Genomic DNA, 138,316 nt, shown 5'->3' with positions numbered 1-138,316 from the left:
CGTTTGCTTCACGGCCTGCCTGACGTCCCTCCTTTTAATCGTCATTAGGATTCTATTGGGTGTTTTATTAACAATTTTTATATCTCGTATCAACCGCCACCACTTTACTCCTTTATAGGCATGTTGCTTAATTTATCTCGTCATGTGTTTTAGATGGTATTTTCTTTCAATAATCTTTATTTTTATCACAAAATTTAGTTATTTATAAATTGTATTCCTAATTGAAATCTTATTTTTCTTTTTCTAATTTCAGATTTTTTTAAAAAAAATTTAGTTAATATCGTATTGTGTTATTTTAATTTCAGTTGTTTCAAAATTGTATTCCTACTTGAACACTCTTTTAGTTTTTCTAATTTTAGATATTATTTTATTTTTATTCTAAATTTTAATTAATCTCGCATTGGGTTCTTATAAGGATTCTTCTTTCAATATTGCTTATTTTTAATTCCAAATTTTAGCTAATTTTAAATTGTATTCCTACTTGAACTTTTATTTTATTTTCTTTTGCTAATTTCGGATTTATTTATTTTTATTCCGAATTTTAATTAATCTCGTATTGGGTTCTTATATGGACTCTTCTTTTAATATTCCTTATTTTTAATTCCTAATTTTAGCTATTTTTAAATTGTATTCCTACTTGGACTCTCATTTCCTTTTCTAATTTTGGATTTTATTTTATTTTTATTTCAATTTTTGATTAATCTCGTATTTGGTTCTTATATGGAAACTTATTTCAATATTCCTTATTTTTAATTCCGAATTTCAAATATTTTTAAATTATATTTCTACTTGGACTCTCCTTTCCTTTTCTAATTTTGGATTTTATTTTATTTTTATTTCGAATTTTAATTAATCTCGTATTGGGTTCTTATATGGAAATTTCTTTTAATATTGCTTATTTTTAATTCCGAATTTCAGCTATTTTTAAATTGTACTTCTACTTGGACTCTCCATTTTCTTTTTTTTCTTTTTCTCGGATTAATGTGGGAATTTCTAGCCCCCACAGCGAACGTGGTGACTCCTTTCAAAGCTGTTTTAATAATATAACTAGCTGGGTGACCCGCGCAATTGCACTGCTAGCACCAATATAAAATTATATATATTTTAATATGATTTTATTTCAAATTTATTAAATAGTTATCTCGTTGTCTTAAGATTTTGAAAAACCAAATCTTATCATCCTCCTATTTCTAATTTTATAGTTTTTAAAAGACACATTAGTTGCTACCCCCTACTTCTGTTATATTATTTTTTATTAGCTTTGTTCATTTTCCTTGGAACCTTTAAAAATTGGATCTAAAAACTTATAGAGTTTATTGTCCTGTTGGGTTTCTTTTTTATAATTTTTAGAAGTCCCGTCAAATGCTGCCATTATACTCCTCTACAACCGTCCACTGCATCTTCTTTTTATTGTCAATGCTATTTTAAAAATCGAACATAATTATCGTTTAGGTTCATTTTTTTTACTTTCTAGAAGTTTCATTTTTTTTACTTTCTTGAAGTTCCGCCAAAAAGTCGGCGACTTTGTCACTATACTCCTCTACGGCTCACCCGTTGCCACCATTCTTTATTGTCATTGAGATTTTAAAATCAAACATGATTATTATTGGGGTTTATTTTTTTTACTTTTAGAAGCCCGAACCTTTAAAAATTGAACCTTATTGTTTTTAGAGTTTTATTGTGAGTTTTATTGTCTCGTTGGGTTTCATGTTTTTTATAATTTTTAGAAATTCCGTCAAATGTTGCCACTATACTTCTCTACGACCTGTCCATCGCATAATCTTTATTATCATTGGGACTGTAAAAGTCGAACATAACTATTGTTAGAATTTATTTTTTACTTTCTAGAAAACCCACCAATCATCGGCGGCTCTACCATTGTACTCCTACACGACCCGCCCGCTGCCTCTCATTTTTATTGTAATTGAGATTTTAAAAATCAAATATGATTATCATTGGGGTTTATTTTTTTACTTTCTAGAAGTTCATCAACCGCCACCACTTTGCTCCTCTATAGGATTGTTACTTAATTAATCTCGTCATATGTTTTAGATGGTCTTTTCTTTCAATAGTCTTATTTTTTATCACCTATTTTAGTTATTTATAAATTGTACTCCTAGTTGAATTTTTTTTTCTTTTTCTAATTTCAGAATTTATTTTATTTATTATTATGTTCTTTTGATATTTTTATTTTTTTTATTTTCAATCTCTGTTGTTTCAAAATTGTATTCCTACTTTAACTCTCTCTTTTAATTTGCCTAATTTCAGATTATTTATTTATTTATTATTATAAATTTTAATTAATCTGCTATTGGGTTCTTATATGTACTCTTATTTCAATATTGTTTATATTTAATTCTGAATTTAAGTTAATTTTAAATTGTATTACTACTTAAACTCTTATTTTCTTTTCTTTTTTCTAATTTTGATTTTTTTTATCTTTTATTCCGAATTTTAATTAATCTCGTATTAGATTCTTGTATGGACTCTTCTTTCAATATTTCTTATTTTTAATTCTGAATTTCAGTTATTTATAAATTGTATTCCTACTCAAACTCTTCTTTTTTCTTTTTCTAATTTTGATATTTATTTTATTATTATCCCGAATTTTAATTAATCACGTATTGGGTTCCTATATGGACTTCTCTTTTCATATTGTATATTTTAATTCCGAATTTCAGCTATTTTTAGATTGTATTTCTACTTGGACTCTTCTTTTCTTTTTCTTCCATTAACGTGGGAATTTCTAGCCTCCCCAGTAAACGTGGTGACTTATTTTCGAGCTGACTTAATAATATAATAGAATAGATTGATTGATTGATAGATGTTCATACTCCATACGTGTCAACCGTGGAATGCAACCGGTGGTTGGAATACGTAGTTCGAGAAAAACCCAACACGAACCAAATAGCAGCAGGCACTGTACGTACTTGTCCTCGGCTCATATCTATCCACTTGGCCTCCGCCTGCTAGATCCGGTGAATCTGCCGCCATTGACGCACCTCAGAAAAATTAAAGATGCTTTCCAGCTCGTTGCTGTTGCTGCCCAGATTCCGCAAAAGCTCATCCAAACGGAGTCGAGTAGAGTAGTGTGAAACCATGTGGTGGCTGTCGGGGACGAACGACGCGCTTTGCGTATATCGATCACCACGTACGAGCGCGTAGAACGCCCGTTCACCAGTATCAAAAATCAAAAGGCCACACCTGATATGACGGATACCGTTAAGAGTCAAGCACAAACCGGGGAAAAACCTATTGTTTTCGCTGCAAAAACCTCACGCGCGGCTGCCGGGTGGACGACGATGAGGGAGCGTACGTCACGCCGCTCACGCTGCCTGTGCTGACGTCCAGGGCCTGACGCAGAGAGGTGGTGGAAATGGAAAGCACCTGATGTATTCTTCTATGTTTTAGTGTATAGGGCTAGGTTTTTTTTTTTTGGAGAACGTGGATAGGGCTAGGTGGTCTGGATAAGTACACCGGCCGGCCCAATATATTGTTAATGTTGAGAAGAAAGAGATGATTGTCTCTGGAATCTGGATGGCTGGATGGTGACGATAGTCACTTGGGGGATGGCATGCATGGCACATCATCGGTTCAAATTATGATGTTCACTTAATTGGGGGATGGTATGCTATGAGGCTCGTGCTCACCATGGTGTTACACACAAGCTAAATCCATCCGTCTCAAAATAAATTGATTTTTAGAGTTTATTTTCTTCTCTCCAGCAAATAAGTTCATTTTTAGCCTTTTATATATCCATGATCTACAAATTAAGTATCTTTTGCACTAAAGACAACGATGACAATAATAGCTAGCTCGAACGTGAGGTTGAAATCAGGTACATACGACATGGGATCCATACTTTATATAGTTTAAGCCAACTAGGAAAAACTGGAGTAAAATCTTGTGAGCCCACCGAAATTGTGATGTATTCCCTCCGTCCAAAACTCTAAGGCATAGTTCTTTTGTCATCAAAACCAATAAATCAAATTATTTGCATGTAACAAAGATAAAAAAAAATGAACACATGCAACCAACGAGTATTAAGATGGTTGATTAGATTCTTGTTAGCAATTTAATCTAGCACGGCGAAACAAAGAGACAATATCTTCATTTAAGTCTTGGATGCATGACGACTACCAATATGAACATCTCCTTTAGAAAAAAAATGGAAAATAAAATTTTAGATAGAGGGAGTATGTACTTAAATGTACTCCCTCTTTCCCACAATAAATGAAATGGAGAAAAAAATTTCAAAGTTTCTCTTATTAATAGAAAAACAGTAGTAGTATTGATGGGTGGGTAGGGAAGGGATACTTTAAAATAATGTATTGTTTTCCTCTTCTTTTATTTTTGGACCACTATGTACAAATTTGTTTTCTTTTCACCAACATTGACATATGATTTTGTTAAATTCATCTTCCACCAAAAGACAACTTGTTAGTAATGTGCTTTCTTGAGGTAAGATGGATGTTTTTTTTTATATAATGGAGGTAAGATGGATGTTGATAGCATTGCTCAATATATTCCTATAGGTGCCATCTTTGAATCTAAGTTCGATCTTGCATTGACTTTGTTCAATGGGAAATAACGTTTTGTCCGCAATGAAGAATTTTTGTAGCTTTGACATTTTTTTAAAATTTTGATTTCAAGGAAAACGACCTCATGATACCTATGGAGATGTATAGTGTATGACAATGTAGTATTTTCTTACAGCAACATTGAATTTATAGCATGATTAAAAAAGACGGAAGACGTTGTATGAACCCGTGTTTATTGTCCATGCCTCAGCTTTATAAATTAATAGTTACTACTTAATACAAAGTATATCATATGTCTGGTGCCTCTTCGAGAAAAAAAATCCCTCTCTTTTAATGCGCACACCCGCACCCATACATGTAGAGGCATGGCCGAGCTAACCTCACATAAAACTTTGAAAGAATAAAGTAGTAATAATTAGTGGGTGCAGAAGAATAAACTAGTGGAGTACAAAAGATAATGGGTAGGTGAATAAGGGGATGTTTGGGAGAGAGGGACTAAACCTCTCTCCAAAACTTTAGTCCGAGAGGACTAAAGTTTAGTCCCTCTCTTCCAAACACCCCCCTAAACTAGTATAAAAGATGATAGACGAAGAATAAAGTATTATCTCGGGATTACAAAATCCCTTATATTTTACAGCAAGTTCAAATGACATATAATCTCTTATATTATGGGACGAAAAGAGTACATTTTTGAAGTGTTGCTGTCTTTGTGTGTGCTACTCCCTCCGTCCCATAATATAAGGGATTTTGAGTTTTTACTTGCAACGTTTGACCACTCGTCTTATTCAATTTTTTTTGAAATTATTATTCATTTTATTTGTGACTTACTTTATTATCTATAGTACTTTAAGCACAACTTTTCGTTTTTTATATTTGCAAAAAAAATTGAATAAGACGAGTGGTCAAACGTTGCAAGAAAAAACTCAAAATCCCTTATATTGTGGAACGGAGGGAGTATTAGCTTAAAAAGGTTAAACTCCTTACACACATCTCATCGAATATTTACCTGGTCAATGGTTGAACAACTTGAATTGAACCCAAGATCAGAGCCTCTATAGATAGCTGCTTCTACTAAGCCAGTACACAAGTATCCAGAAAAGGACACCCCTAGTCCAAACCAAAGTTCACATCGTCTCCACCTACTGAAGGGGTACACCTCAGCCAGCTAGCTGCGCTGCCCAATCTATCGATCCCCAATGGCGAGGCGCCTGCCAAAGTCCGAGAGGTCGCCGTCGCCGCCGCCGCCGCCGCCCGGCGACCAAAGGGACGCTGCCATCCAGGAGCTCAGCAAGGGCAGCGAGCTGGCGACGCAGCTCATGGCGCAGCTGGAGCTCATCCCGGAGCGGGAGCTCGACGGCCGCCGCGACGACGCGCTGGCCAACGTGAGGAGCCTCTCCATGTCCCTCAGCTCCTCGCTCTACGCCCTCCGGTCCGAGAGGAGGGAGCACTACTACTGCGGCTCCTCCTCCTCATCCGGCGGCGCTGGGCCAGCTGCTGTCACCTCCGTCTCCGGCGCCGGCGGCGAAAGAAAGACGAAGCGCCGGCGAGGCAAGCATGGCGAGGAGCTCATGTGAGTGCCGAAAACTACTTATGTGTGTTCGATTTCTTCTCTTCTGCATGCTACCACTGGCAATACATATATATGGGACTAATTAATGGACTAGATAATTAAGATTTAAGAACCCCATCAACCGGCAACCGGCCGGCAGATCTGTGTGTGTGTGTGTGTTCCATTTGAGCTTGAGTGACTGATTAATCAGCTTAATTTCCTTGTTGTCTCTAATTATTAGCTTGCTTTGAGGGGGAAAAGAAATGGAGCTGTTAATAGTCTATGCCGAAAGAAGCCTAGATCTATTATACTTAGAGGACACTAAAAGGTTTTTAGCAAGCTGGATATTGTTCTGCCCCATTCGGATTATTTGGGAGCCTCGTATGCTTGCTTTTCTCGAGTAGCACTGGCTGGATCTATATTTCATGGTTAGGAAACTTGTTAACAAGTTAAGTGCATGATTTATTTTGTCTTCCTTTTTTGTTTCAGCGAGACGGTATTCATTACTACGACACCAGAAAATGATGGGTTTCACTGGAGGAAATATGGCGAGAAGAATATCCTCAACAGTGAATTTCGAAAGTAACCATCAATTCATGAAGTTCTGATGGACTTTTCTTTGATTCAATTTCTGAAGATTTAGCATTACCTTAATCAAAATTCAAACATGGGTTGATAATTCCCTTTTATTCAAAAAAAAGAATTAATACTGCAGGAATTAATTCTAGCTAGCTCTCTGTAGCACCTTATAATAAAGGAGTATTACCTAGGTAATTAGTAGCATACATATAGAGTGCCAGCAGACGTGTCACAACAAGAACACTAAGGTGTGTCCTCGGAGAAATATCAGGATGTATTTTAGATGTGTGTGCGTGTGTCATAGCTAGCTCTAATTTAAGGATTGTGTGCATATATCTCATATTGGGTGAGCAGAAATGAACCTACCTTTCCTTTGAAATGGTCGGTTTATATATAATTGCAAATAGCAAAATATATGTAGTATGATACTCATGTTTTTATTACATTAATACTTTTGTCGGAATAATGGTATATATGCTTCTAATTATTGGGAAATGGTTCTACTTGTTTTTCGAGGTGTAAATGGGCCAAAAATATAGAAAATCTGGGTAAGTGACCTTTGCAAATACACTTATAGAACAATTATATTATTTGAAGTAGAGTGATAATTATGAAAAGTAGAGTGAGATACCAACTCTTTCCTTAAATTCCTGTAGTGCTATGATCATATGATTTGTGTGCAGTTGTAATTGACTAAGTTCATTAAGAACTTTTATTATCTTAAAAAAAGTGCAGTTCTTTTTTTTTAGGGAAAATAAGTGCAGTTCTTAGTAACTGAATAGGACAAGGAAATTTTAGTGAGCAAAGATTGTAGACATCTTTTTTTAACTAAAATTAATATTGTTCATTAGTATGTTTTGAAGGTATTTCATTTAAATAAAAGGATTATACTGAAAAATCACATGCATGGAGACATGTACCGTTAAGTGCGGTGCATGCATAGACGTATGAAAGTTTGGCTGAAGTCCAATTAGTCACACAAAAATCAATCAACTAGTTCTCACAACTGTAAATGTTCAGAGTTTAGACTACGACGAGAATGTGCCGAAAGAATGGTGTGCTAGTTCAATTCGTTCACTGCATTTTTCGTGCACATGTACATGAAGTCTCACAATTAATTGGTTTTTACTTATTGAATGGGCATTCATTCCGTTTGTGCTTTCTTGGAAATAAATGTGTATCAACTATATATAAAACTGATGATATAGTCTGACATGCATAATTATATGTTTATATCAATTCATGCACTACACAATTTGCAGGTTATACTACAGATGTGGTTACAGTGATGAGCGAAAGTGTCAAGCAAAGAAATATGTGCAGCAAGAAAACAACAAACATCCCCCAGAGTTCAGGGTCACCCTCACCAACGAGCATACATGCAATACAGTGTTCCAAGATCAGCCCAGTTCAAGCAGTACTAATTCCCAAGTGCTCGACTTCACAAAAGCATCCATTTCCTCATCATTAATGGATTCTCATGTCGGCGCGCCGATCTTGAAGGAAGAGGAAGAAGAAGAAGTTCCCTCCATTGATGAGAGCACAAGAATCATGTCCACAATTATGCGTAACTATGGATCCTATGGCGACTATGATGAGTCGTCTCCGCAGCCATGGAATGGTGCCGGCTGGAAGTGATAGAGATCAACTGATCAGTTTTTCCCCACTGCTCTTCAGGTAGTACGTACGAACGTAATTTGCCAGTGATGAACTCATGGTGATCTAGATCTACCTAGTTTGGTACACATGCAAGCAGCTTCCCTTGCAATTGCCAAATCACAATAATCATCTTTTTAAAGTTGTCGCGTAGTATTAGTGAATTATTAGCTAGCTCTTGTTGTATTGTACCCAAAAACTTGGATTTTAATTTGCAAGTGATTACTATATATAAGCTCCCGGCATGGCACCTAAATGTGTTCTATGGTTTATCACTTTATCTTACCTATACAATTTACATTCAAGGGAGAATACACAGCCAATTTTTTTTCTCTCGAGTTTCATCCCTGATTCACCGTGGCTCCTCATGTTTCACTTTGTGCAAACCAGCTAGCTAGTATCTAAGTTTGCTATTCCCTCCATCCCAATTTTTTTTAGAGGAACCGACGACAGGAGTTTCTCCTGCCGGAATTTATAGAAGAAGAGAATTGGCCCAGTTAATAAGGGAAACCGGGCCCGAAAACCAAACAAGCACGGTTAATTAAACGGACAACCGACAAAAACCTATACAAAAAAGGAAAAGAAACAACTAAAGAGACCTCACAAAAGTCGTCGTTACCAAGCTTACCAAAAGGCAAGCAGCTTGAACAACATAATGCAAACGAGGTCTCCAGAACCACCAAACATCCTCTAGTGGAGCATAAACCTTCTGAGCGAAGCCTTCAACAAGGGAGCAACATCAAGGATGCTGTCAACGCCCGTTCCGAAAGGAACCCGGTTTTCACCTGAAGGAAGAGAGAGCCAGCATGACAATACCTCCAAGGAGAAAACGGCGCCCGCAAGCGTCGATATCATCAACCTAGGATAGCACTAGGCAAGGTTTTCACCCGAGGCTCTCTCAAAAGGCTCCACTTCCAAACCCTCGCCGCATTGCCGGGACGTTCACTGAGGGTCATCGTTGCCAAGCTTGCAAGACAAGCAGCTCCAACTCCGCCTCAACAACCAATCACCTGCAGCTCGACCAGAGACCACCTCACACCCAGGAACCCAGCTGGAGCAAACTAACAGCGCGGCCGATGACCAGCGAACAGGACGCCGAAAATCCGCACGCCACCCCTACCAAGAAGCTCCCCGGCATCGACTGGAAGCAGCCTAGCCTAAGAAGGGAGGAGCACCTGAGAAGAATGGAGCGGGTGCCACACCGCTAGAGAGCACCGGAAGAACAACCACTGAAGAAGGGGAGAACCGGATCTAGAGGAACAAGAGGATGGATGCGCCGTCCCCGCAGCCGGCAAAAGCCGCAGCAGGCCTGCTGCCCCCGGCCAGGACCACGCGGCAGTCGGCGCCGGGGCGCGCTCCGCCGGCCAACCGGACGAGCCGCCGCCGACCCGATGCCGTCATCGCCGACGAAACCGCGCGGGAGCTGCAGGCCACCTGCCAACGCCCGAAGGCGCCGGCATCGACCGAGCCTGTCGCCGGCCGCACAGAGCCCCACCGCCGCGCCGCCGTCGTCACCCCGGCCAGATCTGGCGGGGCGATCGGAGCTGGCGACGCCATCGCCGGAGCCGCGCGGAGCCCTTCCGCAGCGCTGCCGACGCCGCAGAGAGCCCCACCACCACGCCGTCAACGCGACCTCACCATCCCGCCGCCGCGACCTCGCCGCCCAGCCGCCATTGTCGCCATGCCTACGCCGGGGCGAGATGGAGCCAAGAGAGATGGCCCCGCCGCCGCCATCCCAGCGCGTCGCCCGGAATTGCCGGCGGCGAAGCAGGGAGGAGGGGAGAGGGGCGGCGACGGCTAGGGTTTCGCCCCTGAGCCGCCGCGTGAGGGCGGCGCGAGGGCACCAGAGAGTTTTCTCCATCCCAAATTAAAATAGAAGCACTTCTCCACTCTCAAGTTTTTCACATATATTAAGGAGAGGTAGAATTAAATAAAATGTGGTTGTTATTGGTTGAGACGGAAACGAGATTGGTGAAGAAGCAGTTATATCTTGAGATAGAGAAGCATGGCGCTATTTGGTTGAGAGCCACACACTGTGACATTTGTGGCAAGCCACACACTGTGAAATTTATGGCATCCACAACTATAGTATGCCACACCTTTTTAAAAAATCAAACCTCACTTATCATAGTCTCGTTTTCTCGCCACAAATGAGACCAACAAAATGTTGGCCATACAATATGTGGCTTGCCACAGTTTGCAGAACTTTTATGACAAAGTATGGGAGGGGTGTCATTCAAACAGCCCTATACATGTGGGTTAATATAGTTCTTAAGCCCACTTAATATATCCCCTCTATCTATCCTCCACCATGGTGTCCCTATAACTTTGCATTCCTAAATGCCTAAAAATACTCAACCCTCATCATTTCCATGCTCCTCTATCATCCACCAGACCACCATATATATATCTCTTAGGGCTGAGACGGCACATCACCATTATTGCCCCAGCCATCCATTTAGCCCGATGGAACTATCTTCTTACCTCTTATGTTTCCCTTCCAGGCCCACCTTGTTTTCTAATTTAGCGTAACCACGGCCGTTGAAGAGAATGAATTCCCACTAATCTCCACACCAATCTCATGCACAACCCCAGTAAATTTCGTTGAACTTTAAGTCCAATACTGAATGTTTTTAGGAAGCTATGCATGTGTACGAATTTTTTTTGCCAAAACATTTACAAACTCTAATATGGAACATTGTCATTGAATAATCTTGATTCTCTGTAACTCCTAATTCATTAAATCAAATGGCTAAAAAAATTGTCTGCAAAGAGTTTTGTAAGAAAATTAATTTTACTATGAGCACACTGTTCAATGTTTTTATTCTCTTTTGGAATCTCACCAACATGATCATGTGCAGCGAGCTAGCTACGCCAGGAGAGTTCACAGCAGCTGGAAGCTTCTAGATCAAGAGATTCAATATTCAGGAGTACAGCTTAGAGAACTAATTTTCAGCTATTCATGTACGTAAAACACGTTTTTCTACACAGATAATGAGATTGGACAGCTTTCCCCAGGGTCATGTGTGTACAAATATATATTTGTCATCTTGGAGAACAACATTACCATGTGACAGTTCAGATCTATCATGGATAATAGTACTTGGATAATCCAACTCTATTTTTCATGGTACCATCTCGAACAATAACATATTGTTAGATTGTGTCAGCCGCAAAAGGGAAACTAGTTAAGATGAATTCGAATTACGGTCTGCTTGTAATTCTATACTGTACTGCAAGTTCTCTCCAATTCCCATTCGTTTCTTCTATGCTTAGCTATAATTTTTACCCTGATATAATTACTCCCTCCGTCCCATAATATAACGGATTTTGGAGGGATGCGACACATCTTAGGACCATGTATCTGGACATGGTCCTAACTAGGATGTGTCATGTCCCTCCAAAATCCCTTATATTATGGGACGGAGGGAGTATATTTTAGTCGAGACCATTCGTAGTCTTTAATATGCGTTTTGTTTTAGAAAAAGGTGCTAATTAAATTATCAAAAGGGGAAGGGGTAATTAAAGTAAGGTTACAGTAACCAAAGGCTCTGTTTGTTTCAGATGGTAGATTATTGTGATATATTATTATTGACATTATGGAATTAATTAAGGACACAAATGAATTAATTAAATAATGAAAAAGTTAAAATGGATCTAGAAAGAAAATCTAGCATGCTTAGCGACTAAATTGCATGATAAATGGTAGGTGTAATATTGTAGGTTGTGTTTCTGTAGGTATTATTGTTGCAACTGTTAGGTGATCATGAGTGAGATTTTCGGAATAAGTTTGTTTTTGAACCTTCAGAAAGATTGAGGGGAATTTAAGGGGGCAAGAATTGGGATTTGAAACTTCAAATTTTGAATTCCAGGAATTATTGCGGGGAGGGGATCGATAGAGAGAAATAGGGTTTGAGTTGGGATCGGGATTCGAAATTTACATTTTAACTTAGCGAAATACAAAGGATCAAGGAGAGGGCATCAACTCGAGAACTTGATATTTTGGGGATGGGTGTATATTTGGGGACTCAAAAGATTATTTGAGAGGGATTCAAAAGAGAGGGGCCAGGAAAGTATTCTACTAAATCTTTGTATAGGGCGATAATGTTTGGTGAGGTCAAGTACTCAAGAATGCAGGAGATTTGGAGGACACCTGTGCCGCTGAAGGTTAGGATCTTTGTTTGGTTAACAATGAAAGGGAGGATTCACGCTGCCAGCCAATTAAAAAAAGATGAAATGGCAAGGTGATCCTGACTGTAAACTTTGTGGAGAATTGGAAGACACTGATCACTTGATGTTCAAATGTGCCCGGCTAGATTTCTTTGGTGTTGTTTTAGAGATGTTCTTAATTGGAACAGGATCCCTCAATCGACAGCGAGATGACTATATTGATGTGGGAAGCAGAGAGGTCCAAAAATATAGTTATGTGGTATCTTTTTGTTGAAGGTTTTTGGGCGATTTGGCTAATTAGGAATGATTGGGGTGTTTAACAACAAACTTCTAACAAATTAATATCCTTCATCTTCCTTATAGAGTTGTTTCTTTTATGCAACAGTGGAAGCGTTTGGTGCCGTCGACGCTGATAGGAGAGATGGAGACTTTAGGGGACTCACTACTTGCCAATATCCATGGAATGTGATAGTTGCAAATGCTGCCGCAGTGAAGACGCTCAAGGACATGGAAGCCAACCGCTGCATCAAGCCCTAGGCTCCCTCAGGGGGACTACCATTCTCTTGCTTTTAGTGCTTGCTAGACCTCTTTATCTTTGTTCCGCCTGTGTGTGTGTGCGCGCCCTTCTTTGCTTTTGTTTATCTGGTCCTTGTTGGAAGCTGCAATCCCTAGCGAAACGCTTGTAAGATACTCTTATGCTTTCAGTAAAGCTGGGCGAAATGCCTTTTCTCTAAAAAGAGAGAGGGTAAAGAGGTAGAAAAGTGGTATTTTGATTTGTTTCTTAGAGTTAGATCGATTATTTAGGAAGGGATTCGAAGGGGGATAGAGACAGACAGAGAGATGAAACAATCGATAATTGATTTCAAGAGACCAAGGGAGAAGTTTAGAGGTGAAACATTGGAGTGAGTTTGAATTCGAGGATTTGACGAAAATTGCATTTACGGTTTTTAGAAGAGAAATCTGAATAGAAGGGTTCGAACTTCGAGATTATTTTCGAGTGGAGATTTTGAGAAGTTGGATTAGAGATTTGAACTTGTCAAATTGGTGATTTGAAATAATGGGAATTCGCAACGAGAAATCAGAAATGGTTTGAGCGCCGACTCAAATCTTTAAAAGAATTATTGAACTGGAATCAATCAAGGAAATTGGTTGATAGGGATTTAGGAGAGGGGTTTGATTTTCGACACCGAGCAAAGGAATCAACGGGGGATTTACATTAGGATCTACCACACAACTTAGACTCTACACTCAAAAAAGAACAAAATTATCGCATATAGGATTTTAGTAAATTAGCTTTTTACACGAGGTTTGCACCGGTAGAGCAAAGGCCATGTATCAGTCCTTGTTAGTATAACCCATCGGTGCACCCACACGCTTTCAACAACTCATAAACAAGTACAAGTAGCACCAAATTTAACCTAGATTTGAACAACATAGTACATGTGACCTGATGACATGAACAACATTAACACACGATGCCATATTGCCATCCATATGCATGGCGCGTAGTAACTAAGTTAGTGACTGACGCGAGCAACTAGACACGCTTCCCGATCGAATTAATCATTTTAATCCACTTTTTTTTCCTTTAACTTCGTCTCTGCTTCCTCTCGAGCTAATCAGCTAAGCTATATCCGATCCAGACCCGCCGCTATAAAAATCCACCACCTTTCCGAGGTTGCGCAAATGGCGCTGATTGCCACTGGTGCTACCGCTACTGCTACTGCGGCGCCGGTGGCTAGCCCGGCTGCTTCTTCCATGGCGTCCGAGCTGATGGCGCAGGGGCGGGAGTCCGCCGCCGTCCTGGAAGCCCTGCTCCATGGCGCGTCGCTCCCGCCGGCGCACGGCGGTGCCCACGCCCTCGCCGCCGAGATCCTTCGCTGCTGCGACCGCGCGCTCGCCGCGTTGCGCGCCGGCGGCGATGCCGAATCGTCGTCAGCCGACACGAAGCGCAAGCCGGCAACCGCCCAGCCGTCGACGCGCCGGAGGAGAAGGTATATATATATGTATGTCTCCTCCCGTTCTTGCGATGGCGCGCGCGATCGAGCAGCGACTCAGCAAGAGATCTTTTGCAGAGCGACGGCGAGCGGCGGCGGAGCGGCGGCGGCGGCGGAGCCGGCGAGGGTGGAGAAGGCGCGGACGTCGGAGGACGGATTCCTGTGGAGGAAGTACGGGCAGAAGGAGATCAAGAACAGCAAGCACCCGAGGCTCTACTACCGGTGCAGCTACAAGGACGACCATGGCTGCACGGCGACGAAGCAGGTCCAGCAGTCGGAGGAAGACCCTTCCCTCTACGTCATCACCTACTTCGGCGACCACACCTGCAGCTGCCAGACGGCCGCCGCCGCCGCCATGGACGACGACGACGACGATGAAAACTCGCAGCATTTCGTCATCAACTTCGGGCCGGCCACCGCGAGCCGCAGCGGTTCGCCGCCTCTGCTCTACGACGACGGCGACGACGGCGATGTCTGGAGGGAGACGGCGGCCACCCCACCGTCGTCGAGGCAGTCCAGGTGCTCGCCGGAGGGAGACGGGGAGGAATCCGGGGTGAAGATGAGCAAGGAAGAGCCAGTGGACTCGTGTCCGGGGCCGTCAGCGGTGAGTTCGCCGGCCGACGTCGTTTCTTGTTCGTCTCCGGCAATGGAGCCCGATCTGCTGGGCTGCTTGAACTGGGATGATGACTTTGGAGACAGCTCGTTCGTCGACGCCGATGAGTTCATGAATTTCGATGAGATTGATCTGTTTCAAATCTACTCCTAGCTAGCATTGTTATGCGACTAAATTGCGTGATAAATGGTACTAATAGGTGTGTAGTATTGTAGGATGTGTTTCTGGCTTTCTGCAAGTATTATTGTTGCAACTATGAGGTGATCATGAATGAGATTTTTCTTCTTTGTGGGTGTGAGAGAGAGGTTCAGTACTTCGGAATCCAAAAAGGAATTCCGGGGAAGAAATACCCAAAAAAAATCAAAAATAATTCGAATTTTTGTAAGTTTTTTGAAATTCTAATCTAGATTTAAACATTTTGTTTCGTAAATTTGAAGTTTTAGGATGGAGACACATATTACTGCGGCGATCTACTGATAGACACCAAATTGTAATCTCATTAGTTGAAACACAACTTAGAGACCGAAAAAGTAACCGACCCAATGAAAAATGATTTTGGGCAAGACTTTCATACTTCCACTCTGGCACGGATATGTTTCTATTATGAAATAAAGTTAGAGAGTCTAAAAAAGGTGATTCAAAAATTAAGGATGAAAATTAATTTTTCAATTTTCAATTTAGGTGTGTCTTATCATCAGCTGAAAGTCTATCAATAGACTTACGTCATCAATTGTGTGGATGAACAATGACCCAGGTTATGATAGATGATAATACATGTTGATCCTAACTTCAGGCATCAAATATGTTTCAGTAGTGACAAGTTGGCATGTGAAGGAGTTGACCAGGATCCGAACTTCTTGCCTATTCGAGGGTTCATATTCTTAGTAATATTGGTCTGAATATATAGTAACAATGTGTCATAAACTCAAGACTGATACTCCATATATGTCATTATGGCGGTAATGCAGATTATATATGTTACTCCAATGATATCAGGGTCAGATAAACCCTCCCTCCATGCAGGCGTCTTCGGCCTATGAGAAACTAGCTACTTAACCTATACTTGAACGATGAACCATGTGGATGCTTAATTAATGATATGTAAGCATCAAACATTAGGTGGACAGGGGCCAAATTAATTAATCCAAATCCACCCAAGAGTAGTCAATGGGCGATGTGAACATCATTAAATTATATACTCTGTTGCACGTTGATCACGAAGGGAGTATAAGACAAGCGTGCACCAGCGTATTCTAGTACTAATTGTCAACTTGTCATTAACATAGAGTAGCTATCCGGCATGGTCAACTCTGTCATTAATATAGTTGTCATTAACATGCAGGCTCTGTTGCATCTGCCTTTTTTTCTGTTGACGAACAGATTAGGCTAAAATACTGGGACATGGAATTGGCTTTGCTATACGGGGATAAACAAAATCTAGTCCACTGCATGCATGTGCGGTGTGATTGTTACATTGCAACTGAAACTGCAAGAGCATTTTCGCTAGATAAGCTTGCTTTGATGACAGTTTGATGATTAGATCAAGGGAGCTCTCTGCTAATTAAAGAAACACGCAGGGGTCTTTCGACTAACTCCACGAGGTGGTGGGCTGGACGACCTGAGTTCGAAGTCTTACCCTTTCTAATTATTTGATATTAGGTTGATGTTCGTGTTTTTTTCTGAGCTCTCTGCTAATTAAATTGCTACTAGTATTCAGGAGGCTCCGCGTACGAGGCCCAAACTACTGACACTGCATTTGGGCCAAATTTCTTGGGCTATGGGAATAGGCCGGAACCCAGTTTCCGTGGGCCGATTCCGTTCGCAGATCCGAATTTATGTGGGCCGAATTGGATATTAGTATCGATCCAAACTCGAGTAGGCCTGAATGAGCACATGATCATTCGAGTAGGGCCGTATGGGCTGTGTCACCTGTACGACAACTTGGCCCAGGAAGCCTTTAACTTCGGCTTGCTTTCTGGGAGAAGTTGTGGTCTCAAGGCGAAGACAGCAACAAAGTAACAGAACTTCAATTCTTCAAAAGACCCAAGTATTAGCCAAACTTAACTGACAACAAAAACATGAATGGAACCGGGTTGCTATTATGCTATCAGCCTCATTTCGAATTGACACTCATGTGATGATTCTAGAAAAGGGACCAAGAACTGATCCGAAGCAACGGCTTCACATCCCTGAAAAATTGCAAGCAGGCTAAATCACTAGCCATCTCCTCACATTCTTTGGTCTTTGCAATCATCCCATCTATCAAAGACAAAAAAAGGAACTAATAAAGGGAAAGAGAAATGGAACCAAAAAATAGATTTCAAACCAGATCATCCTCTGGGGTACCCTGAGAACTCCTCACCATCTCAAGCATGCTGACTACCTCACCCATGTCCGGCCGGTGGGAGGGCACCTGAGACGTGCAAACAAGGCCCAGCTTGATGATCAGCATAGCCTCTTCCATGGAGAACTCACCTGATAGCCGTGGATCCATGCAGTCCTCCACCCTGCCATCGTCGAGTGCAGCTCTCACCACATCGCAGAGCACGACGACATCGTCTTCTAGGTACTCGACTGGTCTCCTGCCTGTCAAGATCTCAAGAACTATCACCCCGAAACCATAGACGTCGCACTTCTCTGTGACATTGACTGTCCTGCATGTGAACTCCGGCGCCATGTACCCTAGCGCGCTCTGAATCTTGCTGCTCAGCACGTAGCGATCCAGCATAGGCAGCAGCTTCACAAGGCCATAGTCACCAACCCTTGGCTCGCCGTTGCTATCTAGCAAGACATTGCTTGACTTCAGATTATAGTGGATTATCCCATGGCGGTGCAAGTGCGCAAGGGCTCGGGCTACGCCGATTATTATGTCAAACCTTTCCATCCATGAAACCGATCTCTCTGCTGAGGACTCATGCAGGTGCTGATATAAGTTACCGCCAGGCACAAAGTCATAGATGAGGAGCTGCAGTGATGAAGTCCAGTAGAAGCCTCTGAGGGTAACAACATTATGGTGCCGCACCTTTCCAAGAAGCTTAACCTGCCGTTTGAACTCGTCCTCTGACTTGACCAAGCTTGACACTGTCAGCTTCTTGATGGCCACAGGCTGGCCATCTCTTAAAACTGCCTTGTAGACTGTGCCAAAGCCTCCTCGCCCAAGTTCGCAATCCTTATTCAGCAAAGCATGCCCACCTGCACTGAAATCTGGGCTGCCCCTGCCAAACATGACAAGCTTGCCAGGGTTGGCTTCATTCTCTGGGGATTGGCTATCATAATCATCTGATAGTGCAGTGGGAACTGCAGAGTGGGAGGCCGCAGAGCGGACACGACGGTTGAGCACTGTGATAGTTACCACGCCAACAATAATCAACGCTCCACCCACAATGGCAATCAGTGTTGAGATGCTCAATATGATCTTCTTGTGGTGCTGGCTGCTGGGGGCACCTGGGGAAGCCTCTGAGAGGGGATCTGATGAGGCATTAGGGTTAAATACAATTGGCTTTGGCATGACGCCGCTGCAGGAATTATCTCTCTGTGAGCTGCAAAGTCCAGCATTGTCCAAGATGAAAGAATCAGGGATAGTATCAAAAAAGTGACTGATGGGGAGGTTTCCTGATAGTAGATTGTGGGAGACATTGAAGACTCGAAGGTTTGCGAGTTTAGAGAGCTCCACTGGCAGGGTTCCATTCAGCTTGTTCTCCGAGAAATCGACCATTTGGAGACCGGTGAGGTTGCCTATGGTCGCAGGAATAGGCCCTGTAAGCTTGTTATGTGATAGATCCCTGCAATGCCACAAAAGAGCCATACACACATCAGCTGAAATAGTGCCAAGATTTTGATAGTAATGATGCAACATGATTTGCCTTGTTCATTGTAATTTATATGTTCTTTAAGAAGCATTCAAATTTCTTATGTAATTTGACTTGTGTTTTTTTAGTGTATCCAAGAAAAAGCAAGGACACAGACACTAGGATACGACCAAAGCAACAGGACAGGCATGGTTCCGACATTGCTGGCTTAGTGCTTCCAAACAGAAAATAAGACATAGACATCACTTTCTCCATGGCATCTGAAACTAGGAACCAGAGAGCAGGCAAGTGCTAGCTGCTAACACAAGAAAAAACAAAGTAGAAGCTACTGCTAGTGTAACAGCAAGCCACCAAGTTATGTTGGAAAAAAAAAAAAGAGATCACTTACAATGCAATCAGGTTTCTGCAATTCCCAATCTGCGGCGGAATGATTCCGGTGAGTGAATTACTCCCCATCAGCAACTTCCGGAGCGCCGCCGCACCGCCGATCTCCGGTGGGACGCCCCCGCTCAGCTGGTTTCTGCTAACATCCATCACCTCCAACAATGCCATCCGTCCAATGCTCACCGGAAGCTTCCCCGACATGGTGTTTGAGGACAGGTTCAGATGCTGCAACCTTGAAAGGCTCGCGATCTCGCGCGGGATCACGCCGGAGAAGGCATTGCCCGACAGGTCCAGTTCTTGCAGCGCTGAGGCATTGTCACCGGGAGCTTTGATCCAGCCGGAAAGCGCGTTGCCGGCGAGGGAGACGCGCTGCAGCGCTGCCAGGCCGAACACCCACCACGGGAGCTCCCCGGTGAGCGCGTTGCCGCTGAGGTCGACCTCGACCAGGTTCTTGCAGCCCGAAATGCCGTCTGGGATGGCGCCGACGAAGCGGTTGCCGGACAAATCTAGCGTCTCCAGCGCCGCCATCTCACCAATCCACCCCGGGAGCTCGCCGGCGAGCGCATTCCCGCCCGCTCCAAGAGAGCTCAGCCCGGTGAGCCCACGCAGCGACTCCGGCAGCTCGCCGGTGAACAAGTTGTGCCCGACATCCAACGATTTGAGCAGCCCGGCCTCTCCGACGTCCGCCGGAATCTCCCCTTCGAGAAGGTTGCGACTCAAATCCAGCACGCGCAACGAGCTGCTCCGTGGGAATCCCCCGGGCACGCTTCCGGCGAGCTGGTTGCCGGAGAGGTCCAGCGACCGGAGCGACGGGAGAGACCAGATGCCATCGGGGACGGGGCCCGAGAGGAGGTTCCCGGAGAGGTTGAGCGACACGAGGGAGCCGCAGGAGGCGAGCGCGGCGGGGAGGTAGCCTGAGAGCGAGTTGGCGGAGAGGTCGAGCGCGCGGGCGCGCGGGGGCAGCGCGTCGGGGAGCGGGCCGGAGAGGTTGTTCCCGGGGAGCGCGAGGGAGAGGAGCGCGTCGAGGCGGAGCAGCGCGGACCGCGGGAGGCGGCCGGAGAGCCCCGCGGACGGGAGCGCGACGGCGTCGACGCGCCCCGCCCGCGCGTCGCACGACACCCCGGGCCAGGCGCAGGCGCGGTCGGCGTCCTCCGACCACGCCGCCAGGACGCCCCCCGGGTCGGACACCCCGGACTTGAAGACCACCAGCGCGAGCACGTCGTCGTTCACGGCGCCCGCCGCGGCGAGGATGGCGGCGAGCGTGAGGAGGAGGAGGGCGGCGGTGGCGGTGGCCATTGGGGAGGAGGAGGAGGGGATCAAGCGGCGGCGAGGTGTTCGTCCATTGGATTCTAGCGTGGGCGCGCGTGGCGGCGTGGAGATGCACTGTGTGTGTAGTGTGCGAGGTGGTTGCTTTGTTTGGTTTTGTGGGGTGCCATTAATGCCACCCGGTCCCAGAGCAGAGAGCACCGAGCATGAATTTTGGAAGATGGCCATTTTGAATTCTTCTTTTTTTAGGCATTTCCTTACTGCGGAATATTGGTTTGTTCGTTTGTTTGTTCGAATTTTTAAGCAAGTGGTATGACTGTTTGTGGTGCTTGTGGGGATAATTGTGGATCTCAGCTTCTTCTGAAACTGGCCAACAACATATAGTTTCTTTTTTTTTCATCTTGTTATTATAGTATTGCCTAGCAAAAACCAAAGGATGAGAAATGTTACTCAACGTTGTACTCTTAAGGGGAAGGTATGAATGTTTGTTTGAGAGGAAGGGAGAGGATGAGAAGATACACAAAACGATGAGATTCATTAGCATATGATTAATTAAATACTAATTATATTAAACTTGAAAAATGGGTTAATACGACTTTAAAAGCAACTTTTTAATAGATTTTTTAGAAATAAGTCTATATAACCCCTTGAGTGTTGGTTTGGTCTATTTAACCCCTGAAATATGAAACTGAGTATTCTACTCCTAAAAATATGAAAGTGGCTCAAATAACCCCTTTGAATAGTTTTGTAGGTAGTTTTTTCATGGGGATAATGACAGTATTGCTTACATGCATAAAGATTAATCTACTAAACCCAAGTCAATCCAATAGTTTCTTTTCACTCACTAATTACCACATACGCACTACTGTACATCATTCTCGAGCCTTTCCACTTCTTGAAAGAATATTCATTCCCCTATTATCATGTCATTATCTCCTCTATAGTCCACGTGGCAAAAACCACAGCTATATCATTAGTATAGGATTATTTAACTCGGTTTCTATTCTTCGGAAATAGAATACCCAATTTCATACTTCAGGGGTTAAATAGACTAATCTTCGTGCTTAAAGTGTGAAGTGGTCCTCTTTCTATAGTTTAATTGTATATGTTACAGTAGGGGTGGGCAGAAAAAAATCGAACCGAAAGACAGAACCGAAAAGACCGAGACCGAAAAATTCGGTCCTACGTAGTGAAAGACTGAATTTTGTTCGATCAATTCGATTAGTCTCCTCGGGTAACCGAATAGACCGAAAAGGCCGAATTATCAAAAAATGTCTAAATACAACCTACAGTCCATTATGTTTAATAGGATTAAACTTTAATTTTCACATGCCTACTTATTCTAGGCATGCAACCTAATAAGAGTCTTTACTCATAAGTGCTTACGAATTTTTTTTGTGATTTTTGTGTTGAAAATTTTCATTATTTCTTTGCATATATGAAAATGTCGTTGAATTTCGGTCATGACCGAGACCGAAAAGACCAAGACCGAATTTGTCGATCCTAACATTTTTGCGCTGAAATTCGGTCTTCACTTTTCAAAGACAAAAAAACCGAAAGACCGAAGACCGAGACCGAAATTTTCGGTTAGACCGAATGCCCACCCATTGTTACTCTTATTTTATATCACTACAAAGCACGGCTTATTTCACACTGCTAACCTATGGGCAGAGACGGGGAGGGTAGCTAGGGCGCTTGCCCCAAAAAAGCAAGTTTAAATCCCTTTAAGTTACCATGTAAATTTTACACAAAATCAATAATCCATTAATTAGCACTGGTCCTTGGTAGTACTAATTTCTAACTCGGCCAGTGCTCTGCTCTAGTCTACCTTTGCCACGCAGAGGCAATGTGGCACATTCACACCGTATGAGAGCAATGAAGAACGGAATCTTTCACAGTGGCATGCATGCTCTGCTTGGCAAATGGGCAAACAGAGCCCCGCATTGTTTTGTCCGAACATACAGTGTTTCTGTTCAGTTTCAGAACAACTTCTGATTTGAAATCGTCTCCGGCGATAAGATCAAACTTGTGCCGGTGAAGCACTGTAGGACAAGCGGTACACAAGGTTGTTGAGCTGTCTGGAGTCTGGTACACCACGAAATATGAGAATGAAAACTGAGGAAAAAAAAAGAGTTCTGCCAACATTTTTGGACGAACAACATGCCTAGATGCAGAAACTTTGAAAAAAAAAGGATTTATGTAAGTCTGCAGATATGCCGACTAGTCGATGCAGGCTAAATATCCGAGCATTTCCAAGTTCTTTTTCACGCCACATAAAGTAAAACAGTACTAGAACATGTTACATGAATTACAGCAAAAAAAAAACTGCAAAATCAGTTCTAAAAGTAAGTTTAAAATTTTTAAATTTTTACTGTAGCTGACGATGGAGCATACCCGCCTCATGACATGACGCTGCAATCCTAATCAACTATCGTAATAATATTCAGTAAACAAACTTAGCGGCAATCAAATCAAGCAGCAACACAACAGGGGGCTAAGCTATAAACAAATGGCATCTACTGTGCTTAGCAGCAGCGATTTTCCTGTGACGCCAACGGCGCGCATGTGCATCCCTCGATCGAGCGAGCGGAGGAGAAACGCAGAGAAAAAGACGGTGAAACACAGCGAAGAGAGGGGGAGCAAAGCTGGCCGTGGTTGGTAGACGAAAGAAAGAAGCATCAGTGACAGCTCGGTTGACGTTGTACATCAGTACATGGATTGACTGATCACTGATGGTGTGTGTGTTGTGTCCCCCAGTTCATCAGGCTGTGTTTCATTTTCACAATGCAATCCCAGTTGGTCCCCTTGCCTTTCACCTGTTAGCTTGCCATAGCTTTGCTCAGGAACACTTGGACAAGAATGGCAGGAAGTCTGATTTGTGATAAGCTGGTTAGGTAAGATGTTCAGAGGAAAAAAGAAAAGGTTTGTTCAGTGATGGTAACAACTAGTACAACTGCTTGCATGGAGACGAGATGGTAATAAAAGGGTTGGTCTCTCTCCTGCCATTCTTGTCATCTTGGAACAGATCAGAGAAGAGCAGTTTATATGATAAAAGCCATTTTAGTCTTGAGCAGGTAAGCTGCACCTGCAGCTGTACCTGCACCTCTGGTTAGTACTCCCTCCGTTCCAAATTGATATACATATAATTTTTTTAAGATTATTCATAAATGATCTATATATTTGTGTTCATTCATTAGGTCTATTCGTTATTTGTGCGTTGGAGTAAATGGACATTGATGCATGCATCTATGCACATAAGCATTTATAATCTAAATGCAATATCTTAATTTGCTATTGGCTAGAAAATAGTGGGGATGGTGCATGCATTGAGTTTGTTGCTATAGTAAATATAGTATGAGAGAGTTATTAGCTACCTATGAAATATATATATATATATCAATTTGGAATGGAGGGAGTACTGATCACTGAACCGCTCGAGTGGAAAAATGCCAAGGAGAACATAATACCAGAAGCCGCAGTATTACTGCTTTATGCCTGCTACAGGAAACTCTAAACAGAAACGAAGGAGTACATGTGAACTGTTGCAGATCAATAATCTGAAGCGAGGCTGATGATGGCAACTGATTACTGAACTATAGGTAGTAGCATAATTGTATCAATGATTGCCACTCAAGAGTCAAAAGTCACTCATGCTGCTTGGTACAGCGACAATAGCATGACATGTACAACTCACAAGATTAAAGTGCTACCCTTAATTGTGAGATCTCAGAACCAATATATGTACGCTAATTGTTAAAAGGAAAACATCCATTGCAGTTGGTAATGAGGAGACATGTGAGAAAAGGAAATGAGTATAGCCAATAGTTACATTGACACCTTGAGATCATTGTTACAACCAGATAGCGACAAGGAAATCAAAAGGTTATGCAAAAACACGAAACAACGGGATTCAGAAAAGCGTCAAAATAGATGATATTCATCTTTATTCACGCAAGGTCAATACAGCCTGAACTGAATATTAAATGGAAGCCAACAGGCAAAAGCTGAAGAATTGTACAGAGCAAAAGAAACGGACAAAGAGACAAAAAAAAGGTGAAGAATGCTAGTGCTGGAAAGGGCGAGAGCAATGCTTCTGCACAGCTCTAAAGACTAAAGCGAAGTGACAGTAGCATACTAATGCAAGAGTTTTTCAATCTGATTTTTTTACGAATGGAAAACAATGATAGTTACCTCTGTCAAAAAAATTACAGTTCGTGTTTTGGTCATGTAACTAAGAAACCGTGCTGTTGTGTTACTACCGAAATTACAATTTGTACCCACTAACAGTTTGTGTATCAGCCTAGAAACAAAAAGTAGTAGTGGAACAATATGGTACAAACCGTATGAAGACAGACAAACCTATCTTCCAGAATGCGAGTGACCTTGTCAATCACAGATGCTATCAGTTTGTCTGTGCTTTTTCTGCAGCTCGTCCAGATCACATTTCTCAACATTCTATGCAGCTTAGTCATCCCAATCTACATCCCAGCCATCTTTGCTATTGGTCTGAGGTCTCAAAGAAAGGCCATTTGCAGAGATACTTCCAGATGGTTTCTTATCTGAAGGTTTTGCTGCCGCTTCTTCATCATCCCAGTCATCATCCCAGCCATCTTCCCAACCATCCACAGTGCTTGTAGTGTTTTCCACGCCTGATGAGTTGGGGGCTTGGTCTCCCATCTCAAGTTGCTGATATGGGACTCCACTAGCACGCCTTCTTGCAAACTTGCAACAAGCACAGACCACTCCCACCAAGACAACAGTGAAAACAAGGAAGGAGGCTCCGTAGATTGGATTCGCGCGTGTTGCATAAGCTGCAAACTGCTGAAACTGTTGTTGCCAATCAAAAACTGTTTGCTTGGTGTGTAAGGAACACTGCCCCTTCCCAGATTTTACTGTAATTTCTACACCATTTGGATTGCTATAGGTTATGTTTACCTGGTAACACAAATGGAGCAATTGATTTTAGCAAGATCATACAAATCAAGAACAGGATCTTTAACATATTAAAATCGCATGGAAAAAGGGTTACAAAAACAGTGAAATAAATTAAGTTAAACATGAATGTCAATATTTTATAATATTATAATAAGATAAGCTTCACCTCTACTTCTCTAGCCTACCCCAACTTGCTTGGAACTGAAGACTGGTGTTGTAGAAGTAGAAGAATAAGATGAGCATTCATTCATCAAAATTTAAATATTCATAAGGAATGCCAGAAATATTGCCATGCTCCGGGACTTAGGCGTACTGGTCTGTTACGGAGGTCAAGTATCAAAATATTCAAGCATTCATACACATCTTTATGCTTTTATTCCTAGTTTCTTGCCCGTGTCACTTAGAATGAATGTAAACAGTTATAAAATTACTGTAATCCCTCTTAACAGTAATAAGAGGATGGTCCTCCACTCTTTTCTGGGAAAAACAGTTGCAACCAATAGCTATTATGCAGCTTGGAGTCCTGGGACTAGTCTGCACAGACAATCTAGCTGATCGCCTAATCCAAACCGCAAACACATATTAATAACCGAGAAGCATATATATGCAACGCCCTAAAGTGATCAACCATAAAATATATGGCACACCAGGGCTCAGGTAACTATCACCTTCTATTTCAAGTTTGAGAATGTACTACCAGCATATTCAAGAAACTTGATGGAAATGTTAGAACAAACTAACTTGGATACCTGTCTGGAGAAGCCCTTGGCCAGCTGTAATGGCAGCATTTTACCATCAATAACAACATCGACCTTAACATCATTCTGCCCTTCATTCTGGACTACAACAAATGGCCTAATTGAACCTGTAAAAATAAACACAGCTTTTTTAGATCGATAAAGGTGAAGTTCATGCATAGAGTAGAAATCTATATTATGATTCCCATCCTGTATCCCTGTCTACCCTGAAACAAATGCTATAAGAACACAAGAAATTATTTATCACAAAATATCTGTACAGCACCCAAAAATTGAAATTCTTTTAATTACAAATACAGTTCACAATCTTCTTAGGTTTGTCGACGTCCCTAGAGACCTTGTTTTCACAAGCAATTATTCGCACGGGAATCAGTTCGATTCCTGCAGGAATCGGGAAATTTCCTATGTGCCAAAGGAGGCCTTCAATTTGCAGTATTTACTTGGTTCGCTCTGAGGAAACTAAATTGTGTATCTTCAACAACATCATACCATATCCCCTTCTAGCATTCCCCCTTGTGTCCAATGTTGACCTTAAATATTACCAAGAAAAGCAACACTAACCAGCATACGCCAACTAATATTTCTAAATTATAACAGGATAATACACTTCGATGGTAAACCAAAATATAAGTTATGGTACTGTAGATAGCCATTTTATTGATCTATGGTGACATTCAGTTCTTTGCAGAAAGGTACTTGTATTTGAAACTGGCATACCTCCAAAGACTTTTAACAAACTAAGTCTAAGCTTACAGATCTCTTAGACCTGAAAACCATATTATGACATCTCATAGGTTCTTCATCCGAGAGATCCTTGACTGATTTTAGCTATGAGAATAATATGAGGTACATTTGTGTCAAACACCAAAATAAATTTCTCCTCAGTTCCATTCACATAACCAATGTTCGCCTAAACGGCCGCCTAGCCCATCTAGACGGTGATTAATCGCTAGTCGGCGACAATTTGTCCAGTTTACACCCTAGGCAGTGAATTAGTCGATTTACCGCCTAGACGGTCCTAGTCGGTCCTAGGCGGCCTGGACAGGACGGTGCCTAGGCGCAATTAGACAACGGGACAGTGTGTCTAGGCGGCGACTAGGCGATAGAAATCAAAATTTGGGCGTGATAAAATTTAGAAGCGCCACGCGGGACCGACTTGGTATAGAAGGGGATTTAGGTTGCCTTATTTGAGAGCATGGAGAGAGAGCGCAATCCCTGCCTACCCCCTTTTTCACACCGCCACGAGCAACGGCTCCGTCGCCGCGCCCATCGATCTTCCACCGCACCGCTACGTTCTTCCCTCTCCTCCTCTGCTGCTCCACGTTCTTCCCCCTCCTCTGCTGCTCCTGCTCTCCATCTCATCCTTCATCCTTGCCGTCAATGGGAGGTGGCAAACACACCGATTGAAGCAGTCAAGCACGGAACCACTCAAGCAGCCTACGCCAACCCTAGATCAGGCCAACAGGGGATCAGGCTCCCCTCCACCACCTCACCTCCTCTGTTCTTCCAGTTCTAGTTAATTTTTTCTTCCTCTCTCCTAGCTCCAGACCGTCAGATCTATAAAGTTATGATTTATGAATTATGATGTGCATGTACAGTGGCTATACTGATGTGTTCGCTATCCCTATAGATTTGTACTAAACCCAATGCTTCGTGTGCAGTGTCAGTGCGTTGTATGGACTTGATGATTTCTGAACTTAACTATGATTTATGCTATTTGCCTAAATGCCTATATTTACCGAGTACCGAATGTCTAGAATCAGTATTTTTGTGTGAAAGAAATAGAAAAAACGTCTAATTCGCCTAATCCGTCTAGTCGCCGCCTAATCAGCCTAGTCGTTAGTCAGTAGGTGGCCGTCCGACTAGCGTTTAGCGACTAGGTGAACACTGCACATAACATTAGTCCAAGTGATACAATACGACTCATAGGATCTTTGGTAATCCATAGGCATGCATACAATTTGTTTCCTACTGTTCCATCATATACATTTTGTTTTGTATAAATCTCACCATCTATTCATGTTCACGTTACCTCCTGCAGTTTTCGATCGCGATTAATTCAACACTGCACTGTTCTGTTCTTATAAATTTGACGTTACTGAGTACATCATCAATAATATTCAACACACAATGCTCTACAGAATAGGCTAGTTTAAACACTGCAGCTTATAAACAAGACACGTGAAATGAACCCATTATTTTTGTCCTTGGCTGGATCCTTGCAATAAAACTGGCTCAAATTGAATGCAACTATGCAAGCATGGCTCAAATGGACTTGCAAAAGGTACTAATTCAGAAGAACATTTTTTTTACTCAACAGATACAGTTGATAAAAATATGTCTACCCTTATAAATTTTAGCAAACAGAAACTCAATTAATTGAACATAGTGAAGTTTCCAAGGTAATTAGTGGCTTTACCATCCTTAAAAACCTGAAGGCAAGCGGTAATTTCTCCTGGAACAGAACATTTCTCCGCTGCATCCTCACAACTCAACACCTTCTTAATTTCTTCTGTCGGATTCTTCTTCTCCCCACCCGCTCCTCCTTCCTGCTCCTTCCCACCAGTTGGCCCGGGACCTTCAGGCGGGGGACTCGTCTTATGCGCATCCGTCGGTGGCACCGGGTGCCCAGAGTTATTACCGGCATCCCCCTTCTGCCCCTTGCTCTCCGACACAGCTGGTGGCGGCGGTGGTGTTTGATCCTTCGGCGGCTTTGCCGGCGGTGGCGTTTGGTGGTGCGTCTCCTTGGTCACAGGATTCTGGCCATTTGACGATTTCGCCGATTCTTTATGTGATCCACCTGCAGCGACGGTAGGTGCAGGAGCTGCCTGGAGAGATCCAAACAACACAAACTAAGTGAGCTCGTCCTCCCTATGGCTTATGCCAATCCATTGCGCTAAGTAATCTAGACCAATTAACGGGAAGACCTCGAAATCGAATCCTCACCTCGCTGGGGCGGGCCTTCTCGCCCTGCAGGGCCCTACCCGCCGCCGCCGCGGGGCCGGGAATCAGGGCCAAAGCCAGGAGGAGCACGACGACAACCGCGGCGAACCTGCGGGAGCCCATCGAACCGGCGGCGCGCGGGGCAGAATCGGAAGCAGGGAATGGCGGCGGCGTCAGCCGACTCGTCGTCGGCTCCGGCGGCGGGGGCGCGGCGTGGATCGCATCTGCCCGCGAAAAAGGGCGCGCGCGCGCTCCGGGCCCGGCCTCCGGCGAGAGATCCGAGGCTCCCCGGTGGATCGGGATCTGGAGAGGGGATGGAGAGGAGAGGCGATCCGATCGGCGCGCCTCGGGGTCGAGATTTTCGCGAGGGTTTTATCGCTTTCGATGCGAGCGAGGAGGGATTGGATGCGCCGCCGCGCGACGACGAGGACGAGACGAGGAGCTTGGGAGATGTGAAGCGGGTGGGTCGTTTTGCCTCCTTTTTCTTTTTCTTTTTCTTTTTTTTTTTGAGCGTTCTTGGTGATTTGGTCTTTGGGTTTGGTGGTTTGGTGAAATTTCGTTCAAACTCCTCTTCGTACTTGAGAGATACGGCAATTTTGGTGGGCCAGGTTGGGCGTTGAATTCAATCCGTCCAACTCCCGTCCGGACGTATAAGGCTGCGTTCGTTTGGGTGATAGGGAGTGAGAATGCACGTCGTTTTCGGCGTGCATGCTTTTCAAACTACTAAACGGTGTGTTTTTTAAAAAAAAATTCTATATGAAAGTTGCTTTAAAAAATCATATTAATCTATTTTTGAAATTTAAAATAATTAATACTCAATTAATCATGAGTTAATGTCTCACCTCGTTTTACGTATCTTCCCGATCTCCTCAATCCCCTTCTCCACAAACACACCCTAAAATGTTAGTACTCCTCCCGTGGACTCATCTTGTTACCATTAACTTCTTAAAAAAAAGGGCTGAACGTGTAATGTATATAGTACTTTCTTTCTAAAATAAATCAAGTTAGTAGTTAGTATAGGATGTGATATGAATTTAGATGGACCATAAAGGGCCACATTCTTTGCAACTGCAAATTAAGAATAACAAAAGCATCTTTTCATACTTTGATACCTAAGGATGCAGTTCATAATTACGAGTTATGATCCATCTTATACCATTTGGCAACAAGGCCCCAAAGCCCTATGAGTAGACATATACATTTTTTTTGAGAAATTATAATGAATCATTGAGTGAAAAGAGAGCAAAGAATGACAAAAGACGGCTCTTGTGTTTTTCTTGATTTCTATTTTTCTTTTCATAATTCTCATATACTCCATCCGTTTCATAATGTAAGTCATTCTAGCATTTCTCACATTCATATTGATGATAATGAATCTAGACATATATATCTATCTAGATTCATTAACATTAATATGAATGTAGGAAATGCTAGAATGACTTACATTGTGAAACAGAGGAAGTAGTATATAACTCGTGATTTTCACGAAGGAACCACCTCGAGTCTCGTAGATTCAAAGCTCGAGATATAATTGTGGTCTCAATTACTTTTCTCTTAGCCTCTTCATCTCTTCATGTTTATAACTTGTTAGGCCATTTTACAGTCCACCTTATGTGGTATTGAGTTTCAACTTGTCACCTAGAAGATTCCCCTCCATATAGGCAACTGGTGCATCCCTGCGAAAAATGTGTCTCCCTACAAGGAGTGAGAGGCATTGTCAAAGAAAGCTGGAGAGGAAGCAGAAATCAGGGGGGAGAGAGAGAGAGAGGAAGGGAGGAAAAATGACTTGATGAATTGCCGTGGACGACGAGGCCATCGCCATCGAGCTCCATGTCCGTCGCCACTGAGTGCTAGGTCCGTTTGTCGCCGAGCTCCATGTCTGTGCCGCTAAGCTCTAGTGTTGCCACCTCGATCTGCACTGGCTCTCGATGGGATGGCCCGATCTACCCCACCCGTGCTCGTGCCACATCAACGATGAGGAGCGGGACGGTGACAGAGCCGGGGAGTGGGAAGGCTTCATCGTCTTGAAGAGCCGATAGGCGGTGGCGGCGGCGGTTGGAGTTTGAGGCGGTGGGGAGAGGGAGGTGTCGGTAAGAGAAGGGAGGAGTGAGGTGGCGCTTGTGTCGAGCTGTTGCCATCCTTGCGTCGCGCCCGACGAGCTACCTCCATTGCCCAAGGTTAGATCCGACAAGCCCCGGGCTGGATCTAGCGAGCTTGGTGGCGCTATCATTTGTGTCTTATCCCGCGACTTCCGCCCTTAACAAGGAGATGTGGCAATGTGTCGCCGCGCTCTGCTTGGCACTTCCTGCTCGAGGATCCATTCATCAATTGGGCCGTCTTGCCGCCGTTCCGTCCGGTGCCCCGGCACCTCAGCTTCCTCCATCGGTGGGAAAAGGCAGAGAGGGGAGATACTTGTGGGACCTATTAAAAATAGCCTGCAATGTGGAGCATCTATCCTTCTGGAGCGTTTGGGCTTGGCAACTGAGATACCTTCTGCACAACTATCATTTGTATGTTATTCTGAAATCGTCGTATAAGGTTACCTCGCTGATTTTTCTTTTTTTTAAAAAAATAGTAAACGGCAAATGCAGTAGCAAGTATAGCAAGTGGTAGTGGTAGTGGTACTACTACTTCAGGAATAAAAAGTTGTGCTCAGCTCAAAATTCAGCAGGTTGCTTGCAGAATGCACCTGCAGTGTGCAACTTTACATTATGCCTTTGCTAAAGAGTAAAGAGCATGGAATTTTCTCTCCAAGGGAATAAAAGCGACAGAGGTGGAATCTCGTACATGACAGTTATGGTGCAAGTTTTTTGTTGGTTCCTTGCGTATATGTCCCTCACTGAATATTTACAACATCGAACATTCGAGCTCAGCGAAGAATCATCCATCAATTTGGCAACAAATCTCTCTATCCACTATGCTACTGGCTAACCAAAATTGCCTAGCTAGACGAGATAAGATCGCCGTCTCATTTTCATCGGAATCTACGGCTACAACCATGCATGCGATGCATCATGCATGTATGCGTGCTTCGTTGACAAGAATCCGTACGAAACAAGCTCATCCGGTAGTAGTAGTACCGATCCTTGCCGTCCTTGCGACGTCAAGCTCGCACAAGCTTTCGCTCCAAAAAAATGGTGTAGCCGCCGCGGCATGGACCACCACGCTGCCTAAATACCACTCGCAATGTGGTGGTATGGTACACGCGCGTGTACTCGCAGTTGGCAACGGCTACTGTACACATGGAGAGAGCAAGGGAGGAAGACGAAGTCAGCGGCGGCGGTGGCGGCGTGGTGGCGCGGTACAGCCTCGACGTGAGCGACGGCTGCGGCGGGCGGCACAGCGCGCTGCTGGACGAGTACGAGAGGATGGCGTTCGAGGCGCAGCTCAACCGCGCCATCGTCCTGCGGCGGTGCTACTCCGAGCCGAGCCCGGCAAGGTTCCCCGTCGCGCCGCCGCAGCGTGGCGGCGCCGAGGGAGACGGCTGCACGGCGCCGTGGAGGTCCTGCCGGCTCCACGTCGTCGAGGCGGTGTTCCTCCGGTGGCTCGAGGCGGTGAAGCCGGTGCTTTGCTGGCTCAGGAGCGCGTGGGAGCAGCGCCGCCGACGGATGGAGCGCGCCGCCGCCGCGCCGCGAGGCCCGCCGGCCACGGTGCCGCGGGTGCAGCTCATGGACTACTTCTGTTAACTTGTCCTGTATAAAGCCGGTAATTGTAAAGTACTCCTACTAATGCTACTGCTGCGTCATTCTTCATCCATCCACATGCCATGCAAAAAACAAGAAAAGGAAAAGTAAAAGACAAAACGGTGGCGAGGCTGATTGATCCTGACTGTTCTGTTCCTTTTTGTTCTCTGGGCTTTGCGTTGTACGCTGCACGTGACTACATCCTGTTTAACTTTAACCGGGGACTTGATCAGGATCGAGCCGCTCGTTAATCCGGCACGACGCTGTCTACGTACTGTATATGTGATGGTTGGATAATTTGACGGCGATATGCTGATATTTATGTTACTAGTAGGTTCCACTGGCAAAATAAAGGCAGACATGAACATGACAGGACGAACTCGAGCGTACGTGCTCTTGCAGGTAGGCGAGAGCAGATAGCCGTGGCAATCGCGGGGTTGGCGACACGGCGTAATCTCGACGGTTGCCGCAACGCGATCCACGTCGCGTGCGGATTAAGGCATGCCGTTGGCCTTGGCCCCGCGCGCGCGCGCAGCTAGCTGTTCCGTCGGTTGGCTCGCTCGCACGCGGCGCGGCCGCTCGATCTTCCCCAACTCCGGCGATCGAAAATCCCCCCCGCCGATCGAGCTGCGGCGACGGCGACGGGCACCCGCGTGGCCACGGAGAAAATCCAGTGCGTGCACACGCGAGTACGCAAATGTAACAGTGTTTCTTAGAAGGGCGCCGTACGAAAATGTTAGTGGTACAGTACATTTCGGGACGGCGATGTTGAACGTGTATATACAGTGACCAATTTGGGCCAATTGGGCACCCGTCAATACATTCGCCACAACAAGCTGATGAGTCACTAGTCACTAGCCGTTCGCCGGAAAATATCCGGAGAGATCAGATCGATCAGCGAGATATTTTTTAGAAGGGATTGGCGCCAAAGAGGCCAGGCAGGAGCCCAGCTAGCTACGAAGACTACTGGAGTAGTATATCTTTTGTCTCTCACATCATGCTACGACCACGGCGATGGTGTCGCTGTCCGGCGGCGGCGTGCTCCCGCCGCCGCCGATCACCTGGCGGCGGCACGTCGGGCAGGAGCCGTGCGAGACCAGCCAGGCGTCGACGCACCGGACGTGGAACCCGTGCCGGCACCGCGGCAGCACGCGCACCTTCTCGCCGTCCGCGAACTCGCCGAGGCAGATGGCGCACACGTCGGTCTCCGCCGTCTCCTCCCCGCCGCAGTACACCTCCACCGGGATGCTCCTCAGCGCGCGCTTCTTGATGCCGCCGCACCCCACCCCGGCCGCCGCCGCTCCTCCTCCTCCTCCGCCGCCGCCGCCGCCTGCGGCGGCCGCGCCCCGGCCCCCGCACCGGAGCGCGCACCGCGCCAGCGAGTTGAGCCCGATGGCGAACAGCAGCGCGAAGAAGAGCGCCGCCAGGATGATCACCATGTTGGTGTCGAAGCTCGCGTCCGCCCTCCCCGGCGGCGGCGCGCCTCCACCGCCGCCACCGCTCTCCAACGCCGGCCGCGCCGCCTCGAACACGCTCGGCGCCGGCGCCGCAACACCACTCGCCATGATCGACCTAACCTCTCACCTACACTAACTCCAGGTAGATAGATGGAGGTAGCTAGCCTAGCCCCTGGCGCGCGCGGCCATGCCAGATATATACGAAGACGCAGCCGCGCGCGCGCGGCGAACGAGCGATCGCGACGCGCATCTTTGGCGATGGATGCCGCGGGGCGCGCGAGCGTACTTGTAAAAGGGCATCTCATCACCCCCCCCCCCTCCCCCCCAAGTTGAATTGCGCCATTGCGCATGGCGCGAAGTTGTTACAGGGATAGGGACGCGCGCCACGCCATGGCGCTAGTGCCCATGCGACTTTTTTTTTTTTTTGGGGGGGGGGGGGGGGGGTTGTTTGCTTGCTTTGTAGGCAAAGCCAAGCATCAGCCATAGCTAGCTTAGCTTAGCCGAGCTTTTGCTGCGTGCTCGGTTCTGATGGCGACTACCGTCCGTCGTGTTAGAAGTATGAATGTGTTTGTTAGAGATAAGAGTCAAATACAAATTATAGAGATAAAATATATTCTAGAGATAGAATCCTAGAGAGATAAGATAGAGTCCTAGAGATAAAATTCTAGAGATAAATCAACTCTTACCTATATTGTACTCCAAGTCTTTATCCCATATGTACTCCTATATATACCACATGAGAGGGTTGATGTAATAGATCAGAAAACCACATAATATAACATATTAGATTTTTCCACACGTCGTACGTGCCGGAGTTCGTCTGGATCACCGCGGTAATTAGCTTGGTTGGTCCGTCGTCACTTCGACGGCCGTGAGCCGCCCCTGTGCAGAACAGCAAAAGCGCAGGCCTCCTTTCACGAGAAAGAAGTGCAAAAAAAAAAAAAAAAACGTGTCGGTGTCTCTGCAATCTACTCCAATTGCCACGAACAGCCTTGCGTTAGCTGCTGAATACGCCGACCGGGGCTCCTGAAATGCTCTTTTGGAGAGTTTGTGTGTTTTGCGGTCGAGCTTATGCTCTCTCTTTTTTGTAGTGCATGTGTGCTAAGGAGGATAGGAGCAGTGCTGCGTTCGATCCTGTGTCTTCTGCTTTGCCCATTATTTCCTTCGTTTGTGCGTCACTTCCTGACGCTAAAGGCATCGAAGATGAGAGGATTCAGAACATACAGCGTGATCATGTCATTGTCACGGTCACTGCACCTCGCCACGTGCCTTACGCGACTAACTACGAAACTGCATGAGTTGAGTTGAGTGGTCGCTAGCACGATGCACAATTGCGCACAGTCATAAGAGTCCTTTAATTTGGTGATTGATCGGACAAGCACACTTGTGAACTGCTGAGTACACGACATGGTACATACAAGCACGTTGATTATTCATTCACGGCCCACGGGCCATGGCTCCCCTGAGCCCACATGCATGCGGGCCGAAAGTGCTGCTTCCACCTCAGTTTACCCTGCACCAGAAGTCCAGAACCAACACGTTAAAACCGTTCCAAAAACACCAACAAATTTCACGCAAAAAACGAAGGGGAAAAAAAAGTAAGTACTCCCTCCGTCCTAAAATAAGTGTAGTTTTACACTATTCACGTTTAACGTTTGACCGTTCGTCTCATTTAAAAAATTTTTATGATTAGTATTTTTATTGCTATTAGATAATAAAACTTGAATAGTTCTTTACGTGTGACTAAATATTTTTAAATTTTTCACAAAATTTTCAAATAAGACGGACGGTCAAACGTTGGACACGAATATCCACGGCTACACTTATTTTGGGACGGAGGTAGTACTACTAGTAGAGGTTAATTTGATTTTTGGTTTTCACGTACGCGTTGCAGTTGACGTTGGGGCTGATCTTGAAGGGCACCGAGACGCCGCACCTGCCGGGCAGGCCGGCGGCGCGGCTGATGTATGGCCCGCCCGCGGCGCCGGCGGCGACGTTCTTGAGGCAGGTGCAGGCGGCGCGGCGGTCGGCCGTGGTGCGCGCCGCCGCCACGACGCTCCGGATCCCCCCGCAGCACGCCGCCGGCACCGCCCCTCCCGACTGCACGTACGGCAGGCACGGCAGCAGCGTGTTGTACACCGTCGAGCACGACAGCGCCGCCCTCGCCACCACCACCGTGCTAGTCCCCGGCGGCGAGGACAGCACCAGCACCACCACCAGGACCGCCGCCGCCGCCGGCCACCCGCTCCTCGCCGCGGGCACCATCTCGATCTCCTCCTCAACCTCAAACTCCTGTGTGCAACGTGTGCCCACACTGATCACACTAGCAGATGTATGACGACGAGAGCTGAAGTGTGCGTGTATATGTAGGGGTTGAGGCGAGATCAGGTTGGGTAGCACTAGCAGCTGGGAATGATGCTCGGTGCGGTGCGTTTTACGGGTGACGTGCAAGCGAGGGCAAGTAGTAGAGTTTTTTTGGATATTTCCCATGGCGTTTCGCTTGTCAATTGTCGTGTGTTATGGCGAAGCATACAGGTTTGGACACACACACGCATCTATTCTTGATGTGAAGTCTGAAGCGGTCGAGAGAGTCTCGCGCCGTGGAAGACGGAGGGATGGAGCGAGCCGAGCACTGGCTGTTACCAGCGACCTTAATTGACTCTGGGACGTCACGTCGCTGCCAGGGACAGATCAATGGACAGCTGGCGAGGTCAAAAAACTTCTGGAACATGTTGTGCCGAACTTTAGCCGGAAGACAGGAGTGGACCACTAGTCGACTCCAGTCCGAACTTCCTTTCTGAACCACAATACCAGTCATATAGTTATGTATGAAGTGTCCCTTAATTTTAAAAGCGAATAGTAATAAAGTCCCAATATAGTTATTCTTGTGTGATACATGGTGTCTATGTGGCATTATGTGGCATGATACGTTGCGAGGGTTTTCTTGCTAGATTTGTGTCATCTGTGGTTCTGTTCCGTGAACACGGAGCGGTGTGGGAATGGGACAAAGGTGAAAAATCGGAGGGAGCGCGCATCAAGCCGGCGACGTCAGATTCAAGGACCATGCGTGACCTTGAGGCTCTCCTCCAATGGATCTTCTTCTGCTTGAACTCGGCCCTAAACCTCATCCTTGTGGCATGGGCGTGCAAGCTCCTGGCGTTCTCATGCTAGCGACATGACGATGGGTCGGAGGCTGGGAGCTACTATAAATCGCGTCGGTTTGCCGAGATCATGCACGCACAACATGCCGACCGAAAATGGCGACGATGGGTTCTCCTCCCTCTCCTGCAACTGTGTCAGCGGCATTCTTACAGGCGGCTGTGTCAGGCAAGTGGTCACACGTTGACTTAGCTTGCCACGTTAGCTAAAATCGGGTATAATACTGCCTAGAACATCGTGTGATCCGGTTTATAAAATTGATGGACACATTATATCGGTATTTGGTTTAGGGACAAATTTTAGACTCGGCGACCAATTTATTCCTTCTACGAGCTTTGAGAACTGTTGCATACGACCCACCATCTACTATCAAGACGGCCTTGTTTTGCCCACGCAGGGGGGTCTTATGGGCCGGTTAATTTTACTCCAAGGAAAAAGTCTACTTTGACACCCTTAAAAAGTAGGCCGACTCAACCAAAGAACCAGATAGGACGACTCTATCCAGTTTTTTGGTGGAAAAAGTGCACCGAAGGTCCCTCAACTTGCCATCGAATTACAAAATTATCCCCCAACCGCAAAACCAGATATCCGGCGTCTCTTAACTAATCAAAACCGGTCACAATAGATCTCTCGGCGGTTTTGACTCCGGTTTTGTCCGACGTGGCAGCTGACTTAGCGTGGGCCACACGTGAGCCCTACATGTTAGGGTGCCACGCTAACGTATACTCTATTTCCCCTCTTCTCTTTCTCTGTTTCTCTTCTTCCTTCCTCCCCCTCGCTCTCTACTCTCGCACGGGCGGCGGCACGCGTGGCCGGCGACGGTGATGCGACTTGTTTAGCGCGCGGGCTCGCCGGCTTCCCCATCTCCCTAGTGCGGTCGGCGATGCGGACGAGAAGCCGGCGGTGACTGCGGCCGCCATCGCCTATCAGAGGGAGGGCGTCGGCTGGTGCTGCCGCTGCTGCTGCCACCGCTGACGCCGCCGCCGCCGAAGAAAGCAATACCCAACGCCACCGCCGTCAACTGCAACTACTAGCTGCTCAAGACGGAACCGGGGGAGTGGTCGTGGTCTGATCCCACTGGCGGCGCCAAGGATAGCAACCTTGTAGTTGCCGGCCTGCGCGACGACCCGGTTTCCGGCGCGCTGCCATGGCCGCCGCCTCGGTCTCAGCTTGACCGCTCGCTAGTGAGAGCTGGACCAACATAGCAATGGAGCTGGCCTTGCAGAGCTGAATCCACTGACGTGTTCTGCAATGAGTGTGTTGGCTCCAAATCGGAGCTGTTGCTTGGTCAGAGGAGATGAACTCAGGTTCAGAGTAGACATTGCTGCTGATGTCATCTCCTTGAATCTGAACAGATAATACAGATCGCGCCGTGTGACGGCGTCTGCAACCGCCAGGCCATCAACAGCCTCCGTGCCATGCGCCGGGGCGACTGCTGCCTGTTCTACCACTCCGGCGCCGGCGCCGCCTCCCGTCACATCGTCGGCGTCGTGGAGGTCGCCAGGGAGTGGTACGAGGGGGAGGGGGAGGCGGCGAGCGGTGGGGGAATTTCGGCGGCTGGTGGCGCTCGGGAAGATGAAGATAGGCGATGGCGTCCGCACGGTGGGGGAATTTCGGCGTACGGTGGTGCGGTGACCGCGGCCGCCAACGCCCTCCCCTCCGCCGCGCCACCGTGCGTCGCCGCCTCACCCCGACGATGACGCGCGGCCACGGCAATGGCGTCGCGCGGCACGCGGAGGAGGAGGAGGGAAGGCAGACGACCACCGCGCTCCTCCCCGCGTGACGGCAACCATCGGAAAAAGAGAGAGAGGAAGGGAGAGAAGAGGGGAAAAAGAGAGAGGGTGGTGACGTGGTCTCCCTGACATGTGGGACCCACGTGGGTCCCACGCTGAGTCAGCTGCCACGTCGGATAAAACCGGAGTCAAAACCGCCGAGGGACCTATTGTGACCGGTTTTGATTAGTTAAGGGATACCGGATATCCGGTTTTGCGGTTGGGGGATGATTTTGTAATTCAATGACAAGTTGAGGGACCTTCGGTGCACTTTTTCCTTTTCTGGTTGAGGGGTACGAATTAGATTCGGCCTACTTTTTAAAGGAGTTAAAGTGGACTTTTTCCTTACTCCAATGGCCTAGTTTTTGGGCGGAAAAAGTACAACAAAGGTCCCTCAACTTGTCATCGAATTACAAAATCGTCCCTCAACCGCAAAACCAGATATATGACATCCCACAACTTACAAAACCGTTCACTTTACATCTTTTGGTGGTTTTGATCCCGGTTTGATCTAATGTGGCGGCTGAGTCAGCGTGGGACACGCATGGGCCCTACATGTCAGGTGACCACGTCACCACTCTCTCTCTCTCTCTCTCCCCCCTCTTCTCTCCCTTCCTCTCTCATGTTCCCCTGGGCGTGGATGGCAGTAGCATCTTCGACGCGGCAGTATGGAGGGCCAGCGCGGCCGGCGGCTGGCGGGGGAGGAGCGTGGCGAAGCAGACAGGCGGAGCAGCGGCGGCTGGCGAGCTCCGGGAGGTCGCCGGTTGCAGAGGGGAAAGCAACGGCGGGTGAGCGGCAGTGGGCTGTGGCGAGCGGCTGGAGAAAGAAGGCGGAGCGGCAGAGAGCGGAGCCGGCCGAGCAGAGCGGGGGCGGCGACGAGCGAGCTCTCGCACGAGGATGCCGAGGTCGATGTCGTCCTCGGCCGGCCGCAGCGGCGCCGGGACGGGGCGTAGGATGGCCCGAGGAGGTGGGTGAGCGCTCGCCGGCCGACGGAGTGGAGCGAAGCGGCAGCAGGCGCGCACACGCAGCGGGAGAACACTGCAGCGAGCGGGCGGCCGGCGGAGCGGAGGGCCGATGGTGGCAAGCAAGCGCGTGGCCGGCGGAGCGGCGGGCGAGCGAGCGGCCGCGAGCCAGCCGCCGGACCTTCTCTCTCTCTCGTCGCCCCGCTGACCTCCTCTCGACCCGCCGGCCTCCTCCCTTGTCCAGCGTCGCCGCCGTCACACCGCGTCGCCTGTCACCGACCGCCGTCGCACGTTCGTCTCCACGTTCGTCGTTGGGGCCACTGCAGGGCCAGGTTGAACCAGCAGCCGGCGGCGACGCGGCCGTTCAGCGTGGCGGTGCGGGCGGGGCTGAAGGACACGCTCTTCCCCGATGACCCGTTCCGCGGCTCGGCGGGATGCCGCCCGCGCAGCGCGCGTGGTGGGTGGCGAGGTACTTCGTGCCGGCGCTGGACTGAGGTGCGGGGTACTCCGCGGCAAGCTTCTGGTACGACCTCCTCGCCGGTGTCACCATCGCCAACCTCTCCATCCCGTAGGGCATCAGCTACGCCACCCTCGCCGGCATCCCTCCGGTCATCAGCCTCTGTTAGATCACGCCAAATTAACCGTTCATGTCGCGGACGAACACCTTTGATGGATGCGTTTGTCGATTGATTGTTGCGAACACAGATTTGTGCTTCGTGCCGCCGCTGGTGTACGCGGTGATGGGGAGCTCGAGGAACCTCGGGGTGGGGCCGGTGGCCACGTCGTCGCTGCTGGTGGCGTCCATCGTCGGCGGCAAGGTGAGGGCGTCCGACGACCCGCGGCTGTACACGCAGCTCGTCTTCGTGTCGGCCTTGTTCACCGGCGTCATGTAGGCTACTCTTGGATTCCTCAGGTAACGCGAGATCGATATGACCGATCTCTCCGATCTTTATGTGTGTTCCTGAGATTTCCTGACTGATATATCGATCCGTGTTTGCTGCAAGGCTGAGGATCCTGATGGATTTCATGTCGCGGTCAGCAATCACCGGGTTCATGGGTGGCACGGCGGTCGTGATCGTGCTGCAGCAGCTCAAGGGCTTCCTCGGCATGACGCACTTCACCACCAGGAAGTCTCCACGTTCGTCTCCGCGTTCGTCGTCGGGGCCGTCGCGCTCATCGCCGCGGCGTTCGCCATCCCTCCTGCAACGTCGGGCACGCCATTGCCGAGCGCGCGGAGCGTGACGGCGGCCATAGACGGGGAGAGGCGGAGGCGGCCCGCGAGGCGGGAAATCGCTGGGGGAGAAGTGGGACCCGCGGCGGCGGCTAGGACGCGGAAGTGGAGGAGGAGCGCGAGCACCGGGAGGGAGGCGCGGCGCAGCGTGGAGAGAGGAGAAAAGCGTGCGAGAGAGAGGGGAGGGGAAAGAGAGGATGATGATGTGGCCACGCTAACATGTGGGGCCCACGTGGGTCTCACGTTGACTCAGCTGACACGTAGGATAAAACCGGGGTCAAAACCACCAAAGAACCTAAATTGAACGGTTTTTGCAAGTTGTGAACGGTTTTTGCGGTTGGGGGACGATTTTGTAACTGGATGACAAGTTGAGGGACCTTCGGTGTACTTTTTCCTTTTTGGGCTGGAATGATAGGCTTTGTCTGACCAGGCCCGTCTATTGTGTATTTGGAGCGGCCCGACTAACTTAAATTCTGGGCTGGAATGGTTGGCAACTCATGTAAGAAACACTGCGTGTATTTTCCCATTGGGACCACCTATACATTTGTCGACAAATTTTCTCCTAAAAATTTGACAGATGTAATTATAATACAATCGTAGTATAATTACACTGTAACTTATATGTAATTACATTCTAACTTGCATGTAACTACATTGTAACTTGTATATAAGTTTCACGTAATTTTGAATCGTTAAATCTATTACAAGATTTGTTTTGGTGAGGAAGAAAAAAAATCACAGCACAAACATGTGTAAGGATTTGTTCCCACAACCTCCATTTTACCGAAATAACATATTACAAAGAGATTTTTGAAAGTTACATACAAGTTACACTATAGTTACAGTGTGATTACATGCAAGTTACAGTGTAATTACACTACGATTGTACTGTAATTACATCTGTCAAATTTTTAAAAGAAAATTTGTCGACAAATATATAGCAAAATCGTTTCCCATTAAACTACTTTTTTTTTGCGGGGATGCTTTGTCTATCTCTTTAACAAGATAAACAAAGTAGTTTAATATTATATACTGCCATGTAAAGAATTATACGCATATGAGTCTTCCATATATAAAAAGAGAACAATCTTGAAGAATATTTTTCGTTTTCGTTTTCATGAATAAAGTGCATCATTTTTATATCATTTTCTTAAACTATGAGATGGGCGCTAGACAAGCTGTCGGAGTGTCGGTGTCTTGTTAATAATGTGCTTATGTTCATTATCTAGGTAGCCAAAGGCTACAGGAGCCTTATATAATATAGTTTTTTTAGGGGGGGATCAGCAAGGATGATAGAGTAAATAAAAAAACTTACACGGCTACGGTGGTGTTTGAATCTCCTGAAGATGAAGATGAAGATTAAGTGTTTCACGCAAAACGAGGTAGTAATAACATATGATTAATTAAGTTTTAATTATTACAAACTTCAAAATAGATTAATCTGATATTTTAGAACAACTTTTATATAGAAAGTTTTCGCACGAAACGCATCGTTTAGCAGCCATGATAATACAAAATTTAATCTCTCCTAGTTGGAGAAACGAACAGGGCCTGTATTGCGATTTTTTTTTTCAGGCTTAGGCCTAGATAATGTTGAGATGCATCAAGTAGGAGCCCTTCCATACTTCTGGAAAGGACTACGGTTTCAGAAATGCTGTTGTTTCGGCAGAAAGCTTCTTGCATGCTCAATCCTTTTCTATTACCCAATATTTCCATTGGTCCCGGACTCAAATACAATCTTCTCATACATCAGAACCAGCACATATACGTCGAGTTAGTTGGACATCTTAACGAACCCATGTTACCGGATAACACCAGTGATGCCGATTTTGCTGAAAGCAAAAGCTTGAGAAAAACAACACCGGAAAACACAGCCCAAAAGGGTATCACATGAACGTGCCTTTCATCATGATGCGCAAAGATCTGAGGTGGATAACGCAAAAAAGAAGGGTAGCTTGGGCTTCAGATTATTCCACAGCTTTTGGGCGATCGGTGACGCGGCGTGCTCAGTTCCAGCTAGCTTAGTTCCAGCTAGCTTAGCTAGCACACACTACTACTACTACACTAGTAAATATAAGATATTTTAATTTTTTTTTTACAACGTTTAACCACTCGTCTTATTCAAAAAAATTTAAAATTATTATTTATTTTATTTGTGACTTACTTTATTATCCACAGTACTTTAAGCACAACTTTTCGATTTCTATATTGCAAAAAAAAATAAATAATACGAGTGGTTAAACGTTGGAAGCAAAAATTCAAAACTATTACACGGCGTGCAATGGTTCATGCAGGCCAGTGATATGATCCATCACCCGGATGAGAGAGTACGTACACTTGCTCAGGACCATTCATGCAGATGGGAGTATTCCAACTCCCCTGTACACATCATGCGCCGTCCTGATTGCCATAAAGAAATTAATGGATCGGAGACAGCGACGCACGATCCTTCCATTGAAGACAATGATCAAATGCAAGCCCAGAGTTATACGTGATCGGCTAATGAAGTTTTCAGACACTCAACGTTGGTGATTGCATCTCATGAGAGAGGTTCAGCTGTAATTCACCAAAAGTTTTGGAGTTCTTGGGAGTTAGGACAGTGTTGCTTCCTCTGTCAACCATGTCGATCTTCATGAAGAGAATTGAACATCTGTATCTACAAATGCTGGGTCAGAAAAATTCAGAATAGCCAATTACTAGCTAGCCATTAATTCTTGCTTGTCCAAGCAAAGAATATTCTTGGCAATCATGCGAGAACCTTCACCAGGTAGGCAGTACCCTCTGTAAAAAGCTAAACTGTGCAACGAATCAACGCATGATTGTGTGTCTGACGATCAGCGAGACGAGTAGATTAACCAGGGAAGTATGGTAGCGTATACACCTCGGGAGATGATTGATCAGATCATCACAGGCGATCGGGCACAAGATTCCCCTTCCCGGACAGAGAGGACGTTTCATTCCTGCGTGATTTTGCAGAGAAATCGGCCCCGTTTTGGAGGGGCCCGAGCTTGCGGCCGAGGGTTCCCCCAAGCTTACGAGTCCCGTCAGAGCAAGATCGTGTGATCTACTACGTATTTCTGTGTGTCCCCCCCACATGGCTCTCCCCAGAGGCGTCCTTGTCACTTGTTCATGCGGTCTGCATTCACCGGGGAACAGGAGCGAGCAGATCCACGACACTGTTACGTGCTCTGTTCCTACTCGCCGTGGCAAATTATCACATGACAACCTGCAACCTTTCTGAACTTTCACAAAACTGCTCCACTAGTAGTACTACTATACCAATGCTAACTGAAAGTTACTGCAGTTTTGTTTTTTTACATTGAGTCGTTTTGGCTGTAAAGTACTCCCTCCGCTCTTAATTCTAACGGATTCTTCTGAACATGTCAAGTGGTAACATATGATCAATAATGAGAGAGATGGTATACTAATCTGAACCAATAATTCTGTAGCAGTGATGGTGCTAGGCAACAAGTTGGGGTGTGTAGGGATTGCAGGAGCACCACAATTCAGCATGGATCAAACTCAGAGCTGTTCAGAGCACTCAGGACGGGTCCAAGAGGGAGGTGATCAGGTTAGTGACAGGAGATTAACCGTAATGGCAGGGGGGGTGGCCACGCCATGTGCGGCTAACATGGCATGGGGGCCATCACCAAATGCTGAGTCCGGAGAAGTGTTGCTTTCGCTGAAACCGAAGAGGAGGGAGCAGCTCAGGTACGTAGCTAGTATTACCAGCTTGACACAAAGCATAAGGCCTTTTGCAAGGGAAAAATCAAAACTTCCCGATTGCACAAAAAAAGGTCAACAAAACGCACGGCCTCTACGTGATCGGTAAAGATGAGGTTTTTTTGAAGTTTACAAACTTGGACTTGTGCATGGATATGCATAAGCTAGGGAGCAGCTTTGTTTGAATGCTGTTGGATTTATATACAGCCTACACGGTCGTAGCCATGTTCCACGCATGTGAGCGTGTGTGTCCATGTGCGGCGTCTCCGTCCATCCAATCTTTCTCCTAGTTGCATATGCTTCAGAGGGACATGAGCCCACAGGGCAAGGTTTTGCCCATTTCACACCCTATCCACCTTAAAACTTGCGCCTGATAATCATTGAACGCCTGAAGAAGCCAGTAATCTAAAGTTTATATAATACTAGCCTCCTTAGTACTAATTGCTTTACCTGTCCATCTGACCATCTCCCCTTAGCTTGAGAAGGATTATTCCTTCCGTGTGTGGGGTTAGCTTAACCTTCATCTGGCGATCTGATGTAGTGATGTGCGTTTGTGCCCCGACAATAACACGCTTTAATCTGTTATGTGTATTATTCGACGGCCCAGTGTGCTCTTTGTAGGGCTAATCGACTCATCCGATCTGAATTAACGGTTGTTGACACTGGCAGAGCATTCAGGGCTTCAGGCCGTCCAGTGTCCGCTCCATCCAAGGGACCGAGAGCTTCTGTCATCAGCTAACGCTAAATTTAGTTTCAGAAGTTGAGTTTGGAGTAGAATTCTGGCGCTGCCTAAACCTAGTTTTACCTCTCTAGTTTATTTTGTGAGAGCGTTTCACCTTTGCTTCGCTCTCATTTCACATAGAGTTGGAGTTGTGCCAAACAGACCCTAAACCCACCTCACGCGACCATATTCGAAAAAATATACTCCCTCCGTCTCATAATATAAGAAATTTTGAGTTTTTGCTTGCACTGTTTGACCACTCGTTTTATTCAAAAAATTTTGAAATTATTATTATTATTTGTGACTTACTTTATTATCTAAAGTACTATAAACATAACTTTTTTAAAATTTTTTTTAAATAAGACGAGTGATCAAACAAAGAAAAAAAATCAAAATCTAGCAAGTAGAAACGGCAACCAGATTATCAGAGATGGCCGGGTCACCCACAGCCACATATGGGCACCAGTAACACTACAACACAAGCAGTTAGCATTAAACGATGCCACCGAGTTGGAATCGACATGCACGTGCACGCGCCCCCAGCGGATGCCGATCACATCGTTATCAGGCAAGGCAACAGCATATCACGTCGCGTGGGCGTGGTGGTAGCAGCAGCAGTACTCGCCCACCGGACACCACCCCATGCCGCGCGGCCGTGCGGCGCCCCGCGCGCGCGCGACACCACCCGAGCCGATCGATCGTTCGAGCCGCGCGCCCAAGCGCACCGCGCACCGCGCAGCGGCGCGGGCGCCCATCTGCTTATGGTCCACACGCGCCGCGGCGCCAGTTGCAGGCTTGCAGCGCATGGTTCCCGTCTGCGGCTAGCGAGAGCCATGTGGGCGGGGCCCCCGCACGCGCGCCACTTCACCAAGCAGTTGGTGGCTCTGTTACGTACTACATGCGCGCGCGCGCGCGCGCGCCCGCGGCCGCGCCGGTGCGGGGAGGACACTCGCATGTGCGCCTGATTTGTATGTATTAACTGCCGGTGGCCACCGTGGCCGGCCGTGGTCACTCGCAACAGAGCTGGCTGGCTACTACTCCTACCAGTTATACGAGTAGCTTTTTTACTTTCTCTCACCAAATCGGGGGGAAGGAAAAGATGTGCACGGCTCCGAGACGAGAGTATCCAACCGCCACCGGCACTAGCTTGGCTTTTGGCTTGCTGGCTATAAATACCTTAGGCCTGGAGGGCCAACCTCTTCACACTGCCAAGCTCCGCTTCAAGTGAGCTAGTCTAGCCAGCGTTTAGACACCATCACCAGCAATGGCGATCGCTGGCGTTCTCTTCCTCCTCTTCTTGGCACGGCAAGCCTCCGCCGCCGGGTACGGCGGGTGGCAGAGCGCCCACGCCACGTTCTACGGCGGCGGCGATGCTTCCGGCACCATGGGTGAGTAGTAGAATCTCATGCGCAGCCGGCGAATGCAGCGTGTTGCTGTAGCTCAACGGCGAGAATGACGATCGAAATGGTCTTTAATTTGCAGGCGGGGCTTGCGGTTACGGCAACCTGTACAGCCAAGGGTATGGCACGAACACCGCGGCGCTGAGCACGGCGCTGTTCAACGACGGCGCGGCGTGCGGGTCGTGCTACGAGCTGCGGTGCGACAACGCCGGGAGTTCGTGCCTGCCGGGCTCCATCACCGTGACGGCCACCAACTTCTGCCCGCCCAACTACGGCCTCCCCAGCGACGACGGCGGCTGGTGCAACCCGCCCCGCCCTCACTTCGACATGGCCGAGCCGGCATTCCTCCACATCGCCCAGTACCGCGCCGGCATCGTCCCCGTCTCCTTCCGCAGGTCACATTCTCTTCGCCTTCACAGACTCTCAGCTGGTTTCTACCGTAGTAGTAGAATCGAACAAGTTTAAACAACCTTGAGAAAAAAAAACACGTTAAAACTTAAAACGTACCAATAGTGGTCAGTTATGACTTGCGACTTTAGTCCTGTACTACCGCCACGTCCTGGCACGATCGGCCGGATCAATTAAACACGCGACGTCGGTCGGTTTCAACTTTACGCCGGGCCCCACATTAGGCTCGGCCGCGTGCCATGAGTGACCATTAGTTTCCGCTGGGACCAGCCTGCGGATTTGATACGTTGCATGCAGATAGGCCGCTGCTGCTGCTGCAGCAGCAACTGCGCCACGTACAGTGGCTACGCATGTGCATGCTGCGTCGTGCCATTGTCACGTACTGCCTCACACCGATTCGGTCGCGGGATTCACCTCACCGCGAGATCGAGCAAGAAAGAAAAAAAACATATGTACTCCAGTATTAACCGCGCGGTCTCGTGTGATTTTCCTTTTTGCTGCAGGGTGCCGTGCGTGAAGAAGGGTGGGGTCAGGTTCACCGTGAACGGGCACTCCTACTTCAACCTGGTGCTGGTGACCAACGTGGCCGGCGCCGGCGACGTCCGCTCCGTCTCCATCAAGGGGTCGCGCACCGGGTGGCAGCCCATGTCGCGGAACTGGGGCCAGAACTGGCAGAGCAACGCGTTCCTCGACGGCCAGAGCCTCTCCTTCCAGGTCACCGCCAGCGACGGCCGCACCGTCACCAGCAACAACGTCGCCCACCCCGGCTGGCAGTTCGGCCAGACCTTCGAGGGTGGCCAGTTCTAGCCGCCACCGACATCGCCGTCTCCGACACCCACATATAATAGCACGGTGTCCTTCTTCGTCTTCGTTCTCGTCGTCGTCTTTCTTCCTTGAGAGATTATTTATTTTGAGCAAGAGAGAAAGAAAAGCCTCTTCGTTATAGTGGAGAAGAGGTTTTGGGCTATGCTGAGGCTGCTAATTAGCACCCGCTTAGACGTTTTCCTTCTCTGGACTTCGTCCAATAATGACTGGACCGGTCCACCATCATCAAGTGTAGTGGTAGTAGTAAAGGGGAGTACTAAGCTTAGTACTACTTGAAGAAAAAATCAATAATAATTGTATTGATTAAATTTCTACTTTTGAGCGTTTTCTTGTACCGGAGTGATGGCCTTGCAACGGAATTAAAAACCGCGAGGCCGTGTTTTATTTATCAAGGGGACTATTGATGTTGTACTTTGTCGTAGCTAGCGGCTGTAGCTTCTCTGTTCCTGTATTGTTTGGGTGTAATGGAGGAGTAATCAATTAAGGTGTACTTATTCCTTTGTGAGGGATTTAATTGATGCGTACTTAATCCCCCCGGCCGTACGTATCTTCTCGTCACATGGGATGGATGGGCACCGGGCCGGCGATGTTCGTGGGGGCATGCTTGTCGTGCCTTTCTGCAGCCACGAGCATTGTCGGTTTTGCCGTGTGTGAAGCTGTGGACGATAAGCTTGTGAGTATCCTTTGCTTGCGTCCACACGCTTGACCCCGTTCTTCGATAGTATTTTTAGCAGTGTGATGAACAGCTAGCTAATTAAACGGCTATTGCTTTGCTTTGCTCCCGTGCAAACTTTTTGAAGCTTCGGGGCGTCGTGGCTGCGTGCAGTGAAGCGTGGCGGTGGAGACTGGAGTGTGCTGTGCTGCTGTTGTTTTAGTCGGTGCCGTGCAGTGCTCGGACTCCGGCGCTTTACCGCTTTTGTCATCCTGTCGGGCATACGTACGTTCGCCGCGGCGACCGCTCTCAGCTTGAGCTCTCGCGTGCGCGCGGCGGAGCGTAGCGGTTGGCGAGCGCGCGACGGCGACGCGGATCGGGGCTCGTCACCAGCTTAGGAAGAAGCATCAACAGCATCACGTACGACACGGCACACACACCTCGTCACTTCGTCAGCTCGATCGCTCGCCGCCGCTACGGACGACGACCGGGAGGGCAGGGTGCGGGGGCGGTTTCTAGCGTGGTTCACCGGCCAGTGTCCAGCGGGTTCACCGGCCAGTGTCCAGCGGCAACGTTTGGTCTGGTCCTGACCCGAGAGGCGAGCGTGACACATCGTTGACAGCGACACGGAACCGTTCCCTAACTCATCGTTTTTTTTTTTTTTGGAAGCGGTTCTCTAACTCATCGTTGGATTCGCTAGAAAGGGGAGTAACGTCTTTGCGTGCACCTTGCATGCAGGGTTTGGTGGGTTGGTGAGTGGTGACTGGACGTTGGAAAAGCTCTCAGGCCCAGCATCTGGTTTTGATAAGGCCGATATCCTCGAGTGGGCTCGTCATTAATTGGAGGCCCATTACAGGGGAAAAAATCTAATGAAATAAGTTCACTCTAGGTTCCTCATTTTTACCTCGAGTTTGAAACTTGGAATGACGTCCTTAAACCGCAATATCGGATATAACACGTATGTGGACTTGTAAAACCAGTGTAAATATAGTCCCAAAAGCAGTATATTGAATGTGGTTTAGCTGACGTGGCACCAGAAGAAAAATAAAAAAACAGAAAACATGTGTGGGACCCACATGTTAGTCAAAGCATCAATAACCTGTGTAGATGGTTCAGCTCAGGCAGCAGCGTGCGAAGGCCGTCAAGCCTCGCTAGCGCCGGGAGCGGGGCGTCGCCCAACATGCCAAAACCCTCGAGCCCTACTTCATGATCTGCCCTCACGCGCGCATGTGACACCCCGCCGCGTCCCGTTGGCCTTCCCACCACCTCCCTCTCTATGCTGGTGTCAGCATTGAGACGCCTGTACATCGATGTACTAGGGGGTGTTTGGGAGAGAGGGACTAAACTCTCCCAAACACCCGAGTCAATATTGGAGACGAACCAAAGCCTATCTGGCATCTTCGCCCTGCAGACGCGACAACCCGTTGCTCCGATGGAGACGAGGTCGCCATCACGATGTTCCCCCTTTCCGCCGCCTTGGAGACCATCACCTGCCGGAATCGACCCATGAAGGTCAACGAGTTAGAGTTGTTCAGCCTTCGGTCTGGGCACGAGGCATTCAAATACGTTGCTCCGCCTCAGCTTGAAATTCGGGTCGAAAGTTTTAAAATCGGGTCAAAAGTTTTTAAATTTGAGTGGAAAGTTTTTAAAACTCGAGATGAAAGTTTTCAAAATTCACTTAAAAGTTTAAATTTTGAGTTGAAAGTTTTCAAAATTTGAATTGTAAGTTCAAATTTTGAGTTGTTTTTAATTATGGTTGTGACTTTTAATTTTTCTTCTATAGAAAGTTTCAAATTTCACGTAAAGATTTTTAAATCTTTAGTTAAAAAAAAGAAAACAACCTCATGAAAAAAAAGAAAGATTAATTAAAAACTTAATTGTCGGATACTAATTACGTCAACTAATATAATCTTTTTATTTTCTACGAATCTGGCGCGATGGCACACGTGCGCACGCTTCCTCAGTGTTTCTTTGCGCAAAAAATAGAAGTGGGCTGGAGGAGGAATCGCGCATAAGGACATGGGCCGAAAACGCGTGCTAGATTGCTAGCTAGCGCGTCTGTGCTAATTAGAAAAGAAATAAATTCACGTGAGGTCCCTTGTCAATGAATCCGATTTTTGTCCTTCAATCTGATACTCGGTTGAGGTCTTGTATCAGAAGGTTCGGCCAGGTCCGTTGGAGACTTGATTTTTTTTATTTTTTTATTTTAGTTATTAAAATATTTATAGAAATAATTTTCGATTTGAAAATTTTAAGTCGTCCATCGCTCTCTGTCGCCCTTCCAGAGGGCGTTTTTTCCGACATGGCAGACGACTGTTGGCTCTGCCATAACGGCCGGCCACCGAGGGCGCTGAAATTTTGCAGGCGGCCACCTTGCTGCCCTCCAGAGGGCGATTTTTGGCTCTAGGGGGCGCCTGCAAAATGGCTGGGAGGGCTGCTTGCCATTTTTGCAAGCGGCCCCCTTATAGCCCTCTGGAGGGCTATTTTCTACTAGTGTTGTGGATGACGGAATACGGATGTCGGACGGAGAGGGTACCGCTAAACGATTAGTCAGAGTACGGATGAATAATCAGAATTTGATGGAAATTTAATGTTTTGGACAAATATATGTACATAACTCATAATAGCTTATTATTTCTGACAGATAAATGCATATAACTACATATATACCTATAAATAAAAATAAGGATAACATGACATTAACTCGACATATAGTAAAATATAGGTATGAACACTCATAGTTGTGTATAAAATAATGATAGGTTTGGTTCGTAATATATAAAGGAAATACTAAAAGCAGGTAACACTATATTAGTGACACTAAAACAAGTTCCGAACTGAGAGCATTAGATGAAAAGAACTAGACCTAAACTTGCACGTTGTAGCGGCAGGAATGAGCTGCGAAGGTTTTGGGACTGCAAACGACGTTCTGTTAGCTATATGGTGCTAGGTTACACAACTAATGGGCCAGAATAGTTATCATGGGCTGGCTGGACAGGGCCTTGTCACGTGATTAGGCCCGTTTATTCGGCCGATTAGTCGGATACGGCCGATTAATCGCTAATAACGGTGATTATACGTCCGGAAACGACTAATGTGCACCGTATGGTTGAAACGTGACGGAGAGGTCAGCGCCACCGTTTTGACGTCCGAATATACGGCCGTATCAACCGTTATCCACAACACTGTTTTCTACAATATGAGGGTGGTATTTTTGCAGGCGGCCCTCTTTAGCCCTATGGGAGGACGATTTTCTACTGTGTAGGGGAACCCTTTTGCAGGCGGTTGTCTGCAAATTTTCCCTCCCTCGGTGGCCGACCGTTAGGGAGGGCAAACAGCTGTATGCCATGTCAGTAAAATCACTCTTTGGGAAGGCGATTTTTAAATATGGCCGACTAGTTTTGTAAATTTTTCAAATGAAAAAATATTTTTAAATATTTTAATAAATCTCTACTATTATAAAAATTGAAGATGTTTTTGCCGGTATTTTGGTACATCATCTGTGTCTGAGTCGGTTTTTAAGTTTGTTTGCTTTTGGAAATACATATCCGTATTTAAGTCGATTTTTAAGATCGTTCACTTTTGGTAACACAGAAGGAATCATATAAGAAATCTGTTTAAAAAAACTCGCATGCTAACATGAGACGACCGGACTCCGAACTGCAGCTCATGATTTTCTAAAATAAATTTATATCCAAGTGAACTCCCACAGTGAGTTTCATCTTAACTAAACCATATAACAATAATAAGATTAAAATAGATTTCACCCGTTACAACGCATGGAGACTTTTTCAAAGAAAATTAAAAATTAAAAACAATTCTTGGAGACTTGAACCTGACTCGGAACCCGGCCTGCCCCTGGACCTACTTTTTCCCCAGCCTCCTCCGATCTCACGACCACCACCAACCCACGCAACCTACGCTAGGGTTGAGCCCGCGGCGGCGAACGGCTATCTCGCCACGGCGGTGGTGTCCAGGATCGCGGAGGCGCAGCACCTGCCCTATGCGTACGGCGCGCCGCCGCGTGTTGGAGAACTTGGGGGTGGATCGTGCCCTCACTCGCCATCCTCTTTCGTGGTGATAAGCGGCTCGGAGTTGGAATCCCCCGGAAGGATCATGGGCGGATTCCAATTCCTTGAGGCGCCCTCCGACCGCTCCGACTCAAGCGTGTCCTCGCTTGTTCCAACATCGCCTGCGCCTGCTCGGTAAGAAAAGCAAATTTAATGGTTAATTTACTATTTTATTTTGTTTCTCCTCGTCCCTCCAATTCAGACACTTTGCATGCCAAGCAGACCTTGTTGGACACTGAAATTAAATTAATTATTCCAGAGCTCGTGTAAGCATTTTATAGTGTGCAGCAATTATGTTGGTGAATTGTCAAATTTCCCTCCTTTCCGTGCTCATGGCTACTTATTTTTATCGCAAATTCGCAAGACTGCTCAGAGTGCTTCATGTTATCGCGACTGTCTTTTATAAAGCAACAGGCATAGTATGAGATAATAGTAGCAATGTAGCATGAAGCACCTTTTTGCAAACTGGCGCAACTGTTGGTTCTGTGCATAATCACAGCCGTGAGAACAGTTGCACATTGTTAGCAGCATTTGAAATTTTCTTAGTGCTGTGCAGTGTTGAGAGAGGTTGATTTATGTATTGGTTTGAGGTCATAGTTGTTACTTGTTAAATGTTGTAAAGTAAAATTAGTTGTTGTTATATATTTATATCTCATCATGTACTTGTAATTAGGGCATTTGATCATATTGCAGCATGCTGTATAGTCAAGAAAACATTTGCCGTAATTTTGTAATCTGATCCCTCTTTTATTCACTTGCAAACCCCCTAGCCCAATTCGCATCTGGCATGTATTTATGCATGGATAACTGACACCCACGTCAGGGCAAATGTGCATCCCTTGTCAGTATTGTCTAGTCTGTTGCTAAGTGTAAACTAGTGTAGACTTGACTGCTTTCTCCAAATAAGTGGTGCACACTATCAGTTTTGCTTAAAGGTCCTAGAGGTACTGAGTTTTACACTTGAAAAATGTGGTACCTCCTCCTCACGGATGGTAGAGCTACCCTTGCACCATCGATGTCATATATTTGTGTTGCATAAGATTTCTGTTTAATCTATTTGAATGGGAAATTACATGATTTTTATTATTCTTATAACGGTGTATTATTGCATGTTTATAGTTTATACTTGTAGTTATTGATTTTGTTGACTTCATTTTGATATATGTTCTATCTTTGTGTTGTTGGGGGCAGGTTAATGGCTCGTGACACAACAAAATCACGTGAACCTCGGGTCAATCCACAAGTTCGTCTTGCACAGGCCAAAAGGTTTGCAGAGGGTGCCTTGGAGCACTACAACAGAAGGAAGAAGGTGCGCTATGCAATTTATTCACTTGATCTAGAAAATAACATATATATTGCTTTATGTATCTTGGATTGGTAATAACTTGTGTTGTCACGACCTTTCTTAATTTCTTGTGTCTAGGACAAGTTTGAGCTCGTGGATGCCGTGCCTTGTATTGGTATACCTGAGCCACACTGTATTTACACCCACATCAACTTCACTGCCAGGTCCAGCAAGAAGGGTTCGCAGGAACTACTTTTCTTCGCAGAGCTTTACCACTGTCAGAGAAGGCAGGAAGTCTTCACCGCAAGGTTGAGCAAGAAAGGTTCACGGGGAGAACCTTCCAACGCTGGCAGAAGTCTGGTTCAGAGAGGCTTCGTTGTGACTTGTTGTGAGCCATTGGGTCCCGATTCTATGGGTGAGTTTTTCTGCTTATCAGATGAAGATTAACCGTCTGTAAAAATAGATCTAATATGAACATAAATAAAACCCTAAGTTTTGTATGTGAGATTAATGTGGTTGATTTTTAGCAGTTAGCATATTTTTCCTTTTTAGGTGGATCTGTTTATGATTTCTGGTTTTGGAGGCCAAATAATTTGGATTTTTATCCTAGAAGATCTTAAGAAAACATGATATATAGTTGAGTGTATTATTTTGGCAATTTGGAAATCTCAGTTGACATGTCAAACACACCTTAATTTATACCTGCCTTGTTTGAATTTGTTCCTCCTTTAGTTTTATCTCGTTTATCCCCTTACTGTAATATGAATTATGTTACACATATTATGCTGAGCACTTACATCCACACATGTAAACTAATTATTTTCTCGAACGTGCAAAAAGATTGCACGTCAATATATTAGAAGAAAAAGATATTCGTTACACAACGCATTAAGCCAGACCGACTTATGTCAAGAGAGGAGGGAAATAAAAGACCAAAGGAAAAAAACCCGGAAAGTACGACTCCAACCAGCTCGAAGGGGGCAGAGCCCACTACTCTCCCAATAAAACCCCAAAATTAGCAATGCCAGCTAACGACCAAAGATGGCCCTCTGAGCGGTATATAGGAGCAATGATTTTTTTTCTTTTATTTTCTTTGTTGTTTATCCTCTTTGAAACAATTTGTCATGTTTTAATGTTGCATGTTTGTCAAGTATTTGATAGTATTGCGTCTTGGCAGCTTGCTTGTTGTAGGAAGTTATGAAAAAAGTTCACGCATATACGCATAATCTGAATGTTAAATGCCAAACCTAAAACTATTATGCTTCTCTGAGATTAACGTCCTTCTCCTATGTGGTGTTTGGTGCAGTTGGGCGTAAGCTTCTCGAGCGTGATGATACTAAGGTGGTGAGGAAGAACACCGATTTCACCTACTGCTACGGCTGTCCGCAGATGATATCCCATCCCAAGGGTGAAATGTATATCGCTGGACACTGTAACATTCCGCACGTTTATGAGGGTGTGCGTTAGTATCGCTGCAATGCTAATATGCTCGAGGACTAATCACTGCAACACTATCTGTGCCACTCAATTATAAGTAGACCATCTTCGAGTGCTAAAGTCTCGTGGAGTCAGGAGAGAGTTGGACTACAAGAAGGTAAATTAATTCTTGCTAACTTGAGTTTGCGTATTCGATTTAACTTGTGGGCAGTGGCTTCATGTATTTGTTTCAGAATTATATATATTGTTCGTTTTGTTTCACAACTTCTGTTTGGTTTGACATCATGTTCACAGGGGAACATTACTGCCAAACGATTCAAGATATCACGATTTTATGAATTTTGCAATGTGAACCAAATCAATGATGATGGCGTTCCGTGTGGCTTGGATCAACATAATGTCAAAGGAACAATAAACAACTTTCTAAGCAAAACAATGATGATTGCCTCATTTCCGGTAAGCTACAACTGCTATGATTTTGAAGATAGATTTGAACACGTCTACCAGTATGATATAAATGATCCAGTATGTGAAAATGATGGAACAGATCGGATCATTACACAAGCTGCTGTCATTTACTGGCTTCGGGTTTGAGGAAAATACTCCTTATTGTTACTTTTTAGATTGTAACGGTGAAAGGTTTGGTAAGAAGAGATATGGCAGAATATCACCTAGCAGCATAATTAGACTCTTATGGTTTTGACGTTGTTGTTGATTAGGTGTACTACTTATGAAGATTCAACGTATTTTGCCAACTATGTAAATAAATGTGTATTTTGCCAACTAAATCTGTGTAAATAAATAAATATGGGATGAATATGAACACTTCAGTTGACGGTCTACGAATTCCAGTGTCGCTGTGAACTTGGTTTGTATGTCAAATTGAATTGCACTCATGCGTGAGATTGTATCTCCATGACATATTCCCGTCTTGATAGATATATGCACGGCATGGGAGCTATTTGTGTTATTTCTATTTTACTTGTGACTTGAAACTTTTATTCAGAAGCATCTATGCATGATGTTCAGGTTCACTTTTGTCTCAAATTTCCAGAGATGTCCACAGTTTGGTTAGATGTTTTCTTCTGCTGTTCTCTTTGGACCTGGTACTAGCTAGCGCAATGTATAGCATCCATCGATGACATGCTTAAGAAATACAGGTGATGATTTTCTCTATGTTCTAGCTTCATTTATACGTATCTTTTTTTAAGAAGGGTACAACTCAGGACGCACACTTACACACACCACACTCACACACGCGTGCGCGTCTCTAACACACGCTAGGAATTTGATTGAAGATACTAGGCCTCAATGCACGGAGAACGTGCAGTGTCACTGAACACGCACGCGTGAGTACCCTATTACATAGTCGGGACCAACCGAAGTCCTTCCGGAGGAAAGAGGGGAAAAATCCGAGCAAGCGAGCAAGCTCAGGTTGCCACCGGTGACACTTCACCTGAGCAAGCTCGCTCGGTCTCTACAGGTTGCTTTATCTGAACGCAAAAGCGATATTCCATGGAAAAGCTCTCAGGCCCACGGCCTCATTAGACAAGGCCCAACGCTCAAGTTTCTTTGAGGCGGCACATTTAGATAAGGAAATGTCTGAGGGAATAAGATCACGGAGGTCCCTCAACCTAACAGCGAGATGAGATTTTTGAGATCCCTTACCCTTAAACTCACATAAACCATGCAATCAAAGTCCTATGATAGTATATATGAGCGGTTTTGCTGACGTGGCATCCTAGTCAGTCAAATAAAAAACAAAAAAGTTATGGGGCCTAAAAGTAAGTGAGAAGGAAAAAATATGAGACCCACATATCTTCCTTTTCTCTTTCTTCTCCTCTCTTCTCTTTGCCACTGAGGGGGAGCGGCAGCAGGCGGTGACAAGGAACCGGAGCAGGCAGGCGAGTGCTCGGCGGCTGACGGAGTGGAGCGGGGTGGTGGCAGCAGGCGAGCGCACGTCTGGAGCAGCGTGGCTGTGAGCGCGCGACCGACACAGTGGAGCGGCGGTGGCAAGCAAGTGATGTTGCGAGTGCGACTAGTGGAGCGGAGCGGGCAGTGGTGGCGCGGGTGCTCGGCGACGCCGACGCCGTCGCGCTTGGCCACGGCCACGCCACCAACCACCTCCCCCTCATCTCCTCCTCCTCTTCTTCCTCTTCCCCAAACTGCGACATCTGCCAGGAGACCCACGCCTACTTCTTTTGCGTCGCGGATCACGCCCTGCTCTGTCGGACCTGCGACAGCGTCGTCCACATCGCCAATGCCTTCATCTCCGCCCATTGCAGGTTCCTTCTCACCGGCGTCCACGTCGCCCCTTGACACCACCCCTCTGCTCCTTCGCACCTGGAGCCACTGTTCGCTCGCCGCGTCCCAAGCCCCTCTGCACCTCCTGAGCCCGGAGCCGCCGCTCGCCCGCCGACGTCGCCGCTCCGCCTGCCTCCGGCCGCACGCCGCCGCTGCTCCCCTTCTACGGCAAATATAAAAATGAAGAGAAGAAGAGAAAAAGTAAAAGAGCGGCAAAGATAAAAATGAAGAGAAGAAGAGAAAAAGGAAAAGAGAAGGAGATTGGTGACTAGATCGTTGACCACATATTTTTTTTCTCACTTACATGTGGATCCCACATTTTTATTTATTTTATTTTATGCTGATTAGGATGTCATGTCAGCAAAATCGGGCAAAAATTGAGTCGATACTGCCATGGGACCTCCTTTGAACGGTTTGAGTGAGTTTAGGGGTACAAATTTCTGGTTCTGTGGTTAAGGGACCTAAAAAATTCTCGCTGTTAAGTTGAGGGATCTCCGGTGAACTTATTGCAATGTCTGAGAGACAACGAAGTGATAGATTGGGCCTCCAGCCCACGAGAGTAGAAGTCCCAGTCGCACGTTTCGTCGCCTATAAATACTCTCCCCCTTGGGCAGCCACAAACCCTAGTCGAGGAGAGCACCCAACCCCTGCGCCGCCACCTCCGATCGTCAGCCATGGTAAGGAGCTCGCCGCTTCCGGATCCACCCTAGCCGCCGCGGCGGCGGCGGCCGCTTCGGCGTCTTCTTCTTCTCCGCTCAATCTCCCGGTTAGTCCCTTCTGATTGGTTTCCTCCTTTCCCTCGCAGACCTTCAAGCGCAGGAACGGCGGCCGCAACAAGCATGGCCGCGGCCATGTGAAGTACATCCGCTGCTCCAACTGCGCCAAGTGCTGCCCCAAGGTTCGCGGATTCAGATTCTCTTGCAGATTTGTTATTATCATTCAGCGTGTTATTACTGTTACGCGAAATCTGCGGTTTCGGCTTGGCTGATTCGTTGGTTCTTGGGTCGTCGCCTTGTCGCAGGACAAGGCCATCAAGAGGTTCCAGGTGAGGAACATCGTCGAGCAGGCGGCCATCAGGGATGTCCAGGAGGCGTGCGTCCATGACGGTAACCAATCTTGCTAAGAGCTGTCTCGTTGTCCGAAATCTGTGTATGGATTGAACTTTTCGTTGAGCCAAAAAGAACATGTTGTTTTTGTTCAGGATACGTCCTCCCGAAGCTGTACGCCAAGGTCCATCACTGCGTCTCCTGCGCCATCCACGCCCACATCGTCCGTGTCCGCTCCCGCGAGAACCGCAGGGACCGCAGGCCGCCGGAGAGGTTCAGGCGCAGGGTATGCCCTTTTAATCCTTTGCTCCTATTTTGGCAAATCTATTTTTCGTGAAGAAGCAAATTGCTTAAGAAATTCTACTTATCAATATACTCATTATGCTTGCTAATACTGATTTGGGCGTCTTGATGGGTATTGTTTAGCACCTGTGTTGATGGGTATTGTTTAGCACATGTGGGATGGGTGACTTTAGCCTTTCGTTGATTTAATTCGTCACATTATAATAATCTCATTTAGTGGTAATGAGAGATGATCTAGTTTTAGATGTAATGTGCTGTGCTGACCCCGTTTATTCTCTTAGATGCAATGTATTTTTGTACTAGTAGTTCTGTTTTCTCCGCACTAGGTTTAGCGGAGCATTGGATTTTCACCTGGGACTTTTACGTTGCCCCGATGGCAATTACAGTGCCTGTGGGATGAACAGGTCCCAATATTTACACCATTTTATTCACTTTGTCAGCTAATGGTCATATTTTTAGCTGATCATTGAGAATGGGAAATACTACATAATAGAGCAACATATCTTGTCTCAATTCATCTTTACAGCTGGTATCGGAGTACATTTAACTGATAATCATGATTGGGAGTGTAATGAACAGAATATGGTTTACTGATCTGAGTTATTTCTTAACATAGCTTTTGTATGCTTTATTATGCTGTTCAATACATAACTATATCCAGTCTTGTAGCAAGGGTGTTAATTATTGGATTATGGAATTTTGTCTTTTGACTTTTATGTTGTCCCGATGGCAATTATACAGTGTCTGTGGGATGAACAGGTCACAGTAGTTAGCACCATTTAGTTCACTTTGTCAGCTTATAGTCTTTTGTCTTAAGCTGATCGTTGAGAATGGGAAACGATTTACATTGCTCTTGAACAATATTAAATTTTACTGATCAATGAGGTACTTCTATATAGTTTCTGTTTCACCATTGATTAGTTTCACTACCTTTAATTGCATTTACATGCTTTATACGTCTTTTGTTGGACCTGTTTCTATGCACGTCATGTTAAAACTCGGGACTTTGTCTGCCCCGATGGCTATTGCATTGTGCCTAAGGGATGAACAGGTCCCCATAGTTACATCCATTTCGTTCACTTTGTTGGCTAATAACACTAATTTTTAGCTGATCATTAAGGATGGGAAATCTGAATATGATTGAGCCTTTCATCCCTTATAGCAACATTGATGGTTTATGAGAATTTTACTCTTTTCATCAAGTGCCCATCTCGACTTCATGTAGTAACCCAGTCCGTGAGTGTTGCATGCAGTCTTGCTCAATTTTCTCCTAACTGATCTTCCTGCTAGACTGCTATTACCTACTTGTTGTCTGCGCAAGACCTGTTTTTAGTAAGACATGATAATTGGTTGCTGATCTGTGATTGCTGCTCTTTGTTCAGGAGGATAGGCCTACTGGACCTCGCCCTGGTGGTGCTGGTGGACCTGGTGCCCCTGCTGCTGCTGGACCTGGTGGCCCCCCTAATGTTGCTCGCACCTAAACAGCCGTAGTCGCTCCTTTGTTACTCTATATCATATCCTGTTAATGGCGCCATGGATATCATCGTTATGGTCTTTCATGAGGTCAAAGTCTTTCTTGGAACTAGCTTGTACTTTGCGATTGGCAGTGTGACAATGGAAGTCTGAATTTTTGCCTGAGTTGTTTATCTATTTTAGACCGCTATCGTTGCTTTTTTGCTAGTTATGCTTTTTTTTTCAAAATCTGAAGCTATTAATATGCTCATTTCTTGGGCTTTCATTATTACTATTCGAGTTGAAAACCTGTGATATGCAAGGTGCCTGGCCACTGTGCAGTGAAAGCTGAATTGATTTTGAAATCTTGGCCAGTGCGACATTGTTTCAATTGGCAGTTGCTCGGTTCGTATCTGTTATTCTGTTGTTTTCTACACAACCCCTTAGCATGATCAACTCAGGCTTGTAAACCGGACAAGTTCGAAACTTTTCAATCTTATTCAATTTTGGGCGAAGTTTGTTTGAGTTTCTTTAGGTTTGCGTCAACAGTTGAGCGCTAATAGTTGTCATCGACGCAACACTGGCAGCATGGCAAGAGGCAAATACTGAAGGTAAACAGGGTCAGGACTCGGGAGCGATCAAGTCAGTCCATCCGTAGAAAATGCGGCGCCTAATCTGCGCGACATGGCGACGCGCCGTCGTCCTCACCCCCACAGTCGCGCGAGCAGTAGCGGCTTGTAGCGTTGCGCCGTCTTGCACTATCGCCGCAAAGACAAAACGGGATATCGCGCTGCTGTCGTCCTCGTCACATCTACTCGGACAAGTAATTAACCTTGCGCCGTGTTTAGTTCTAAAATATTTCTTTAAACTTTTAACTTTTTCATCACATCAAAACTTTTCTACATATACAAATTTTAAACTTTTCCGTCATATCGTTTTAATTCCAACCAAACTTTCAATTCTGGTGTGAACTAAACACAGCCTTACCTGGGTGGTTAGCCACCTCGCCGTCACCGGGCGGGCGTCGCGTGCTCCGCCGTGCTCGTGTCGTGCACGGTAAACGCGGTTGGGACCGAGGACCAGCGGTGGGCCGGGCGAAAAGGCTGAGAACAGCGAGGCAATTCTTGCAGGATCTAAACTGATGCAATTATGCAAAACAGCCGGACGGCCACAGAACAGCGGACGGCCTCGTGTGGCTTCTCTGCTCCTAATCATCGGAATCACTCGAGAGGCCATCTTTGCTTTCGTTCCGGTCTTTGTTTTCCTTCTGTCGTCACCTTTCTTTATTTCGTTTCCTTTTTGCAGCGTCCAAGCAAAGAACCCCCTTAAATTTTAATTTCAAAACTAAACCGTGACGTTGAGCTCCAACATCTCAGCAACGTGGCACCGCCGGGTTCAGGTGGTCAATGCCAAATGTTCAGGTGCACTGAACTCCCAAATTCGTGGTGATTCATCGACGAGACATTGGCGAACTCACAAAGACTGCTTATTGGCGATGAGTTTGGGAGTTCAGCACCGGTGCATTTAGCGTTGACCACCTGTAAAGTCGGTCGGCCAGCTCAAATTCAATGCCACTACTACTCCGTTCTAGAAAAAAACAAATCCTAGCTACGAACATAGATACGTATATATTCAGATTCACAGCTAGGATTAGTTTTTTTTTTAAGACAGAGGAGATATGCCAGTGCCAATCATACCGATATTTGGATTTTGGGACACAGTGTCATCAAGCTTGACGCTAGCATGGTGGTTTATTTTTAAAACAAGTTTTTGGCGCATCCCATTCTTGAAACAAGGTTTTCAAAAGGGTCCAATCGTCAAATTTTCAGCAAAGAACCGGATGTTGCCATGTTGGTGAAGATTCTTGTTTCGCTACCTTTCTCTCTCTCTACACCTAGGGGTGTAAGTGGCTAACCCGCGAAACCCACTTATAGACTAAAATAAGCCGTGAGCCCGTTTATTTTGACCTATAAGTGGGTTCGCGGCTGACCCACTTACACCCCTATCTACACCTGCTCCGGTGTCTTCTTCCACATCACCGGTTCTACTTCTCTGCTCATCGACATGATATCCCAGCGTTAGGTTTGGCTCGTCTAGTCACTGCTAGCCGAGCAGCACTGCACTTACAGAAGACATCCCGGAAAGCACAGTGAACTCGTGATACAAGTATATCACACACACCTTTGCTCTCTTGTCACGATACACGCACAGCACAAGGAGCCGATTCCTGAATCATACTTCAGGGACAACGATAGGAACGCTAGATACAAGCAGTGATTGACATTGTGCTGCACCAACCGCCTGCAAAAATTGCAAAATCCCAAAACAAAAGCGAAGAAACAATCAAATTTGACCGTGTATGTATGACCACGTACACATTCTGGGACAGTCAGGCAGGACACTTTTCTGAACTTTTTCTGCATGTTTTTTTTGCCGTGTTTAGTTTTCCCCCTATTCCCAACTTTCCATCACATCATATCACATCAAAAAACTTTCTTACACACATGAACTTCCAACTTTTTTTCCAAACTCCCAACTTTCTTCAAACTTCTAACTTTTTTCAGAAACTAAACACATCCAAATGTTTTTGTTTTTGTTTTGTTTTGGCCGAAGCTGCAATGGCCGGGAGACAGATCGCTGCACGGCTGTCACCGCCGAATCGACCCGCGATCCTTTCGCTCTCTGTGACCTCTCCATGGAAGCTTCGGCCAACAGTGACCTGCATTGCATGAGCAGCTGATGCCTTTGCTGTCTTGCACTCTGGGCGAGAAAGACACAGGCACAGGGCAGTATCTGAAGATCACAGGAGGCTATAGCTTCTCCTGTGCACGTACATGTGTGTTGACCTGGGAGCCCAGCCAAGAGCACGGGACAAAAGATGGAGCAGTGTGAGGTGACGGGGTGATTTGGCTAGGGGACACGAGGGGCAAGAGATCTTTGAGAGTTGAGACATGCAGCTTGCAGAAATGTTTAGATACAACAAAATTTACATCCAGCCTCTGCATTGTGGATACGTTAATACAGTAGCAGTATGTCTGAAGTGAAAAAAAGAAAACATGTAGTAATTGACTTGCAGAAATGAAGAGGTTCTTTGATTCCTTCTTGGACTTTAGCACGATCTCTGAATCTATTTTTTCCTAGTGCAGTCAATGTTTTTTTTTTTCTGAATCAATTTAGCAGCAAATATCATATACTGTATTCTCCAAGAGAAATTTTATTGTACTACGTACTTGGTGTTTTTTTTTTGTGTGTGTGTAAAATTTCAGAGTATTCCCTAGTATGTTCTTATTAATGAATGTAAAATCATTCCTCCTCCAACGGTCAATTGTGGTAGTATGAATGAATTGGATTGGGTAATTTCAGCCTGAAACCTTCAGAGTATGTCCTACCAATTATGTGAGGCAGTTGCACAAATCTTGAGTTAGTTACTGACTTACCGTTCTTATGCTGCAGCCAGCATTGCCAGTGGATCAGCAACCGCTGGGCTTCCAAAATCGGCCTCGTCTTGCTTACTCCAGTGTCTCGACAAGGGGCTACTCCTTGGACCATTCAAGGAGTATCACCCCATGTTTCTGACCACACAAAAGAAAAGAATCTTTCAATTTCAGGTTTTTCACCACTGCTCCTTTGTTGCCTTGGGTCCCTATGTTTTGATCAATATGTAATGGCATCTCGATCATTTCATATATATACTAACCATGAGGACAATCACAGATATGATCTTCTCAAATGATTTGAGCTGAATTGCTCCTACTTGGCCTGCATTAGCTAAGCAAATTACTACTCCTAGTCAGTAGTGGCATCTCCATTTGCTACACAGGTTACTCCCTGTACGAGTTGAAACGCATATGAGGCATGATTGCTCGATACTTGTCTTGCTACATGCTAGGCTTTTCTTGTCAGGAGCTAGCTGCTGCAGCTGCATCCCTGTCGTCCTACTACCACTACATCTCCCAGCTTGTAGCAACAGTTGGTGACTTGTAACTGGTCACCAAGATCCCTGCTACGGCGTTCAACATCCACAAGAACACAAGGATTTCGAGACGTGGTTACACTACCCTCGATCGCCGACATATTACTATCTGACGCCGTACAAATCACTTGGATATTATCATGTCAGAAGTAACAGCGACACGTCGGTTAATCATGTCAAAACGTGTGCTACGGCGGATTGGATCCAGACATTCAGTTGCTTGCTTGACTTTCAGCACCTGTACCTAGCATGCTTTACTTCAGCCTACTGTCCTGAGCACCTGATCGTACAAGGCTTAAGGCTTTGTTCGGAACAGAGGTTGGGCTAAGATTGTCGGCAACACTAAAAACAAGTCAAACCACTAATACTCCCACCATCCCAAAATATTTGACGCCGTTGACTTTTTTAAAAATGTTTGACCGTTCCTCTTATTCAAAAAATTTAAGTAATTATTAATTATTTTCGTATCATTTGATTTATGTATACATATAGTTTTACACATTTAACAAAAGTTTTTGAATAAGACGAACGGTCAAATATGTTTAAAAAAGTTAACGGCGTCAAACATTTAGGGAAGGAGGGAGTACATGATTAATTGAGTATTAAATGTTACAAACTTAAAAAATGCATTTATATTTGATTTTTTAAGAAAATTCTATATAAAAAACTTTTGCACAAAATATACCAAATTGATGTTTAGAACGTACGCTAAGACAATGTATTTTTCGTTTTCTTTTTCAGAAAATGGACAGCCTTGGAAGATTTGCAGTAGCTGAAAATGTACTGGTGATTCATCATTAGCTGTATTAATCAACTAGCGGTGATGCAGTGCAGTGCAGCTCATAACTACAGTCAGTGTGACACTGAGGAAAGCAAACTGACAGGCGAGGAGAATCAGGCAAATCACCTAGCAAGAAAAGAACCAAACTTTTCGATCGATTTTATTTCTATTGCTTTATGGCTAATTTCTTGCTGCTAATTAACCATCATCTACTAGAAATCAAAGAACTAAACTACTCTACTATAATAATTCATGGCAAGATTCAGCGATTCACCAAGCAGCAATCAATGAGCATGGAGGCTTTGGTGAGCGATGAACTCTTGGCGTTTTCTCATGGCATGACGCCACAGGCAGCGGCGAGGCCGGTCCAGACCTGCTCGAACACCTCGACGATGAGGTCATGGTACTCGCCGGAGTTGAGGGAGAGGTAGCAGGCGAGGAGGTCCTCCAGGTCGCCGGCGTCGCGGATGCCGTTCTCGGCGATCATCTCCTCCATGGACTCGAGGAAGTCCCTCCTCGGGTCCGACGACGTCTTCACCACCGCGAAGCTGTGCGCGAGCGGCGGCTGCGTCGGCGTCGTCGTCGTTGCCCGCGCCGTCGGCTTGCCTTTCCTGCACGCGGCGAGGCGCGGGCTGTTGGTGCGCGTCTTGAGGCGGCGTCGAGACGACACGGACGAACGCCTCGGCTTGCCCGTGCTGATGCTCTTCTCCGAGGAGGCAGAGGCAGAGCTCGCTCTCGGTGTCATCAGCTCGGCGAGGTCGACGTGCTTCACCTCCGCCGGCTCGCACCAGTCGAGCTCCCTCCTCGCGGGCCTGGTCACGACAGGCCGGAGCACCCTCTCCGGCGTGTCGTCGTCGTCGTCAGCGCCGAGGTCGATGATTATGTCCGCGTCCGACGTGATCACCTTGACATCGACGGCGGCGTCCTCCTCAGGACCATCCACCGTCGTCGCCCGGCGCCGGAACTCCACGCCCCGGCCGCCATCTCTCCCGATGAACATGTCGCGACGGCACCGGGAGCTCCCGGACGCATCGGCCACTGGCGGCTCCTGGTGGCTGCAGCCGTCGTGGTCGTCGGACGGCGCTAGTACGAGCTCGCCGCCATCCATCTCCGTCGAACCAAATCTCCCAACCCTGTGCCGCCTCCTGCTGTTCCTCGTCGGCAACGGCGGCGACAGCGTGAGGGAAGGGAATTGATCATCCACGCCCCTCGGCGGTGGCGGCGGCGGCAGCGGCGGGACCTCCCTGTCCCGGGTGGTGTAGTAGTACGACGCCCTGTGCGGCAGCAACGACGACGACGACGACGACGTCCCCAGCCTCCACGTGCCCGCCTGCTGCTGCGCCGCCCTGCTCCCCCTCATCAACGACGACGACGACGGCGGCTGCATCGCAGTTGCACCGCGGCCGCCCCGCGCGCGCATGTCGCGGAGCTTGTAGAACCACGCGTTGGGCATCATGTCGGAGAGCCTGAACTTCCGCCGGCCCATGTCCTCCCTCGCTCTCCTCTCGCCGGCGCGGCGGCGGCGCCGCCTCCGTTCTTCGGCGCTGTACGAGGAGGAGGAGTGGAGGAGCAGGGAGAGATCGAATGGGGGGCCAGGCCAGAGCGCGACCACGCCGTGACCCGCGCGGGATAAGTAGCGGCGGGAGAGAGCGTGCGGAGCGAGGTTTCGCTGCTCTTTTTGTTCCTTTCTTGTCTCGCTGAACGGTGGGCCATACCGTCCGGTCAGCACACCTGGTTCGCTGGACAACATGGGGCTCGCATGGTTTTTTGCAGAAAAAGGTTAATACGGGATGACTACATTGAGTAGGATCACCGGATAAGCTACTATTCCAAGCATTCATTTTCTTTGTTCATAAAAAGGCATTCATTTAATAACCTTTTATATAATCTTTTTTTATTACACGGCCAAATCAACACACACATGCACATCACTACACACACAATACCATACTTTTATTTCCTAAAAAAACACCACCCTTCTGTACCTCCGAATGTGTTCTCTATACATCTCGTTCTTCATGTTTTATTGTAGTCTTTTTCAACATACTCCTATATCATAAAAAAACGATATAATACTGTATCTGCATGACACACTCTTTTAATAAACTATTAATTGTATGTTTATATATCAAATAATATTTTTTTTGCATTTATTATTGATTTTAGAATTAAGAGTTCATATATTGCATGTATTCTACAACGTTATCCATTTAAAAATATCAGTGTCTATTTTTTTATTATTGCTACTCACGTCTATTCCGCGGTATCTAGAGCTATTTGGTTAACATATTGAAGTTTATCACGTAAATTTCAGCAAAGTGTAACCCACCATGCATAAAAAGATGTGGCAAAGAAAACGAGTGTCACAACAAACAAGTATGCAAATGTTTAATTAGAAACCGAGTCTATATACGACACGTGAGGTATGATAAACACATATGTATAAAATTGTAGCACACCTAAGATATGCTGTGACAAAACTAGACAGGAACCAATTAACATGGATGGTTTTTTCAGGTAATCAATGGAAGATCAAGTCAGTCCACCCAAGGCTTCCATGGTCACGAACAAAACTTTAGCTTAAAAGTACGATGTGAGAAATAGGGTTGAGAAGGAAGCATTCTATTGATCAGGTTGCATTCTTGACGTACGTGTGTAATGCTTAAGAGTCCGAAATGATGCACACAGAGAACCAGCGTCCTCCGGTAATATCCCGTGCTTGTTGCACATCTTGGGGCCGACTGCGCGAGATGATGATGATCGATGTTGTTCGACAACTAGCTAGTTACATTACATATATCCTTTTTATTTTGTCACAACTCATATGGAGGCGGGCGATGGTTAATTCACCTTGAGGTGGGGTATTATCTACAGTAATTCTCTAGGAGTAGACACACAATAGACTACCCTGTATTAACTCTTGTGTTTTGGTGCACGGGCAAGACAAAACTGACACAGAAAAAAACCCATGCACGTTACTATTTCCGGACACGATTTTTCAAAGGTGCCTTTTGCAACGTCAGGTCGTAATAAGTGCCACGCATCCTCTCTTCTTTATCTCTCCGGCCGGGTTTGGTCGTGTCATACGAGCTGAGCATACACACTCACGTGCTCAAACGGGGTTAACAAACTGACAACAGTTAGACTGTTAGTATTTGAGAATCGCTTATGAGACTCGGGACAGTTTTCTTCTCCCTCGGAGTTCGATCGATCGCTTGCCCCGTGCGCTGCTCGTATGAACGAACCACCGGGCGCGCACACCGCTTCTCGTACGTGACGTACGTGTTTTTTTCCCGTGAAACTCCGATGCACATCGCTCCCCGCAAACGCGCGCGGCTTGCGTTGCGCTCACCACCACGTACGGCACCACCCCGGCACACACAGGTTTGCGCGGGATGCGATGCGATTGCGACTCGATTCGGTCTGAGCCAAAGCGCGCGCGCGGCGCGGCAGCTGGTAGCCGGGAGGACGCGCGTACGCTACCGCGAGAAACCCCCGCAGCCGCGCGCGCGGCACGCATGCAGGGGCCAGGGCGTCGCGTCGCGTTGCTTTCTTAACTTTGCTTTGCTCCTCGTGTGGTCGTGGGCTGTGCCAAGCGTGTGTCGACGGCTGACGCCGGGAGCGAGACGAGGCGTGGGAATACGGTGGAGGTTCGTAGGATGGCCGCCACGTTCGCGCGCGCGCGTCAGGCATGGCTCGCCAGTTGGTCTCCGCGGCGTGTGTGTGCGTGCCCCCGGGTTGCGGTTTGACGTGAGGTTGTCCCGATCGCTCAGGTCGTCTAGGGGTCGGGTACGTGATGGCTAATCAAAATGGAGTAAAAGGTGACGTCTACAGTGATGGGGGGTTTTGGAATTTTTCCCATGGTCAATGCGATGCATATGTTCCGTTCATGTTATTCAGTACAGACGAACGAACAAATGATTCTTCCCATTGAGTTAGCACCACACTCTTTGACCATCTTTTATGCTCCCAAACATTATTACTATATCCGTTCCAAAATACAATAATTTAGAATTGGATGAGACATATCTTAGTCCAACGAATTTGGACAATCTTTTATCTAGATTCATTGGATTAGGATGTGTCCCATCCAACCCCAAAATTGTTATATTTTAGGACGGAGGGAATATTTTTTTTCACTTTTATCAATGCATCATTCTCATTTAGCCCTTTTTTTCATGGGGCTTTGTCGCAGAGATGTAAACATTTAAAACCCCACTCTACAAGGGAATGCAAAATGTGAGGCCCGCCACACTGGCCCTTCTCAGTTCTCACCCCCTTTTCTCCTAACCGCTCTAGATCCAATGCCATTGTTGTTGATCCTGCCTGCCACCCTGCTTCATACGTGCGGCTCTGCATGGTAGGTCCAATAGCCGTCCAAGACCATCTTTCTAAAGCCTCCCTTCCACCTCCCTATCCCCTCTACCACCTTCCAAACTTAAAGCCCTGAACCCTAGGGTTTTTTTCCGACATTATTATCTTTTTTTTAGTTCAATGTGTGAGTTGTGTTTGGATCTAAAATCTTTTAAATGATATATGTGTTGTAAAAATGCTATAAATTTTTAAATATTTTCTATAACTATTTAGACGATTTATAGATAAACAAAGAGACATTCATTCGAGATATTAAAATTTTAAAAAAATCCCTAGAAAATCTCTAGTGATAGCAAGCAAAAGGTCGGGGGAGAACACGCAGTACGCCCCGCTGCATTAAGAAAAATTCTCGCATCACCTCGCCGGAGAAGCCAGTGAGCGAGGTGAGAACGCGGCCGTGGCGCCTTGTTCGCACACGGGAACGTTCGTCGGTCGCCGTCGGTAAAAGATTGGGCTGTTCTCGCGTCGCCGCCTGCCAGCCCATTCGGCCTCGGCCCACTAAAGAGGAAGATGGTGAAAGGGCCCTACAACCGTAGGCCCACCTAAGCGTATATGGGCCGTCGTTTTATCCTTCGAACTCAACAAATCCCCGTTCCTTTCTCCTCCTCCCTATCCTTCTTCCCTTCTGATTCGCAACCCCTCTTCATGTTCATGGTCGGTTTCGAATTCCGATATCGGACAATGCAAAGTTGCTAACCAATAAATCCGATCACGACGCTGCTTCGCCTTCGGCGATACGCAAACTGATCCTTCTCTTCGTGCAGATGCCGTTCTCCCTGTTACTCTTCACCGGCGCCGTCGCTGGAGTCGCGATGTTGGTCCTCCCTTGGTGGTGCGCCGTCGGCGAGGACGACGACACCTACATCGACGGCGTCGTCGATGACTCTTACGACTCTGATTCCTGGTACACAGATTATAGCGACGAAGACGACGACGACGTTGGCGGCGACAATAAGGACGGTTTAACGCCAGACCAGCTGCGGCGGCTGCCGTGGTTCGCCTACTGCGGCGGCGGCGGCAGGAGCTGCAGCATATGCCTGGAGGAGATGCGCGACGGCGAGAGGTGCCGGCGGCCGGGTCGCTGCCGGCACGCATTCCACGCCGCCTGCGTCGACGAGTGGCTGACGACGAGACGCACCTGCCCGTGCTGCCGTGAGCTCGTCCTGGTCCCTCCGGCTGCAAGGCTAGCTGCTCCCACGTATCGGTAGACGATGTCACTAAACTTTTCGGCACGAACAAATACTGAAATATACCGGCTGCAGTTCTAATTCTGGTTTTGAAACTAGTTTGCTGATATTGTAGAAGTGTACTTCATCTGTCCCCCCCTCCCCGCCCCCCCCCCCCCAAAAAAAAAAAAAGAAAATCAACTTTTGTACAGTTATGAATCCTGACCGGAGTTATGCCTCAGGCTTTTTGTACAGTCAGTTCTCTGAACTTACGTCGCCAAATTTCAGTGAATTTGGAAGCTGATCGACGATTACATCGTTAATGTCTTCCCCAGTTTTGGTTCCTCTGCATCTATATTCTGTGTTCGAGCCATGTGGTGCACGTGGCCGAGTGATAATCTTAATCAACTCGTTTGCAGATGCAAACACGCATGGATCAAGTAGGTCAAAAAATCCGGACGCGCCTACCGATCCGGGCTAGGGAAATCAGGCGCTGACGTCAGCGCCCGATTTACGTGCAAAACTACTTTAAAACTGATTTTTCTCTTAAATTACTTATCCAAATCATGATTCGATTGCAACATTAAATTCGTTGCAATTAAATCTTCAAAACAAAACCACACATGGTATATTCCGACGAAAAAAAATTAGCATATTATTGAATTATTTTTAAATACTAGGAAAGTAGCCCGCGCATGTGTGCGCGGGCACTTATTTAATGTTGATTGATTTTTTATTATGAATGTTTACGTGTAGTTGATATTTTTAAAATAGATCTTGACTCTATTTTAAACATGTTTTTTTAAACACGTGTCATGATAATGGAATAATAATGGAATACTGGAGTTGTTTCATATCTATTTATACTATATGTGATTTTTTTAATCAGGATAAATGTTTTTTAAATGCTACCACGATAATCTCCAAAGCACCATATTATTTGTTATATTTTGATAAATATCAATACTTTTGCGTTTGGTTTTTTCAACGCCTATTAATTGTTCATAATTATATGAGACACTTTTACTAATTAATTTGATGAATGAATCTATTTTCCTAAACTTATTTACAATAAATAATTTATTGAAGAATACTTTATAGACACGTCAATAGGGTGTATAACATACATCCATCAAATTATGTCTGATGTGTAGGAATTCCTCAACTATTAGAAAATATATCATAAATAGTTTATTGTGCATGTTACTTGATTGTTCATTTGTTATCAAAACTATTTGAAAAAGACAAAAACATACATATATGACCATAAATCTTATGATGGATTAAGTGGTTGTATTATAGCAAGATCATTGGCTTAAAATATTTTTCATATTTTTTACATATGTGTAACATTTATGTTTCCCACTTATCAGATACTAATGAAATAGTTGTAAAAAATCAAACAGATTATCAACCAAAATTGTGTTGTTTTCAAACAAATTAAAAGTAAATCAGATTTACTTAAAAATACACAACTAAATTGTGTTATTTTCATTTATTTTACATACGTAAATTTAAATTAGCGCTATATAGTCATCAAGTGATATTTGACACCTGAAATATGATGTGAAATTATTTAAAATAGAAAAAAGTATGAATTAGCCCCCTAAACCCGAAACCAGACATCTTTCACCCTCAACTATTAATACCGGACGAATTACCCCCTAACTCAACCTGGAGTGGTTTTATTCCTACGTGACAATCCAGTCGGTATTTTTTTAAAAAAATAAAATAGGTGAGACCTACATGTCACACCCTCTACCCTCTCTATCTCTCTCCCCTCTCCCCTATCTCTCCCTCTCTTCCTCAATCCCTTTCCCCAGCCTGTCTTTCTTCTCCCTCCCCTTGCTGCAGGGTCTTCACCGCCTCAACTCTCTTGTCCTTCTCCTTCATCTATTGCCCTGCTCTTGCTCTCACGATTGATCCACCTCGTTGTTCTTTGATTGATTGTTGCTTTTTGTCTCGTCAGGAGAGAGGCATTGGTGGTGGGGATCGATTAAGAAACGTGGTGGGATGGCATGCTATGGTAGATGGAGCTGCGACCGCATTTTTTAGGGGAGTTCTCGATGGCGGGGGTGCAACCGAACCTGGCAATGGAGGACCAGCGCACCTGCTCGCTCCGCCGACTGTCATGTGATGATGAGATGTGACAAAAAGGATGGAGACGATGGCATCCGTCGGAGTGCGCATGTGGCGGCTGAGATAGCCGAGGAGGAGCCGCCTCCACCGCTCGCTGCCTCCACCACTCAAGCTCCTCCGCCCCGCCGTTGTTGTCCTCTTCGCGTGCCGGTGGAGGCCGTGGAGAAGCCACGCGGTCGTCAAGGAGGTGCGCACCAGCGGAGGCTGAGGAGGAGCCGCCTCCACTGCTCGTCGCCCCTAGCCGCGTCCGCCACTCACCACTCATACTCCTTCGCCCCGCCGCTCGTCGTCCCCAGCCTTGTCGATTGACAAACGTGGAGGGATAAGAAAGTGAGAGAGGGGGAAGAGGGGAGGGGGAGATATGATAGGTGGGTCCCACCAATTTTTTTTAGAAAATACTGACTGGACTGCCACGTAGGATCAAAACCACCCCGGGTTAAGACAACTAGTAATTCGTTCGGTATTAATAGTTGAGGGTGAAAGATGTGTAGCTTTCGGGTTTATGGGGGTAATTCGGTCGACCATAATAATTCGGGGGTACTTTGTCCTTTTTCCTTTAAAATATTATGATAACATTATTTATTATATGTCGGTCTCATGTGTTATGATGTATTTAGGTATATATACATCAATATTTATTTAATTATAGGAATCCGACTTGATCACACATTAGATATATAATTTTAAAATAATTTAAATGATGTTTAATGATAGGATATTTTTTTATTGTTGAAGATCTATTTTAACTACATATATTTGCGCAAGTTTATAGAGTATTATATTTTATTTTTTAAATAGTAGAAAATCCTATGTTATAGACCATTGTTTTTTTTCAATGGCAGTACGTACGTATGTTACGTATGTTTTTTTTTTATTTTATCGTTTTTATCGTAAGTCCGTACGTATGATTTCTTTCTTCTAGGAACAGTAGGTAAGCTTCATCTTTTATTTTCCAGTCGTACGTACGTACGTACACGGAGTATTTTGTTTGGTTTCTTATATTCCGGCCCACAATATACACGAGGGAATTATTACTTTTTTAAATAATACATCTAATCTAGTGATCTAAAATAACGGATCTATCAATTTAAATGAAAATCGACCGTGAGATTAAACAATATCATGTGACGGCGTACGAGTATTTATAGGAACACCACGTGATTTAAGAATATTTATAGGAAGTGTAATGGATTTTTACTATATAATAATAGATTGATATTTTAATATAAAAAACTTTGCTTCCTATAAATGGAAGAAAGGAGAGAGGAGTACCTAGGTATGTACATGACGGAGGGGATATGGATGGGTTTTTTGAATATATTTTTAATATATAAGATAGATCTAATGTTGTAAAACGATGGGTCCACCATGTGAAGTGAAAATCAATGATCGGATGTTTGTTTTTTTCTTGGAATTTCTATAATTTGTTAGAGCGCCACGTGATGGTATGGGAGTGTTTCTAGGAGCCATGTAGCGGTTTAGGAGCGTTTGTAGAAAGTTTAATGGACTTTTAGTATATAATAGATTACACGATGTTCCGCTAGGTATATCGGAATTGTTTCACTAAGTAGAGTGAAAATGTTTCACTCGTTTAAATCGGGTGTTGTTTCACCTTATATAAAAAACAATGTTTCAGCAAATAGCAAAAGAATGTAAGTTCACTGCAATATATGATCCATACATAGCGAAACATTGTGAGTATACTAGGTGAAACATTTTTCGGTGGAACAAAAAATGAAACGAATTCCCTTAATAGGGGGTTTCCAAAATATGTGAATTTTTTTTGTTGCAATGGAATGTTTTAGTTTGCTGCAACATTAGATCTATATAAAGTGAAACATTGTGAGTACACTAGGTGAAACTTTTTAGTGAAAAAAAAGAAACAAATTCTCTTAATAGAGAGTTTCCAAAATATATGTGTGATTTGTTGCAACGACGCGTCCCATAATATTAAAATCCACTGCAAAATTTGATCAGTACATAGTGAAACATCACGAGTACACTAGCTGAAACATTGTAAAATTACTGGTCGAAACATAAAAAAAACCATATGCAGCATTCTAAAACAATATCAATAAAAAAGCTAAAATATTTTTTTATCGAAATATAATCATGTGTGATCTTGTTATAAAGATTTAATTGCAACGAATATAACGGTGTGATCGGATCGTAGATTGGATAATTAGTTGAGAAGAAAAATTATTTTAAAGCTATTTAAAATACTTATTACGTGGTTGGAGGCGTCCGATTTTTTTCTTCAGCCGCTCGGCGCCCGACGCGCAGCATTTTCGAAAAAATCCACGCCCTGATCATTGAAATCCCTAAGCCGAATGGCCTGATTCCAGTTTCCAAATCGTCTGGGAGATACCAAAGCGTATAATATAGCATTAAGCATCAATATCAACAAGCAGAGACGCAAAGGGAGAGGGAGAACAGGACGTGATTCGAATCACTGCATTAAGATTTTTCCTTTTTGCGAGTGCGGTACCTTGTTTGCATACGGGAGTTTGAAATCTGATATAGTCATGATAAATCTGCCACTTTCATGGTCTGCAGGATCAAGTTGAATGGGGATACCTGATGACAGTGGTGCACTGCATGTCTGAAGATTTGAATAAGCAAACAGCCAGTACAACTGTACAAGAGGGAGTACAGATCAGAGATCACAACAACATGATCTGAATTGAAATTTCTGGAAGCCGAATGGACCGATTAGAAATCCTCTGGATGATACCTAAAAACATATGTCTGTATCATGATGCATAATGTCAAGTTGTCAACAAGAAAAAAACACTTCTGATTTGCTTTACATCGAGATTTTGTTGGGTGACAGTCAGTTATAAATAAATCACTGAACTGAAATGCTGAATTGGTATCTGAAGATCATACAAATCCGTCTAATGTTATGCCTGCTGCGTTGCTTTCCTGCCAGCTGAACTGCACTGAGCAATTAGGCACTGCGCCCATCTTTTGGAAGGGAACCATGTGCCCTTTGGAACAGTGGCTCTCTTTAGTCTTCAGGAATCTATGTGAGATTTGAAATTCTAAGGAAACTTCTCCTGTCTGACCATTTAGAATAACGAATAAGTCAATATAGTTTTAGGATTTTTTTAATGTAATTCACATCATTTATCCAAAATCCTACATTTTTTTATTCTCAAATCATCCAATCAACTACTCCCTCTATCCTAAAATATTTGACGCCGTTGACTTTTTTAAAAATGTTTGACCGTTCGTCTTATTCAAAAAATTTAAGTAATTATTAATTCTTTTCGTATCATTTGATTTATTGTTAAATATACTTTCATGTATATATATATATATATATATATATATATATATATATATATATATATAGTTTTACACATTTCATAAAAGTTTTTGAATAAGACAAACGGTCAAACATGTTTAAAAAAGTCAACGGTGTCAAACATTTAGGGAAGGAGGGAGTATATTCAAACATTTTTGTTCTCTCTAATCTTGCAATATCCCTAAGCATATAGTACAACTAAACATACAACTCCAGTTCCATGTGTTTCTCATGCTCCTACATTTCTTATTCATGACATCCAGTTACTAATTAGCATGCCACTTTAAAATATCTTTACCTCCTTCCTCAGTTGGTCAGTAACAAGTAACAACTGGCCAACTGCCAGGTTAAAAAAAAAGAAGAAGAGGAAGAACATAATCTGACGTTATATTGCTCTCTTGCTTCATGCCATTGGCGATGGTTACCCGATTACCAAACCTTTTTTAAAAGAGGAGACCCAACGCCGGTTGTCCTTGTCATCAAAATGCAGGCGTGTTAAACATGTCACCTAACAATTCTCCCTCTCCGAACAGAAAAACACTGTGGCAACCATGAAGCTCTCTCCATTTCTCCAACCTTGCAGATCAATCTGGAAGACATAAGTGATCGATTGATGAGGATCAATAGCTGCATGTAGTACAACAAGTACACCCCTTGACTTATCAAGAACTAGTACGTCTAAATAGCACATGCTCCTTAATAGTAGCACAAGTATGCAAAGAAGAAGCAGTCCTGTGTTGCTGCATTTGGGGGAAAAGTATGTAGTTGTTATTAGAAAATAACACCACCTGATGAGTCCTGAATTGATTCAGTCTGGTTACTTGTCAATTAATAGGCTAACTTCAACCCTTTCCATGCTCAGGTGCAGTCCAAGGGCCTGTTCACTTTGATGCCATTTTCAATCTTACTAAATTTTAGTAAAGTTGCCAAAAAAATACCTACATTTAGTTTGCTGCCAAATTTTGGTAACTATATAAGAAATCCTGCCAAAATTTTGGTAAGTTGCCAAAATTTTAGCATATTTGCCAAAATTTCGGTAATGCTAAAATTTTGGTAAGTTTTTTTTTAACATCAAAGTGAACAGGCCCCAAATAGACAAATTTTCCAAGTCCAAATACGATCCACTCATACATACTATGATTCAGAATAACCTCCCAATTAAAGACGAAGAGAGAGCATCCGAAACAACACGGCTGGTCCAGAAAGCTACTGTCAACCGTGTTTAAACTGGCATGCAATGTAATTAAATAGCGCCGTATGATTATAACAAACAAAACCTAGATTGTTTACACCAATAATGACACACTTAGTTCCCTGGCAGGAAGGAACCACACGCCCATCTTTCCAGCCACGCAACAGCAAGAGGAAGAACAACACCCGTCTCAAGTCACACTAATCAAATTCAGCAGACGCCTTTACGGTCTCCATCGTTTGGCTTATTTCCTAATAAGTTAAAACGGCTTATTAGAAAATAAAAATAAATTTGTGGGTAAAACTTTTATAAATATGTTCTTTGTGACTTAAAAGCCAATGTTAAAAAGAAACTACGTTAAAAATATCTCAAAATTAAGCTCGAAAATTTAAAATTTGGTTTTTTTTAGCTTATTATGCTATCCGATGGGAGCCTACTACTTTTAACATTAACATTGCATAGACTACTAGTAGACAAGTAGTAGTAGTAGAAAGAAGAACATAATACTACCATCTTGCTTTGGTCAAAGGGAAACACATATGGCCAGCATCAGGCGATGTCAATGGCCGGAACAGCGAGACATGCATCCAAAGATACGAGATATTCCTACAATCTATCAACAGTATGGATGCACACTGGCTCTTGCTGGCACTAAAGCTACGGCCTTTTTCTGCCCAAAAGCCGGTGAATTTGCAAGCTGTTTTATGCTTTGCTGCACTCTCTCGCGCGGAGCAACATATTCGTTGTTTCGTTAGGTAGCGTGCGCTCGCTTTGTTCTTTTTTTTTCTTTTTTCTCCTCCAAATTGGATGGCCGGGAATGGCTGGCAATTTGGTCCCCGGCAGCTCAAGCAACTAAGTGAGTGAGCACTCATCACGGGCGCCTCCTAGTTGCAAGCCATCAACTACACAATTATTGTGATGCTTTTGTTCACATCTTTCATATTGGTAGCTGGAATGAAATGAAATCGTACAGTTGTTGCGTCGATGTGGATACAGAAATTAAAGAATTATAGAATGGGGGAAGTGGAGATGATCACAATTCACAAGCATTTGTACAAGTTGGTGACATCTCTTTTTCTCTTTGTGTTACTTATGAGACAAGAGAAATATGTGACAAGATTTGGAGAGAAATGGATCTTTGTATAATTGTATGTGCAGTTTATCAATTACTCAAACTGGTCCCATGAACCAAAGAATCGTGAAGGCCTTGAAGGCAAGAAACAATTTTTTTTTTTGTACAAGCATTCGTTGTGCGTGGGAAAAAAAATCGAAATTTTATCTGCTCCTATGAATTAATCAATGTGGCCGTGGTGGAATTTCACGACGCTGTAATGGCCGTCGTCGTGACGTCGGAGGTGGCGGGGTACTCCGCGGTTTGCTCCGCCGCGGCCCAACGCCGGCATGCCCTGCCGAGCGACGCGGCCTTGCGCCGCGCGCGCTCCGTGCCGGTGGCCATCAGCTCCCATATCGCCCACTCCACGCCGGAGACCGACATCACCTGCGCCACCACGGCGGCGCCCACGCGGCGGCAGAGCAGCACCAGCGCGGCGGCCGCGCACTCCCTTGACCACTCCGTGCCGCGCCGCAGCTCGGCCACGAGGCGCACCACCGCGCCGTCGATGTTCACGATCGCCTCCGCGCCGCCGCGCTTGGCCAGCGACGCCAGCACCGCCACGGCGGTCTCCTCCTCGCTGATCGCCGACAGCGCCGCCTCCGCGGCGCCGGCTTCCACGAGCTTCCCGACGTTCTCCCTCTCGCCGGACAGGCACAGGAGCGCGGCGATCGCGTCCTTCTTGGTGCTGGAGGGGCCGGTGCGCACGAGGTGCACGACCCTCTCGACGACGCGTGGGTTCCGGCCAAGCCGGCGGCGGTAGGAATGGACGGACGCCAGGCTGAGCACGGTGGCCGCCGCGTTCTCCTTGGCGCGCCACGTCGCGCCGGAGCCCATGGCGTGGCAGATCGCCTCGACGGCGCCCTCGGCGTGCATGATGCGCTTCTTGTTGGCGTCGAGGATGGACAGGTTGAGCAGCGCCGTGACGGCGTTGAGCTGGGTGGCGGTGTCGTCGGAGTGGAGCAGCGGCACGAGGAGCGGGACGGCGCCGGCCTCCCCGATGAAGGCGCGCGTGTCGTTGCCGGACCTGGCGAGCTGCCGGATCTCGTGCACCACGCGGTTGGCCGCGGCGGGGGAGAAGGAGACGGAGAGCTTCTTGACGAGGAACGACGCCGTCATGCGCGCCGCCTCCAACGCCGCCTTGTTCGCGGTCACCACCGGCGCTGGCTCGGGCTTGCTTGGCTCGGAGCTCTCCATGGCGACGCCGTTCTCCCGGCACCACCGCGAGATCAAGTTCTTGAGCGCCTTGTTGGGGACAAGCTCCAGATTGGCCAGCACCTGCCCAGTCTTGGGGCACGTCGACTTGCCGGAGCCGAACCACCGGGTGATGGACTCCCGGTCGTACGTCTGGCCGCTCGCCGACACAACCGGGTCGCGCATCAGATCGAGAGAGATGGGGCACCGGAAGTCCGGCGGCGGCGACGGCGGCTCGGCGTCGTCGTCATCGTCATCGTCGTCAACATCCACCTTGGTGTCCATCGGCCGCGGCGTGGCCGCGGTGAAGAGGACGCACTTGGCGTACCGGAGGAGCCCAACGAGCGCAATCATGGCCGACGTCCACCTCTCCGCCACGCGGTCGCCGATCTCCCGCTCCAGTGTCTCGATCTCGTCGCTGCAGCACGCCGGGTCGTTGATGCCAACCTCCTCGAGGATGCCCTCCAGCCTCTCCCTCTCCGGCACGATCTCCCTCTCCACCTCCTGGATCAGCGCCAGCACCCCGGTCTTCAGCTCGTGCTCCGCGGCGTCCGCCGACGGCGAGCTCCGCCGGCACTGCCGGGACGCGAGCGCGAGGAGGTCCACCACGTCGTCGGCGAGCCCGAGCTCGGGAACGGGGAGAAGATCCAGCAGCGTGGCCAGGTCATGCTGCAGCTCACGCACCCGCGCCGCCACCTCGTCGGCCTGCAGTAGCAGCCGCATCCGGCTGCGCGCCGAGCAGTCGGCCACCACCGCCTTGAACCGCTGCAGCACGAGCAGCACCTCGCGCAGGCACAGCGACGCCGACCGCGGCAGCCTCCCGCACCGGAGCAGGTCGTCGAACACCGCGGCGAGAAGCTTCGCGCGCCTGGACACCGCCGCGAACACCGTCTCCAAGAACGGCGCCGGCGCCTCCGCCGCAGCCAGATCCCTCGCCAGGCGGTGCAGCGATCGGAGGATCTCCCCGTCGGACGCCGACGAGGAATACGAAGAAGACGACGACGGCGGCGGCGGCGACGCGGCAGCCGCGTTCCTCGCGTTGGCCATTTTGTTGCTGACTTTCTTTTGCAGTAACCGAACGAACAAATCGAATTGGAACTCAGAAAAAAATTTGTATGGTTGCGGAGACGAAGGCGTGAGGCCGTAGTATATATATACGTGCGAGAGAGACGTTTAGCGCGTTGAGTTGTTCGAGAGCTGGGAAGGGGTTGGAAGTGGAACCTGGAAGGAATCCTCCTGACTTTTGTTTACCTTGATGTGATGGCTACCCATCGTGTGCTTATTTTATTGAGTTCTCCTTATTATTTTTTTTTTTTGGTTTGATAGACTGAAGAAGATGTTGTGAGTTTCTGACCGCTGGATTGTGGTCGATGGACGGGTGAGATGGGTGTGTTTTGGTGGGGGTGTGTTTGATGACTCAGCTTGGGGCTGGCTGGCCGGCTGGGTTTGGTTTTGAGTTGATCGGATCGCTTCCAAGCAATGCTTTCTTATGAGAAGGCCGGGTTAAGGGTTGGAAATATTCCTCTAAGCTCGTGCCAATGTGCATGTGTGTGCAGGGCGGCAGGGTCACTCGTGACCATTTCCTCTTCGATCTGTTGGTGAACACAATGTAAAAGTACTTCGTTCAAAAAAAAAAAAGAAGAATGTAAAAGGACTGTAGCTAAATGCTTCCTCCCTCACAGGCCTACGCGAAGCTTAAGGGCTAAGGCCTCCTTTTGTGAAGAATTGCTTAACGCGGGGAAACTTTATCTACTGTTACACTAGTTTGTTGAATGCAAATAGGTTATACATCTGTGATTTGTCATGCACCACGCCTTGAGAGCTTTCCAGCTAGCTAGATTCAAATCTAATGTCACGTTGATCCAAACAGATAGACAAGGAATCCCCAAAATCAAAAGTAGAGTAGGAAATTAAGAAACGAGCATAAATTTACAGTACCCGTCGCTGTACTAACCCAACAACATAATCCTACTATAGAAGTAGCAACCGAAAGGAACAAAATATGGCGGCGACGGCTCATTCACGTCGGCCACCGCCGCCGATGGCTAAAATCAACAGCTGCCCAGGCCGAATTCCACACAGTATAGTACACGCAGTACGGCAGCAATGAAGGCAGGAACGATCTCATCTCATTCTCACGCCAGACGAAGGCGAGAATAATAAACAAACCGGCCAAAACCGGATCGCACGATCAGCATCCAACGCCACGTAGCGGTCAAAGTTTTCTTCACGGATCCGGGCAAATGAAAAGGATCCCAGTTTGACCGCCCCAAAAGTAAACAGGCGATCAAGTTATACAGGTCACCGAACACGCGCGATAGATAGATCGAGCACGCACATGCGGATTAAACTAGTAGTATAAAATACTCCCTCCATTTTAGGTGATAAGATGTTTTGGCTTTGATCAAACTCAAACTACTTTTAAACTTTTAAGTTTAATTAAATAAACCCAAGATAAATTTATTATAAAAATATATTTAATTATTAATTTAATAAAACTAATTTGGTAATATAAATATTATTACTATATTTCTTTACAAACTTAGTGAAATTTAATACGGTTTGACTTTGACTATATTTAAAATATCTTATAACCTGAAACGGTGGGATTACATATTTACCAGCCGTCCTAATCCAATCGAGTAATCTATGCGTGATTGGTAGCCCGCGGCTAGCCGGGATTAACGTTTGACTTGATCAGAAACCACACGCACGATCTCGCGAATTAGCGGCCACGGCGACACGTGGCGGCAGCGGAGCAGCGGCGTCAACCTCTGACCACCGGCCGGGCCGGCCCGGCTGGTAATTAGTGGAGCGCGGTAAGCTCCAGCTACTAATCCAACGAGCAAAGCGGCCGTTCTCGCGTGGGCGGCGCCACGTTACGACGTGGTGGAGATTAACCAGGTAATAACACCAGGCCACACGCCTCTGCCGCCCCAAATCGCCGAAACGTTTCCGCGACGCGACGCGACGCGATAAGATGCGCGCGCGGGAGGATTGCGTGTACGTACGGGGAGGATGCGCGGGGGCGTGACGTCGTGGGGGCGCCGCAATCGCGACGAGTAGCGAGCGGTAGCGGCTCGTCGCGAGGTGCATCGGCTTACTAGCTTGGGAGAGCGACGTGTGCGCGCGGTGATGCCATCGTATGCGTGTGGAACCGTACAGGACGCGATGCAGACGCATACGCGATCTCGAGCGCCTGCTAGCTAGCGGCGACACGTACGGCCGGCGGTGTCACTCGCACACCGTATGGTGATGGGGATGCCCAGCAGCAGCCAGATGGGGGCCGGGGCCCCTGGGACTCGCGAGCGTGACATATCCGGATGCGCCATTTACGATCGAGTGGTCGCTACTAGCTACTAGCTGATCTATCGGATGCGGTGACACGCTCACACACACTACCCGGTGCGGTGACACACACTGACACGGCTTTCCTGGGCCATCGTCCATGCCGGCCACGTGGTCCGTCGGTTGAGGGACCGTGAGGTTTAACGTTTACGTGTGTGTTTAATGGATGCATGATACCGCGGTATTACAAGCTTATGGATATGCTTGGCTGTACGTACGCACGCACGTATACATGATACGCGCTACGTTGTGTATTCACTATTGAGTAGTACGTGGATGGTTGAGTTCAACCAGCAATATTGAGTACAAGCGTATGGGATCAGAGTATGATGACAATAGCAGTGCGTCACAGATTTATACCGAACCCTACATAACACGTAGACTAAGAACTGTATTTATCATATGCTCCACAATACAAATCATTTGTAGTGGGTCTCGTCATTATTTCTCCTTCACTTTTTCTCCCCATCTCTCTCCTCTCCTAGCAATTTTGCCTGGCGGAGAGAAAGTGAGCGTCTCCCTGGCGACTGAGCTACGCACCCGCAACGAACGGCACAACGGAGCTCGGCGGCGGCCTAGCCCAAGCGCGGCGCCGCTTCTCCTCCTCCTCCGACTATTAGCGGATGACGCGGGGGGAGCTCGGCGACGCGCCTGCGACGGACAGCGCGGCGGAGTTCGGCAGCGCGCTTGCGGGGGACTACGCGGCATAGCTCGACGCCGTCGATCTGTCACTGTTGCGTTTGGAGGCGGCGCGGAACAATGACAACGATGAAGTTAGGTGCTAGATCCACCACCTTCTCTTCCTCCGCCGCCGGCATCTTCCTTTTTACGCCCTACGCCACCGCAGTTGCTATCTTCTCTTCTTCTCCCTATACCGCCGCCGCCGTTGCATGGGTATGGGGGCGTCGCATGGGGCCATGCCCCCTCCCAATGTGCCCCTCGCCCCACGCCTGCCAGTTCTGACGAAGAACGGGTTGCTTTGTTTGGCTCCGTGTTCTTCGGTTGGAAAAGGTAGATGTGTGCGTGGCGTCGAATTTTCGACGTGGATGGTCAGGGTTGAACGCTATGAGATCCTGAGTTAACTTTTCGTGGAATCGTTCTTTAGTTTCTCGGCTCGAGAGTAGAAAACTAGAAATGTACAATGATGTATATATATACAGTGCTGCATACTACTGCAGAGTGCAGAGCTTAAGTTTCATGTGTCAATTATAGTACTTATGCATTTGTAAGAGAGAGTATCAATAATATTCAACGGGAAATGATGGATTAAAGAATTAACTCTGTCAGCACTTCAACTAGTAATGTCAATGATGGATCAACAGTCCAAAGTCCATAATATACTAAGCACGCAACTAGTACCAAATGTCAGCGTAACTTCTAGAAGTAGATAATGAAAACACTCAGAAGCGGACCAAGGAAAGAGCTTATGTAATTATATTAATCACCATCACTTGTATTTGCATAAGGACGTAATGCAGATCGCTATTACTCAAAAGCTAGATTGTTCAACCACTGCCTATAAAAATCATAAAAAAAAGAAAAAAACATAATACCTCGAACGAAATCATAGGACGCGATGCATATACGCATACACGATTGAGCGCCTGCTAGCTAGCGGCGACACGTACGGCGGTGTCACTCGCACACCGTATGGTGATGGGGATGGCCATCAGCAGCCAGATGGGTGTTGGGGCCGGGGCGCCTGGGACTCGCGAGCGTGACATATCCGGATGCGCCATTTACGATCGAGTGGATCGCTACTAGCTAGCTGATCTATCCGGTGCGGTGACACGCTCACACACACTACTCCGGTGCGGTGACACACACTGACACGGCTTTCCTGGGCCATCCATGCCGGCCACGTGGTCCGTGTTAGAATTACAAGAGTCCTCGTACATGTGACAATGATACACGCATATGTTAATACAGTGTATATGTCGTATCTATGGTTAGAGATAGAATCGGTTTTAGTTTTCTTTCATGTATTGAAAGATGTAATATGTCTCCAATCTGTGAGGGCTATTCTTGCCTATATTAACATGCAACGCGGCCTAGAGAGAGGTAAGATGCTTCTGCCAGATTTACATGGTATCAGAGCAGGATAGCCACGACGAGATTGCATCTACGGCAATGGCGAGTTCGTCTAGTTCCAGCGGCGCCAACCCTCTCTCGGGACAACCTATTCCAGAGAAGCTTACCAGGAATAACTTCCTGTTATGGAAGACACAGATCTTACCAGCAATCAGAGGTGCATGCATGGAAGGTTACATCACCGGCGCAAAGCAAGCTCCAGCTGCAGAAGTTGACGCCAAGGAAGGTGATAAGCTTGTCAAGGTTTCCAATCCAGCCTATGAGACTTGGGTTGCTGAAGACCAGCAGGTGCTAAGTTATATGTTGGCATCGGTATCAAAGGAGATTCTGACTCAGGTTGTCAATATAGAGACAACCGCTGAAGCCTAGAGGGCAATCACAACGATGTTGTCCTCCCAGTCTCGATCGCGTGCTCTGAACACGCATCTCGCGTTGTCGACAACTCGCAAGGGTGACCTCAGCGTTGCAGAGTATATCGGGAAGATGAAATCATTGGCAGATGAGATGGCATCTGCTCGGAAGCCGCTTGATGACGAGGAGATGATGTCTTATATTCTCGCTGGACTCGATGATGACTATGAGCCTGTTGTGTCCAATCTGGTTGGAAGGGCAGAGCCGGCTCCTATCACAGAAATCTATTCTCAGCTTCTAAGCTTTGAAAGCAGAGCTAGATTGCGGCAGCAGGCGAGCTCTTCATCTGTCAACAGCGCCAAGCATGGAGGGAAGAATAATGGCGGCTTCAACAGCAACTTCAACAGCAACTCAGCCAATTCCTTCCGCGGGCGCGGAGGTGGTGGTCGCGGCGATCGTGGCGGTCGCGGCCGAGGAAATGGTGGCGCGCGCGGTTTCAGCAACAAACCTCGTCTTACCTGCCAGCTTTGTGGAAAAATCAACCATGTAGTGGCTGATTGTTGGCACAGATATGATGAAAGCTTCGTTCCGGATTTCCGAACAGCAGCAGCTGCCTCCTATGGTGTAGATACAAACTGGTACATGGACATCGGAGCTACCGATCACATCACAGGAGAGTTGGAGAAATTGTCGACTCATGAGAAATACAATGGCAAAGATCAAATCCACACGGCGAGTGGAGCATGTATGAATATTAAGCATATTGGTCATTCTACTATTCATACCCCAGTTCGCAATATTTATCTCAAAAATATTCTTCATGTTCCTAAGGCTAAAAAGAATCTCATATCTGCCCATAGATTAGCCGTTGATAACAATGCTTTTGTTGAAGTTCACTCTCGTTTCTTTGCCATCAAGGATCAGGTCACGAAGAATCTTCTTCTTAGAGGGCCATGCCGCAATGGATTTTACCCGTTGCCAACATCTTCGTTTTCCTCATCCAAGCAAGTCCTCGGAGTCGTCAAGCCTACCTATTCTAAGTGGCACAGTCGTCTGGGTCACCCATCTTTAGCCATTGTTCAAAAGATTGTTAGCAACAATAAACTCCCATGTTTAGGAGAAATTAATGAGTTAGGTGTGTGTGATGCCTGTCAACAGGCTAAGAGTCATCAGTTTCCCTATCCCAAATCCTCTAGTGTGTCGAGTCATCCTTTAGACCTAGTGTTTTCTGATGTGTGGGGACCTGCCCCTATTTCTGTTGGGGGTAGAAAATAATATGTCAGTTTCATAGATGATTTCAGCAAATTTATTTGGATTTACTTGTTAAAGAATAAGTCTGAGGTGTTTTCCAAGTTTCATGAGTTTCAACAACGTGTTGAGAGACTGTTTAATCGCAAGATCATCTCTATGCAAAATGACTAGGGAGGAGAGTATGAAAAAATAAATTCTTTCTTTAATAAGATTGGTATCTCTCATCATGTCTCCTGTCCCTATGCTCACCAACAAAATGGTTCCGCAGAGCGCAAATACAGACACATTGTAGAGGTTGGGCTATCTCTTCTTGCTCATGCTTCAATGCCGCTTAAATTTTGGGATGAAGCTTTCCTTGCAGCCACATATCTTATAAATCGCCTACCTAGCAAAGTCATACAATATGATACTCCTCTGGAGCGACTCCTTAATCAAAAACCCAACTACTCTGCCTTGAGAACCTTTGGGTGTGCTTGTTGGCCTAATCTTCGTCCCTATAATAAGCGTAAACTTCAGTTTCGCTCAAAGCAATGTGTCTTCTTTGGATATAGTAACATACATAAAGGTTTCAAGTGCCTAGACATATCCAGTGGCAGAGTTTATATTTCAAGGGATGTTGTTTTTTATGAGAATATTTTTCCTTTCTCTAAACTGCATTCAAATGCAGGAGCTAGGTTGAGATCAGAAATATTGCTTTTACCTTCATTTTTAAGTCCTTCTGGGGTTGAATATAGTAATGATCATATGCTTAATACTCCTGAACATTCTAATGGTGTATATGAGAATGTTACAGATCAGCAGGGGCAAAGTTCAGATTATGGGGAGCATATAAATACGGGTGATACAAGAATTTTTGGCGCAAATACAGAAGATCCTGGTGGCACAGAAAATCCAGATCATGATGCAAATAATCAGTCTAATAGCGAGGACTCCCATGGTGTTTTTTCTGATGCCGTGCGGTTTGATGCTGACGAGGATGTTAGTGTTGCGTCGCAAGGGGAGCAAGAGAGCCAATCACCGCCTGCCACTGCCACCACGTCGTCTTCATCATCGCCTGTTGAGTCGCCTGTATCACCAGTCACGTCTTTGCAGGAAGATGTGCAGCAGCAGGACATGCAGATAATACAACAACAGCAAGATGTACAACAGACAGGACATCAGACTCGACCCACTACTCGTCTTCAACGAGGGATAAGAAAAGAAAAGGTATACACGGATGGGACTGTGCGGTATTCTTTTCTTGCTACTAACGGGGAACCAAATAATTTAAGTGAAGCATTAGCTAATAATGATTGGAAGAATGCTATGGATATTGAGTTATTTGCTCTTTTGAATAATAAAACATGGCATCTTGTTCCACCTAGTCATGGCAAGAATATTATAGATTGCAAGTGGGTATATAAAATCAAAAGGAAGTCTGATGGAAGTCTGGATCGTTATAAAGCTCGATTAGTGGCTAAGGGCTTTAAACAACGATATGGAATTGATTATGAAGATACTTTCTGTCCAGTGGTTAAAGCGGCTACTATCAGAATTATCTTGTCTATTGCTGTATCTAGAGGATGGTGTCTTCGACAGCTTGATGTGCAGAATGCTTTTATTTATGGTTATCATGAGGAGGAAGTATATATGAGACAGCCCCCTGGATATGAAGATAAAAGTAAGCCTAATTATATTTGCAAGTTAGACAAAGCTCTTTATGGGTTGAAACAGGCTCCTCGTGCTTGGTACTCAAGGTTGAGTATGAAATTATGTGATCTTGGTTTTAAGGCATCTAAGGCTGACACATCATTGTTCTTTTATAATAAAGGGGATGTTACAATCTTTGTGCTTATCTATGTTGATGATATAATTGTTGCAAGTTCTACAGAAGGGGCAGCTATTGCATTATTGGCAGACTTGAGACAAGAGTTTGCACTGAAAGACTTGGGGAATTTTCATTATTTCTTGGGTATAGAGGTGCGTAAGTTACATGATGGTATACTACTAAAACAGGAAAAATATGCTACGGATTTGCTGAAGAAAGCTGGAATGATGGATTGTAAACCAGTTAGTACTCCTATTTCTACTTCAGAGAAATTATCAGCCTATAGTGGTACTGTTCTGGGTGAAAATGATGCAACTAAATATAGAAGTATAGTTGGAGCTTTGCAATATTTGACTTTAACCAGACCTGATATTTCCTTCTCAGTGAACAAGGTTTGTCAATTTTTGCATAGTCCAACAGTTGAACATTGGACATCAGTGAAAATGATATTGAGATATATAAAGTCTTAAGTTGATTTGGGTTTGAAAATATGTCATTCATCTTCTATGCTTGTGAGTGCTTTTTTAGATGCTGATTGGGCAGGATCTGTGGATGATAGAAGGTCAACTGGAGGCTTTGTTGTGTTTTTGGGATCCAACTTAGTATCCTAGAGTGCTAGAAAGCAAGCTACTGTATCCAGGTCAAGTACAGAGGCAGAATACAAGGCAGTAGCTAATGCAACTGCAGAAGTAATGTGGATACAAACTTTTCTTAAGGAAATTGGAGTTAATACATCTCAAGCTGCTTGTTTATGGTGTGATAATCTTGGTGCTACATATCTTTCAGTTAATCCTGTGTTTTATGCCAGAACTAAGCATATAGAAGTGGATTATCATTTTTTCAGAGAAAGAGTTGCCAGGAAACAATTGGTGATAAAATTTATATCTTCAGGAGACCAAGTTGCTGATGGTTTTACTAAACCATTGTCGGTTCAGCTGCTAAGAAATTTTAGACACAATCTTAACTTAGATAAGTTATGATTGAGGGGGAGTGTTAGAATTACAAGAGTCCTTGTACATGTGACAATGATACACGCATATGTTAATGTAGTGTATATGTCGTATCTATGGTTAGAGATAGAATCGGTTTTGGTTTTCTTTCTTGTATTGCAAGATGTAATATGTCTCCAATCTGTACACGTCTCGGTGAGGGCTATTCTCATCTATATTAACATGCAACGCGGCCTCGAGAGAGGTAAGACGCTTCTGCCAGATTTACAGTCCGTCGGTTGAGGGACCGTGAGGTTTAACGTTTACGTGTGTGTTTAATGGATGCATGATACCGCGGTATTACAAGCGTATGGATATGCTTGGCTGTACATACGCATGTGCGTATACATGATACGCACTACGTTGTGTATTCACTATTGAGTACTACGTGGATGGTTGAGTTCAACCAGCAATATTGAGTACAAGTGTCTGGGATCAGAGTATGAGATTCTGAGTCTAACTTTTCGTGGAATCGTTCTTTAATTTCTTGGCTCGAGAGAGTAGAAAACTAGAAATGTACAATGATGTAGTATATATATATACACTTATACAGTGCTGCATACTACTGCAGAGTGCAGAGCGAGCTTAAGTCTCATGTGTCAATTATAGTACTTATGCATTTGTAAGAGAGAGTATCAATATAATATTCAACGGGAAATGATGGACTAAAGTAAATTAGCTCTGTCAGCACTTCAACTAGCAATGTCAATGATGGATCGACGGTCCATAGTCCATAATATACTAAGCACGCAACCAGTACCAGTAATGTCAGCATAACTTCTAGAAGTAGATAATGAAAAATACGTACACTACAAAAGAAAGAAACATTTTTTCAGACGATCAAACCCTATTTATTCATGCAGTTGAACCACCCATTTGCTCGAAAGTGTCTACGAAAATCGCTACTACCTCCATCCCATAATATAAAAGATACCGTTTGACCACTAGTCTTATTTAAAAAATTTGTGCAAATATAAAAAATAAAAAGTCGTGTTTAAAGTACTTTGGATAATAAAGTAAGTCACAAATAAAAAAAATAATAATTCTAAAATTTTTTGGTTAGACGAATGGTCAAACAGTGCAAGAAAAAGTCAAAATTACTTATATTATGGGATGGAGGGAGTATTTTTTTACTCCAATTTTCTTTTCCATCTCTTTTTGCCAGGCTTCTCTCCCATTTTCGTTTCCCTGCGGCTGTCCTGCCTGTCCAGTAATTTAAACGGAAGGGTTTGCTTCCATCACCCTGCTGGTGTCAATAGCATTTGTTTAAACCTGATATCCCAGGTTCCAAAGCGAAACTGGAAAGAACGTTGTGCTTCCGTAAAATCTGATATCGATCCCAACATCTGGGAACATCAACATGCAGAGCGGCACCCAATCCGGTACTGTAACGTGTAATCCACCGTCACAAGCGACCAAGCCATTCGCTAACTGCAACCGATCGACCGCGTCCACCGCTGTTCCAGACGCGCAGCCAAACCTGCCCCCGCGCTCCCACGGAAATTGGAATGGAGTACTTGTTTGCAACAGAAGGGAATCAGTCGTCCAGGCTACGGCAACGGGCGGCTGGAACGGTTGAATTGGAACCAGCCATCTGACGAGACGAGCAATCCTTGCAGCAAGTTGTCAAGTTGGGCGCGGATGCGACCAGATTTGTGGGCGAATCGCGCGCAGCGTAGACACAGCAGCCGATCGGAGCGCCAAAAAAATTCAGTGCCGGCCCGACTGGCTTGGCTGCCGTGGTGGGCACGTAGATTTCTGCGCCAAATCGTGGCCGACTGAATCGCTGGCGCTGGCGATATGATCGCTTTGCTGGATTTCAGTTTCAGAGCCGGCGACGTGGGCACACGGCCAATCAATGGCGTGCTCCCCGGTCGATGGAGCTGGTCCTTCCATCCACGGATCATCATTTCTCGCCCGTGGTTTTGGGCTCGGATTCTTGGAGTGGTGTGCAGGTGTTCAGAGTGTTCTTGGCTTCTTGCCTGGTTCTGAGTTCAAATTTTAGATCGGGAAACGGGGTAATGTTCTGAGGGTGAAAAAAAAAACTTGATAAAAAATCTTACAAATCAGCAGACAGTAGTATGCAGAATACATGTTGTTGGAAGGAGATGTACCAGTGGTCTTGTAAGATACTCGAACTAATCAAACAACTTAATAAGGAATTTAGGATATGAAAATCGATCTTGATATTAATACATATATTTAATTAGGATATGAAAAATCAATCTTGATATTAATTCATATCTTCATTGATTGCACAACCCCCTTCGCCCCCTTCATTTTCAGCATGCTTGGTGAGCGTACGTGCACTGGTTCACGTCTTCGTCGATGATGAAGGTGGTCCAGTGGAGTTCGCCGGAACAAACTCGCCGGCCTGAAGGAGCAATAGCCCATAGCCCAGTACTCACCAGTCTTGGCCCAGGCCAGCCTGATTCGCCGGCTCGGCCCAAAGTGTGAGCGGCCTGGTCAGCCGGGAGCTGCAATGCGTAGACGGCCCATCTCTCTGGAGCGCGAGGCAGTTAGATGGGCCAGGCCGAATGTACGGGCTAGCGAGCCGCTCTGGCAGTCAGGTCAGGTGCGCACGCTCGCGCACTATGGGCCTTCACGCTCTGTGGACACGAACTGGGAAGAACACATTGGGCCCCTCATTTTGTCTCCGATTCTTATATTTGGGACCGCAAAACCAGATACAACTCATCCCCCAACTTACAAAACAAGCGCAAAAGAGATCTCTCAGCAGTATTATCCCATAGTTTTGACTGACATGACACCTACGTGGTTCCTTTGACTAGTTCTTCGTCCAACGTGACAATGATGTGGCGCTTACGTGGCAGTTTCATCCAAAAAAGAACATGAGCACAATCGAAAACTAAAATACTAAAACAAAGTACACAGGACCTATATGTCTGTCAAAAAAATTAGTGGGACCCATATATCAGTGGGTCCCACTTCCGCCACCTCACCATATCTACCTCTATCTCCTCTCTCTGCTAGTGAGCTGAAGCCAACCGAAGTTAGTGGGGAGGGCAGAGAGTGTGTGCGGAGAGGGAGGAGGCAAGAAGTAGGACAAGGAGGAGGAGGAGGAGGCCTGGAGGCTGGCGAGTGGTACATCCACACCATCATGCCGCACGGAGGACGCAAACCTGGCTGCCAGCAGCGACGCTGCAACGACAACAAACACTAGCACGGAGTTTAAGAGCATCAGCAACAGCGTTGCCACAATCAGCTCCAGCACCATCCCCGTCGCCGTACGCCCTGCCAGTGCCAGAATTGACCCCCTCCCCCTCCCAAACCGCGGGCACACCCTTCGCCATCGACACCTTTCTTCCCATCTTCAGGTGACGCGCAGCAAGTGGCATGGAGAGGTTGGAGTCGTAAATGTGTTGGGCCCACGGACAATGATGGCTAAGAAGGGAAGGCGCATCGGGGGAGGACGACATCGAAGCATTGGTTTAGGCAGGATCAGAAAGCTCCGGGCCCTTCCTCGCCGTTGCTGCCTTAACGTGGAAGGGATGGCGAGCTTGAGCTCACTGGCTCCCTCGCCTCCCTCACCTTCTCCGTCGCCACAAACCGCCGTGGCCCTCCTCCTTGCTGATCGCCCACTGCCGTTGCTACCTTACCGTAGAGGGGATGACAAGGAAGAGGTAGTAGGCGAGGAGAAGGATAGAGGTGAAGAGATGTTGACGACAAAGACGAAGAGAACCAAGAAGTTGTCGGTGCCCCACCTTTCTCATGCCCAGCCCCATCTCTCTCCTGGTCGACCAACACCCATCGTCACCCTTCTCTCCACTGCCCAAGTCCACCCTCCCCGCCTCCTCCCTTCCCATCCTGCTTGCCAGCCTCCCTGCTTCCTTCCTCTCCGCGCGCGCTTAGCTATCTTCGGCTTGTCGATGGAGAGAGGCGATAGAGGTAGAGAGGGTGGGGTGGCAGAAGTGGGCCCACTAACATGTGGGTCTAGGTCCCACTATTTTTTGTTTTGTGTTTGACTGACATATGGGCCAAACATATTTTGTTTAATTTTTTTATTTTCAATCTTGCTCTTTTATTTTTTTTGGATCAAACTGCCACATAATCATCTTGTCATTTCCACCTAGGACAACGACCTAGTCAAAGAAACCATGCATGCGCCACATCGGCCAAAACCGGGGACAATACTATTAAGGGATCTCGTTTGCACTGGTTTTATAAGTTGGGGGATGCGTTGTATCCGGTTTCGCTATAAAGGGATGAATTTTAGACTCGGAAACAAATTGAGGGACTAAAGTGAACTTATCCCAATTGGTAAAGCCTCCTATAGCTATATAGGCTATGCAGTATTAGCCTCATTGGTTGCCTATATGGCTATATATGGTTTATTAGGGAATAAAAGTTATTTTATAGATAAAATTTTTATGTACTTGTTCTTATTAATTTTCTTATTGATTTAAAAGCTAATATTGAAAAAAAGACTACGTTAAAATATCTTAAAATCAGTTTTGAAATTAAGTTTGAAAATCTAAATTTTAGTTTTTGCTTTGACTTATTAGGGCAGCCAATGAGGCTCTTAGCTACTACACACTCAAATACAATCTTCAATTATTGTGTCCTCTCTGTTCATCCTAAAATATACCAACTTAGTATTGTATTAGACATAACCCACTATTTATGAATCTGGACATGTCCATGTTTAGATCATCGTTCTAAGATGTAGTATCTAATTTGGTTCTATCTTGTTATATTTTGGGACGGAGTAGTACTAATATATATCTACAGTGCTACATTTACTGTACGTATTCGTAAGAGTGATTAATTAGCTACAGAGAGCTGTACCTCCTAATTGCATTCATACTTTCTGCTGGGAATATATATACAGAAAAAAAACTAGAAGAATGCATGGTCAGTACTCAGTAGCGTCAGTGCCCGTGCGGCCGTGCAGCAGTTCGACTGATGAAGCAAGCCCCAAGCAATAGAACAATGTTTTGCAAAATCAATTGATTGCGAGTGGGGGCAAGGACGGAGATATCACACATGCTTGAGTAGACTTCAGATCACAAGCTCACAGTTCCACACACAACGCAGAAAAGGTGATTTGAATTAGAGTGGCCATGACCCCATGGACTGGCCCATTTGGGAAAATCTGTCTGCTTGAAAACGAACGCACGTCGCCACTGCGATGTACACAAATCTCACATGAAGCAGCCACATGCATGATGCATCCTTCGTATAGCACCTGGTACTTTCTTAACTGATGGGCCACGTATAGTGATAGTGGTGTGCCCTGTTCATATGCAGCAATGCTTCTTGGATATATCAATGCATGTGTTTTCGCTTGGTTGATATATGCTTACAGAGAGACTGAAAATAAAGTACTCCAGACTAACCAACGTCAAATATTTTAGACGGAAAAGGAGTAAAATGCAAGCAATCTAGCTACTTCACTTGAAATTAAACAGTCGACATATATATCATCATTGTGTCCATCCTCTTCATCGTTGCTTCATTGCGACTCTTCTCTTATGGTCTAGTTATATATAGCGGTGCACGGTTTGATTTTTGAGCAGTGTGACACGAGGACGACAAAAAACAAATTTCGTAAGATTATCAGGACAACAATGAATGCAAGAGGTGGACACAACGGAGCTCAATCAGCCGGGCGCTTCCCTGCCCGACATGTGGCCCAACACGACGTCGTACGTCGCAGGCACACAATTAATGCTGGCTGCCCTTGATGGATCTCCCCATTGATTGGCCATCCAAACGGAGGACATGACGTTAGGCCCTAGCATAGTGACAACGGAAACTCAACGTCGTTGCCAATAATACGATGGTTATGATATGATGATCGGTGCCAATAATACGATGGTTCATTATGATCTTAACTCTTGCAGCTTTGTAACTCCATTGGTTTCTATCCTAATGAGCTTTTTACTCTTCGATGAGATCAGTGTACACACACAAATGTAGAGCAAGCTAGAGCGCCCGAGTAGTAGCATCACTGGTCAAGTACTCCAATAGCAAACGGCAGTAGTGGCACGAACAAGGCGTACAGTGTGTCGCTCCCACAAACACGCATACGGAAGCAGCATGAGAGAGAACACAGCAATCATGTGCCACTGTTGAAGCACATGACCTGACCACGCACTGAGCCTAGACCACGATGATCGGCGAAAGATCGATCGATCGATCGAGCAGCTGGAAAGAGACCGGGTAGATCGACGATAGAGTGATAGCTATAGCAGGAGGCAGAGATGCTTTGAGCCCTTTCCGTTTCCAAATCGATATATGTCCTCTGGCTGTGTTTAGTTCAGCGCAAAGTTTGGATTTTGGTTGAAATTAGAAATGATGTGACTGAAAAGTTGTGTGTATATGACAGGTTGATGTGATGAAAAAGGACTGAAGTTTGGATCCAAACTTTGGATCTAAACACAGTCTCTCTGAAACGGACACGATCCCGATCGAGTACGTACGCAGCAGGATGCAGGCAGCTGATCTGATGTGACCCAACCTCGCCTTCCACTGGTGGAGAAAGGGGCTTTACTCCCGGTTCGTAACCCCCCTGTAGTCCCGGTTTTCAAACCGGGACTACCAATCCGGGACTAAAGATCACTATCTTTAGTCCCGGGTAAAAAAACCGGGAGTAAAAATACATCTTTAGTCCCGGTTGGTGTTACCAACCGGGACTAAAGATAGAGCCTTTTTAGTCCTGGTTGGTAACACCAATCGGGACTAAAGATAGAGCTAGCCTAGCTAGCTATATCCGATTGCTCTATTATTATTTTCTTTTCTTCATTGTGTTTTTAATATATTGATTTTACTCTATACCCATCCCAAAATCCCAAATAAATTATCCCCAATCCTCAAATCCCCAAATCGGCCATATTCAAATAGATCACAAAATCTTAAAACAAAATTACATCACAACTTCTACAAAATTCATCACAAATACATCACATATTCACAAACATCACACACAAATCAAATACATAGATCCAAATCACAAATTCTTAAAAAAAAAAAGAAAAAAAACACAGGCTGTTGGCCGCTGCCGCGCCGGCCGCCAGCGCGCCGCCCGCCGCAAGGCCCCGCGGTCCGCCGCCGCGCCACAGCGCCGCCCACCGCCGCGAGGCCACCGCCCGGGCCTCCGCCCCGCCGCGAGGCCGCCCACCGCCCGATGGGATGATGGGGAGGGAAGGAGAGGAGTTAGAGGAGAAGTTAGAGAGGAGGAAGAGGAAGGGATGATGGGGGAGGGAAGGAGAGGAGTTAGAGGAGAGGAGGAGGAGGAAGAGGAAGATATGGGATGAAGAGATAAGGTCAGTGGAGGAAGAGGTGAAGAGATAAGGCTGCCCGTCTCCTCCTCCTCGATCTCGCAGATGGCAGATGCCTCGTACTCTCCGCCACGATCTTTTGTTCCGATTGGTATTACCAACCGGGACTAAAAATAGATCTTTAGTCCCGGTTGGTAACACCGGGACTAAAGATAGTAGGCATCTTTTTTCCCGGTTGGTGTTACCAACCGGGACTAAAAATAGATCTTTAGTCCCGGTTGGTAACACCAACACTAACCGGGACTAAAGATTAAAAAGCAGCTCTAAACTTTTGAACCGGGACTAAAGATAATCTTTAATCCTGGTTTTTATTGCAACCGGGACTATTGTGGATTTTGTCTAACCGAGTAAAGATGGTTTCTCCACCAGTGTTCAATTCGCGCTGTTACTAACCGGAATTTTACTGCTCCCGCGAGACGGCACGATCGGTCGGGCTAGCCGCGCGCGGCCGGATCAAATGTCTTGCCCATGCATATGCATGGTCTCTAGCTTCAGAGTTGAGAGGGTTTCAGATAAGAGGTAACGAGATGCCGAGATGCCCGAGCCGACCAATGCGCCAAGAAGGCAAGAGCTATACGCGCTAGAAGATGGATTTTAATCTCTCGGGTGGACGTCCACGTGTTTCTTACATGTCAACTAAATGATTATAATTTTTTTAAAGAAAATACAAGATAGATTAATATTTAATACTATATCACTTCATAAAAATACAAATTCAAATTCGAATTCTACAAGTTGTAACAAAAATAACAAATTTGACTATATATATATATATATATATATATATATATATATATATATATATATATATATATATATATATATATATATATATATATATATATATATATATATATATATATATATATATATATATATATATATATATATATATATATATATATGGTTAAGATTTTAACCCTAGGTGTAATACAATTGAAAGTACGTGTATGAATTTTTCTAGATTTTTTGGTGATATTTTTTAGTTGGTGTGCATGTGTGTACACGTGAGGGCCTGTGTGCATAGGATATGTTGCCTATATATATAGTTAAATTTGTTGTTTTTGTTACAACTTATAGAAGTCGAATTTGAACTTGTATGTTTGTGAAGTAATATATTACATATATAACCTATCATGTTAATTTTTTTAAAAAAATTTTATAACCATTTAGATGACATGTTAGAAATAGGTGGACGTTCTGCTAGTCTAAGGTGGTGTTTGGTAAGTCCCTTTTTCCCAAACACCACCTAAAACAGTTTCCCATACGCGCTAGCTAGTCTCTACCGTTTGCTGCTGAGGCAGCATCTATCAGATCGACGGCGACGCGGGCGCGCGGCTCGATCGACGCAGTCACGCAAGTGGTCTAGTCACCGGCATGCACGCAGGCGAGGCGTCGTCGTCTCTCTGCATGCAGTGGGAGCTCAATTCAAAGATCGATGGAGGAGTGGTGGTTTTTACGGGAGAAGAAGCTCCGTGCTGCAGGGCATGGCCGGTGAAGGGACAGGTCAGTGACTGCATCGGGATGCCCTGAGAACGTACGGCGACATGGCTGAGAGACTGACGAGCCTGCAGCTCTGCTGCTGTACGTACGTACTATAGCCGGCTGCATCTATTTCACATCGAAGGGTTTTGAGGTTTTGGTTTGTTTCAGGTCGATCTCCGTCTTCTTCTTCTTCCTCCCTGATCATCCTGGAGCTGGCCAATTATTTGGCCATTGATCAGGTAGTAGCTGCCTCCATGGGGTTGATCAGGCCAATATCCTTGTGGTCGGTCCGAAAAATGGAGCCACGGCCAGTTTAGCTGATGAAATGGCAGGTCACTTGATGTGATGGATGCAGAAGTGAAGCAAGCCTAGCTAGGTTTTGCCCCTCCATGCTGCTATCTGCAGTGCATGCTACGCTAGCTAGCTATACTATGTTTACTACTTCCTCCATCCATTTCACAATGTAAATTATTTTAGCATTTTTCACATTCATATTGATATTAATGAATCTATATAGATATATTAGATAGATATATATGTCTAGATTAATTAATATCACTATAAATGTGAGAAATGATAGAATGACTAACATTGTAAAACGGAGGGAGTAGTACTACGTATGCATGTGTTTGATTAGGGTGGCTCACCGAAGAAAGCTTGCAAAAGAGCAAAGCTTTGCGAATTCGTTCCAGCAAGACGTGATGTGGCATCTTGCTCCTTCATTTCAGCAACCAAAACTTACCAAAGATCGCATTATGCAGGGCAATGCAACGCTTTAAGTCAAATCGGTAAACGTACTGGACTGTGAAAGTGCTGCGTAACGCCGTGACCTGAACAGAAAGCACACGTATCGATCAGTAGGTAAAAGCCCCTTAAAGGGGGTTCTTGACATCGGCAAGTGCTGCGTCAAAACATGGTCCAAAATCTATCACTGTCTCGGCACCAGATCTGCCTGTCGGAGAGACCAAACAGTCAGGGGCCCCACGACCGAGAGGAAACAAGATTAAATCCACGATCGAACGAGCCACTTTGACTAGCATGCATTAGCACATGACACCAAACGAGAGAAAACCTAGAAGAGTACTTCATCATAGGTCGTTTCTACGGTTGTGATTAAGCGTAGAACACGCGGCTTGTGCAAACACGACCATATGCCACAAAAACAAATTAAAAAACAAGATCGCATGCATATGGCTCGGTGAATTATTTTACTGGTGATTAAGAAATGGACCAGTGGACATGTGATGAACTGATGCAGGGGCATGCATAATTAATCTCGTGCAGGAATCTTAGGCAAATCGAACAACTGGAAAAACACTTGGCCACAGAAATGAAGACAAGACCTTACCTTTGGCCCCCGTCGACTCCTCGTCTCGTGTGTGTTGTCTGGACCACTAAAATGACCATTGCGTAAGTCCGATAGGTACCACAGTGTTTGTGTGCACACATGCAACAGCGCGGTCCTCCTCTCCTGCCGTCCTTGTTAACCCACGGAAGGCAAAGGTAACAAGGACAAGAAAATAATAGATTGGGCGGGGCCGGGGGGGGGGGGGGGGGAGGGGGGTTTACATGGAGGTGTGATAGATAGGGATGAAAACGGAGCGGATAGTTCGGATACGGATACGGATATTTTCTCTCGGATACGAATACGAATATGGTATCAGAGTTTCCGTCAGATACGGATAATAATTCGGATATCCGGTGAACAGTGCTATTCGGATATCCGCAGAAGCCACAAGACATATCCCATTTCTTTATAACTCTATGACCTTCAATATACCTTTTTAGATTTTAATAGTAGTTCATCTCTTAACACTAGTCCACATTATTAATATTATTTAAAATTTTAAAAATATTTATAAATTATACTACATTTTATATAAAATGAGCTAATTATATATGTTGATATTTGTTTGTATTAGAAGTTGAATTGGTTTTCGAGTTCCGAGAAAAATTTGTTTCCGTATTCGTATCCGATCATATTCGATTCTTATTCGTATTCGAGATAGTCCGTATTTGTTTCCGTATTCGAGCTATCCGTATTCGTTTCCGTATCCGGCAAAAAATATGAAAACGAATATGGTATGAGCATTATCCGTCCGTATCCGCTCCGTTTTTATCCCTAGTGATAGAGTAGTGACAATTAGTCAGCTAAATAAGTCATCTCTGTTTTCACACACATCAGCTAAATAGAGTAGTGACAATTAAGAAGAGGGGTTGTCTCTTCATGGATACACAACTAGAGAAGCAAATAGATATATGGAAGATAAAGGGAACAAAGAAATTGTATTGACATTCTATGATTCTAGTTTGGTTTGTGATGGACATGGAGGGGGAAAACAATAGAATTTTTATAGTACAATATACTACTAGTATATACTGGCAGTATATAAAAGGGTATACTAGGAATTCGATAGAAAATTGAAAAGAGCTTTCTAGTGATTTATTGGATTAGATTCAATCCAATCAGGATTAGCAAAAGCCGGTCCTTCTGCGACGCCAGCTGGGAGAACAAGGACTTCTCGACCGGCTACGTGCTCGGTGGTAGCAATATTCACTGGTAGAAATTAAACCACAGTAATTAACTAATCATAACAATGATTTGTTGGGTGATCTGATCAAACTAATTATGGTGCAGCAGGTGAACTGCCATGGTTGCTTCTACTTCCATGTAAATGACCTAGCAAGGATTTTGGGCAGATGGAAAGGGCGACAGGAGGAGGAACGGAGAAGGTGATGAGAAAAAATCAATTTGATTTCAGAGAGGCGACGGTGCTGCGTGCTGGCGGTAGCATGGTCAGTAGAGTTGGTTGCCGGAGCGACGCCATCACTCGTGCTGATGACGAGATTGGATGGAGTGGATGGAAACACAAAACGCCAACACATTCTAAAGTAGAAAGAAAAAAATATTCTTTTTAATTTTACACTGAAATCAATTTAAGTGGAGAAAGCAAATTAATCTATACCATTGGATCATTTATACTGCCAGTATATATTAGCAATACATCGTATCGTAAAAGTTCTCAAAAAGAAAACATTCACAATTACTCCTGTCTTTTCTGTGTGGAGATGGTAACATGGTGACAGAGGTGCATGATCCAGCATACTGTGACTACTGTTGATCACCTTGCCATGTCCAAATAATATCCTTGAGTGATGGCCTAATGTCCTCTTTCATCAGCCTGTGATACTCCAATGTGTCACCATTGGTCTTCTTCAACTCAACTAAGAGAAAAGAAGGAGCAACCTCAGAAACCTCTGCATCAAGCTTAAGTCTGCCCTTCCTTCATTCCTTCGTCGTGGCTAATTTAAGCACTCCATTGTCAGTTTTTGTAACTTTAAGATTCAAGGATTTGGCTGGTTCCTTCAGCTTCACAAGTACAGCTGCAGCTAGCTTTCTGGATGAAAACCGTGCCTCTCTCCGGCCATACCTTTCACCAAATAAACCTGATAGATCGAATCCAGTAGAGAGAGAAATGATGTCAAATGCATTCAAGTTGTGCAGGTTTGGTGGCTCTTGATTTCTCTCAGAACTAATGCGGGTTGTTGGGCCAGAGAAAGGAGCCTCACTTATACAACTCTTCTTTCTTGTTTCGCTGTTCAGTGCAGATATGGCGATGGGTTTCTTGTACCAAGCACTTATCTTTATCCTTAAGATAGACATCCTAGTACTAGGATCAGGATCAAGGATTCCATAAAGGAGCTCCTTCAAATCAGTCGAAAAATGACGAGGGCATCTGTACTCAGCCTTTGCGATCTTCCTATACATTTCTATGAAATTTCAGGAAGATAATTGGCCACAAGCACAAACAAAATCACTCCACAAGACCATACATCTGCCTTTGAGCCACTGCAACATAAGCTGGAGTTCCACATGCGGTGTGGAGAAGACCATCTTGCCTCCTTGATTCGGGTAATGCACTTAATTCAAAGTTAGAGACTTTAAGAGTTTCATTTTCATCTAGCAGTAAGTTTTCCGTCTTCAAGTCACGATGATAAACACCTCAGTTGTGGCAATAGTTCACTGCAGAGATCAACTGTTGAAAATACTTTCTCGCCGACTCCTCATTGAGCTTTGCCCTAGCCATTTTGTGGAAAAGCTTGCCACTCTTGGCATACTCCAAAGAAAAGTAAATCTTGCTCTTGGTAGCCATTACCTCAAAGAGCTGGAGAATATTTGGATGCCTCACTAATCTCATTATGGAGATCTCCCTCTTTATCTGCTCCACGAGGCTAACTTTCATAATTATCTCCTTATCAATCATCTTTATTGCAACGGAGTGACCAGAACTAAGATTACGAGCATAGTAAACCTTTCCAAAGGTCCCTTGCCCTAATTGTCTCCCAATTTCATACCGTTCCATCAACACACTCCTATCTTCCATTATATTAGCACCACGCCAAAATTAAAAATGGGTCTACAATCTACAGAGTGTTACTGACTGGCACATATCTCTGCATTTCCAGGTGAATCACTTTCAGTCTTCACCAAGATGCTACCGGAAAAATGAACAGGCCAAGAATGGAAGATTAGTCCAATGTCTATAACGCAAATGGCTGCATCACAAGTATTACACGAATCGGAAACATCAAGAAGACATTTTTTTAGACGCTACAATTGTGGATCGATGGCATCCAATTCCAGAAGAATCCAATTTTCTCACATCCGTGGAAAAATGCAGTACATTTGATTTAAAATCACTAACGATACAATGGGAAGGGAAGAGGTTTCCCATAGATTCAGTACATGGGGTGTAGCTGTGATCAAATATCAGAACTGAAGCTTCACCAAATGAGACAGCTACAACTGGAATCCATGATGGCTAGAAACTCCTCTGACATAGGACGGAAAAAAGAACTAAAGAGAATATATCTGTGCATGTGACAAAAATGGATGTCCAAATATCTTATGCGAGCAATTGAATCGCATCGGGATGCATATCTTGTTTTTGTGGCTCCTTCCAAGTAGTAGCAAAAAGCAATGTTCGATAGAAACATTGAAATACAGCGGTTCTTTTTTTTTCGACACATACAACATGAAATTTAATGTTGATGCATCATTTAAACCGTGCCTTTCTTCGACCATACCTTTCACCAAATAAACCTGATCGATCGAATCCAGTAGAGAGTGAAATGATGTCGAATGCATTCAAGTTGTGCAGATTTGGTGGCTCCTGATTTCTCTCAGAACTGATGCAGGTTGTTGGGCCAGAGAAAGGAGCCTCACTTGCACAACTCTTCTTTCCTGTTTCGCTGTTCAGTGCAGATATGGCGATAGGTTTCCTATACCAAGCACTTCTCTTTATCCTTGAGAAGTTGAGATAGACATCCTAGTACTAGGATCAGTATCAAGGATTCCATAAAGGAGCTCCTTCAACTCAACCGAAAAATGACGAGGGCATCTGTACTCAGCCTTTGTGATCTTCCTATACATTTCTATGAGATTTCAATGATGGAAAAGAAGATAATTGGCCACAAGTACAAACAGAATCACTCCACAAAACCACACATCTGCCTTTGAGCCACTGTAGCCTTTCCTACTAAGCACTTCTAGAGCAACATAAACTGGAGTTCCACATGCGGTGTGGAGAAGAGTATCTTGCCTCCTTGATTCGGCTAACGCACTTAATCCAAAGTCAGAAAATTTAAGAGTTTCAATCTTATCCAGCCACTCTACCAGTGGAATAAGAAGAGTGTTACTATGTTACCAACCACTCTGCTGAGAAAAGGCCAACATGCCATTATCAAACTTGGCGTTGGTCATATTTGCTGCTTCCGTTGAGATAGCCGCAATTTTCAGTACAACTTCCTACTAGTAGTTGGCCATCTTGATCACACTTGATTCACACCAAGTAGGGAGATTAAATGCACAACAGAACACCTTAACCTTGATACTTGGTAGCCTTGATTGCTTCTGTGCTTCACCTTCACTACATTGGACTGTCAATTCATCATTTGGCAGCTCGATAGAGTTTCCTTACATAACAGGCCAGCCGACACATTTTGCAGTGCTCAGAACTTGGGGGATGGGGAAGAAAGAAACATCAGAAATGATGAAGCTTCCATGTTACTCATTTATGCAAGAACTATAGATAAATTCTCTAATCTATGGCCCATGTCAATAGGACAAAACGTGCCTTCGATTTTATTGACATTCCATGATTTTAGCTTGGTTTGTGATGGGGATGGAGGGGAAAAAACAAAACATTCACAATTAGTCATGTCTTTTCCGTGTGGAGATGGTAAGTTGGCGACAGAGGTGCATGATGCAGCATGCAGTGACTACTGTTGATCACCTTGCAATGACCAAATAATATCCTTGAGTGATGGCCTAATGTCCTCTTTCACCTGCCTTTGATACTCCAATGTGTCACCATTGGTCTTCTTCAACTCAACGAAGAGAAAAGAAGGAGCAACCTCAGAAAAACCACTGCATCAAGCTCAAGTCTGCCTTTCCTTCCTTCCTTCGTCATGGGTAATTTAAGCACTCTATTGTCAGTTTTTGTACCTTTGAGTTTCAAGGCTTTGGTCAGTTCCTTCAGCTTCACAAGTACAGTAGCAACTGGCTTTCTAGATGTAAATCTTGCCTCTCTTCAGCCATACCTTTCACCAAATAAACCTGATAGATCGAACCCAATAGAGAGAGATGATTTCAAATGCATCAAGTTGTGCAGGTTTGGTGGCTCTTGATTTCTCCTAGAACTGATGCAAGGAGCCTCACTTATACAACTCTTCTTTCCTGTTTCGCTGTTCAGTGCAGATATGGAGATGGGCTACCTATACCAAGCACTTCTCTTTATCCTTGAGATAGACATCCTAGTACTAGGATCAAGATCAAGGATTCCATAAAGGAGCTCCTTCAGCTCAGCCTAAAAATGACGAGGGTATTTGTACTCAGCCTTTGTGATATTCCTACACATTTCTATGAGATTTCTATCATGGAAAGGAAGATAATTTGCCACAAGCACAAACAAAATCACTCCACAAGACCACACATTTGCCTTTGAGCCATTGTTGCCTTTCCTACTGAGCACCTCTGGAGCAACATAAGCTGGAGTTCCACATGCGGTGTGGAGAAGACCATCAAGCCTCCTTGATTCGGCTAACGCTCTTAATCCAAAGTCAAATACTTTAAGATTTTCATTCTCATCTTGCAGTAAGTTTTCCGACTTCAAGTCACTTTGATAAACACCTCCGTTGTGGCAATATCATCGTTAGCCGAGGTGTTTATCATCCAAGAATGATACTCTTAAAGTCACACCCGAGGTGTTTATCATCGTGACTTGAAGCCGGAAAACTTATTGCTGGATGAGAATGAAACTCTTAAAGTCTCTGACTTTGGATTATTTGCGCTAGCCGAATCAAGGAGGCAAGATGGTCTTTTCCACACCGCATGTGGAACTCCAGCTTATGTTGCTCTAGAAGTGCTTAGTAGGAAAGGCTACAATGGCTCAATGGCAGATGTGTGGTCTTGTGGAGTGATTTTGTTTGTGCTTGTGGCCAATTATCTTCCTTTCCAATATGTATAGGAAGATTGCAAAGGCTGAGTATAGATGCCCTCATCATTTTTCAGCTGAGCTGAAGGAGCTCCTTTATGGAATCCTTGATACTGATCCTAGTACTAGGATGTCTATCTCAAGGATAAAGAGAAGTGCTTGGTATAGGAAACCCATCGCCATATCTGTACTAAATAGCGAAATAGGAAAGAATAGTTGTACAAGTGAGGCTCCTTTCTCTGGCCCAACAACCTGCATCAGTTCTGAGAGAAATCAAGAGCCACCAAACCTGCACAAGTTGAATGCATTTGACATCATTTCTCTCTCTACTAGATTCGATCTATCTGTTTTATTTGGTGAAAGGTATGGTCAAAGAGAGGCACGGTTTAAATCCAGAAAGCCAGCTACAATTGTACTTGTGAAGCTGAAGGAACTGGCCAAAGCCTTGAAGCTCAAAGTTACAAAAACTGACAATGGAGTGCTTAAATTAGCCACGATGAAGGAATGAAGGAAGGGCAGACTTGAGCTTGATGCAGAGGTTTCTGATGTTGCTCCTTCTTTTATCCTAGTTGAGTTGAAGAAGACCAATGGTGACACATTTGAGTATCAAAGGCTGATGTAAGAGGACATTAGGCCATCACTCAAGGATATTATTTAGACATGGCAAGGTGATCAACAGTAGTCACAGCATGCTGCATCGTGCACCTATGTCGCCACCTTAACTTCTCCACAGTGAAAAGACATGAGTAATTTTGAATGTTTTTTTCCTTCTATATCCATCACAAACCAAGCTAGAATGATGGAATGTCAATAAAATCGAAGGCACGTTTTGTCCTAGTGACATTGGCCATAGATTAGAGAATTTATTTGTAGTTCTTACATAAATGATTAGATTGCTTGGTTTGTATTTTACTTAGAGAGCAAATTTTTGAAGATTATCTTTTGAATTTTTAAGGATGACTTTTTTTTCTTAAAGACATACTTCCTCCTTACCATAAAAAACATCTTCTGGGAAAAAACCTGGACAAATACGCATTTGTCTAGATTTATCCCTAGAAGTTTGTTTTTTTAGGACGGAGGGTGTTGTTCTCTAACAGATAAATTGTTAATTTTACTCACGTGTTAATTAGTGGGTGGTAACAGATATATTACTGTCACCATCACCATTGGAGCCTTTTAAAGTACTTTATCCGTTTCATAATGTAAGACTTTCTAACATTGTTCATATTCATTTAAATGTTAATGAATCTAGACATATGTATGTGTTTAGATTCATTAACATCTATATGTATGTGGGTAATGCTAAAAATTCTTACATTGTAAAACGGAGGAAGTATATAGATTATAAATATTCATTTGACATCTCCAACAAAATATATAACCAGATCAATCTTTTACGCCATCACTAGACCTTATGAGAACACAATGATTTATACTGCATATTTTTATCTCACCACTCCAGCAAATATTTTTTTTGCCGGCCCCATCCTGATTTCATCAGGAAACAATCGATCTGATTCTCATTATCTTATATGACAATCACGTGAAAACCGGGCCTCCCAAACATCGTGTCATATGCTGCTCAAAACAAGATTGCATGTCAACAACATGTGCAAAATACATATATATAAGCCGCAATGGCCGGGCACGTATGGCGTACACGCTCGCGCTCTCCATCTCTGTTTCTAGAACCAAAAAACAAGGAGATATATAGAGATCGAGATCAGAGAGTACTTAGGTGAACGACTGAAATGCAGCTACCCTACGCCGTACTTTGTGCTCGCCGATATTAAATTTGACCGTCTCGTCTCCTACATAGCTCAGGGGGGGGAGCTGCACCTGCACTCCCAGTTGTGACGCAGCTACAGTCGCCGAGAGCAAGACGAAAGGCAAGCACGCGCACCCACCCACACACGGGCGCGCGCACGTACAAAGCCCCTCGTCTCCGTGTCTTCTTCCTCCCCGCGCCTGCAACAAACCGGCCAGCCCAGCCAGCCGGTCGGCCGCTTCCGCCATCACCTTTGCCATTTTGCTGATCTCGATCTCTTCCTTCCTCAGCCACTAGCTGGCTTACTACCACTCCAAAGGGTGGAAGTGGAAGCTAGGGAGAGCTAGCTAGCTCGTTTTCTTAACTTCTAGCTAGCTGATGATGCCGGCCTGCGGCATGGGGTCGTCGAGACGGCCGAGGAGATGGAGCGGCGGATCCAAACTCGCCGTCGCATGCCTCGCGGCGGTTGCGGTGACCTCCCTGCAGCTGTGCTGCCTCTCCGGCTGCTTCATCGCTGCGTGCGGCGGCGCCGGCAGGGACGACGACGACGTGCGCCGTTACTCCGGTAAGCATATGCTGTGTGAGATGTAGCTAGCACTTGAGAGTTGAGAGCTGATTCTTGGCAGCTCTCCTGCTCTTTGCGTGCAAAGATTCTGTACTAGCTAGAAAGCGAGTTTTTTGGTGTTTGGTGTATCTCCTTTGGCTGCAGAATCAAGTATCAACTGATCTCTGCGGATCTGAGAGAAGAACCCCACTAGAGATATGTTGATGCTTGTGCTGCTGCACAGAACTCTACGTCTTTTTAGCACGTTTTGGCGATAGGAGTTAACTCGTTTCAGTTGCCTCTCGCTGAACAGATCATTTCGGGAGGCTGGAAGGAGCAGGAGCCCATTCCGGCGACCTTCTGGTGAGTTCTGCATCTCCCCTACTAGCTAAAGAGCAGCGGTAGTAGCAGAAAACCACCGTGTCAGTCTCCTCACAGGCTAGGCATCTTGCACTGTGCTTCGCTAGTCGTTTGACGCCAGCAGCTGAATAGCTGATGATACACTACATGCTGATGACGAGTCAAATCACACGACTGAAAGTTTCAAACAGATCCCTATCATATACTCCATCCTCCACCCGTACGTCTTAAAATATACTCCCTCTATCTTGGAACATAGCAATCTAGAATCGAATTGGACATATTCTAGTACTACGAATCCAGACAGGGGGAAAGGGCATATCCAGTTTCGTATTACTAGAATATATTCCATCCGATTCTAGGTTACTATATTCTAAAATAGAGGGAGTAGCAACTTAGGATGTGTCTCAATCTTATAACTATGAATGTGAACATCAGTTCATGTAGATTCATCTATAGATGCTTATACATATGCAAAGATCTCAATGGTCCCTGCACAACCATCAACACGAGCAGCACGGCGAATCTCAGCTGCTCACGACGACGGCGGTGGCCTGGCCGGCGCATAGATCGACGACGCATATGGCTGGTTAAATTAACTGGTGTTGCGTGTGTGCATGCAGGAAGGTGGTGGTCACTACCACGTCGGGTTGGGGCGTCGGCTGCTGTCGGGAGGGCCAGGGTCGCACCCGCCGCGGTGCACGTCCAAGTGCGGCAGCTGCAGCCCGTGCTCCCCCGTGCACGTGTCCGTCCCCCCCGGCGTCCTCGTCACCACCGAGTACTACCCCGAGGCCTGGCGCTGCAAGTGCCGCAACCGCCTCTACATGCCGTGACGACTCCACACCCCCCACCCCTCTACGTACGCCGTCTCGATCCAACCGCACGAGACCACCGAGATGGCGCCGTGACACAACAGGTAGGCGCACCGTCCGCCCGTCGTCTCTGCCGCTGCATCATCGCGTCCGGTGCGGCATGCCTCTCTTTCTCTCTCTTTCTCTCGCCGTCTCGCGCGCGCGCGTGGGGGCATGCGTGCATGGGTGGTGCAGGTGGGGCGCGGGGCGCGTGACGGATGGTGGCGCGGTGGACTGGCCTACCACGCGCGCGCGGTGGCACGGCGCATGCACGGCGGCAGCTGGGGGGGCCGGGGCCTGGGCCAGCGTGATCGTCTCTGAAAACTGTGGCATTGCAGTGTGGCTTTTGGTTGGGCCTACCACGAGGCGATGGCGCAGAGGAGAGATGAGGAGGAAAGCTGCTGCCCCCAGGCGCCTCTTCATGTGATCCCTGCGCACATCATTCTTGGCTACCTAGTGAAAAACTGAAAAACACAGTACCACCACCGGCCGAGTCCCTTTGCCATGTTATACATATATATATCTCCCCTTTTTTTTTTCACTCCTAGTTATCTCCCGGTGCTTTCAGTTCTCGCATCATGCCTGCACGGGGCATGCAACAGATCGATCAAGTGTACATTTCTCATTTGTAACAAGACTCATCGTCGTCTATCATATAGTCCGATTGTAATGTTTGAATATGTGCGCGAAAACATGGGCATGAGTCCTCGTGCCACGACATGTCCTGCAGCTGTGCAGCAGCAGGCAGCACACACACAGCAGGTCAGCTGCAGCAGCCATGGCTGCTGATCTGCAGACATTTGGTGCGTTGCTGGTGAGTTTTACTGAGCTCACACACATGGACGCAGGCCGAATTGGCACCACACGCACGTACGGTTGGCCCTGTGAAGTGGGCAGCGCGTGTGTTGCGCAGCGGAGTTCACCACCGCCCGAGTTAAAAACCTCTCCCGAAGCGGTAAAAACCTGGGGAACTCACGCTCCCACAGTGGCGCTCCCTGTTCATGGACCTAACCCCGGTGGCACCAGCCGGCCGCCGACCCGTCCAACCATCAACAGTGTAGACGAATAGTCACGGCCTGATGGTACCATGCCTGATTTATGCATTCACCAACAGTGTGATTGTGCAGTGTTCCTGGCCCTTTTTTTTCTCTCTCTCTGGATCGAGAGGTCGTCCAGACACAGTGACACAGTGTGTCATGTGGCTGTGTGTGACTGCTAAATGGGCCTAAACACGGAGACGTGGAGTTGGGCCTTGAAGAACAAGGCCTCTCTATGTGGGCCTATTCGATTGGATTGTTAGATGGGCCTAGTGGAGCCCATCGGCATCCCATCCCACACATGATGTGGCGAGATGCAGAAATACCCAAAAGTGGAGGGGCCAATCCGGAAAAACGCCTCTGCCCCTGCCTCTGCCTGTTCGTCCCCACATCGCCGCGGCGACCCGCTCGACGCCGACGAGCGGCGACTGGCACGAGGAGGGAGCCGATCAGCCGAATTTGGAGCAGAAGCCCTCATCCTCGCCGAGGGCGAGCAGGCCAGCCGCCGTGTAATGCAGGGTGAGAAGAGGGCATATCCTCCCCGACCGTGATGCAGAGAATCATCGCCCTCCGCTTGCCGCGCGGCCGGATCGAGTCGAATGGAGTCCGGTGCTCGGAGCCTCGGATCTGCCTCGATCAGCAGCTGAGTCGGTGAGTCTAATTCGATTGTGATCTGTCATGCTAGTCTCCGTTGAGGGATCTGTTGTTGGATTGTTGCCGGCTTCACTCGATTTGATTCGAGTTCTTGTTGATTGGGAACTTCTCTTTAGTTTTTCTGTTGCGAGATTAACGGTTTTTCTCCTTGGGTTGTGTCCCATAAAATCTCACGGCCAAAGTGCCACCAGAACAGAAAACAAACTCAAAGGAAGGTATACTCAATATGAAAAAAAAAATGATGCATAAGCATTAAATTTCATGCCGTATGTGTCGACAAAAGAACAGTTTATTTCAGTGTTTCTATCGAGCATTGCTTTTCGCTGCTACTTGGAAGGAGCCAAAAAACAATATATGCATCCCGATGCGATTCAATTGCTCGCATCAAATATTTGGACATCCATTTTTGTCACAAACACAGATATATTCTCTTCAGTTCTTTTTTCCGTCCTATGTCAGAGGAGTTTCTAGCCATCATAGATTGCAGTTGTAGCTGTCTCGTTCGGTGAAGCTTCAGTTCTGATATTTGATCGCAGCTACACCCCATGTACTGAATCTATGGGAAACCTCTTCCCTTCCTATTGTATCGTTAGTGATTTTAAATCAAATGTATTGCATTTTTCCGCGGATGCGAGAAAATTGGATTCTTCTGGAATTAGATGCCATCGATCCACAATTGTAACGTCTAAAAAAATGTCTTCTTGATGTTCCCAGTTCGTATAATACCTGTGATGCAGCCATTTGCGTTATAGATGTTGGACTAATCTTCCATTCTTGGCCTGTTCATTTTGCAGGTAGCATCTTGGTGAAGACTGAAAGTGATTCACCTGGAAATGCAGAGATATGTGCCAGTCAGTAACACTCTATAGATAGTAGACCCATTTTTAATTTCAGCGCGGTGCTGATATAATGGAAGAGAGGAGTGTGTTGATGGAACGGTATGTAATTGGGAGACAATTGGGGCAAGGAACCTTTGGAAAGGTTTATTATGCTCGTAATCTTAGTTCTGGTCAGTCTGTTGCGATAAAGATGATTGATAAGGAGAAGATCTTGAAGGTTGGCCTCATGGAGCAGATAAAGAGGGAGATCTCGATAATGAGATTGGTGAGGCATCCAAATGTTCTCCAGCTCTTCGAGGTAATGGCTACCAAGAGCAATATTTACTTTGCTTTAGAGTATGCTAAGGGTGGCGAGCTTTTCCACAAAATGGCCAGAGCAAAGCTCAATGAGGAGTCTGCGAGAAATTATTTTCAACAGTTGATCTCTGCAATGGACTATTGCCATAGCCGAGGTGTTTATCATCGTGACTTGAAGCCGGAAAACTTACTACTGGATGAGAATGAAACCCTTAAAGTCTCTGACTTTGGATTAAGTGCGTTAGCTGAATCAAGGAGACAAGATGGTCTTCTCCACACCGCATGTGGAACTCCAGCTTATGTTGCTCCAGAAGTGCTTAGTAGGAAAGGCTATAGTGGCTCAAAGGCGGATGTGTGGTCTTGTGGAGTGATTCTGTTTGTGCTTGTGGCCAATTATCTTCCTTTCCATGATAGAAATATCATACAAATGTATAGGAAGATCGCAAAGGCTGAGTATAGATGCCCTCGTCATTTTTCAGCTGAGCTAAAGGAGCTCCTTTATGGAATCCTTGATCCTGATCCTAGTACTAGGATGTCTATCTCAAGGATAAAGAGAAGTGCTTGGTACAGGAAACCCATCGCCATATCTGCATTGAACAACGAAACAGGAAAGAAGAGTTGTACAAGTGAGGCTCCTTTCTCTGGCCCAACAATCTGCATCAGTTCTGAGAGAAATCAAGAGCCACCAAACCTACACAACTTGAATGCATTTGACATCATTTCTCTCTCTACTGGATTCGATCTATCAGGTTTATTTGGTGAAAGATATGGCCGAAGAGAGTCACTGTTTACATCCAGAAAGCCAGCTGCAGCTGTACTTGTGAAGCTGAAGGAACTGGCCAAAGCCTTGAATCTCAAAGTTACAAAAACTGACAATGGAGTGCTTAAATTGGCTACGACGAAGGAAGGAAGGAAGGGCAGACTTGAGCTTGATGCAGAGGTTTCTGAGGTTGCTCCTTTTCTCTTAGTTGAGTTGAAGAAAACTAATGGTGACACATTGGAGTATCAAAGGATGATGAAAGAGGACATTAGGCCATCACTCAAGGATATTATTTGGACATGGCAAGGTGATCAACAGTAGTCACAGCATGCTGCATCATGCACCTCTATCACCAACTTACCATCTCCACAAAGAAAAAATAGGACTAATTGTGAATGTTTTGTTTTATTCCCCTCAATGTCCATCACAAACCAAGCTAGAATCATGGAATGTCAATAAAATCGAAGGCACGTTTTGTCCTATTGACATTGGCCATAGATTAAATAATTTATCTGTAGTTCTTACATAAATGAGTAACATTGCAGCTTCATCTTTCTTATCCATCCCCCCCCCCCTAAGGGAAGGGGGGAGGCATGTACAGAAGGTGTTGTATATTTTGTGCAGTTTTGAGCACTACAAAATGTGTCGGCTGGTCTGTTATGTCAGGAAACTCTATCGAGCTGCCAAATGATGAATTGACGGTCCAATGTAGTGAAGGTGAAGTACAGAAGCAATCAAGGCTACCAAGCATCAAGGTTAGGTGTTCTATTGTGCATTTAATCTCCCCACTTGTGTTAATCAAGTGTGGTCAAGATGGCCAACTACTAGTAGAAAATTGTATTGAAAATTGCGGCTATCTCAACGGAAGCAGCAAATCTGACCGATGTCAAGTTTGATAATGGCATGTTGGCCTTTTCTCAGCATAGTGGTTGGTAACACAATAACACTCTTCTTATTCCACTAGTAGAATTTTCTGGACAGGGTCACGGTTACTTATTCCACTAGTAGAACTTCCTGGTCATGGACTCATGGTCACGGAAACTGCAGTAAGAATGCAAGCAAAAATGGAATCAAAGGCGAGGCTTACAATGCAGATTGTGTCTCCAGGAGGTCTATTGGTAAGTCCACACACTCTACAGCTACTAACTAGACACCTCTCACTTTTTCTGTTGTGATGATAGTAGAGGCCTTCACTTCAGCTCACCTGATTTAAAAGGAATCCAGATTTACGCATTGCGTGCAGAAGGAATGAAATAATTTATAAGCTAACTTAATTAGTACTGTATTTATTTCTCAATGCAAAACTGAGAATCCTTCCGTGTAGAGTGTCAAATTGGGTGTAAAAGAACTATAGCACCAGTGCACATACGCCCAGTATATTACGAAGGGCAGCCTTCTAGACGGAGAACTGTCATTTCGTTCAGCCATCCCGTTTCTTTGAAATTTCAATAACTCTGCGGAGATCTGTACATGGTTTGCATTAGGAAGGTTGTTTTCATAGAAATTTCCTTGCACAACATTGCTAGAACCAGATTTTTTTTTCTTGAACTAGAGCCTGAGGTTCCCCATTTCTTTTACTATAAATGATCACATCATTACAGAGGTCTGTGCCAAATTGCTAGAGCCAGATGATCAGATGACTAAACTAATTGATAGGCTGGACCGCCGGAGATGTAAACTAATTGATAGGTTCCGTCCTAAAGAAAGGTTGGAAATGACTGACTAACCGCAAGCAAAACGAGAAATGGGATTAGTATACGATTAATCAAGTATTAATTATTAAAAATATTTAAAAGTAAATTTATTTGATTTTTTTTAAAATAAATTTATTTGATTTTTTAAAAGCAATTTCTACATAAAAGTTTTCACACGAAAATACATTGTTTAGCAACTTAAAAGGTGTACTAACGGAAATCGAGAAAGTAGTTAAGCCGATCCTCACTTTAAAACAGGCCGTTACACAACATTGTTTTCAACTTTTCTGCCTTCTCTTAGAAAGTTATGTACAAGGTACTATCTATTTTGTTCAGTTCTGATAAATGAAAAATGTGTTCAGCACTGAATGGCTGAATGCAGCTATGTTGATAAACTACAGAGTTGTTACAATGATGACTGGCATTTCTTGTGGGCTGGGGCTGCATGGTTGTTTTGTAAAATTATCTCTTAGTGTCTAAAGATTAACGTGCCGAGCTTTTGTGTGTTTTGAGAGGAAAGACATGACTTGGCAATCCCAAGGGATTATAAAGGGCACCTTGACTTAAGCTGAACTGTATTAAAAATTAGAGAACGTTGAAAAGGATCATACCATATAGGGCCTGGTATAGGGTCTTGTTTAGTTCCTAAATTTTTTTTCCTAAAAACATCACATCGAATCTTTGAACACATGCATAGAGTATTAAATATAGATAAAATGAAAAACTAATTACACAGTTTATATGGAAATCGCGAGACGAATCTTTTGAGCCTAATTAGTCCATGATTCACATGTGCTGATGACGGATTAATTAGGCTTAATAAATTTGTTTCGTGGTTTCCAGACGAGTTATGAAATTAGTTTTTAAGTTCGTGTCCGAAAACCTTTTCTAACATCCGGTCAAACGTCCGATGTGACACCTAAAAAAAATTTTTTCGTGAACTAAACAAGGGCAGTATATCAAAGTAAAAGATCCACTCTCTCCGTTCTCAAATATAACTATTTTTGGCTATACACATACACATAGATAAGTATCAACATAACCAAATAATAACAGAGATGGATTTTTTTTTTCTCTAGGGGACGTGCATCTGTTTTACACATGTCGTCTAAACTCTAAAAGTCATAAAGATAGATAACTATGATATGCTACTCCACAAGCACGTAAATTCAAATTCAGTCTATACAATTAGAAACAAAAATAAAAAAATGGTTGTAAAATTACGTGTTTTATTTGGAGTTAAATTTTTATTTTTCTTAGAGTTATATATCACATACTGAAAATTATTTATGACTTATTTTTTAGCGAGGGGCGTTCCCTCTAGGGATGAATAAACTTCTCCAATAACAATATATAGTGTGCCTTCTTTTTCTTCTAAAGCAAGGGGAAATTACTGTCAGGCAGGCATAATGGTCTGAACAGCAACCGCTGCAAAAACGCTATGGCAGCAGAATCCTCCATTTTTCTACTTTTCTTTCGTTTTTCCCTGCTATTTCTCTGAACCTTCTCGCGACGCGATGATCACCGTTTAGTTTGGCTATGTTTGCTATATAACCAAAGTTACAAACCAAACGGTGTCTTCACGAATACGGCAACGATCGAGAGCATCCATGGAAAACCAGCCACATGCACACCTCCTCCCGCAACGCAACGACACGCAGGTCGAGCGAGCCACCGCCTTCGGCAAGGAGGCCATCGGGATCACCGGCTCCGCCATCGTCGCCGGCGTCTCCGGCTACAAGGACATCGGCAAGGGCGCCGCTACCACCCTCCTGTTCAAGGCCGGCGGGTTCTCGCTGCTCGTCACGTTCGTCTCCGCCGTCGTGCTGATGCACTTCCAGATGCACCAGCCGCCCGCCGCCCCGCGCAGCCGCTGCGCCGACCTCTCGTCGGCGGTGCTCGTCTCGCTCACCGGCGTCCTCCTCGTCGCGACCAACGGGATGTTCGTCGCGCTCATGGACAGGGACAACGACACCATGCTCGTGATCCTTGTCCTCCCCGTCGTGCTCGTGCTCGGCATGCTCGCCGGCGCCGACCTGCCGCCGACGGAGGGGGCGGTCACGGCGGCCGCGGTGGCGCAGGACGAGGCCTACGAGGAGGCGATGAAGAGCAGCGCCGAGCTCGCGACGTTCGGCGCCACGGCGGCGTTCGCCATCGAAGGGGCTCTCATCCTGGGCTACCTCAAGTACCCCTCGTCGCTCGATGGCTGCGGCCGCTCGCCGCCGGCGCAGGTGGACCTCGCCGTGGCGTCCTTCGCCTCGACGGTGTCCGTGCTCGCCATGGCGGCCACCGCGCTGCCCGTGCGCACCCTGTTCCCGTCAGCCAGGGCGCGCGCCGTCGCGGTCGCCGGCCACCTCAACCGCGCGATGCTCGCCGCGCTCGTCTCGATGGCCACGATCCTCGCCGTCGAGTTCTTGCAGTGGTGGTTCATGCTCTCCCTCCTCCCGGAGGCCATCGCCGTCGCGCTCAACGTCGCCATCATGGCGTGGACGACCGAAGGCGGCGCAAACGTCGTCGACGGCAGCGTTGAGGCGGCGGCGGCAGCGGCATCGGCGGGGGCGAGAGAGAGGAGGGCGAAGGGGTTCAGGGCCGTGGCGACCACGAGCTTCACGCTCATGGCGGGCACGTACGCGGTGTACCTAGGGCAGAAGAAGTACGACGTGTACCTGAGGGCGGCCATGCTGGTGATGCTGACCGCCGTGGTGTCGAGCCTGAGGCAGATGCTGCGGCCGTTCGGGCGGTCGAGGGCGAGGGGTTGGTGGGCGGTGGCCGCCGGCGCGGTGTCGCTCGTCTTCCCCGGCCTCGCGTTGGTGATCGCCATCCCTTTGTTTGTCAAAATCTTTGTACATTTCTACTTCGGGCACGTTAATTAAGTAACGCTACTTGTAGAGTATACTAGTTATAGCGATCTCCATTTTTGCGTGGGATTTTGCTATTTTCTTTACCAGTCATTTTTGTCATCGATTCCAATACACGCATGATGAGACTCAAAATGGACCGGGTTTCAAGTAGGGTTTCAGAATGCGATCCGTTGGAAGTTGGAACAAAATCCAACAGAGACATGGTTTAGTTTTCAACTTTTTCTTCAAACTTCCTACTTTTCTATCACATCAAAACTTTCCTACACACATAAACTTCTAACTTTTCCGTCACATCATTCCAATTTCAACCAAACATCCAATTTTGACGTAAACTAAATACACCCAGAGATTGATGAGAGTCTAGAGTGAAAACGAGATTGCTCTATTTCTGTTTCTTCTGCCTCCTTCGGGAAGCGGAATACACTTATATAGCCCCATGAATCGTATGGAATGTTACAAGGGCACCCCAACTGGCAGGTGGCCCTAGCCCTTGGGGCAGAATGGTAAAAACCTAGGAGATCAAGCCCAATTAATTCAGGCATTCGGAAACCCGTGGATCTTGTGTGTGACCAGTCAGGCTAATGCATGCCCCTAAAGTTGCCTCATCATCCGCCCCACCTGCGCCCTGTGGCGGAGTGTGTCAGCTGGTTGGTGAGGTATTGAATGCGTTGTGGTAGGTCGGGTCTTCTCACATTAATTCTCTTCAGAGGTTGTCTCCGGCCTTTTCTTCTCAGCTCTTCGCCTGCCCTCTAGAATCCGTTGGCCACGATCTTGTCCGGCCTCCGAAGGTCCAGTTAGTCCACGCTTCAGACATCTTCGGAGCCCCCTCAAAAGGGCCGCGCTCCTCCCCGTCGGTCCTCCGAGAGACCCTGTGGAGCCACCTCCCGAGTTTTGTACGGAGGGGGCTTCTCTTTTCTTCTAAGCGTCTATGTAAAATTTGATGATTTGACAATTTATTTGTTACCATTTTCATTGTATTGGCACTCGACGATATGTGGAGCCATATGAGCCAATAACAATGGACCAGGATGCCAAATAATCGAAACCTATTTTGTGCAGCGTCAAAATGATGACCCACGTATCATTGTCGCAAGTGCCATTACAATAAATAAAAAAAGAATAGTTTAAAATCATCAAATTTTACCTGTGATAACCGAGAGTTTATGGCTGCATTTTGGAACCCTGACTTGAACCAGAACCAGAAGGCACGTTAAAATTCGTAGCAGTACAATTCATACGGGACGGGCAGTAGCATGTATAGATCCGAAGACGTACAGAGCCCGATCGAGAGCGGCGAGCGAACTAACCGACCGACGGCCGTGCGTATGATCGGCCGGCGAGCGGCGAGGCCACTAGCACGACGACTGCGAGCCTGAACTCTAGCTAGCAAGCAAAAAAAAAGGGAGTAGGTGATAATGCTAGAGAAGGCGGAGTTGGGCGTACACGGACTCACCCGGGAAGCTGCAGAGACCGCGGATTTGCCGGGAGATTCCTCATCAGATGCCAGCGGCAGCGGCTCGATCCCTGGCCATCGCCAAGACGCCAACTAGTAGTAGTACTTCTTCACCTTTGCAAGTCCACGGAGCAAGTCGTCTCCCAAATTCCCAATCGAACAAGCCAAGCTATATAAATATGAACTCGTTGTATGAAGTTGATGTGAAACTGTGCAAATGTCTGCTTGCACCTCGGTCCACACGGTAACACGGATACTTTACACTGAAGCTGATTGATCGGTACCGTACTAAGTACATACTATCATTAAATCGGTATAGCCTAGAACTTGCCTTGGTGTTTCTCAGAGAAACCATCGTCTGGCTGCAGTCTGGCAAATGTGAAAAAAGAGCATTTTTTTCATCAAAAGAGAAAAAGAAAGAAAGGCGAAAACGAGCTTTATAACCGTTAAGGAAATAAAGCTGATTGTAGTATATGCAATTTTACGACCGGTGCTTTCTTCTGAAACGAGTTTATAGTTTGTAACCTCAGGTGGTCTGAAGAAACAGTTGCATCTAATTGGAAGCCATTCCAAGACAGTAACCAGACTATCTATCAGCACACAATGGTGACCATATAAAATCAGGGACTACATATCACTAGATCAGGAGAATTGTTACGTTACGGTACATGAATTTAAAGTACAAAGACACAGATGATCATCATAAATCTCGCTGTTAAAAATTAAGATACACGGGTACATCAACCTCCGGTGCAGATGCAGACATTCTGCAATGCCAAACTGGCTAAGTATCAGATGAAAAAGACAAGGATGATGCACAGTAATCAGCTTGTCCACAATGCAAGACATGATTTTTGAAGTTAGATTATCCGAACGATGCCATCTCGTATCATTATCCTGTTTGCATCTTGCATCCTCTGAAAAAACAAGGAAATGAAACTAAATACAACTGAACCAAAAATAAGTGGCATCTCATAGTTAATTTTGGGACAATACTGAAAGCATAGCCGGTTCTTGTTTGTACCTCCAAAATGAATTCTACTTGACGTCTATTGTAAGGTGCAGCTGCCTCTCTATTAACAGTTTGCTCAATTTCGTCAATTGATATTTGATCGAGATGATTTGCCAACACATGCTGACCAAGAATCGCCTCAAATGCTTCAATTCTGCAGAAATATGACATAACAGGAAGAATACAATTAGCTGAGAAAAAGAAACCTAAGCTAAAGATTCAGATTTTGCAATTTGAGGTCATGTCATGTAGTAACCTCTCCGCAGGAACATCCTGATCATTCGATGCATTTCCTACATCCACATCCATTGGGTCGTTTCCAGAACTGGCAGGAGTTGAAAGGGGATAAAAACATGTGAGACTATTGAAAGCAACTAGCTAAACACGATGTATTGTAATCTGGAGAATAAAACTGCATTCATTTTAATTTGCAGAAAATAAGCTTATTGCAGTTAAGAAAATACTGCAGTTTTGAGTGTTGAGTTGTTATTCTATGTTTTTACATGTTTGCATGGTGACAAACAATTTTCCATAGCACGCCATTCATTTCTAAAAGAAATTGACCTTTCATTTTCATGCTACAAACAGTTCTTTTATGTCAATGGAGAAGGATGCATTTTAGTGCAAAATAAACATTATGTCAGTTAAATGTGGCTCTTTTTTTTTTTTGCAAAGTCAAAGCGAGCAAGATTTATTGAGGAAAAAAAGGAACGAGAATGCATTATGAGAACATTGCTTTACATTAAAAATAGGACTGCAGAAATCAGTGTCAAATGCTTTTCCATTTTAAAGGACCATTTTTAAGAAGACAGGCACTATGCTCACCTTCTATGCTCATCTGCATTACCACCACTTGCACCTGCATCATGATCAGCTTGTTGTTTCATTTCCATCTCTCTCTGTTCACGCTCTTCCATCTCAGTTAACTCTTTGTGGTATATTGCAAAATTCAGAACTTGCAGTGCAGCTTCAACGTCAGTTTTTAGAACCTGCAATGCAAGATAAATGCAACTTCATTAGATTGCCCTGCATTTTCTATCCTTCAAAACAATGAGATAAAACTGTTCCCAGAATTATAATACTACAGTAGAAAGGACAAGTTTCTGTCATGTTTCAGGGAACTATATGTCAGTTCATCTAGATAATTCTTACAGGTTACTTGATTAAACAAGCCCATGGTGTATGTAGCAAATTACCTCATGTCTCAATTTCATCTTGGCATGAGCAGTAGATAGACGAATTATGGTTTCCAGTGTCCTCGCTGTGATCGGAAGTGTACCTCCACCAGACTATAGAACAAATGGAAAAGAAAACAATTACAAACATATAACATCATTACATCAAAAAAAAACAAGGAGCCATGCTTAGAGCAAACCTTTGCATTTGCACCACCATCCCTGAGCTCAGCATATGAAGTTGCAATATGATCAGATGCCTGTAGGAGCACAAAAGCTTAAATGATATATCTGAAGAAGCTATCAACAGAAATTTTCTTTTACTATGAAGAAAGTTATCAACATAACACTTCATACATAGCGATGATAAACAAGAATAATATCTCATTTAAGAAAATCACCTCATCAGTTAGTCTTGGCTGAATAAGGTTCTTTGCATAATGAATATATTTCTTCAGGAATTTGACAGTCAGTCTGTCCTGTTTGGATTTCTTGCCTCTCCTTCTGTCCTGCCCATGGAGCATTCTATCATATTTAACAAATATGGCTGCATTAACATCACCATCATCTTCTTCAGCATATCCTGTTTTATCAAGAGATCTTGCTCCTGCAGTTTACATGTTTGTTTTCAGTTAAGCAAATAGAATAACTGAAAAGGCTGAAATATCTCACTTTGTTGTAATAAAACACAAAAATACCTCCATCATCAGTGCAATATCTATGCATCCGTGCAACATGTTCAGAAATTTGACGATCAATCTCAGGATCCATTTGATCAAGAACAATAAAAAGCAAATCAAAACGTGAGAGTAATGAATCTGGAAGCCCAATGTTCTTGGTTGGTGTCAATGAACGGTCATACTGTAACACAGCCAAAAATTATTATCAGAAAATGCAAGAACATTATCACGCCATAAAAGCAGCGGACGAGAAATAATAAGAACTTACAGTTCCATATATTGGATTTGCTGCAGCAATCACACTACATCTCGCATTTAGTGACGCATGAATTCCTGCCTTTGCAATCGTCACAGTTTGCTGTTCCATAACTTCATGAATAGCCACTCGGTCCTGATCATTCATCTTATCAAACTCATCAATGCAGACAACACCACGATCAGCAAGAACCATGGCACCAGCCTCCAGCCTTCTCTCACCTAACCACAAGAAATCGCTCAGACCTATAAGAATCAAACAAATATGTATGAAACAAGTTTCAATAATTACCAGTCTCTTGATCAGAAGTGACAGCAGCGGTCAAACCAACACCAGATGAACCCCTTCCAGTAGTTGAAATAGCCAAAGGGGCAATGTTCATAACCGCTCTTAGGAGCTGGGACTTGGCAACTGAAGGATCTCCTACCATCATCATGTTTATATCTCTGCATACCACATAAGTAAGATATATTTACACTACAATCATTGAAAGCAAGTTACAACAGAAGCAATGATACGAAGAAACAGCACTGACCCTCTCAAGTGAGTTCCATTCTTCAGATTCTTCTCTACACCACCAAGCATTAATAGAACTACTGCTTTCTTTATCCACAGATGGCCATATATAGATGGAGCAAGTGAATTTCCTAGTAAGTCAAATGTGTCATTTCTCCTTGATATTTCTTTCATCCTCTTCAAATCCTCCCGAGTATAGACAGGTGCATTTGCTTCTTTGTTCATAAGTGAAACATTGTTTGCAATAAGGACAGTCCTATAGGCATTGTATAATATAAAGGATTTCAGAAAACAATAAAGTTTAGTTCAGGAAAGTTTAAGGTCATAGAACTCACCTGAACACACCACTAACACTGCCCTTGCTTTTCCCTGGAAGAGCCTTGTAAACACCAACAATTGATACTCGGTCACCTGGCTTGCAAGAATCTACTAGGTCATCTTCTACAATAATGTCCACTGTTCTTGGGAGCTGTCCAGGGGCAGAATTTTCAGGCACTTCTTGCATGGAGAGTGTTTGGTGATCCTTGTATTCACACATCCCGTACTCAGTGACCAACAAGTTACCATTTTCATCCTAAGTATTCCAAATTAGCAGCATTACAAACAAAACAACAAATAGGTTTCATTGAATAGAGTAGCAAAAGGATGATCAAAAGAATGTACCCTTGTTGGATAAACCGAACCAGTAGGTAGGCCTACGAAAGATGTGATGTCCCTGTATTCACGTGAGAGAGTACCTCCAGTAGCAGGGCAATAGTGAACACTCTTAACAACTTTCGGCCTTACTAGTGAACCTGAATTTTTTAAGTAAAATAGCATTAGCAATATATCTTTAAATGATTCTGAACTGTGAAGTAGCAGGCAGCCAGGCACAGAGTAATGATGTGATAGGCCTAATGAGCTATCAACTTAATATATGGAATATGCACAACTAAATTGAATGATCAGTTGAACACTAAACTAAACATAGATACACATAGTATTACTTAATCAAGCATAAGCAACAGGTGAACATTCTTATCCCTAAATTTTTCGCTGCCTCAGCCAGAGCTAATATTCGCAATTTCTAGTCACATTCTTAGCTATGCTTTACCATCACTACTAACCGACTGGACTGTGATATATACTTTTTCCACCAGCAGGATCAACTGTAGAACATTATAACTTAACTTGAACTTCTTAAATCATAAAGACCACAAGTTAAACCCAGATCAGCCAACTGCAACCGGAAAATCTATGAACAAACTAGATTATGTCCAAAATTAGGGAGATTCAATTACATTTCGTGACGATGCCCTCGACGCAGACCATAGTCCCGATGAAGGACGACATGAGGTCCCTGGGCGTGACCCTGTGGAAGCCGAAGGGCCCCGAGAATCCCACCAGCACGCGCTGCCCTTCCTTCAAGAACTTGGGGTCCAGGTTCCTCGCCACCTCCGTCACCGCGTCCGACGCCGGCTGCATGTACTCCGCGGGGCTCCGTATCACCCTACAAACGCAAGAACAGATCCAATCACAGACCAATCGACCAGGCAAGAACGGGCAGCACACAGGCGGGGGAGAAGACCCACCTGCGGGCGAGATCGAGGCTGTGGTTCCGGAGGTCGTCCATGCCGATGATGAGCCGGTGGCGCTTGTTCTGCACCATGTCGCGCACGGCCTGCATGTACACCCCCTTCCCGACCTGCAGATGCAACGGGCGTCAGCCACGGATCCGGAGAACACGGCGGCGGCGGCGGCGGGAGGCAAAGCGACGGCGAGAGGGACTCACATCCTGGTCGAGGAAGTCGAGGAACGCGCGCTTGTGCGCCGCCATTGCCTCCTCGTTGACGTCCATGGCTGCTGCTCCGGAGACGGGACGCGCGACCGGAGGGGAGGGAGAGAGAGAGGAGCGGGAAGCCGGGAATGGGCGGGGGATTGTGGCGGCGGGTTCGGATTTGGGGGTAGAATTTGGGGAGGAACAGGGCACGTCTTGGCGGGAAGAGGCGCGCGGTGTGGCGGGAAGAGGTGCCCTTTCCCGCGCTCGGGACTCTGGACTATGGACCACGTGACGTGACCGCGATCCGTGTAGTAAAGGAGTATTGAATTGTACTGGGCCTCCAATTGAATTCCTAATTTAAGGCCCAATTCAGGAATTCAAACAGGGCCTAAAAGGACTCCACATTTTCATGCATGGGCTTTCTGGGTCTCACGGCCCACATTAAAGCTACGGCCCAAATCCAGTAAATTTAACAGAGCATTCATCGCCGCGGTTGAAATTTCTCTCGAAACCGCAAGAACAGTAGATGTTTGTACATACTTACAACCTGGAGTAGCTGCTGAATTTCAACTTTGTGCATAGAACTAACTAATTACACATGCTGATTATTCATAAGTCTGTACTATTACACTGCATAGCTACTACTCATTGATCCAGAAGAAAAAAAAATGTTGCTAATTAATACACAGCCTTGGTGCTGAAGCTGCCATGGGTGCAAGAGGAGGAGTCGGCGGCGGCGGCGGCGGCGGGCTGCCTCTTCTTCCTGTGCCTGTGCTTGGCGAGGAGCAGCGCGTACACGACGAACCCCAGCTTCCTCCTCCTGGGGTGGAACTGCCTGCGCGACGCGCCGCCGTGATCGATCCTCAGCGGCGACAGGGCGTCGTACTTCTGGCTCAGGATCTGCCCCAGCGACACCTTCTTCTTGGCGCCGCCGCCCTTGCCGGCGACCTCGAGCTCCCGGTGGTCCAGCTTCATGCTCAGGATCTGCCCGATGGACATCGCCTTCGTGCTCTTGGGCGTCGCCGTCACCAGGCTCAGCCCGTTCACGTCGTAGATCCCGGAGCCGGCTCTCCGGTGAGCCACCACCGCCGCCGTCGTCGCTGCTGAGGTCTTGAATTTGACGGAGCTGTTGCCGGTGGGCCGCCAATTCTGGATGATTTGCTCGGACCTCAGCTTTCTGAGTGATTCTTCGGCTACGAGCTTCGCTTTGTTCGTGGATTCCTCCCTCTTTAGGGCTTCCTCCAAAGCCTTCCTGCTGGTCTCAACTGCAGCCATTGCCTCCTCTACTCTTTCCAAGAGTTCCAGTTTGCCCCGGTTTGCTTGATCCAGCTCTTGCATTGCCGCGTCGATTTTCTTCCTACACGCGGCATCTGCTTCTTCTGCTTTTTGCACCAGCACTGAGTGTTCTTCGACAGAAAGTGTGACATCGGATGCGGTACTGGCCTCGTGCTCCCCATTGCTCAGGTTCTTTCTCTCTGCAAGAGCAAGAGCTTCTCCGCGCCTTGAGGCTTCCTTCAATTTTTCAGCCATGACAATCCTGAATTGTAGGGTCTTCGTCCTGGACTTTGTGTGCTCAATCGTGGCGGTTAATTCGCCAATCTCATTCTTCGAGTCATCAGCAATCTTCCTGTGTTTCTCTTTCTCTGAATTTAACTGTTTCATCTGCAACCAGATATCAGAAGGTTCAAGAGTAGGTTTGGGGCCTCTTGCTGCTTGTAACTGTGAAACAATTTTGTTTAAGTCTGCTTCAAGTGATGAAGCCTTCGCTCTGTTCAACTGTAACCTCTCACGAGTTTTTTCAAGTGATCCTTTCTCCTCCTCTATCTGCCTCTTAATCGTCATGACAGTATCCATGTTTAGGAATGCCTTTGCCTGATTCAGCTTGATCAATGTGGTTAGCGCGGACTGATTTCCTTTTGCGCTCTCGACCGGCTGCCCAGTATGGTAACTGCATTTCCGTTCGGTGTCAGGGAGTGGATACACCTTCCCTGCATCACTGTGACCTCTTGCAGAAGCTGCACTCTCAGATGCCGCCTTCTCTAACTGTAACTTCAAGTTGTCAGCAACCTGCTTTGTTGCCTGTAATTCTTTCAAAACCTTAAACGTTTCTTTTTCCTTGACAAAAAGCTCCATCTCTAACTTCACAGTTTGTTCCTCAACTTTCATAAGTTCTACCTCCTGAAAAAGGGCATCCCAGATTGCACAATGAATGTCTATATTCAGGCAATGTGAACCGAGAAACCGAGATATTTCGTAGACAGTAACAAATGTATAGGAGAAGAGCAACAATTTCATAGGCCAAACATGTTAAAAGAAGCTTGCTAGCAATGAGAATCATGGCGGTGCCACTAACAACCAACAATGCCACTACAAACATAAAATTCAGAAACTAATTTGCTCCCACTATGCAGAGATTTTTGTTCTGTAATGTCGAACTGATACCCATAATTCGATCTGGAAATGCAATGCAATGCCAGGGGCCTGTTTCACCTACTGGCAGTAATTAAACCGTCAACATCAAGATCCAGTCGCTGTGGCCCTTTATGCCCTCGCAATGTCGGGCCGAGCAGGTCGTGTGTATCTACCGATACTAAATGTGATGATGTATCCGGCTACTTTCCGCTCGGAATCGATCGACAATGCCCCTCATAGTGTGATGTCACAGCCGCCCACAACAACCAGTGCTCGAACCACTCCACCGAAAAGGAAGCATTTTTAGCGCTGCAAACAACCAATCCTCCTCACCCCCAAATTTAATGCGAACCTGACAGTCGCTGAAGCTTTGAACAACGTGGGAAAGTGCAAACATGGTGGGATTACAGAACCACCCGTACTACCACGATCAATTCGTTTGTACTAAGATTTCTCGGAGCAGATGGGTCAAGAAATGGAGCGATTTGGGAACGGAGTGGAGATAAAAGGCGAAGGTGGCGAGCGTCGCGGCGTGAGCAGAAGCAAAAGCAGTCAGTTGGATGGGCTAGGCGAGATGCCGACAGGGTAGAGTAGCTGCGAGGGATGGACATGGACTGACCTCCGGGCGGAGTTGCAGGGGTGGGGGCGGCGGAGGCGGAGGCGGGTGGTGGTGGCGCCAGGGGGAGAGGGCGCCGCCGCCGAACAGGTCGACGGCCTGGCGCACGGACTCGAACGGGGACGACGTGTCCACCTCGCCGCGGCCCGGCATTGCGCGCGCGGCGACGGCGTGGCCGTGCTGCGTCGCCGCTACTTCCGCCATGGCACACGGCGGGCGGCGCGAGGGCGAGGAGGCGCCGTGATGGGGGTGGGAGAGGGTGCAGTGGGGGCGGCGGCCCGTGAACCCCCTGCGGTTTTCGGCTCCCGTTGTCGTGTCCGTAGCGTGCGGGGGAGAGCGCTTTAAAGCTTTGAGAAAGAAAGCGCGGCCTGTGGGATGTGGGTGTGTGGGCTGTGGTTAGGCGGCTGCCTGGGGAGCCGTAAAATAGTCGCGTGGTGCGGCGAGCCATTGCGGTGGTGATCCGGAGGTGAAAAGGTGGTCGGGCGGGCCGCGGCTGGACGCGCGCAGCGGAGCGGAGAGGTAAAACCGTAACTCCAGCCTCCAGGACATTTTGGCCGTTGCAGGCTTGCAGCTGCACCCGGTAATTGGCGTGATCGATCAAGGGGTGAAAGTGGTGGCGCGGCGGCGGTGTATATGGGTTTTGGTCTCGCTCTCGCCGGCTCGGTACACATGCCATAATACCGTGTACTTCCTCTGTCACAAAATATTTTCCAGTATATACAGTACGTCTAAGTTCTTACTCTCTCCGTCACATAAATCTGGATATACAGTACGTCTAAGTTCTTACTCCCTCCGTCACATAATATAATATAAGAGATTTTGAGTTTTTACTTGCACTGTTTGACCACTCATCTTATTCAAAAAATTTTAAAATTATTTTTTTTGACTTACTTTATTATCAAAAGTACTTTAAGCATAAATTTTCGTTTTTTATATTTACACAATTTTTCTTAATAAGACGAGTGGTAAAACGGTGCAAGAAAAACTCAAAATCCATTATATTATGGAACGGAGGGAGTATATTTTAGACATGTCTCGTCCAATTCTAGATTTTTATATTTTGGGACGAATGGAGTAGCAGTGACAAACTAGTCAAACATATGTTAGTGAGTGGGTTGGGGTGATCAAATCCAATATTTGAAGGGATTTTACCGGTAACCATCCAAATACTTCTAAATCAAAATTGAATTTACATCTTATTTTATATCCATATCCCATGATAACCATTCTCAGCTACGTAAAATGCTACATGTTGAGCTTGAGTTTTTGGGTAGACATTCCAACTTTTAATCGTGTTATCCAGATGAAGTATAATTTTCTTAGAAGTCTATCGCGTGTTTCTCATGTGTTGCTGGTGAATGGTAATTTTTATATTATTTTCTACATACGTATATTTTATACCGTAGTAGAGAGGGGAAACTCCTTATGAGCTCTTAACTTTTCCCGTGCATCCTATACATGTAGCTCCAATTAGTTGGCATATCCTTGGCGCCCCCTTATCGTTCAACTCACCATCGTGACACCGCCATCATAGAATTCTACGTGGAGCAGTGCTTCCAATTTTTGACATTTGTGTCCTTATATAAAACTTATTTCATAAATAATCCCTAAAAAACTAATTACAATAATGGACACTCGGCTCAGCATCGATCATCCCCAGAGGTGCTACGTTATAACGCCTTAATGCCTTCAACACTGGCTCTAAGATCTTGCGTAAGGTGGCATAAATTTATGATGTCACTCTCTTAATCTTCTAGTAGCCTTGTACTTTATAGGTACTCTTACAATCTTTTATTTAAGATCACTTATATTCTAAATTCTAAATTATATTCAGAGATAATTTTTAAAACATACTCCCTCCGTCCCATAATATAAGGGATTTTGAGTTTTTGCTTGCAACGTTTGACCACTCATCTTATTCAAAAAATTTTGAAATTATTATTTATTTTATTTGTGACTTACTTTATTATCTATAGTACTTTAAGCATAACTTTTCGTTTTTTATATTTGCAAAAAAAAATTGAATAAGACGAGTGGTCAAACGTTGCAAGAAAAACTCAAAATACCTTATATCGTGGGACGGAGGGAGTATATATTGTTCTAAGAAAGAGAAGATTAGAAGAGTAATTCTCAAGTGAAACTTATTTTTAAAAAAGAAAAGCATGGACGGGGTTTAAACATTGGTCCCTTGGACGAGAGTCAAAAGACCTAGGAGTACTAAGTACTATCTACTCCTTGCTAGCTAGGGGGTGTTTAGATGGGGCTAAATTTTTAGTCCATGTCACATCGGATGTTTGGACGCTAATTTGGAGTATTATACATAGACTAATAAAAAAACTAATTTCATAAATGAGAGCTAATCTGCGAGACGAATTTTTTAAGCCTAATTAATCCATAATTATGAAAAGTTTATTGTAGCATCACATTGTCAAATCATGGCGTAATTAGACTCAAAAGTCTCGTGAATTAGTCCAAGGTTATGGAATGAGTTTTGTAATTAGTGTATGTTTAATATTTCAAATTAGTATCCAAACATCTGATGTGACAAGAACTTGGAATAAGTCCCTCCTTCCCAAACAGACCCCGCCCGTACACATTTTCAACTACTCGTACAATAGAGTACTATTGTGACAACGAAAATTCATGTCATCTCAGACAATACCTCAACTTTCTTCGAGGATGGTCTATTTATGTGTTAATTTTTTTTTGCAAGGGTTTATGTTTCAAAACAAGTTTTATATGAGGACTAAAATGTTAATAATTTGGTATTTCTCTCGTTCACAATTAAGTTGGCACTGCTGAAATGCCAATCTTAAATCGAGCACTCCAAATATTGTGTGATTATCATACCGAGACACGTTACGCAACATGAAATGTCGGCGAGATAAAAACGAAATCGGAAACAGTGCAGGGTACTCCATAAATAGTACTCCACATTAATACTACGAAGTACAGCACGTACTGCTGTCAAAATTGCATTATAAAGTCTCCATCGTCGGTTACCTATGGCAGATTATAAATCATGCGATTTATTAATAATAAAAAATAATATATGCATAAAACTTTTACATACGTGTTTTTAGCAATTTAAAAGTCAATATTAAAAAGAACTACGTTAATGTCAAAATCTATTATATTATTAAAGGAATAGAAAAAGGAGCCTCCATGTTCGCTTTCATGGCCTAGAAATTCTCACATCAATCGGAGAAAAAGAAAAAGCAGAGTCCATATAGAAATACAATTTAGAAATAGCTGAAATTCGGAATTAAAAAATAAGTAATACTAGAAGAGGAGACTAGAGTCCATATAGAAATCCAGTTTAGAAATAGTTAAAATTCAGAATTAAAAAAATAAGAAATATTAGAAGAGGAGACTAGAGTCCATATAGAAATACAATTAGGAAATAATTGAAATTCGGAATTAAAAATAAGGAATATTAGAAGTGGAGTATAGAGTCCATATAGAAATACAATTAGGAAATAACTGAAATTCGGAATCAAAAATAAAGAATACTAGAAGTAGGGTATAGAGTCTATATAGAAATACAATTAGGAAATAACTGAAATTCAGAATTAAAAATAAGAAATATTAGAAGTAGAATATAGAGTCCATATAGAAATACAATTAGGAAATAATAGAGTATAGAGTTCATATAGAAATACAATTAAGAAAAAAAAATAGAAATTCGGAATTAAAAAATAAGGAATATTAGAAGTAGAGTATAGAGTCCATATAGGAATTTAAAACTAACTAAAATTTAATAAAATTAAAAGTAGAGTTTAGAGTCCGTATAAAAATACAATTTACAAAAAAACTAAAATTCGAAATTAAGAAAAACATAGGAAGAAGAGTTTAAGGTCAATAAAGGAATACATCTATAGGAATACAATTTAGAAGTAACATAAATTCGAAATTAAAAATTTAAAAATATTGAAAGTTAAGTTTAGAGTCCACATAGAAATACAATTAGAAATAATAAAAATTCAGAAATAAAAATAAATAATATTGGAAGAAGAACATATAGTCTATATAGAAATACAATTTACAGAAAATTCAGAATTTTAAAAAAGAAATATTAAAAGATGACTCTAGAGTCCATATAGGAATATATATATATAATTTACAAATAACTAAAATTTGATATTAAAAATAATTAATAACTAACACATATATAAAATATAATATGAATATTACACATTAGTAGTTTTGTAAAGTTATTGCAGAATTTAAAATTATATTGTCATTTTAATATATTTGAATAATATAATGAGAAAACATATATGCTATTATATGAGAGAAAATATAATGATACTATATGCTATTATATGAGAGAAAATATAATGATACTAGCCACGTAATCTGCTCGGGCCACTATGCTTGTTAATTTTAAAATTAAGCTTTTAGAATTTAAATCCCAGCAAAGTCATAGGACAATCCCTGAATGTTTAATCTTGAGTTGGCGAAATCCACCAATTTCACACTCGTCCTTTTTTTTTTTTTTTTGAATCTTAGACTCGTCCTCTTCGGTCCTTCCCTGCGCTGCACGCGCGCACTCGTGAGAACGACGTGTCCTGTACGCCTTTGTCCTACTCAGACTCGGTGCGCGCTTACACTAATCCAAACCAAAAGCTGCACTGCTAAAGAGACCAGACCCTGACAGTGGGCCCCGGTGCCCAGAAAGCGCCGGGCCCACCTGCCAGACCGCATCACATGAGAGGAGGGGTCAAATGTGGGCCCTTGTTTGGAATCTGGCTTACCTCATGGATGCAGTCGGTGGCACCAGGGCTTTGTCAGTTTCTAATACGAGTCCTGAATCATCATGCAATGGTTAATTGGAGTATCTCGCTTTTTATGGTTGTTTTTTTTAACCTATCCTCCCGGGCACTTATAGCATGTACAATAGCAGGCTATAAACCGGCTATAAACATATTTTAAAGAGATTAAAAAAAAGAGAAGGGCAGTGGGCTACAGATAGATATAATGTGTGTATGACAGGTAGAACCAGGTATAAATAGTATAGTAAGCAACTATTGTATGAATTAGCTATTACATTGGCTATATATGATTTGGAGCTAGTAGTGGGCTGCACTATTGACCTTTTGCTCTTAGATCTGATCCTTTTTTTTTTTGGAAAATTGGAACCATGCCATTATAATTTTGTAAAATTTGAGATATGTCATCCTGACCCACATATCATTGACTCATATGGGTTCTACATGTTATTGAGATATCGATGTCATATCTTAAACTTTGAAAAATTATAATGACATGGTTTTAAATTATTATTTTTATCCTGTAGACACGTACTACGGTACTAAGCAACAAGGTAAAAACAGAAGTAATGAGCGTGTTCTAGCCTCAATGCTGCACTGCAAGTGCAAGACTGTCTCTGCACTCTGTTCGCGAGAACTACAGTAGAAGGCTGTGTGGTAAAAAGTTCACTGCGGCGCATCGGAAACCCCTCGAGGTTCCATATTCTCGTACGTACGTCTCGCTGCGCCTGCAGGAGACAGGAAGGGGCATATGACCAGTATGAGGCTGATCATGGTAGTGCATCGGTCCCACCTGCCCGTGAAGCCGTCACCGTGATGATGGATGTCTCACTACTGTCTTTGTACAGTTGTAGAGTACCCTCTTCTTGCCATCGCCCCTTTGTACGGAGTACTGGAGCATACATTGACCGCTGTAAAAAGAAAAAACCTCATCACTGAACTGGAAAAGGGTGATTGGTTTGATTTAGTAAGCATGCTTAATTACAGGACCTCATTTCATTTTTTCGCTTATGTTTATCACCCAAATTTTAAATTTTCAACATTAAATTAGGTATTATATAGAGTGTCGTGTGGGGTATTCGGACACTAATAAAAAAAACTAATTGCAGAATCCATCAGTAAACAGTGAAATGAATTTATTAAGTCTAATTAATCTATCATTAGCAAATGATTACTGTAGCAACACATTTTGAAATCATAAAGCAATTAAGTTTAAAAGATTCGTCTCGCAAATTAGTTGCAATATGTGTAGTTAGTTATTTTTAACCTATATTTAATACTTCATGCAGGTGTTCCAACGTTCGATGAGACATGGTGAAATTTTTTTGTGTGGGAAGTAAACGGAGCCTAAATAAATACACATACACGCACGCTTCTCTCTGTGTAGGGACGAAGTAATAACTAGTGCAGTGTTCGAATGCATGATGCATGTTTGTGTCTTTGTTGGTCATGCTGTTTTAGTGAGAGCAGCTGCGCTGCATTCGTTCCTGTAAATCTGTAATTTTGTCACAAGGAACGGTGCCATGAATAAGGGAGTCGTCCTCTCACGTTCGCCGTGAACTGAACGCATTACAGATGGGCCTAAGAGGCCCATTACAGTGGGTTGGGCCTACATAGGAAATTAGCCCGTGACCTGGATATTGGTTGGGCTTTACAAATTAATTAGCCCAGTAGGGTACTAACGGTCCATTTCAGAGGATTCCTACGAGGACTGGGCCTTGCTATGGGCTGTACATGGGCCAGGTCGGACCATGCTTGGTCAGTGGTCACCTCACTTTCTATTTTACATGTACTATGTTGCCTGTATAAGTATTCCTCTTAAAAAAACTTGTACTCTGCTGTATATCACGAAAACTGTTTTTTACTTGTTTTTTTCCATCTATTTTTCTTGGCCCAAGTTTGACAGCCAGAATGCCAGATTTCGACAAACCTGTGTCAGATTCCAACTGGCATTAATTTCGCGTGTCAAAAATTCCTTTTGCCTAATCAGACACTTGAACCTGAATTGAGTCCCACCAACACATTTTTGTGGTGACGCCGAATGGTTTTGTAAGCAAGTGTGTGGAGCATGCATATGCATGTTTCTGCACGCCAGTATGTCACTGAATCGGCAGGCAGGCTTCATGCATGTTTCACTGCACCTATATTACACTCAAACAGACAGCAGGCATGTTCGATCAAGCATGTTAGGCTCAGGCAGAGAACTCACGACCTTGTCCGCTCTATCCCTCTCAACATTTCATATATATCAACGTTTTCTATATGCTTAAAATGTTGTTGGTGGTGATGTTCATACTCACACCACCTCTACCACTAACATCTAGATTTACAATCTGTATTATTACACCACTTTTCAATAAGTCGCCCCATTTCACAATTGGCTCACCAAATTTCAAAATTATTTAGTTGTTCAATAAAAAAAATCATAGTACTACTTAGACTGAATAAGTGTTTATTAATTGATTTAATAAGCTAGTAACTTAATTTGTTTTCCGTTGTAATGCACGGGCTCTTAGGCTATTGAAATATAAAAATTTGCATGATTCAAATTTTGTATCAAAATACACTAATTCTGATGATTCCATCATGTCAATAATTCCAAAATAAATCACATATGCTCTAAATCTGAGTAATCCAAAATTAGCAACTGAAGTGACTAATTTTTTTTTATATAGTTACTAAATAACCTAGAAATCTTTATATTTTGGAACATATGGTTTGCTAAGCTACAAGAACTAGTAAAACAACTTAGTAAAAAAGAGCAAAGATTATCCCGCTAACTTGTCCACTCCTCTGAAATTAAGACGCCAGCATGTCATCAAGTGGGTGAGAAAAGTGCCTCTAAGTACCTTGAGTCGCAAGTGACCGCGCCGATCGATCTGGAGGCCAAGTATAAAAACGCGCCATCGGATCTCTCGTCTTCTCGGATCGTTCGTTCGCGCCACACCGCACTCTCTCTCTCACCCCCTACACTGACCGATCCACTCCTCCACTTCACACAATAGTGGCAGTTCGTGTGTGAGACCGAGACAGTGAGAGTGAGAGAGGGAGAGATGGCGAGCAAGCCGCAGAGCCCGCTGCGCATCACGCACGACGGCGAGTTCTACGCGCGGCTGCTCACCAAGGAGAGCTCCCAGGGCAACCCGTCGTTCCGCTACTACGGCGCCGGCACCGGCGCCGTCCCCTTCGTCTGGGAGTCCCACCCGGGCACGCCCAAGGTCGACGCCTCCTCCCCCTTCGCCGAGGCCGGCGGCGTCCCGGCCATCACCCCGCCGCCGTCCTACCACCTCCGCGCCGCCGCCGCCATGTCGTCGTCGCCGCAGCCGCACGGCCGTAGCGGCCGCAGGAATGTTGTTAATGGTCGCGGCAAGTACTGCGGCTACTGCAGGCTCAAGTGGATCAAGATCGGCTTCATCGCCGCCGTCTTCCGCCGCCTCGCGCTCGGCAAGCCATCCCGCGCGTCGTCTTCCTCGTCGGCCGTGCAGCCCTCGCCGTCCACCCGCTGGCTCTTCTCCGGCTCCGGCAGCGTCGAGACCAGCGACGAGCCGCAGCCGCCGGCGATTTCGCCGGCGTCGACGAAGCAGGGAGGCCTCCTCTGCCTCGGGGTCCGGCCGAGCCCGTGGATGGTGCAGCTCTGCGGCGTCCAGAGCATCAGGAGGGTCGACACCGGCAGCAGCTGGGCTACGCACGGCTGGGCGTAGGCCGGTCGCCGCCGGCGAGCCGGCGACAAGTCGGCGTCGGTAGTAAGTGTAACAGTAACAGAAATGCACGTACACCGTCGTCCACGTACACAGACGTACTCCATCATGCGTCACATGCAGTGGTTGGGCCTCCTTAAATTAACCTACTATAGAAAGATTGGTGTACACGACATCGATCGTTCCTGTCACGTATTTGTGTGCATTGGTAATTAGCTAGCTGTTCGATCCAGTGTCTGCTGCTGTGTCCTGATAATGTACAACATATAAGAAATTCTCAATATTAAGTGTATGGATTTGCATGATTCGTTTTTTTGGTTGTGCCGTATTGTGTGGCTGCTGCTAGGTGCCTGGATGGCTGGACACACACACACACACACACACACACACACACACACACACAAGCATATCATCGATGGGTTGACGTTTTATCTCTGGCTGGAACGTTTGTTCTTCTGCCTTGCCTTTAAAATGCCGGTGATTGGATTGTGGAAAATGCGTTTTGTCGATGGCGAATGGAACTGACAGTTCACGTGTTTATGTGTCCGGTGGTCTAATTCTGAAGCTCTGGTGTAGTGATCAGGTCACTGGAGTGAAAAAGAAAGCTATGAACGGTGGTCATCTCTCTACCTGACTAAGCATTCCTTGCTAGTTAAGCATGGCGAATTAGTTAAGATATCAGCACATCAAGATGCATGAACATGGCAACATGCTCAATTTTCTCATCTCCTCTGCAATTTCTTTTTGTTTTCTTTGTTAAAACAATAAAAATTAATCTCGTCTGTGATGTCTTATCCAGATAAGATAATTGGTTTTAGATGATGAAATAAATTCAGAGATTTTGTCTGTCCGGTACCAATCTAGCGCTGTAAATAATTCTAGTTTTAATGGTTGGTCATGGCGAAATGATTCTTTTTTTGCCTACAAAATGGAATGACCGAATCCTTTTCTTGTTTTCTCATGCGGAATCAATCAACTGGTACACATCAACCATCATGTGGATGTCAACGTCCACAGTTATGATTGAACTTGAATGCAAAGATGGACATTTTTAGGCTATCAGCAGTAGTCCATAAAGATGAGGTCCTTGTAGCGGGGATCAGGGATGGCAGCGGGTCGGGTCGGGCACGGGTAGAGCAAAACCATGCCCGAACCCATGCCCGCCGTCGCCCGCCCAAACCCTACCCACTAGGGTTAGCGGGTAAAACTCTGTGTCCGTACCCATGCCCGACGGGCACGGATATACCCGGCGGGTACCCATGGATCTCATATGAATAATAACTCGAAAGATATATAATTTAACAAAGAGAAATAAAATCGACAATTTACCAAATTATCAGTTATCAATAATAATTTAAATTACATCACAACTTATATTAGTTAGTATCACAAATAAACCAAAAGAAAGGGTATAAGAATTAACAGATAAGTTGAAATTAGCTAATACATATGTATCGGGTCGGGCATGTATTACCCACAGGAAAAAAATGAAACTCGGCTGTTGCCCATGATGTCTACGGGTTTCGGGCGGGCGTGCCCACGGGTAAAAAATCACACCCACACCCGTGCCCATTGGGTCGGGTATCCGCGGATACCCGGACCCATGGGCAAAATTACCATCCCTAGCGGGGATTTCGGACCATAACGTATCTATAAATTCTATATACCTACAACCCACTAAACTTAAAAAGCATAACATACAAACATACCACGTCATCATGCCCTATCAATTATTATTACATGTCAAAACTTATACATGCATATATCACAAATTAATGAATTATACATATCAACATGCAAACATATCTAATCACCATCCACTGGTGCAAAAACCCTTTTTACTCCCGGTT

At 45.4% G+C, this 138,316-nt stretch overlaps 18 protein-coding genes, 1 long non-coding RNA gene, 4 other non-coding genes and 4 pseudogenes across 23 annotated transcripts; 15 read left to right on the top strand and 12 right to left on the bottom strand.

The window, feature by feature from the left end:
- The first annotated feature begins 5,630 nt into the window (after positions 1-5,630).
- Positions 5,631-8,614, top strand: LOC107276131 (transcription factor WRKY45-2). The gene is made up of 3 exons (XM_015782865.3): positions 5,631-6,111; positions 6,580-6,672; positions 7,932-8,614. Exons 1-3 carry the CDS (start codon positions 5,738-5,740, stop codon positions 8,305-8,307), a joined length of 843 nt encoding a protein of 280 aa, XP_015638351.1. The 5' UTR covers positions 5,631-5,737; the 3' UTR covers positions 8,308-8,614.
- A 5,506-nt stretch (positions 8,615-14,120) lies between these two features.
- Positions 14,121-15,389, top strand: LOC107277067 (transcription factor WRKY45-2). Its single transcript, XM_015783418.3, has 2 exons — positions 14,121-14,489; positions 14,571-15,389. The coding sequence occupies exons 1-2, from the start codon at positions 14,182-14,184 to the stop codon at positions 15,256-15,258; spliced, it is 996 nt and encodes a 331-aa protein (XP_015638904.1). The 5' UTR covers positions 14,121-14,181; the 3' UTR covers positions 15,259-15,389.
- Positions 15,390-17,184: 1,795 nt separating this feature from the next.
- LOC4339111 (probable LRR receptor-like serine/threonine-protein kinase IRK) lies at positions 17,185-20,707 on the bottom strand. Its single transcript, XM_015782294.3, has 2 exons — positions 19,303-20,707; positions 17,185-18,887 (listed from the first exon to the last, which is right to left on the bottom strand). Exons 1-2 carry the CDS (start codon positions 20,592-20,594, stop codon positions 17,426-17,428), a joined length of 2,754 nt encoding a protein of 917 aa, XP_015637780.1. The 5' UTR covers positions 20,595-20,707; the 3' UTR covers positions 17,185-17,425.
- A 3,992-nt stretch (positions 20,708-24,699) lies between these two features.
- On the bottom strand, positions 24,700-29,645 carry LOC4339110 (uncharacterized). The gene is made up of 4 exons (XM_015785115.2): positions 29,204-29,645; positions 28,677-29,085; positions 26,249-26,364; positions 24,700-25,499 (listed from the first exon to the last, which is right to left on the bottom strand). The coding sequence occupies exons 1-4, from the start codon at positions 29,321-29,323 to the stop codon at positions 25,029-25,031; spliced, it is 1,116 nt and encodes a 371-aa protein (XP_015640601.1). The 5' UTR covers positions 29,324-29,645; the 3' UTR covers positions 24,700-25,028.
- Positions 29,646-33,573: 3,928 nt separating this feature from the next.
- Positions 33,574-35,087, bottom strand: LOC4339109 (RING-H2 finger protein ATL74). The gene has a single exon (XM_015782911.3). The coding sequence runs from the start codon at positions 34,446-34,448 to the stop codon at positions 33,879-33,881; it is 570 nt and encodes a 189-aa protein (XP_015638397.1). The 5' UTR covers positions 34,449-35,087; the 3' UTR covers positions 33,574-33,878.
- A 584-nt stretch (positions 35,088-35,671) lies between these two features.
- Positions 35,672-36,679, bottom strand: LOC4339108 (non-specific lipid-transfer protein 1). The gene is made up of 2 exons (XM_015782356.3): positions 36,226-36,679; positions 35,672-35,853 (listed from the first exon to the last, which is right to left on the bottom strand). The coding sequence occupies exons 1-2, from the start codon at positions 36,603-36,605 to the stop codon at positions 35,844-35,846; spliced, it is 390 nt and encodes a 129-aa protein (XP_015637842.1). The 5' UTR covers positions 36,606-36,679; the 3' UTR covers positions 35,672-35,843.
- A 3,232-nt stretch (positions 36,680-39,911) lies between these two features.
- Positions 39,912-41,999, top strand: LOC4339107 (uncharacterized). The gene is made up of 4 exons (XM_066310931.1): positions 39,912-40,176; positions 40,316-40,756; positions 40,939-41,146; positions 41,238-41,999. The coding sequence occupies exons 1-3, from the start codon at positions 39,912-39,914 to the stop codon at positions 41,124-41,126; spliced, it is 894 nt and encodes a 297-aa protein (XP_066167028.1). The 3' UTR covers positions 41,127-41,146; positions 41,238-41,999.
- A 5,111-nt stretch (positions 42,000-47,110) lies between these two features.
- Positions 47,111-49,077, top strand: LOC4339106 (expansin-A4-like). The gene is made up of 3 exons (NM_001420547.1): positions 47,111-47,296; positions 47,391-47,703; positions 48,220-49,077. The coding sequence occupies exons 1-3, from the start codon at positions 47,173-47,175 to the stop codon at positions 48,521-48,523; spliced, it is 741 nt and encodes a 246-aa protein (NP_001407476.1). The 5' UTR covers positions 47,111-47,172; the 3' UTR covers positions 48,524-49,077.
- Positions 49,078-53,053: 3,976 nt separating this feature from the next.
- LOC4339105 (uncharacterized) lies at positions 53,054-56,828 on the top strand. The gene is made up of 6 exons (XM_015782926.3): positions 53,054-53,398; positions 54,455-54,572; positions 54,687-54,963; positions 55,855-56,142; positions 56,280-56,441; positions 56,533-56,828. The coding sequence occupies exons 1-4, from the start codon at positions 53,310-53,312 to the stop codon at positions 56,013-56,015; spliced, it is 645 nt and encodes a 214-aa protein (XP_015638412.1). The 5' UTR covers positions 53,054-53,309; the 3' UTR covers positions 56,016-56,142; positions 56,280-56,441; positions 56,533-56,828.
- Positions 56,829-58,914: 2,086 nt separating this feature from the next.
- On the top strand, positions 58,915-61,276 carry LOC4339104 (small ribosomal subunit protein eS26-like). The gene is made up of 5 exons (XM_015784839.3): positions 58,915-58,966; positions 59,095-59,187; positions 59,311-59,395; positions 59,491-59,621; positions 61,021-61,276. Exons 1-5 carry the CDS (start codon positions 58,964-58,966, stop codon positions 61,117-61,119), a joined length of 411 nt encoding a protein of 136 aa, XP_015640325.1. The 5' UTR covers positions 58,915-58,963; the 3' UTR covers positions 61,120-61,276.
- Positions 60,024-60,121, top strand: LOC112939175 (small nucleolar RNA snoR99). Its single transcript, XR_003242717.1, has one exon. It is a non-coding gene; the product is annotated as a small nucleolar RNA snoR99 (small nucleolar RNA).
- LOC112939114 (small nucleolar RNA snoR99) lies at positions 60,379-60,479 on the top strand. The gene has a single exon (XR_003242656.1). It is a non-coding gene; the product is annotated as a small nucleolar RNA snoR99 (small nucleolar RNA).
- Positions 60,671-60,770, top strand: LOC112939174 (small nucleolar RNA snoR99). The gene has a single exon (XR_003242716.1). It is a non-coding gene; the product is annotated as a small nucleolar RNA snoR99 (small nucleolar RNA).
- Positions 61,277-65,971: 4,695 nt separating the features above from the next.
- LOC4339103 (transcription repressor OFP1) lies at positions 65,972-67,613 on the bottom strand. Its single transcript, XM_015782968.3, has one exon. The coding sequence runs from the start codon at positions 67,592-67,594 to the stop codon at positions 66,176-66,178; it is 1,419 nt and encodes a 472-aa protein (XP_015638454.1). The 5' UTR covers positions 67,595-67,613; the 3' UTR covers positions 65,972-66,175.
- Positions 67,614-70,942: 3,329 nt separating this feature from the next.
- On the top strand, positions 70,943-71,537 carry LOC107275372 (E3 ubiquitin-protein ligase EL5). The gene has a single exon (XM_015783150.3). The coding sequence runs from the start codon at positions 70,983-70,985 to the stop codon at positions 71,424-71,426; it is 444 nt and encodes a 147-aa protein (XP_015638636.1). The 5' UTR covers positions 70,943-70,982; the 3' UTR covers positions 71,427-71,537.
- A 7,625-nt stretch (positions 71,538-79,162) lies between these two features.
- Positions 79,163-81,453, bottom strand: LOC4339101 (U-box domain-containing protein 16). The gene has a single exon (XM_015782045.3). It carries the CDS (start codon positions 81,375-81,377, stop codon positions 79,344-79,346), a length of 2,034 nt encoding a protein of 677 aa, XP_015637531.1. The 5' UTR covers positions 81,378-81,453; the 3' UTR covers positions 79,163-79,343.
- Positions 81,454-86,291: 4,838 nt separating this feature from the next.
- On the top strand, positions 86,292-86,430 carry LOC112939161 (small nucleolar RNA Z247). The gene has a single exon (XR_003242703.1). It is a non-coding gene; the product is annotated as a small nucleolar RNA Z247 (small nucleolar RNA).
- A 15,638-nt stretch (positions 86,431-102,068) lies between these two features.
- LOC107278162 (CBL-interacting protein kinase 28-like) lies at positions 102,069-103,341 on the bottom strand (annotated as a pseudogene).
- A 672-nt stretch (positions 103,342-104,013) lies between these two features.
- LOC107280975 (CBL-interacting protein kinase 28-like) lies at positions 104,014-104,720 on the bottom strand (annotated as a pseudogene).
- A 48-nt stretch (positions 104,721-104,768) lies between these two features.
- On the bottom strand, positions 104,769-106,161 carry LOC107280974 (CBL-interacting protein kinase 28-like; annotated as a pseudogene).
- A 57-nt stretch (positions 106,162-106,218) lies between these two features.
- LOC107281054 (CBL-interacting protein kinase 28-like) lies at positions 106,219-107,134 on the top strand (annotated as a pseudogene).
- A 1,161-nt stretch (positions 107,135-108,295) lies between these two features.
- On the top strand, positions 108,296-110,628 carry LOC4339100 (uncharacterized). Its single transcript, NM_001425706.1, has 3 exons — positions 108,296-108,785; positions 109,078-109,127; positions 109,748-110,628. The coding sequence occupies exons 1-3, from the start codon at positions 108,599-108,601 to the stop codon at positions 109,955-109,957; spliced, it is 447 nt and encodes a 148-aa protein (NP_001412635.1). The 5' UTR covers positions 108,296-108,598; the 3' UTR covers positions 109,958-110,628.
- An 889-nt stretch (positions 110,629-111,517) lies between these two features.
- Positions 111,518-114,232, top strand: LOC107277347 (CBL-interacting protein kinase 28). Its single transcript, XM_015781843.3, has 2 exons — positions 111,518-111,663; positions 112,461-114,232. Exon 2 carries the CDS (start codon positions 112,576-112,578, stop codon positions 113,881-113,883), a length of 1,308 nt encoding a protein of 435 aa, XP_015637329.1. The 5' UTR covers positions 111,518-111,663; positions 112,461-112,575; the 3' UTR covers positions 113,884-114,232.
- A 5,045-nt stretch (positions 114,233-119,277) lies between these two features.
- On the bottom strand, positions 119,278-119,715 carry LOC136356535 (uncharacterized). The gene is made up of 2 exons (XR_010741391.1): positions 119,571-119,715; positions 119,278-119,500 (listed from the first exon to the last, which is right to left on the bottom strand). It is a non-coding gene; the product is annotated as an uncharacterized lncRNA (long non-coding RNA).
- Positions 119,716-120,177: 462 nt separating this feature from the next.
- Positions 120,178-125,148, bottom strand: LOC4339099 (DNA replication licensing factor MCM3-like). Its single transcript, NM_001420542.1, has 16 exons — positions 124,981-125,148; positions 124,781-124,893; positions 124,490-124,698; positions 123,873-124,003; positions 123,545-123,783; positions 123,229-123,465; positions 122,985-123,139; positions 122,706-122,914; positions 122,456-122,618; positions 122,159-122,364; positions 121,958-122,017; positions 121,779-121,871; positions 121,408-121,571; positions 120,839-120,907; positions 120,595-120,736; positions 120,178-120,487 (listed from the first exon to the last, which is right to left on the bottom strand). Exons 1-16 carry the CDS (start codon positions 125,044-125,046, stop codon positions 120,431-120,433), a joined length of 2,313 nt encoding a protein of 770 aa, NP_001407471.1. The 5' UTR covers positions 125,047-125,148; the 3' UTR covers positions 120,178-120,430.
- A 286-nt stretch (positions 125,149-125,434) lies between these two features.
- Positions 125,435-128,311, bottom strand: LOC4339098 (WEB family protein At2g38370). Its single transcript, NM_001420541.1, has 2 exons — positions 128,000-128,311; positions 125,435-127,146 (listed from the first exon to the last, which is right to left on the bottom strand). The coding sequence occupies exons 1-2, from the start codon at positions 128,198-128,200 to the stop codon at positions 125,647-125,649; spliced, it is 1,701 nt and encodes a 566-aa protein (NP_001407470.1). The 5' UTR covers positions 128,201-128,311; the 3' UTR covers positions 125,435-125,646.
- A 7,382-nt stretch (positions 128,312-135,693) lies between these two features.
- Positions 135,694-136,779, top strand: LOC4339097 (uncharacterized). Its single transcript, XM_015783470.3, has one exon. The coding sequence runs from the start codon at positions 135,822-135,824 to the stop codon at positions 136,467-136,469; it is 648 nt and encodes a 215-aa protein (XP_015638956.1). The 5' UTR covers positions 135,694-135,821; the 3' UTR covers positions 136,470-136,779.
- The last annotated feature ends 1,537 nt before the right edge of the window (positions 136,780-138,316 follow it).

This window comes from Oryza sativa, chromosome 5, assembly GCF_034140825.1.
Source record: "Oryza sativa Japonica Group chromosome 5, ASM3414082v1".
NCBI classification, from domain to species: domain Eukaryota; kingdom Viridiplantae; phylum Streptophyta; class Magnoliopsida; order Poales; family Poaceae; genus Oryza; species Oryza sativa.
The sequence above is the reverse complement of the archived record's forward strand: the minus strand, read 5'-3'. Positions and strand labels throughout refer to the sequence as shown.

Bases quoted from the DNA above. Each gene is read 5' to 3' on its own strand.
- LOC107276131 (XM_015782865.3), top strand. From the start codon at position 5,738: ATGGCGAGGCGCCTGCCAAAGTCCGAGAGGTCGCCGTCGCCGCCGCCG. The intron at 6,112-6,579 runs GTGAGTGCCGAA...TTTTTGTTTCAG, and splicing joins AAGCATGGCGAGGAGCTCAT to CGAGACGGTATTCATTACTA. The intron at 6,673-7,931 runs GTAACCATCAAT...CACAATTTGCAG, and splicing joins CTCAACAGTGAATTTCGAAA to GTTATACTACAGATGTGGTT.
- LOC107277067 (XM_015783418.3), top strand. From the start codon at position 14,182: ATGGCGCTGATTGCCACTGGTGCTACCGCTACTGCTACTGCGGCGCCG. The intron at 14,490-14,570 runs GTATATATATAT...GATCTTTTGCAG, and splicing joins TCGACGCGCCGGAGGAGAAG to AGCGACGGCGAGCGGCGGCG.
- LOC4339111 (XM_015782294.3), bottom strand. From the start codon at position 20,594: ATGGCCACCGCCACCGCCGCCCTCCTCCTCCTCACGCTCGCCGCCATC. The intron at 18,888-19,302 runs GTAAGTGATCTC...GTGGCATTGCAG, and splicing joins TGCAGAAACCTGATTGCATT to GGATCTATCACATAACAAGC.
- LOC4339110 (XM_015785115.2), bottom strand. From the start codon at position 29,323: ATGGGCTCCCGCAGGTTCGCCGCGGTTGTCGTCGTGCTCCTCCTGGCT. The intron at 29,086-29,203 runs GTGAGGATTCGA...GGATCTCTCCAG, and splicing joins AGAAGGCCCGCCCCAGCGAG to GCAGCTCCTGCACCTACCGT. The intron at 25,500-26,248 runs GTATCCAAGTTA...TTGTGTTACCAG, and splicing joins CCAAGGGCTTCTCCAGACAG to GTAAACATAACCTATAGCAA.
- LOC4339109 (XM_015782911.3), bottom strand. From the start codon at position 34,448: ATGGCGAGTGGTGTTGCGGCGCCGGCGCCGAGCGTGTTCGAGGCGGCG.
- LOC4339108 (XM_015782356.3), bottom strand. From the start codon at position 36,605: ATGGTGCCCGCGGCGAGGAGCGGGTGGCCGGCGGCGGCGGCGGTCCTG.
- LOC4339107 (XM_066310931.1), top strand. From the start codon at position 39,912: ATGGCAGTAGCATCTTCGACGCGGCAGTATGGAGGGCCAGCGCGGCCG. The intron at 40,177-40,315 runs GTCGATGTCGTC...AGAACACTGCAG, and splicing joins TCTCGCACGAGGATGCCGAG to CGAGCGGGCGGCCGGCGGAG. The intron at 40,757-40,938 runs GTACGACCTCCT...TTGCGAACACAG, and splicing joins TACTCCGCGGCAAGCTTCTG to ATTTGTGCTTCGTGCCGCCG.
- LOC4339106 (NM_001420547.1), top strand. From the start codon at position 47,173: ATGGCGATCGCTGGCGTTCTCTTCCTCCTCTTCTTGGCACGGCAAGCC. The intron at 47,297-47,390 runs GTGAGTAGTAGA...TTTAATTTGCAG, and splicing joins CGATGCTTCCGGCACCATGG to GCGGGGCTTGCGGTTACGGC. The intron at 47,704-48,219 runs GTCACATTCTCT...TTTTTGCTGCAG, and splicing joins GTCCCCGTCTCCTTCCGCAG to GGTGCCGTGCGTGAAGAAGG.
- LOC4339105 (XM_015782926.3), top strand. From the start codon at position 53,310: ATGGGCGGATTCCAATTCCTTGAGGCGCCCTCCGACCGCTCCGACTCA. The intron at 53,399-54,454 runs GTAAGAAAAGCA...TGTTGGGGGCAG, and splicing joins ACATCGCCTGCGCCTGCTCG to GTTAATGGCTCGTGACACAA. The intron at 54,573-54,686 runs GTGCGCTATGCA...TCTTGTGTCTAG, and splicing joins ACTACAACAGAAGGAAGAAG to GACAAGTTTGAGCTCGTGGA.
- LOC4339104 (XM_015784839.3), top strand. The intron at 59,188-59,310 runs GTTCGCGGATTC...GCCTTGTCGCAG, and splicing joins GCGCCAAGTGCTGCCCCAAG to GACAAGGCCATCAAGAGGTT. The intron at 59,396-59,490 runs GTAACCAATCTT...GTTTTTGTTCAG, and splicing joins GGAGGCGTGCGTCCATGACG to GATACGTCCTCCCGAAGCTG.
- LOC4339103 (XM_015782968.3), bottom strand. From the start codon at position 67,594: ATGTTGTCCAGCGAACCAGGTGTGCTGACCGGACGGTATGGCCCACCG.
- LOC107275372 (XM_015783150.3), top strand. From the start codon at position 70,983: ATGCCGTTCTCCCTGTTACTCTTCACCGGCGCCGTCGCTGGAGTCGCG.
- LOC4339101 (XM_015782045.3), bottom strand. From the start codon at position 81,377: ATGGCCAACGCGAGGAACGCGGCTGCCGCGTCGCCGCCGCCGCCGTCG.
- LOC4339100 (NM_001425706.1), top strand. From the start codon at position 108,599: ATGATGCCGGCCTGCGGCATGGGGTCGTCGAGACGGCCGAGGAGATGG. The intron at 108,786-109,077 runs GTAAGCATATGC...CTCGCTGAACAG, and splicing joins CGACGTGCGCCGTTACTCCG to ATCATTTCGGGAGGCTGGAA. The intron at 109,128-109,747 runs GTGAGTTCTGCA...GTGTGCATGCAG, and splicing joins CCCATTCCGGCGACCTTCTG to GAAGGTGGTGGTCACTACCA.
- LOC107277347 (XM_015781843.3), top strand. From the start codon at position 112,576: ATGGAAGAGAGGAGTGTGTTGATGGAACGGTATGTAATTGGGAGACAA.
- LOC4339099 (NM_001420542.1), bottom strand. From the start codon at position 125,046: ATGGACGTCAACGAGGAGGCAATGGCGGCGCACAAGCGCGCGTTCCTC. The intron at 122,619-122,705 runs GTAAGTTCTTAT...GCTGTGTTACAG, and splicing joins CAAATCCAATATATGGAACT to TATGACCGTTCATTGACACC. The intron at 121,572-121,778 runs GTAATTTGCTAC...CTTGCATTGCAG, and splicing joins AGATGAAATTGAGACATGAG to GTTCTAAAAACTGACGTTGA.
- LOC4339098 (NM_001420541.1), bottom strand. From the start codon at position 128,200: ATGGCGGAAGTAGCGGCGACGCAGCACGGCCACGCCGTCGCCGCGCGC. The intron at 127,147-127,999 runs GTCAGTCCATGT...GCCCTTTTTCAG, and splicing joins CCCTGCAACTCCGCCCGGAG to GAGGTAGAACTTATGAAAGT.
- LOC4339097 (XM_015783470.3), top strand. From the start codon at position 135,822: ATGGCGAGCAAGCCGCAGAGCCCGCTGCGCATCACGCACGACGGCGAG.